General features: G+C 41.7%; 7 protein-coding genes and 1 pseudogene across 15 annotated transcripts in view; 3 read left to right on the top strand and 5 right to left on the bottom strand.

Annotated features, from left to right (window-relative positions):
- LOC113587902 (tripartite motif-containing protein 16-like) overlaps nt 1–15,273 on the top strand; it is a 15,753-nt gene extending 480 nt beyond the window's left edge. The window contains exons 2-8 of the mRNA XM_035525274.1: nt 91–205; nt 1,417–2,011; nt 6,559–6,654; nt 6,862–7,095; nt 7,293–7,443; nt 8,684–8,743; nt 13,875–15,273. Of these exons, the coding sequence (XP_035381167.1) occupies nt 1,421–2,011; nt 6,559–6,654; nt 6,862–7,095; nt 7,293–7,443; nt 8,684–8,743; nt 13,875–14,398 (1,656 nt within the window). The 5' untranslated portion in view covers nt 91–205; nt 1,417–1,420 and the 3' untranslated portion in view covers nt 14,399–15,273. The remainder of the gene's footprint in view (nt 1–90; nt 206–1,416; nt 2,012–6,558; nt 6,655–6,861; nt 7,096–7,292; nt 7,444–8,683; nt 8,744–13,874) is intronic.
- Nucleotides 15,274–34,779: 19,506 nt separating this feature from the next.
- Nucleotides 34,780–49,636, bottom strand: LOC113587898 (tripartite motif-containing protein 16-like). Of its 3 annotated transcripts, XM_027026836.2 has the most exons (8): nt 48,915–49,636; nt 48,131–48,163; nt 46,682–47,276; nt 43,556–43,651; nt 43,111–43,344; nt 42,756–42,915; nt 41,602–41,658; nt 34,780–35,856 (listed from the first exon to the last, which is right to left on the bottom strand). In XM_027026836.2, exons 3-8 carry the CDS (start codon nt 47,270–47,272, stop codon nt 35,330–35,332), a joined length of 1,665 nt encoding a protein of 554 aa, XP_026882637.2. In that variant the 5' UTR covers nt 47,273–47,276; nt 48,131–48,163; nt 48,915–49,636; the 3' UTR covers nt 34,780–35,329. The 3 variants fall into 3 exon arrangements, with proteins under 3 accessions (XP_026882637.2, XP_026882638.2, XP_026882639.2); XM_027026837.2 differs by having other exon boundaries at nt 48,131–49,636; XM_027026838.2 differs by lacking the exons at nt 48,131–48,163; nt 48,915–49,636 and having other exon boundaries at nt 46,682–47,066; nt 47,165–47,240.
- A 132-nt stretch (nt 49,637–49,768) lies between these two features.
- Nucleotides 49,769–68,821, bottom strand: LOC113587897 (tripartite motif-containing protein 16-like). 7 transcript variants are annotated; one of them, XM_027026835.2, is made up of 8 exons: nt 62,311–62,448; nt 57,936–58,213; nt 57,268–57,335; nt 56,181–56,276; nt 55,738–55,971; nt 55,389–55,548; nt 52,513–52,572; nt 49,769–51,982 (listed from the first exon to the last, which is right to left on the bottom strand). In XM_027026835.2, exons 1-8 carry the CDS (start codon nt 62,313–62,315, stop codon nt 51,456–51,458), a joined length of 1,428 nt encoding a protein of 475 aa, XP_026882636.2. In that variant the 5' UTR covers nt 62,316–62,448; the 3' UTR covers nt 49,769–51,455. The 7 variants fall into 7 exon arrangements, with proteins under 7 accessions (XP_026882636.2, XP_035381029.1, XP_035381025.1 ...); XM_035525136.1 differs by lacking the exons at nt 56,181–56,276; nt 57,268–57,335; nt 57,936–58,213; nt 62,311–62,448 and adding exons at nt 67,239–67,334; nt 68,216–68,821 and having other exon boundaries at nt 55,705–55,971; XM_035525132.1 differs by lacking the exons at nt 56,181–56,276; nt 57,268–57,335; nt 57,936–58,213; nt 62,311–62,448 and adding exons at nt 67,239–67,334; nt 68,216–68,806 and having other exon boundaries at nt 55,726–55,971.
- A 9,181-nt stretch (nt 68,822–78,002) lies between these two features.
- Nucleotides 78,003–81,691, top strand: LOC113587906 (annotated as a pseudogene).
- An 859-nt stretch (nt 81,692–82,550) lies between these two features.
- Nucleotides 82,551–88,591, bottom strand: LOC113587914 (coiled-coil domain-containing protein 134). Its single transcript, XM_027026864.2, is given in 8 exon segments — nt 82,551–83,505; nt 83,701–83,772; nt 84,167–84,196; nt 84,198–84,349; nt 84,689–84,773; nt 84,937–85,058; nt 85,138–85,274; nt 87,277–88,591. Coding segments are annotated over 7 exon segments (696 nt in total). The 5' UTR covers nt 85,247–85,274; nt 87,277–88,591; the 3' UTR covers nt 82,551–83,379.
- LOC113587909 (meiosis inhibitor protein 1) lies at nt 85,817–104,833 on the bottom strand. The gene is made up of 30 exons (XM_035525045.1): nt 104,696–104,833; nt 104,336–104,456; nt 103,984–104,034; nt 103,149–103,222; nt 102,871–102,976; nt 102,407–102,610; nt 101,963–102,111; nt 101,705–101,819; nt 100,389–100,505; nt 99,411–99,510; nt 99,100–99,234; nt 98,579–98,662; nt 98,348–98,489; nt 98,009–98,120; nt 97,700–97,760; nt 97,422–97,552; nt 97,121–97,280; nt 96,858–97,005; nt 96,198–96,467; nt 95,916–96,084; nt 95,703–95,807; nt 94,991–95,101; nt 94,655–94,802; nt 94,395–94,417; nt 93,843–94,021; nt 93,517–93,598; nt 93,306–93,412; nt 91,176–91,307; nt 89,620–89,730; nt 85,817–85,849 (listed from the first exon to the last, which is right to left on the bottom strand). The coding sequence occupies exons 1-30, from the start codon at nt 104,831–104,833 to the stop codon at nt 85,817–85,819; spliced, it is 3,618 nt and encodes a 1,205-aa protein (XP_035380938.1).
- A 16,571-nt stretch (nt 104,834–121,404) lies between these two features.
- LOC113587913 (GTPase IMAP family member 4) lies at nt 121,405–123,606 on the top strand. The gene is made up of 2 exons (XM_027026862.2): nt 121,405–121,508; nt 122,057–123,606. Exons 1-2 carry the CDS (start codon nt 121,424–121,426, stop codon nt 123,031–123,033), a joined length of 1,062 nt encoding a protein of 353 aa, XP_026882663.2. The 5' UTR covers nt 121,405–121,423; the 3' UTR covers nt 123,034–123,606.
- Nucleotides 123,607–123,685: 79 nt separating this feature from the next.
- kdelr3 (KDEL endoplasmic reticulum protein retention receptor 3) lies at nt 123,686–127,655 on the bottom strand. The gene is made up of 5 exons (XM_027026866.2): nt 127,250–127,655; nt 126,681–126,781; nt 126,191–126,349; nt 124,859–125,111; nt 123,686–124,633 (listed from the first exon to the last, which is right to left on the bottom strand). The coding sequence occupies exons 1-5, from the start codon at nt 127,338–127,340 to the stop codon at nt 124,590–124,592; spliced, it is 648 nt and encodes a 215-aa protein (XP_026882667.1). The 5' UTR covers nt 127,341–127,655; the 3' UTR covers nt 123,686–124,589.
- Nucleotides 127,656–144,179: the final 16,524 nt, after the last annotated feature.

Genomic DNA, 144,179 nt, shown 5'->3' with positions numbered 1-144,179 from the left:
AACATAACATGAGGATGATATCCTGTTTCAGTGTGCACATAGTGTCTGTTCTGTGCTTTATGATATTTTCTGTTTTTATTATGGGTCTAGATTGCATGATATAGCAATGATAGACTGAAAAGGGAATCAAGAGAGCAGCAGAGGACAGTGCTGACCATGATATCACTGTGGAAGGAAAACGCCTAAACTTGTCTGCTGAGGAGAGGTTAGTGGAACTAACGATTCATGAACAGAATTACTGAACAACTGAAATAATTACTGAATTAATGATTGAATTACTGAAATAGAATCAAATGCAATATGGGGAAATGCTCTTACCCATATTGCATCACCTACTGATTAATCCATAGTGTGTCACTCTGTCTCTTTGTGCTTGACTGTATGTCCCAATATGTCCTTTACCTGCACCATAAAAGTCTTCATTATGTCTGAATGTAAACGCTCTTACATCTTGTAAAATTGACTTAGTTATGTCTGTGTGTGAATGCTATGTTAGATTTTATAAACCAGATTTTATGTCTGTGTGAGAATGCTGTCTTAGATCTTATAAAACAGACTTAGTTATGTCTGTATGAGAACTTGTGTTAGATCTTAGAAAACAGACTGCCAGTGTGCTAGTTTGTATGTTAAAAGTTAATTTATTTACATATCACACTTCGAACAACCAACACTAGACTGAATTACTATGAAATAGACAGATGATATTTATACTTGACTGTAAATAATATTTATTATTTATGCCTCAGAAACTGTTTCAGATACAGCACAATCCCTCAGTTTGTACAAATTACAGTAATATAGTAATAATATAGTAATAATATTACAGTGATATTTGGTCATACTCACTCCATATGTGGGTATTACAGTAGAGTGATATTGAAGCTCAGTGTAAACCCCTCACTCCATATGTGGGTATTACAGTATAGTGATATTCAGTAACTGGGTAAACCGCTCATTCCATATGTAGGTATTACAGTACACAGTACAGTGATATTCAGTCACAGTTTACACCCCTCACTCCAAATGTGGGTATCACAGTAGAGTAATATTCAGTCACAGTGTAAACTTATTCATTTGTATGTAGGTATTACAATAGAGTGATATTCAGTCACAGGGTAAACATATTAATCCATATGTGGGTATTACAGTAGAGTGATATTCAGAAACAGTGTAAACCTCCCACAGCTGGTATAAACACGTTACTGGTTTCTGTTGACTGCATATCAATAAACTCTGCACACACTCCTTTCAGACACAACTGCACATAGTTGTACGATGCTAACTGGGGGAATAAGCTTCCCTTATTAGAAAACTACATTACCCACAAAGCTCCAGTGCAAAACTAAAGAAGGAAAATTGTATAATAAAAAAAAAAAACACTGGCATTATTTAACATTATTATTATTCTCTGTGCAGGAAAATGGAAGCGGCCAGTATTTCAATAGGTCAGGACCAGTTGAGCTGTCCAGTCTGTCTGGATCTACTGAAAGGTCCAGTGACTATTTCCTGTGGACACAGTTTCTGTATGTTGTGTATTAATGCCTGCTGGGATCAGGATGATCAGACAGGAATCTACAGCTGCCCTCATTGCAGAGAGACTTTCACTTCAAGACCTGTTGTACGCAGAGACAACATGCTGGCTGTAGTGGTGGAGAAAATGAAGAATATAGAACTCCAAGCTGCTTCTCCTGCTCACTGTTATGCTGGACCTGGAGATGTGGAGTGTAATTTCTGTACTGGGAGAAAACTCAAAGCGATCAAGTCCTGTCTGATGTGTCTGGCCTCCTTCTGTGAAACTCATCTCAAACCTCACTATGAAGTTCCTGGCTTGAAAAAGCATATGTTGATCAAAGCCTCCTCACACCTACAAAAGAAGATCTGCTGTCAGCATGATGAAGTGACCAAGATCTACTGTCGTACTGATCAAAACTGCATCTGCTATTTGTGCATGATTTATGAGCACAAAGGACATGATACAGTTCCTGCTGTAGCAGAAAGAAATGAGAAACAGGTGAGAACAAGAAATATTTTTCATTTAGTTCATACTGTATGTCAACTGTATGTCTGATCTGGAAAAAAAAAATTATTTGCATCTTTTGCTTTGGCACCTCAAGTTCTTTCAATGCAAACAAGTCAAGAGCAAAAATAATGCTTCTTTTGAACTATTTGTTAAAAATAGGGATTTGCTGCACACAGTTCAAATGATTCCAAAAAACTGATTTGTGAGGACAAAAATTTTGAAAATAAATTTCCATGCTCAAAGAAACTGCTGGTGAAATATTTGATAATTTTACATTTAACACAGGCATGTATATAACAAAAAACAAAACAACCCTAAACTTCTAAATTTTACAAAAATAAATTGTTGATAAAATATCAGATTGAGTCACAGTTAAGTAAACATTTTCTTAGCCATTTGATCCTGTTGACAACCTCAAGCTTATGTTTTGCATTTGGCAGATGCATATCTTTTGCATTATCCAGAGCGACTTAAAAAAGTGCTTTGTCATTTGTCATGCTGATGCCTAGAAGTGCAAAACACATGAGCTCTATAACAGACAACAATAAGTACAATAAACAGGGATCAATGCTGATGACTAGAAGTCCAAAACACATAATAAGTGCAATAAACACTACCCTACAGTAAGTACTAGAGTTTCAGTTACTCAACATAGGTGCAGGATCAGTGGTCATTTAAATATTCCACAAATAAAGGGTCTTCAGTCTACGTTTGAAGACTGCAGGAGACTCTGCTGTCCAGACAGTCAGCGGACGTTCGTTCCACCATCTGGGAGCCAGGACAGAAAATAGTCTTGATGCTTGTCTTCCATAAGGCTTGAAGCATGGTGTTTCAAGCTGAGATGTACTTGAGATTTGAAGTATTCAAGGTATGGATCAGGCTTTGACCATTGTGACACCATGTATGGAGGTCCATTTTTGGCTTTGATAGCATGCATCAAGGTTTTAAATCTGATACAGGCAGCTACTGGAAGCCAATGAAGGGAACGTAGCAGTGGATTGACATGTATGAACTTTGGGAGATTGAAGACTAGTCATGCTGCTGCATTCTGCACAAGTTGTAGAGGTATGATGGCTCTTACAGGAAGATCAGCAAGTAGTGAGTTGCAGTAGTCTTGCACTGAGATTTAAATAGTCTGCACAAGAACTTGGTCAGATTCCTGTGAGAGAAAGGGCCAAATCCTTTGTAGGTTACAAAGAAAAATGTGCAAGACCAGGTCAGAGTGGAAACATGAGTTGAAAATGACAACTGGTTGTCCAAAGTTGTGCCCAAGCTACAAGCAGCTTTAGATGGTGATACCATAACAGGAAGCGGTTGTGTCATGTTATGGGCTGGAAGTTCCTAGGATGTACAGAAGCTAGGTTTTACTGGGGTTGAGCTTCAAGTGGTGGGCTTTCATCCATGATGCAATGTCAGTCAAGCAAGCTGAGATACGTCTGGAAACTTGCATGTCGGAGGGTGGGAAAGAAAGACTTAATTGGGTGTTGTGAGCATAGCAGTGGTAGGAGAAGCCATGAGAAGATATTACATCACCAAGAGAATGAGTATACAAAGAGAAGACAAGATGGCCTAATACTGAGCCCTGTGGGACACTGGTGGAAAGTTTACATGGCATGCGTGTGACGCTGTTTGGCGAAACTGATGCAGTCATGGATATTGTTTTTAGTGAATAATTTGACCAATACTTTTGGACATCATGGAAAGGAAAAGGCTTATTTTAGCTGGAGTTTATGTAGAGTTGTTTAGGTGCAGTTATGAGCTGGAACCTGAAAGATAGTTCAGTGGCTTCTAGCATGGACTACAATGTTTGTATTGCAAATTACTGGATGTTTTCATTCAGTGCTGGAAAAAGTCATAATCCTGCTACAAATTGTGAATATAAATGAGAAAGCTTACTATTTATTTACAGTATTACAGCATTTACAGTATTACAGTATTTTCCCCAGCATAACATTTTAGCCTAATAGCAATGAAGCTATAATGAAGCTAATTTTGTCTTTTAGTAAGTTTTTGGGCACTTTGGAGATGTCTAGGACACCTAGTGGAAAATATTGTGTGGCTCTTGAGTAAATTCATGTATATGCTCAAAATTGTTCACTTTATTTGACAAGACCCTGGTGAATCAGAAAATGTAGAGCATGACTAAAAATGAACCTCCAGCATCCAAATACACAATATAAACCTGCAAATTAAAAGGTGTTTTAAAATTTGTTTTGACATTTTGTTCTGTATTAGATAAGCTCAAATGGAACCCAATTGAATGAGAAATAAACCTGGATAGGAATGAATGTCTTGGACCACTGCAATTTGAACCCTGAATGATCATTGTGCTGTGTACAATTTCAGATAACTAGTGTTAAAGTGAACAAGTACAAATCAATCCACGATAAAGATGCTCTCTAGGTTTCAATGGTTAAATCTCGAGTGTGAATAATTCTACAGATAATAAAACATATAAAAGGGGCACAGAATCGTTTGGAGGTCATACAGTAATACAGTATATCACAACATTAAAGATGTTATTTTAGATACTTCAAAAGTCATTACATTAAAAAACCTCTCTGGCTTAGTTTTACACAAAGCAGCCCTGCTTTAACACTCTCTCACACACACTGCTGTTTGGCAGTTTGATCACATGTCCTCATTGACGTGAAAGAGATGGAAACACCAGAGCACAGCAGTAGGTGGTGTGACCCCAGAACCTTTCCCTCCATCAAAAAAAAGTCAACAGTACAGAAATATTTTGGCTACAGATTAAATTAAGCACAGATGATTGCAGACACCTGGCCAATATACATAATGTGTGGGAAGCAGCAAAGTTAGCCAATGTAAGCAATGTAATGGTGTAACTCCATGATAAATTACTCAAAGCAATTCAGCACACTTACGGTAATATTGCAATCCCATTTGAAAAACATGACGATGGTTTTTAATAATAACGTTATGTGTAAAACAAAGTTCTGGCTAGCTGGAATGAGAGGTAGACAACTTGACCCAAAATCGAAGGGGGCTGACAGGTATTGGTTATTGGTTCAGGCTCCTGTTTGTGTTCTAATGATAGAAATATTATTTACCTATCTAGTAGTTGTATGTGTATTAAAGTATATCATGATGTGCATGGATTTTCTCTCTCCTGCACACATTCTCTCTACCATTAGTATCATTATAGTTAGCTAGATGTATTAAAATCACCCTGCATTTCAGCAAAAGAGCAATATGTAACCTACAATCTCATTCTAATTTCCAGTGAGTTAACTAGTTATAGAGTAAACACTGGTGAATAGTGAATGAAGAATGAGTGAACCTTTATGACCAGTGGTGGATGTGGATGGAAGGCTAGCTGGATGGCAAGATAAATATTTCTTTAAGCAACAGTGGTATGACAAGACACTAGCAGAGCTGCTAACTAATGTTTAGAGGAGGGACTGTCCTGAAGTCACGGATTCTGTTAACTTCCTCTCCAAGACAACAGAAGAGCTTAACATGAACTGCATTTGTGAAGATTCAGAGCTTAATAGTGTCCATTAGCTGATGTGCTGCCAATTTCGGAAGACGTCTCTCCACTGTAGTCCCATTAGGAAACATGAGAAATTTGCACACTTCCTTGGTAATATCCACTAAATCTCTAGACTGCATTCTTTGTGATGTTGGGTATAATTACCTGTCAAATGCAGTATGATGGTGGATGCAATTTATTAGAGTACAGGGGTAGTCCAGAAATGTAATCCAATATACTAGCAAAGGTCGTAATCCAAAATCAGTCAGTGAGGCAAACTAAAACAGACAGGGAACAGGCAAAGAGAGTAATCCAAGGACTTATGCAGAAATCCAAATAACTAGGAGAAACATGCACAATAATCATCGGCTCAGAAATGCAATACAATAAGAAAAGACTTCAGAAAGACAAACTGAATACATGGGGATTATATACAGGGACAAATGAGGACTAACAAGATATAGGTGATTACAATAACAGGCAGATATACTAACAAGGGGGCAGAACCAAAAGAAACCAAAACAAGGAAGCACAAGGAAACAAGACTAGGAAGTAAACAAACAAGTAGCATTGCCATGGGAACCATGATGCCAGGGAGGGGCAAATTTGACAAAGGGTAAATATTATAATATATAATCTCATAATGTATTATTTAAAACTTTGTGCTGTGCAATGGTTTTACTTTCAGGTGTGTCACAGACCTAAACAAACAAATCACCAAACTACTTGTTTCAAAACATTGTCTAACACTGTTTAAAACACTTTCTTAACCCCCCGTCTCCTACTAAACAAGGTAGTCTTGTCATTTGAGTATATAGTTGGTTCTTACACAGATCTAATCATAAATGGTTTGTGTCATTTTGATGCACAAATTCCATTGAAGAGATGATGTTAAATGAAGAGGTTTAATCTGCAAACATTTTGCAGTGTTTTGAAGTCTTTATTTTTATATTTTGTATTTAGTTTTGTGGAAAAGTATATCTAAAAAAAAAGGTTATAACATCTATAATGCATAAACATAATATAATATATTAATCAACAGATTGATCTAAAGAAGGTGCAGAGGAAATTCCAGCAGAGAATCCAGGAGAAAGAGAAGAAGGTCCAGGAGCTGAAGCAGGCTGTAGACACTCTTAAGGTGAGTACTGAGCAGAGATCTGCTGGAGCAGCTATTTCAGAGCTCAGGCAGGCCTCTCCTCCAGTCAGCCAGTGAGGAGAACAGTGTTGACACACTTTGGGATCCTATACAACCACAATGTGCACTATAAGTCATCCAGGGTTACAGTGAGGGAGTGAATGATCAGCTTTAAATGGACCTCCATCTTGTCTGTATGTCTCCTAACAGTACTCTGCACAGGCAGCAGTGGAGGACATTGAGAGAATCTTTACTGAGCTGATCCACTCCATTGAAAAAAAGTGCTGTGAAGTAAAAGAGCTGATAAGAGATCAGGAGAAGATTGAACTGAGTCAAGCTAAAGGACTCCTGGATCAACTGGAGCAGGAGATTGCTGATCTTAAGAGGAGAAACACTGAGCTGGAGCAGCTCTCCCACACAGAGGATCACGTCCATTTTCTCCAGGTAACAAACTCTGTCTCAACTACAGAGGAACCTGCTCCTTATCAAGTTTTTATAATGTGTGTTCCCAAAAGCTCATTAAGACCACCATAAATATAACTGTCTGTCTAATAACAAATGTTTGGTTTAATTTGGTGTGAGATCATTTATTACTCTTGAACACCTTTATCCTTCTTCATTATGTTTTCTTCTCTTTGTAGAGATTCCAGTCTCTCTGCGTCTATTCTGGATCTGAGGAGTCACCCGTGATTTCTGTTAATCAACATCTCTCATTTGATGGAGTGACAAAACCTCTCTCTGATCTGAAAGATCGATTTTGTAGGGAGGAATTTAACAAAATCTCTCCACATGGTAAGGAGTTGACCTCCTGTGAAACATAATAATGGAATTCTCTACTTACTCAGTGACAGGGTAAAGCAAGCTGTAAGATTTCCTAAACTACATAGAAAGGATTTTATGTGCCTTTGGAAATAACTTTCACATAGTTACCCACATACTGTAAGTGTCCAGCCCAGGGTAGGGCCAGCTGCTAGACCCTAGGCCACCTTTGGCCACCAGAGGGTAGATCTGAGGTAGTCAGGGCCAATCAGTGACACCTGTCCTCCTGCCTACTTAAGATCAGCTCACACCCTTCCTGGTGTTCAGACTTTGGTCATGTTTGAAGATTGATAAGGCTTGTGTTTCAGACTGAGACCTCAATAACTGCTTCTGCTCCTAAAACGCTTGAGTTCCTCAGTCCCTTGTCTGAGTTATCCCCCATTCTTGGGATTTCTGTGGCTTCCCTTTCCTATTTACTTAACCAGCTCCCTATTTTTAGTTGGGTAATCTTTTAGTTTTTGGTCAAGATTAGTTTTCCAGCTCCACCTTGGGCACCTCCGTTATTCATAGAGAGAGAGAGAGAGAGAGAGAGAGAGAGAGAGAGAGAGAGAGAGACAGAGTTGAGATTAGATAACTATAGTTGATGATTTACCTCTGCATAATTACTATGGCAACAAAAGATGCATTGTTGTATAAGTTTACTTTATTTGATGAAACTACTAGAGGAACAAATAATTGCTCCTTATGTTCAGTCACTTGTTTCCAGTAGTTTCTGTATTCCTCCATAACTTGTTCCTGCATAGTTACTATGGTAACTAAGAATCCCTTTAGAAAGTGATTCCTATGAGTCTTACCATTACTTGGAAACAGACAAATGTGCTTGAATTAAATCCTGTTTTGAGTGTAGTTTTAACATATTTATTGTACCAAAACCAAGATTTGATGCACAATGTGTGTATGTGTGTGTGTGTGTGTGACTGAGAGAGAGAGAGAGAGAGAGAGAGAGAGAGAGCGAGCGCAATAGAAAATGTAAGAAGGCAAGTATGAGAGATGTATAGTGAGAAAAAGAACATGACAAAAGACAGAGAGACCGACATGTCTGATCTTCCCCAAAGTCCATAATTACCAGAAAGATTAGAGAATGTTTTCTTCATAAACACATAATCCACATATAATCCCACATTTATTATGATCACTTTTTGTCTTTCTGGATGGATCATTTGGGTCTCATTTATTCACTCTGTTGGATCCTTTTGATTCTGTTTCTCCACAGCTGCAGCAGTGCAGATTATTTTATCCTCAGAGCCAAAGACAAGAGAAGATTTCCTGAAATGTAACGCATGTGCGCGTACATACACATTTTCTCACATATGTACACATACTCCTCTCTTTTACTCTCACATGCATAGAAACTCACCCCACACACACTCCCTCCCTCTCTCTCTCACTCACACACCCAACTGTCTCACAACCATCTCTCCATCCTCTATTTCTCTCTCGCTCACACACACACCACTTTTTCTCTCACATAGACTTGGGCACACACATACACCACTCTCACACACATGTGCGAACACACTTCACTCTTTCAATTTTCAATTAAATTCAGTACGGTTTATTGGCGTAACCATATGCAGTAACACTATTGCCAAAGCATTATTACAATAAACAGCAAAAATGAAGCTGCAATTTAAAAAAAAGAAAAGGAATTCTGTTATAATAAAGAACTTGGGGGGGGGGGGGGGGGGGGGAATGCAATTGTTATGAAATAATAATTGGAAGAAATGAAAGGGGAGAAGTGAAAAGAAAGGAAAATAAATGAATTACAATAATAAAGAAGGGGAAAAAATAAATAATTACATAAATACATAAAGCTGTTTATAAACTGGGCTATATATTGTGTGTGTGTGTGCTTGGGTGAGCTCACTGTTCCTTTTATTATAGCAGGCAGAGATATATCACCCAGCTAAAGTGCTGCTTTTTTCTTTTCTGTGATGGGCAGTTTGTCAGTGTTAGACACTTAAAATTGGGGTGGATCATCTCAAATTGTGTGAAGTAATTTGATAAAATGTTTTACATTCAGTGAGGAAGTTCAGCTCTGTCTCTACAGTGTCTTTGTTACATTGCTAGCAAAGTCTCTGCTCTGCGCAGCCATGATTTCTTATATTGACCAGTTTGAATGGCCAGGCTGTGTTCACCAAGTTTGTACTTTGTCAACATGGTTTTGTGTTTAATATCAGTACACTGTGAACAGATAATCTGCTACAGTGTACTGATGTTTGAGGGCCAGACAGCACTGCATTTTGTGTGGGTGATCTATTTTTGTTTTTGAAGTGTTATAAACTATTATAACAGACTTGCAAGGTGGATTCAAATCCAGGTCAGCTAGGTGATGACACAGACAGCCTACTGGGTGAGCTACCACACTCTAATGATGGTGGGCCTGTGTGCAGAACAGTTAGATCTTGGAACAGGTAAAACAGAGGAAAAAATTTAACACCACGCCGAGTGTGGAAAAAGGGAGAACAAAGGACGTCACGGAAAGAATAGCAACCCCGATGCACTGGGGAAAACTAAACTAAAACTTCCCAAACAAAACCTGAAAACAGGGCAGAACTTTAATGGCTAAGGGGAGCCTCTGGAGAGAGACAGACTCAAGAGGGAAAAACTGGAGAAGGGAGGAGACATGTAAAAACACAAACACCCTCACAGATAAGAAATGAGATGTAGCACAAGGGCTCACAGACCTCAATACCTGAAGCTAGGCACTTGGCTCAAAACTTTAGCAAAGACCCAGCACTGAATGACTGGGTCACTGGGCTTTTATAGATCTAGCCCAGCTGTTGGACATCAAGCCTGATTAGTACCGTACTGGTGGCCAGAGGGGGCCTCGGCCTGGTGCCAGCCCTTACAAGACTGGTCCTGATGTGGAACATTGTTAGTGTTTGCTAATGAGCTCAGTGTCAGGACCAGATGTGTGAGGGGACTATTTTCTCTGCACAGCTCTTGGCATTGGTAGGAGTGGGGGTCACTGTTTTTTTTTTTTAAGTGTAGCCAGTATTTAATAATCCTTTTTTTGAATTTTGAGTAATAGTGTAAAATAGCTTTACATGCATTATTTGTTGTTTTCCTGTGCACTTTCAGGATATTTTTACAGAGTTAAGAATACAGAATTTCAGCTGGGTGTTTATTCCATTGTTCATAATTTTGATTTGAGAGTGGCCCCTACACTTCACAACCACACAGCAGAGTTGGTTCTATGATAGACTGGAATATTTTTGGCCAAATTTAAATTGGTATTTGAATGTGAATTTAATGTTTGACTGCATAGAATGCCCTGAGTACTTTCTCTCTCAGTTCATTGACTGACTGTTGGACTGAAGGTTCCAGATGAACTAATTTTCAATCCTCTGTATTTGTAATTTATACAGATGTCTAGTGTTTGTGTCCCTAATGTGAAGTGTGGTCTGTTTCCCTGAGATCTGGCTCTTTTTTGGAAAATTATGGTTTTGGTCTTTTTCAGGTTCACTGTCAGGGTCCAGGTCTGTCAGAACTGATGCAGCAGGTCCAGGTCTGTCAGTACTGCTCCAGCAGGTCCAGGTTCTGTTGTATCTCCTGCTCTGTGGGTGACAGCAGAACCAGTCCATCTGCATAGAGCAGAAATGTGGTTTCTGAGTCATGTAGAGTGAGACCAGGTGCTGCAGAGCGTTATAAATGGTGGCTAATTCATTGATAGAAGTGTTGAATAATGTAGGGCATTTATTTCTTGATTAATGAATTGTGACCTGAGCCTCTGCTTGATCTCTCCCATCTCTGTAGTGTTTGTGGAGGGTAAAGTTTGTACTACAGGCATAGGTCTGCTGTTTGGGCTGCCTGTTAAGGGTGGGTGTTGATGGCAGGTGTACTTTACTGTGGACTGTTTGTGCTTAGATTTTTGCAAAGATGCTCAGGGTTCTTGTGCAGGTGGACATGATCATGAAGGTTGTGGATGCTGAGCTTGGAGTGGTGTGCAAGGAGCACATTAGCCATCAGTGTGCATCTGTGGGAGATTTCTGCATTTATCTTGTGGATTGTAGCTGGAAGTCTCTTCTGTGGATTGTAGCTGGAAGTCTCATCTCTAGTAGAGATGGTGATTTTGGAGGAGGGGAGGGTCTCTGTGTTGGTCTGTGCTAGTGTGTGCTTCTTAGACATTCTGCTACTCTCTCTTGCTTTGCCCTCATTGGTGCCTGTGTGGATATTGAGGTGGCTTGGATTACCTGAGATGGCATGTGTAAGAATCTGGGGGGAACCCCTAGTTTAAGGACACCAAACTTTGGCAAATTTGGATCCTGAGAATAGCTGTTCCTCATTTTAGAATTTATTTAAGAATCAAATAACATCGCTATGTCTGCATCTGTAGGAAAAATTGTATTAGGTTTTTTATCTGGCTCGGCGTGTGAAGGGTGTAGTTCAGACTGAGCTGGGTGGGGCATTTTCTGAGGTGGGCAGGTCTCACATTTAGGCTGGGCTGGGCTGGGCTGGGCTCAGAACTGGTGGGATGTGTCTTAATGGAGGTGTGGTGTGGTTCTGGCTGAGCCTAGTGGGCACTGTGCTGGGTGTGGCAGGGCTCAGATTGGACAGTGCTCTGGATGGACTGGATGGGGCTCAGTGTGGGTGGTCTGTGGTTTAGAGTTGATGGAGTGTTCCTCTGCCGGTTGGCTTTTTGTCTTTAAGCCTCTCTCAGGGTGATCATAGTGCTAGGTCAAAAAGATGTTTGAGTTCTATTATCTCAACTTCCTGGAGAGTAAGGCTTTCTCTTAGCTGGGATACCGTGCTTTCCAGTTGTCAGTGTAGTGCTGATCTGTCCTGTGTTGTGCTGGTCTGTTCTGTGTTGTGCTGGGCTGTGAGGTGTTTTCCTGATAATGTTAAAGTTTTCCTGAACAGTGCAGATGCTGGCCTTACTTCCTTCAAACATGATGGTGCCGTTGTGACAAACATTCACAGTTAGAATGGTGTTATTCTCATCTTCATTTTCAATGACTATCTGTCTTCCATTACATATGCCCCTCTTTTTCTGTCGTTTGTAGTCAGCACAAATAGCTCTGTGCCAGACTTCAGTGTATCCTGTTTATAACAAGAGATTGGTGATGCTGGTTTTTCTTTCCTGTTGTACTAGAATCTGCTGCAAGGATCTCTGGGTTTTCTTTTAATATTTTGTGATTGTATGTGATTGTGATTGTATGTGATGTGATTTTGTGATGCATATATTTCTTCGCCTATGTAGCTTTTAGCTCTGCTGGGTAGCCATGGCTCACTCAGTTACTAGCTACAATAACACAGGAGCAACTTTTTGGACGAATAATGTGCTAAAAGTTATTCAAATTTCTGTAGAGTTGAGGTTCTTACCTCAATATTCCCTGAAAGAAGGCTTGAATGTGATTATCTTTATAGGTTTCAAGTAATTTTTTTTTCCTTGGCTTTATCCTTACCTTTGTCCATAGCTGTAAGGAAATAGATAATGTTTTACATCTGTTAGCTGCTGTGCAGCTTTTAGGTTGGTTTCTTCAGCTTGGTATTTTTAAGATATTTTGTCAAAATGTCTTGTTCTCATTTCTTTTGTGATGTGGACGGCGCAGAAGGAGTGAGAGGTGAGGCTTCAAGGAAGTAGCTTTTATTGTCCCTGACAATAAGAAGAGCAAAAAAGGAAATTAAAATACTCGGTAATTGCTCTGTAGTCTGATAATGCGCAGCGCTGACTTCAGGTACCTGTGGGCTTAAATAAAAGGGGAAAATAAGGAACAGGTGATCAGGTGATTGTAAGCAGAGCAGGTGTGTAGTGCAGTCCTGAGTAGGAGTGGGCGTGTCCCTCCTGCTGGATGACTGGCCTACCATGACATCTTTCATGAAAGTTGGGCTGTTTTTTTTTTATCCCTTTACTAATTTACATTGGTTTATGTTGTTTTACTTTGGTTTATCTCATTTTAAAACTTTTGTACCTGAAAAAATCCTAAGAGCTCCAGTTAAACATGACTCTCTCTATCTCCTTTCACAAACCACTCTCTCATACACACGCACACACACCCGTCTCTCACAAACATGCATGCACACATTCTCTTCCCCACACCACACACCCCATTTTCTCTCACTCAGATTGTTAGACACACACATCACTTTTTCTGCAGCAGTTCAGATTTTACCCTCAGAGCCAAAGACTAAAGATTTACTGTAATAAAATATATAATCATGCAGCCCATTCTCTCTCATACACCGCCCCCCCACCCCCATTCTCTCACACACACAGACATGGACACACACACATACAAAAATATTTGTACTGCTGGTTTTAAAATGAATATGCCATTATAACTATGAAAAAACAATACAAATGTTCATTTTACAATGAATGAGGAGGGGGACAAGCACTGAATATGTTTTTAACATTAATAGAATTTGTAAATAAAAACCTCAAATGCTCTTTGTTTCAGATTTCTGTCAGCTGACTCTGGATCCCAACACAGCTCATAATTTCCTCAGTATCATTGAGAAGAACAGGGTAGTGACATGGAATAAGAATGTGCAGCCATACTCTGATCATCCAGAGAGATTTGACCACTGGCGTCAGGTGTTGAGTAAGGAGAGTGTGTGTGGACGCTGTTACTGGGAGGTGGAGTTGCCTAATAGGGGACATGTGTCTATATCAGTTTCATATAAAGGGATTAGCAGGAAAGGAGATAGTTATGAGTGTAGGTTTGGAATGAATGCTCAGTCCTGGAGACTGCAGAGATCTCCCAGTCTCTGTTTCTGGCACAACAACATTAAGACTAAAATCCTAGACCCCCCATCCTCCAGAATAGGAGTGTATGTGGACCACAGTGCAGGAACTCTGTCCTTCTATAGAGTCTCTGACACAATGTCCCTCCTACACACAGTCCATACTACATTCACTCAGCCCCTCTATGCTGGGTTCTGGCTTGGTCTGGGTTCAACTGTGAAGATATGTGATCCCTAACAGATTAAGATGAAGTTGAGTTGAAAATACTTAATGATTGGAAAGCTCCCTTTATTATCTTGCTCTTTTTACAGACCTGTCTAGGCTTTTTATACAGTGGATCACAATATTTTAATTGATGGATTACAGATATTGGTTTCTGGGACGATGCAAGACAGGAGGCAGGAACAATTTGGAATATCCTTAAACAAAAACATGTCTATTGGATTCGAAAGAAAAAGACAAAAATTCTACACATAAGAATGTATACGTAACATACAAACAAATTTACAAAGGCAGTCACTAGGGTTACAAAAGGAGTCACAGATGGTCAAATACAAAAGCACAACATGGCCACAATAACAGACAAGGGATGAGACTAAAAGTGGGTATTTATACTGACACAACGATAGAGAATGAGATGCAAGTGAAGCAGGGAACATGTGGGAACAGAGAGGTAAACAAAAGGGCATGCTGACAAGGAAAAACAAATACAGCACCATGTGAGCCTCAGCACTCACAGAGTTTAGCTTTGGCAGCTGCAAGTTCTTGTAAATATAGATAACTTTTAAAGTTGTTGTTTTTTTTTTAAGGTCAGCATTGTCTTTTGTTACCAAAAATAACTTTTAAAATATTTATTATGCTGCATATTCAGCTTATTACAAAAAGGTTTTTGTTAGGATTTTTTTCTACTGTGTGAAGGCAACTTTAACCTATTTTTTTTGTTGTTGTTCAATCAAATTATATTTGTGGTAACAAGCAGTAGTTGAATGTTTTTCATGTATCAGATGTATTCTGATTGACTACTTAAAATGATTCCATGGAAACATTTAGCCTAATCAGAACAGTGGAATTTCTGGAAGCAGCATGTTTGCAGATGTTTATACTTTTAAATAGAAAAAAGTAGAAATGAAAATTGCCAGAAATGTTGTACAATTTACTTTTTAAATGTAAAATGAAAAGCTTTTTAAAAAAAAGGTTTTACAAAAAGGTTTTACAAAGGTGTAATGGCCTGAGTGCCGCAGGGTGAAGAGCAGGACACGCAGAGTGCCTCAACAAAGACAGATGTTTATTAGACCAGCACAAATAAAGGAAACAGTGGCACTCACATGGAACAGGCAAGGTGAACACGGGCAATGTCGAACACAGCTTACAAACATATTGTGCAACACGAATGTAAACATGATCAAGATCAAAGACGTGCTATGACATTCAGCAATAACAGCTTCCTCGGAGGGACCCAGCCTGGACAATTAACATATCTCACCCACATGCACTGTGGGGGCACACAACAATGAGTAGATGCGCCTGTAGACAAACAAAAAAGGCGCATAGACGCAGCACCCACTGGAAGGGCAGCCGCTGGACGCTGTTCTTGGCCTTACAAGACACACAGAGGGGCACGTCCACCCTCGGTCCAGACGTGCTGCTATAGACTACAGCACACCTGTTGCCAGCTGCCCAGGGAGAGCCCCTGAGGCAGTCCTCCTCCAGGGCTTTGGGCGGACCTGTCCAGTGCTCATGGCCTGTACTCAGAAGAAGGCTACATCTGAGCTAGCTGACAAGGTCGAGTCCACCTTGCTGACTCCACCAGACCACCTACATAGCGGTCCCGGCTCGGTAGACTTAGGGCCCCCCCCCGAAATTCCAGGGGGGTTGGCTGGAGTGGGCTCTTTCCGCCTCCATATTATTATTCTTTCTGCCCTTATATTTTTCAGCCAGTATTTTTCAAACTTTTTGTATTTTTTCCTTTGGATGTTTCCATCATTAGGGTTTTCTATGTTTATTAGCACTGCTGTTTTCTGCATCTTTTTTACTATCACTTTGGTTGGTTGGTTTGCTACTGCATGTTTATTAATCTGGATTTGGAGGCACCACAGGATCATAGTCTTGGTGTTCTCTACCACATATTCTTGTAACTCAAGAACTTGAAGTATTTGAATGAAACATATAAAAAAACATTAATCTGCTTAATATTATTACCAATTATATTGTGTTATGATTTAATAACATTGTATTAATATGCCATGTAATATCTTGTATTTGTGTTATAATTGAATAAAATCACAGAATTTATGCTAAGTATTTCCAATCTTTTCAGTAATCTTGCTCCTCTTATTGCCCATGTATTGTCTGTTGTTACAATGTGTTCAGTGTTACTGTTCAGTTTACCTTGAGGTTTCATGAGAACTTTGTTCAATTGGTCATATTTTTCAGATTCTCAGTTCATTAGTCCAGCTCAGCCCTAGATTCATCAGCTACACTGTTGCACACAATAACAAATCAGACCTATAGATTAAAGTGAAATAGGTTTTATTTAGCATCATCTGTATTTAAATTAAGCATCACATTAGGATGTTTCAATTTGAAGAAAATAATTGGTCAAAACTTAAATGCAGGTTGCCTAGTCTCCCGTCAGTCATTGAAAAATGTCATATGAGAACGAAAGTGAATGAAAGACCCTCCTGTCTAAAAAAAAAGGAACATGTGCTCGCTTTCAGTCTTGACACTAAGTTCACATTTGAAAAGCTAAAATATTTTCAGTGTTTGTAGCTTTGTATTAGCTATTTTACCTTTCTAGACTAGTTCTGCCTGATTGTCATAACTATAAACTAATTTAATACTTCTAATCTTGCTAGCAAAATTGCTGATGTGCATTTATGTCTTCAAAAAACATGATGCTTTACCTCATAAATCTTAAAAGTGCAGGAGTACAGTGCACCTGCTGCACTCTAATAATGTACGGGACTACGCCTCTATAACCTAAGTCGTTTTTGTGGTTCAAACTGCCATCATAGAAATCGAGAGTACGTGTCTCTACACCTGTCATTGTTTATTTAAAATATTCTGAATGCATTTGCTTGGTTTCCAAGGATATTATATTAAGATTTTTTTTAATCTGAGGAAAACGTGGTAACAAATAAGCCACAAATATATAACAGATATAACAGGTTTTATTAATTCCATGAGGATGAGACATCTGTGACGATGGCAGCACAGAAGAAGCAAGAGGCGAACTTGAACTGACGTGCTCTTTTTTATCCATGATAAATGCATGTAACAAAGTTATCTGTAGGTAAACTCTGAAAGCTGAGTCTTAATATCCCGAAGACTTCCAGTGGTCTCCAGGACCGTTAATGTGCAGCGCTGTTCCTCGGGACCTGTGGAAGTATTAATAGGGAGACATAGTGATGAAAAGCAGGTGCCTCCCATCAGTAAACAGGTGATTTAGATCGGGGTAAACGACTGGTACCCACCCCCAAAGACCCCGCCAGCTGCCTGGAATGCAGTCTGCCTCGTCGGTGTGGGGCGGGCTTCCGCAGATGCAGCCTGTGGAAGGTGACGATGAGGTTGGGGTCTAAAACCCGGTAGGCCGGGACCCAACTATGTTCCTCAGGGCCATACCCCTCCCAGTCCACAAGGTATTGCAATCCTTTGCCTCTTCTCCGGGACTCGAGCAAGACCATCACCTTGTACGCTGGGACCCCATCCATCTCCAGAGGCAAAGGTGGAGGCAGGTCGATCGAGGAACCTTCTTTCCCAGCTAGGGGCCCCTGTGTCACGGGCTTCAGTGCCGAAACATGGAAGGCACAGGAAGCCCAACTACACCCAGCCAGACCAACCCAGTATGTTACCTCGTGGATTTTCTCCTTGACCCTATATGGGACTTCATATTTCGTGGCCAATTTGCCTGTGGCACCCACGCAGCCACCTCTGGTAGATACCCATACCTTTTGTCCCAGGGCGTACTGTGGGGTCTCCCCCCTCCTCCTGTCTGCCTTACTCTTCAATGCAGCTATTGCCTTGCGCAGTTGTCTCCTCCCAAGTCCTCTTGCTCTCCTTGCACCAGGTTTTGACTGCAGGAAGTGGGAGTGTTCCAGGGGTAGAGCAGAGGCACACACTTGAAGGGGTAAGGCCAGTACCTGCGTGACGCAGAGAATTCTGTGTGTATTCTGCCCAGGGTGGGTACGCGCTCCACGTCTCATGATGGTGCTGACAGTACAGACATAGAAACTTACCCATTTCCTGGTTAGCCCTCTCTGCTTGTCCATTCGCTTGAAGATGATAGCCAGAGGTCAGGCTGACCGTGATATTGAGTTTACCCAAAAGTTCTCTCTATACCCGAGATGTGAACTGAGGGCCTCGGTCAGACACGATGCCCTCAGGCAGACCAAACTGTTGGAATACTTGGCAGAACAGCAGGTCAGCCATTTCCAGCGTGGTGGGCAGGGACTTCAGAGGGATGAACAGGACTACCTTAGAAAACTTGTCAACTACTGTCAAAACTACCATATTATCCTCAGAGGCAGGTAGGTCAGTAACAAAGTCCACTGCAAGGTGTGACCAGGGTCTCATAGGAGTAGGCAGGGGGAGCAACTTACTTGTGGGAGGGATGTGTGGGGTCTTGCTGTGGGCGCAGTCCTTATGCATAGCGGGCCACCAGTAACGAGTGGCTATTAGTTGTGCTGTACTTGTGGCACCAGGGTGTCCCATTACCACAGAGGTATGAGCCCAGGTGATCAAGGCACCCCAGTGTTTTGGCGGTACGTAGAGGTGGTCAGGTGGGCACTGCGGATGTGGGTTCGCGGCCATTATGTGTTGGTCCATGTCCCATTCCAGTGACCCCAAGAAGCATGAGGGGGAAAGGACAGGTTCCACACTCATTGGTAAGGCCCCCACTTGGTCTTGTCGGGACAGCATGTCTGCCCTGGTGTTCCTCTCCCCTGGCCTGTAGGTTACGTGGAACTTGAACCTGGTGAAAATAGAGACCACCGGGCATACCTAGCATTCAGCCTCTTTGTGGTATGTAAGTACTCCAGGTTTGTGTGGTCAGTGTATACCGTAAATGGGTGTCATGCTCCCTCAAGCCAGTTTCTCCACTCTTCAAAGGCCAACTTCATGGCCAACAACTTCATGGCCAACAACTCGTGGTCCCCCACACCATAGTTCCATTCTGCTGGGCTTAACTTCTGAAAAAAGTAGACAACGGGTTTGAATCCACCCATGTGTTGCGACAACACAGCGCCCAATCCTGTGTCTAAAGCATCTACCTCCACCATGAAGGGCCTCTCCGGATCGGGTTGTTGTAGTACTGGTGCGGTGATGAAAGCAACCTTGAGTCCCTCGAAAGACCTTTCCACACTGGGGGTCCACCTGACCTGCCTAGCCAGTCCCCAGAGTTGGTCAGTGAGAGGTTTAGCTATGGAACTAAAATTTTTTATGAACCTCCTGTAGAAGTTAGTGAAGCCTAGGAAATGCTGTAGCGCCTTGCGCGTGCGGGGTCTTGGCCAGTCTTTCACTGCATCCATACGCACACTGCCTTCCTGGATGACGTAGCCCAGGAAGTCTACTTCCCTATGGTGGAACTCACGCTTTTCTTCCTTGCAGTATAGGTGGTTCCTTAACAGGGTCTAGAACACAGCCTGAACTTCCTGCAGGTGTTGGTTCTAGGAGGAGGAACAGATCAGGATGTCATCAATGTAAGCGATGACCAATCTTCCCAAGTACTCACTCAGAACCTTGTTGATGTGGGCCTGAAAGACAGACGGAGCCATGGCCAGGCCAGAGGGCAAGACTAGGTATTCGTAGTGGCCGGTGGAGGTGCTGAAAGTGGTTTTCCACTCATCCCCCTCTCTGACATGTATCAAGTTGTAGGTGCTGTGCAAGTCCAGCTTGGAGGAATATTTAGCCCCGCTTAGCTGTTCAAGTGCTGCCAGAACCAGCGGGAGTGAATAAGGGTACTAAACGAATAGTTTGTTCAGTCCTCAGTAATCCACATCCAAAGCCCCCGTCCTTTTTCTTAACAAAAAAGACCCCGGCTGATGCTGGAGAGGTAGAGGGGCGGATGTACCCTTGTTCCAATGCCTCCAAGATGTATCGCTCCATCGCTCGCTCTTCCTCTTGGGAGAAGGGATAGATCCTGCACCTGGGGGGCATCGTGCCCTCCTTGAGGGCAATGGCACAATCCCCCTCCCAGTGAGGGGGGACCAGTGTCACCTTCGTGGGGCTGAATACCTGCACCAAGTCCGCGTACTCCTGGGGTATGGTGACTTGTTGGTCGGCTTCAGGGCTCTCTATGGAGGTGGCCGTGAGGAGCATTACCTTTTTGGAGAGGTGACTTTAGTATCAATCGGGAGCCCACTGAAGAATGCGACTGGCAGGCTATGTCACGTGGGGGTTGTGGGCACGCAACCATGGCAGGCCCGGTGTGATAGGATGAGAGAGGGAGGGTAGAAGGTAAAAGGCAATGTGTTCCATGTGCTCCTTGTTGGTCACGAGGAGCACACGCGGTTGACGTAGGTAATATGCCCCGGACCCACAGGACCTCCATCCAGAGCCTGCATACTCAGCAGGGAAGGTAGGGTGAAGGCTCTTATCCCCAACCTTGTAGCGAAACCAGCCGCCCCTGAGTCTATTAAGGCCAGTGCAGAGAGTTGGTGAGTTTTAAATGATACCTCGACCAGTATTTTACACATGGAGAGTGTCGGGGAACACTTCACCTTGGTATTACCTTTCATTTGCTCCCCGAGTCTGTGCTGTACTCCTGGTGCTTATAGGCGCTTCTGGAGGGTTGGTCTGTCTAGCTGTCAAGGTCCCCTCTCTTGGTGGTGAGCCCCTGCTGGGGTGCTGACGCCGCTCCTGCAGTAGGCAGTCATACGTAATGGCTAAACGTACCACTTCGTTCAACGAGGTAGCCTCCTGCTTACAGTCTAGCTCTGCCTGCAGCTCTGCCCATAGCCCTGTTAGGAATGCGTCAATCAGCGCGGGTTCATTCCATCTCGTTCCTGCAGCCAGGGTCTGGAATTCCATTGTGTATTCTGCTGCTGGCCTGATACCCTGCCTCAGGCGCAACAGGGCTTGTCCACAAGTGCAACAGACAACACACTACACAAGTGCAAACTATACAATATAGTGCAATAATACCATACAATAAATACAAGACAGGACCAATTCACAATGAACAGACAGTGCATTATTTTGACCAGTACGGTATTGGGAATATGTAAAGTGGGTTTGTGCATAGAAATCAGTGACATGCTATACTGAACATTGCAGTCACCGGTAGCAGCCAGAAACAGTTCAGAATACAGTACTGATTTAGTACAGTATTCAGTATTCTAGTAGCAAGTAGAAAGAATGTGCAAGAGTGCAAAAAGAGTACATATTATATGTGTGTAAAATTTGACTTCAGCAATTTATCCGATAAAAAAACAATGTGTGTGTGTGTGTATGTATGTATATGTATGTACATATGTATGTCTGTCTGTGTGTGTGTGTGTGTGTTGTGTGTGTGTGTGTGTGTGTGTGTGTGTGTGTGTGTATAGTAGTGTCCATTTGTTTGGAATCGGAATTAGCCAGAGTTCAGGAGTCTGATGGCTTATGGGAAGAAGCTGTTGCACATTCTAGAGGTGAGGTACTGAATGCTGTGGTACCTTTTTCCAGATGGCAAAAGGGTGAACAGTTTGTGTGAGGGGTGTGTGGGGTCTTCCACAATGCTGGTGACTTTTTTGATGCCGCGTGTTGTGTAGATGTCCGTGAAAAAGGGAAGAGAGACCCCAATGATCTTCTCAACTGTTCTCACTATTCTCTGAGGGGTCTTGTGGTCAAAGATGATGCAATTCCCAAACCAGGTAGTGATGCAGCTGCTCAGGATGCTCTCTATAGTAACTCTATAGAAGGTAATGGGGATGGGTGATGGGAGATGGGCTTTTCTCATGTTTTCCTATAGTTAGTAATGGCCCGAATGCCCTCCCACATATGCCGTGTGTCACCAGTGTCTTTGAAGTGTCCATGGATCCTCTGTGCATGTGCACGCTTTGCCTCCCTAATCGCACGTGACAGTTTGGCCGTCACTTTTCTAAGAGCCGTCACCTGCTCTGAAGGCTGAGTCATGGATCCTCAATAGCATGCACACCTCAGCAGTCATCCATGGCTTCTGGTTGGGGCGTGTGATGATGGTGTGGGAGATAGTAACATCATCAATGCACTTGCTGATGTAGCCAGTCACTGATGCTGTATACTCCTCAAGGTTAACAGTGTCATCATCAGTAGCAGCCTCCTTGAATGTGATCTTTGTCGTCTGCTCAAAACAGTCCTGAAGAGCAGAGATGGCACCTGCTTCAGAAGCGGTTTCAAGCGTCTGCCGATCGGTCTATATGCAGGGATCAAGAATACAGATGTGATCAGAGTATCTAATGTGGGCACGGGGCTCCACCCAGTATGCACTGGAGATGTTTGTGTAAACAAGAGCCAGTGAGTTTGCTCCTCCCATTGCAAAGTTCACCTGTTGATGGAATTTAGGCACTTGACGAGATTTGTGTGGTTGAAATCTCTGGCAACAATAAACAGTCTGTCTGGATGAACGTTCTGCAGTTCACTATTCGCTCCATACAGCTCCTGGAGAGCCTCTAGTGTGTTCGCACTGGGTGAATGTACAGCACGATTATAAACACAGAGGTGAATTCCCGCGGTAAATAAAAAGGTCTGCATCTAACAATAACAAACTCCACAAGCGGTGAGCAGTACTTAACGACAAGGATTTTTACACCAGGTCTCATTGATTGTCTCATTAAACGCATACCCCTTTTGTCAGAGAGTGCATTGTTTCTATCGGCATGGATTGAAACGAATCCCTCCATCTGAATGGCGCCGTCTGGAATACTGTCACTGAGCCATGTTTCCGTAAAGACTAAAACACAGCAGTCTCTGAACTCTCACTGTGTAGTTTGCTGGAGTCAGATGCAGTCCAGTTTATTATCCAAGGAGCAGACGTTTGAGAGGAATAGAGATGGTAGAGCTGGTCTGCTAGGATTAGCTTTTAGCCTAGCACGGACCCCAACTCGCTTCCCCCGCTTCTGCTTCCTTGCACACCACTTGCGGTGTCTCGTCCACCTCCTCCAGCATTCGGACTCGGGCGACTCCGTGGTCTGCAGGCCTGGTTCCCATAGTAACCCAAACTCACAGTGCGTCTGAAGCACGGCGTCGTCCAGGTAAGTTAGCTTCTTAAGTGTAGCAGGCTCTGCTGGTGGTATACATGGAGGTTGATTGTTCCCATGTATTTGTGGTTTAAATTGTTGAAAATTGTTGTAAAGACAACAAAAAGTAACAAAATAGCATCATTTATTGGACCTGGAGTGGCAGCTGTGTGCTATCGTGCCACCACCTACTGAATCAATCATTATTCCTACAGATGGAGGCAACACCATCATTAATATTTATGATCCTCAGAAAACATTGGATGTTTTCATTCTCAGTGTCAATTATCATCAAATATCACTGACTAAATCTAGAAACAGTGTTATTTCACAATATTGGGTTGACCATAACGTGATGATAAAAGACTGGTTTACAGGAGAAGAATACCATCATATAAACATAATGTGAGACAATGTGGTATTGTTTGGTATTTCTCCATATGTAATATCCACTGTGAAGCTTGTGGCCAGAGGGGTGAACTTGATGTCAGAACCTGAAGGTCAGACAGTGGACACAACTGAGCCCTTTCTTGTCACTGTAACCAACATCATGCGGTCTCCTCACAATGACCGGCTGATAGGGAATGCCCAGATAAATATGATAGATGGAGGAGGAGGCTCAGACTATATGAAGGGAGGAGAGGGAGGAGATCTTTGTGGTGAATGAGAAGATACAAATTGAAAACTATTTAATGGATAAAGAAATGGACATGATGATAATAGAGGCAAACCTCAATGTCATTAACACTAAAGTAGAAGGAAACCATTTAATATTAATGCCTTTTAGTGACATCTGGTTGCTTTGATAAACTAGTTCCATTCAGAAAATGACATGCATTTGTTAATTGCCAAAAAAGATCTGATTACCTTTAATCTGTCCGCAGACAGGTTTCTCTGCAGACAGTGCAGAATGTCACTGAAGTGCATGGCTCAAACCTAGATGGATTTTAAAGGTAATGTGCAAGGGAACACCATCATTCCAGAAGAAAGACCAGATTTTCTCGAGGGTTGTGGAGGATAGGACTTGTGCATTGTGACAGCAGATTATGGACTTAAAACAATTGATAACTACTCACCAGAATTGGCTCTTGATACATTTTTCCTAAAAGAAATCTATGAACTCATTCAAATCAAATGCTTTGGCCCAGACCTTAAATTTCTTATAAATGACAGAGAAAGTCTACCTAAAACAGTGGTTTAGTTCAGTGATGTCACAGCACCTATAGGTTTGTACAGCAGATGGACTCACTTTCAACCTGCAATCAGATTCCATCAAATGTGGAGATCACCTAAAGCTCACAAACTATTGATTACAGGACTAAGACATCTGACCAAGTCATGTCAATAAATACCAAGGAGTTTGCTTCTGTGATGGCAATGTGATGGCAATTTACTGGTTTTGACACCATGATAGGAAATGACAAGGACAACCTGCTGGACCTTTTCACTGGTAGAGGGATAATGACAGGTGGAGAAAGTAAAGATACTTACACTATATAGAAGGGGATCATCTAATTGGAGGAGAGGGAAGAGATGTATACATGATGGTGCCTCACCATGGCTGCATCACCATTGACAACTGTGCTGAGGACAATGCCACTGATATACCTGCCTTCTGTTACAGGTGGCTCTCCTGAGTGCAATGAGTGTTCATCAGGGTTGTCAATGAGGTTCCACACTAGAGACAGCACTTTTGTGGGTATATTCCTGAAAGACTGGTTAACACCACTCACAGTTGTGGCCATCTGAGTTTTATCATGCAAGAGGGCATACTTTCTGTTCAGACACTTAAAGCAAAATTGCAAGTTAACTATGTCCAATGGACTGTGGTAGAATTGTTGTGGCAGCTATTACTTCACGTTAGTGCTTTGTACCTACTCCCAAAATGGAGAATGAGGAAGCAGAGAGATGGAGAATCTCCAGGTAGCACTCAGCACCAAAGACCTGATACTGCAGAAGATTACTGCATTTTACTGCATTTTGCTTCTGTCCCATACATTGTCGACCCATACATTTTATTAACCTGGAGAGTCTCAATACAAGCACTAGTTTTGCAGTAGATAGATATATGAAAGTGTAGTGGATAGCTGGCAAAACTAAAATTCAAAAAGGTTTAAAGTCTTGTCCATTGTGGCTTCAAATTGTGTAACAAGCAAGTAACGTCTGGTTAACTGTCACGCCCAGGAGGAGGGACATGCCCACACATTCACACACAAACAAGCACACATACACACGCGCACAAAGTACCTGCCTGAGTACTACCTGAGTACTTATTCTGTCTGCCTGTTCCCCTTTTCTTTGCCCCTCTATTTAAGCTCACAGTTTCGCTCCTCCAGTTCTGCTCCTTGCTAGCTGCACTGAGCTACGAGTTTTACAACTGTTTCAGCTCAAGTTTGAAATGTTCCTGCTGTTTTGTTTTTTTCCCTCTTTTGTCCATTTTTTATATATTTTTTTTATTTGTTTATTATTAATTGTTTACATCATTCTTACTGCAGACACATACTTAACTGCTTTTGATTGTGTTTACTGGTAATCTTATACTGACTATAACCCAAATGGTGAAATATAGGAATAGGGTTGCTAGAAAAAAAAATATACAGGGTCCAGGCTCACTACCCATTATCTAGGCATGTCCTGGGTTTTCATATATATATATATATATATATATATATATATATATATATATATATATATATATATATATATATATATACACCTTTTTTCTCTCTCTCTTATGTATTCCTGATGGCTATAGAGTACTCCCAGTACGCCCCAACCACACACACACACCAAAAAGAGCAGTATAGTTTCAAATTGGGTAACTGTTATTTAAGAGCAAAAGTTTAAATGTATATAAATCAAAAGGACAACATGAATGAGCATTCAGGATAACAAAACAAACAAAATAGCTGCAGCTCGGGTTCTATTATTGTTATGCACAATTGTCTGAGTTTACATACAAGAGTCCTGAATATAGGGTTACTTTCCCATGCAAAAAAAAAAATCTTTCTGTGACATAACTGGTAGGCAGAGGCTTTTGTGTCAGAATGATGCTGTAATGGCGTGTCCAGTTATACTCACTCTGTTACGGTACCATGATGGATTTTCCTGGCGTGTCCAGTAATGCTCTATCCATTATGGCTTCGTGATGGATTTTCACACACCCTCTCTTGGTACCTCCTTCTCACTCGATAGTCCCATACAGACTAATATGAAGAAACAATATATTCAAACACAATATGCAAGTTTTGTGAATTAAATGCAGTGACTGTACTATCCACATTGGTTGCGAGTTCCTATGAGCAGCCACCAGATTTTTCTCCTCTCATGGCGCTAAACTGAGTACATACATGTGGTGCATGTAGTACATACACTGGCAAATTCACCAAATGTGCACAAGCAAACGCAATGAGTTTACATAAACTAGCTGAACTAAAAATAGTTATGAAAGACATTACATTCAAAGATTACAGCACATGCACAATGAAATAACAGTGAAAATCATTAACAAAACATATTTACAAAAGTTTATAACAAAGTTTAACCTAATACAATCTGCCAAATAGCTAGCTAATTTTCCCCCTAGTTAGCATAAATCAAAATGTGGTTGATACATAACTCAGAGCACAAAAGTAAATTAAAAATATAGCATTTCTGAAATAACTGAAATGTCTTATGTAATATGAAGAAACAATATATTCAGACATAAAATGCAGGTTTTGAGAATTAAATACAGTAAATGTAGTATCCACACTAGATGTGAGTTCCTATGAGCAGCCACCTGATTTTCTCCTCTCACAGTGCTAAACTGCACATGCACGTGACCTAGATGGGGTTCTGCAGTAGGGTTTCAGACCTGTCAATTGTAAGAGAAACAGACTATTTGTCTGGGCAATGTGTCTAAATATACCTTTTTTGTATATAAAAAACAAATAAAACCACTTTATGGGTGGGTTACATCCTCCCCTGCTAAACTCTGTCGTCCTTGTCAGGTAATTTAACCATAGTGTCACAAGGTTTAACAAAAGTTGTCTCTGAATTTGCTGTGCTTGAATCTGCTGTTGCATAATGTGTTCAAGCTGACTGATATAATCAGTTTGAGGCTTTTGAATAACACTGAGTAGTGTTGTTTGCAGTACAAACATCATTATTTCTTAGCCTGACAGGAGGGCATCTTTCCCCCCCGAGATTGTCAGGGTAAGATTTGTGGCTCTTCTATTGTTGGAGTGACTTGCCCCTGCCCAACTCTACAGGAGTCTGAATTATTTACTGCTGAAACATCATCTGCATCGGTTTCAGCAATGTGGCTAGATGGCTGTCCTCGCAGGCTGGATTGATAACTTTGAACTAAAAGGAAAGGATTATCATTTTGTTCTTTCACACCCAAAGAACTCCCTCCAACATTGCACTCATCATGCACAAGATAGAAATACCTAGACTAGAGTTGGACTAGAGTTGTCTCCATTGTTCAGCATAGCATAGAATAGAATTCAAGAGCATTGCAGAAGAATTTTCAAAGTTAAGGTCTATAAGAGCATCTGACTCCTCTTTGTCAGTAAGGGATAGAGAGCTCCTGATCTTTAAGTTTGGAATGGTTCTGATCAGAAAAATTAATCCTGGGTTCACTGCTTTGACCCAGTCCACCAAAAAACATTCAGCAATTACTTGCCTTGGCTGTAGAGTGACACTGTGGTCTGATATGTTGTAGACTACTACTTTAATTTTAGTACATGACCTGGCTTTTACTTGGATTAACTCTGTATTTACCTGCGCAAGTCCCCCTAGAAAAAAGAACCTCATAGGTTCCTCTAGAACTACTGGTCTTATTGACACTTTGGCATGGACAATTCCAACGAATGTATGACTCTCCTCTTTATGGATGGTGATTGCTTATTTACCAGATAAATGAACTGGCACTAGCTTTCTGTCTGTCATGTCTGACTTCAGCTTTGCATCACATGTAACATATGCAGCGATCAAGTCAGCATGTATGGGCAGTATGCTGAGATACCTCCCATCTTCTGACAGGCCTGAATGAGTTGTCTGAGAACACTGATTCCTACTAATGAGAGTATTTTAGCTTTGTAAGTTTGATCAGGACAGAGAAGTGCTAGAACAGCAAAGGTTTTTTCCAGTCCCATAAACACTGGCTGGAAATCTTACATCAATCTCAATATGTCCAAGGTAAGGCACTACTTGTCCTGCTGCACCCTCAATATGCAGGTCGTCACCTATGGAAAACAGCTCTCTGTGGTGCAAATGCTGCTGATAAAATTATTCTGAGAGACAAGTAATTTGGGTATCTATGATTAGTATCTATGAGGCAATGACACTGCACTCCATCCAGCCATGCAACACCATCACATGGTTCTCCAACTAAGCCAATAGGAATCTGCTTCTCACGTTTTGACACCCTGTCCCCTGGACTTTGACTGCATGCAAATTGCTTTTGGGCTACACTGGAAGTTCCTTTATTCCTAGCCTCTGTTTGTCCCACAACAGAGGCTACTCCCCATTTAAAGGTACTAAGGGTGAAGTTTCAGTACTTCTTGACTTATATTTCTACTCATGTCTTTTCACTAGCTTCTCCTGTACCAGAGCTACATTCACTGGGTTCTGACAATGCTGTAAAAAATGTTCTCTCCACACCTTTATCAAAATTTCAGCATTTCAACCACTTTGGCTTGGGTAGAGTTTGTCTCTGTTTTATCTTGTCTTTTAATACATCTTGTGTTGTAGAGTTAGACCCTTTGTACATGACCTTCTCTTTACTGTCCTCTGCCTTAGCTGTAGCTTTTGCTTCAGCCACTTCTGTTTCGAGCTGCTTAATTCTCCTTCTCAGATTTTTATTTTCAGCTTTACTACATTTACATTTATGGCATTTAGCGTACAAAAGTGCTTTGTCATTTACTCATAGAATATATCCAAGTATAGTAGGTTAGAATTAAACATACCAATGAACTAGAATACTGTAGAATACATGGATGAATGCTGATACCTAGAAGTGCAAAATAAATAAGGTCTATCTTAAATAATGATAAGTGCTATAAACAATAAGTGCTAGAGTTTGTTAAACAACATAAACAGTGCCCTACAATAAATACTAAATTAGTCAGTCAATAAGAGAACAGTGTCAGTTGTCCTTTAAATATTCTGCAAATAGATGGGTCTTCAGTCTGCGTTTGACCAGTCCAGCGGACATGTAGTCGGATTGCTGGAAGTCAGAAGTTGGAGAATTTTATCTGTGGAAAGAGGAGAATTAAGGAGAGAAGAAAAATAGTGAAGAGCTTGCATGGATCAGATGATGATGATGATGATGATGATGATGATGATGATGATGATGATTCGAATTTCTCTCTGTAGTAGGATGACTTTGCAGATGTTACTTCCAGTGAGAACTTGGAAAGGAGAGACTTGTATGAGCTAAGATCTGAATCTATGCGAGATTTCCTCCACCTCCTCTCTGCAGTCCTTAGTTCTCTCCTGTGGCAGTGAAGTGCTTCTGTTAGCCAGGGGGTAGGTGGGGAGGATTTAGCGCGTCTAGAGGAGAGAGGGCACAAAAGATTCATTGATGAGGAGAGTGTAGAAATGAAAGTATTTGTAACTGTATCCAAAGAGAGAGAGAGAGGATAGAGAGTGAGGGTGAGGAAGGGTGGACAAAATAGTAGAAGTAAGGGAAGAGGGAGGTATAGAGTGCAGATTGCGATGGAAGGAGGAGGAACATGTTGGAGAGGACTGTATGGAATGAGAAGGAAGGGAGAGAGAGAAGGATACAAAGTGATGGTCCGAGAGGTGGAGGGGGGTGACTACGATGTCTGATGTTGTGGTGGTACAGGTGAATATCAGGTCCAGAACATTGCCCAGAGGAGAGTGGTTGAGGGTGAGGGTAAATGCTGTCAACAATGGAAGGATGCAGGAGGAATGCAGCTTGTTTGATGGAAGGTAGAAGTCACCAAGGAGAATAAGTGGATTTCCTTCAATGGGGAAATGATTCCGAAGGATGACAAGCTCATCAATGAAGTGATCTAGGGAACCTGGAGGGCGGTAGATGAAAGTGATATGAAGTTTGGTGGGAAAAGATATTGTAATGGCATGAAATTCAAAAGAGGAGATAGAAAGTGTGGAGAAAGAAAGTGGAGTGAAACACCACTCTCAGGACATTAGTAAACCTGTGCCACCACCCCTGCCAAGACGCCTTGGAAAATGCATAAATGAAAAGGCAGAGGACAGGGCAGCCGGAGTCGCCGAGTTCTCAGGGGTGATCCATGTTTCTGTCAGAGCCAGGAAGTGTAGGGATGCTAATGCTGAGATGAAGTCAGCCTTCTGGACAGCAGATTGGCAGTTCCAGAGCCCTCCTACCACCACGATATGTGATGGTGTGAAGCGTTGTGGGTCAGTGAAGTTGCTGAGATTGCGATGTTTATGATTGTGTTGAGGAGATCTGTGGGATATGTGGACAGGAATTGTGAAGCACATTTCAGATGCTTGATTTGTGGATGTATGAGATAAAGGATTGAGATAATATGAGAAGATACTTAGCTGAATTTGTGAAGTCCTGTAGGTGAGATGTAGATGAACTGATTGAGAACACCACCAAACCTCCTCCAGATGTTGATTACCACTACAGACATGTGTTTGTAGCGGAGTCGTCTTAATTTAACTCAGTTCAATAAGTGCTGAGCCCGCCCCTCAATTCACACCTAAGGTCAGGGCGAAACTACACCTGTAGTGAGTAATTACTGCTACCAAGCAACTAACAACTAGGTTTAGACAACAAGCCTTGAATTTCACAGAATCTAAGACAAAAGTAAGTGAACACAGAGCCTACTTTAACCAACCAGATGATAATCCAACAAGACAGACCAAAGCACACTGAATCTGATGTTCAAGTCATCCTAATTTAACTCGGTTCAATAAGTGCTGAGCCTGCCCCTCATTTCAGAGATCAGTCAGGCCTCTCCTCCAGTCAGCCACTGAGGAGACCAGTGTTGACACACTGTGGGATCCTACACAACCACAATGTGCAATATAAATCATCCAGGGTCACACTGAGAGAGTGAATGATAGTTCATCTTTAGATGGACCTCCATCTTGTCTGTGTCTCCTAACAGTGCTCTGCACAGGCAGCAGTGCAGGACAGTGAGAGGAAATTTACTGAGCTGATCCGCTCCATTGAGAAAAAGCTCTGTGAGGTGAGAGAACTGATCAGAGTTCAGGAGAAGGCTGAACTGAGTCGAGCTGAAGGACTCCTGGATCAACTGGAGCAGGAGATTGCTGATCTTAAGAGGAGAGACACTGAGATGGAGCAGCTCTCCCACACAGAGGATCACATCCATTTCCTCCAGGTAACAAACTCTGTCTCAGCTACAGAGGAACCTACTCCTCCTCAAGTTACTATAATGACTCTTCACAAAAGCTCATGAGGACCACAATAAATGTAACTGTCTGTCTAATAACAAATGTGTGTTTGGTCTAATTTGGTGTGAGATCATTACTATTGTATACCTTTATCCTTCTCCATTGTTTTCTTCTCTTTGGATTACAAGTCAAATACCTTAACGACTGAGCTACCACTGCCCCACGTTACTGCATGGGTGATTATATTTCAGCTGGCAACAAGTTATTTAACCCTAACTGATGCAGTGAGTAGCTTCTCATCGGTTAATCAACCATATTGAAAGACACATCCTGTGGTCATGGAAAAGATGTTAATCTGTTTCAGAAAGGTCAAATTATTTGCATACATCAAGCAGAGAAAACATCTAAGGAGATTGCTGAAACTACTAAAATCAGGTTAAGAACTGTCCAACGCATTATTAAAAAGTGGAAGGACAGTGGGGAAACATCATGTTCGAGGAAGGAATGTGTTTGGAAAAAAAATCTTGAATGATTTTGATCGGCGATAACTTAAATGTGTGGTGAAATCAAATTGTAGAAAAATAACAGTAGAACTCAGGGATATGTTTAATAGTGAAAGTAAGAGCATTTCCACATGCACAATGCGAAGGGAACTCAAGGGATTGGGACTAAACAGCTATGTAGCCTTAAGAAAACCACTTGTCAGTGAGGCTAACCAGCAAAAACGGCTTCAATTTGCTAGGGAGCATAAAGATTGAACTCTGGAGCAATGGAAGAAGGTCATGTGGTCTGATGACTCCAGATTTACCCTGTTCCAGAGTGATGGGTGCATCAGGGTGAGAAGAGAGGTGGCTGAAGTGATGCACCCATCATGCCTAGTGCCTACCATACAAGCTTGTGGGGGCAGTGCAATGATCTGGGATTGCTGCAGTTGGTCAGGTCTAGGTTCAGCAACGTTATGTGCTCAAAGAATGAGCTCAGCTGACTACCTGAATATACTGAATGACCAGGTTATTCCATCAAAGGATTTTTTCTTCCTGATGGAACTGGCATATTCCAAGATGACAATGCCAGGATTCATCAGGCTCAAATTGTCAAAGAGTGGTTCAGGGAGCATGAGACATTGTTTTCACACATGGATTGGCCACCACAGAGTCCAGACCTGAACCCCACTGAGAATCTTTGCGCAGTGGTCCAAATCTCCCATCATCAATACAAGATCTTGGGGAACAATTAATGCAACTCTGAACAGAAATAGATGTTGTGATATTGCAGAAGCTGGTGGAAACGATGCCATTGCGAATCAAAGCTAAAGGCAGTCCAATAAAATATTAGAGTGTGTGACCTTTTTTTGGCCAGGCAGTGTATTATTGTAGTATTTCCCTTCAGTGTAGTTCTCTAGTCTTTCTAATGACTGACCTGCCACACTAATGTTCTACTACAGTGATGTTCTACTACAGGGATGTTCTATTACAGTGATGTTTTGCTACAGTGATTTTATACAACAGTGATGTTCTACTACAGAGATGTTCTATTACAGTGATGTTCTACCATAGCGATGTTGCTCTGTATATGCACACCCGCATTTCTGCCTTTCTAAATGAGAATGTACATTTAATAATAAAGATATATAATTTATATATAACATTCACATATATATATATATATATATATATATATATATATATATACAATGTAAATTACATTTAAAAAGTGTAAATAGAAACACAATGAAGCAATTATAGTATACTATAGTAAAATACTAAACACAACATAGCTGTTAATTGTAAAGTAAGCATATGTTAAAAGAAGAATATTTCTTTGTAGAATCTACTGATGGCTGTAGTTTAAACACAAAAACCCTATTAAAGGTTAAAGTTACAATTAAAATTACATCATGACAATATTAAGTTTACAAATTCATGTTATATATTACAGATAAGAATATGTACAAACACAGTAAAATTGTGTTCATATGAAAGTATAAATCAGGTGATATGTCTGGTTAGAATTGACTGGACCTATATTTAACAACATATCAGTAGGATAATAGTAACACCATAGTAATAGGTCACCATATACATATACACCATATACAGACACACCCAAACACATTCAACCACATATAAACACATCCATCCATACTTAAACACATCTAAGCATATCCAGTCAGGACACTTTGTGAAGGTACATATAAATGCATTAATATCAATATATGAAAACCTGTAGAATGAGATGAGGAATCCACAATAACTACCAAGTGCTGGGAGGGAAATGATTGTGAGGGAGGTTATTCTGCACAGGGAAAGTCTCCATCCTACCTAATGAACAGCAGCTTCAGATTAAACTATCACATTCTGTACCAAGTTGGTTTAGTCATGGTGTCCCCCTTGAGGTGATATTAAATATTGCACTCATTTTTCCATCTTTTACACTATTCGCTGATTTAGTCAGGTAATGCTGTGAGGTCATCTGTTTTCTTTCCATGACGTCTGCCCTCAGCTTTAGCTTTATTCCTGTCTTGGGAAATTATAGCTTGTAACATTTATTTGTGTTGTTAAAACATTATATTGTGTAGATGTGTTTTGTTTATAGATTTTTGAGTTTCATGTGTAAGAATCCTCAGCTAAAGTGTTTGCTGCACAGTGGGTTAGTTACTGGTTAACATATCTGTGGGAGAAATTTGTGTTTTGCTGAAAATGTTGTAAACATTCTGCTCAGAGAATGATCACATGAACACATCTATAAATGTAGCAAAAATACATACATGTGTGATGGAGCATCAGAGCAGGGTGGAGTCACTGCTGCTGTATGAAGAACCATGAAGGTGAAACTCCAGGTAGCCTAAATCACCCTGGAGGTTTGGGGGTGTTCTCTAACAGAAAACACAGTCTCACTTAAGACTGTGTAGCATCACCACTGAATTATGGATCAGCTCTTCAACTGATGTTCATGTTTCCATTATTTATTAACTGCATATGAACACCATAAGAACTAAAAACAGATTAAATACAGTGTTCATTAACTCAAAGGTAACCAGCATCTGAGAAACTATAGAGTCTGTGTCTGGTTTCTAGGTTGTAGCGGCTAAAGAGTCTTTGGAGAGGTGATGTGTAGATGAAGCAGAATCAGATGGAGTTTATTTCAGGAAAATACAAACATACTTTTCTCATTCTACATGTGATATTTTTCTAACAATAAATCCACAATTGAAAATTCAAGACATGTAGATCTTTATACACATAATGAAAATTTAACACAGTGTCTACAATGTTAAATCAGCTACTATAATATAAAATTAGCAAAGCAAAAGTTAAAACTCATGTACAGTTTTCTTCTAGGAGTATTGAGTTAATGGAGATGGAAAAATTATTTACCACAGTAAACCACAAAATATACCACAAACACATTAGTTAGGATCACAACCTCATAGCCAATCAGAAATAAGTAAAGAAATACCTTTACACTAAACAGCAAAAAAGGAGGTCTGTGATTGGTTCAGAAAAACAGCCCTTACTTGCTTTGTACTTGGTGGGGGAGGCGGAGCATAGCGGTGACTCTGGCACTGTGAATTAATGTCTCATCTTTCTACTACTAATTACAATATACCACAAACAAATTAGTAAGGATCACACAACCTCACAGATGAATCCAGACCAACCCAGAACCCACCATAGAGGGGCTGAGTGAATGTGGTGTGGACTGTGTGCATGAGGGTCATTGTGTCAGAGACTCTGTAGAAGGACAGAGTTCCTGCACTGTGATCCACATACACTCCTATTCTGGAGGATGGTGGTCCTGGGATCTCAGTCTCAATGTTATTGTGGCAGAAAGAGAGAGTGGAAGAACACCACAGACTCCAGGACTGAGAGTTGTATCCAAACAGACACTCATAACTCCGTCCTTTCCTTCTGATATCTTTATATGAGACTGATATGAACACCCCTCCCCCACTGATCTGCTCAACCTCCCAGTAACAGCGTCCACACACTCTCTCCTTACACATCACCTGAGGCCACCGGTTAAATCTCTCTGGATGATCAGAGTATCGCTGGTATTCTCCACTCCATATCACCACTCTGTTCATCTCAGACAGACTGAGGCGACACTGTGCTGTGTTTGGATCCAGAGTCAGCTGACAGAAATCTGAAATAAAGAGCATGTGAGGTTTTTATTTACAAGTTCTATTAATATCGATAAAAAATACACTTGTCTGTGTTTGTACATGACAATATAAAGATGACATTGTTACAATGATAACAATGGCACATTTACATTAAAATCAGCAGTACAAATATGTGTGTGTACATCTGAAAGAGATAAAGTAGTGTGAGTGTGTGTGTGAGAGAGAGAAAGAGGTGTGTGTGAGATGCATGCGTATTGGTGTGTGAGAGAGGTGTGTGTAAGTACAAGGGTTTTAAAATGAGATAAACCAAAGTAAAACATAAACCAAAGTAAATTAGTAAAGAGATTTGATTTATAAAAAACTTTCAAGAAAGAAACAAGAGAACAGTTAATTTTGATGAAAGTTCTCCACAACACAAGAAACCTTCTAAATACACAGCAGCTAACAGGAGTCAAACAGTAGCATCTTATATCCAAGGACACAGCCAAGGAGGACAGGTAAAAAATACCTGAAACAAAAGGATAATCCACATTCAAGCCTTCTGTCAGGGAATATTGAAGTAAGAACCTCAACTCCACAGAAGCTTGAATATATTTTAGCACTTTATTTGTTCAGAAAACTAGCTCCAAGCTATTGTAGCTAGTAACTGAGTGATCCATGACAAGTATAGGCATGGGAAAACTCCCGCTTACAATAAACAACCCAGCAGAGCTAAAAACCGCACAGTCCAGGAAGACTTATACACATAATACTAAAAGAGAACCCAGAGACCCTCACAGTAGACTGTAGCACAGCAGGAAACAAAACCACCGTCACCATTCTCCTGTTATATACAGAATACAGTGAAGCCTGGCACAGAGCTGTCTGTGCTCACTATAAACCACACGAAAAGAGGGGCAAATGTAATGGAAGACAAATGGAAGACATGAGGATTACATCATCCTAACTGAATATTTATCACAATAGCACCATCATGTTTCAAGACAGTGAGGCCAGCCTCTGCTCTGTTCAGGAGAATTTTAACTTTATCAGGGCAGTAGCAAAGATTTAAAAAGGAACTGAGGAAGAGGAGACTAATAGCCCAGGGGTCGGAGGAGGGGCAGGAAAACACCTCATAGCACAACACAGACAACTGGAAAGCACGGTATCCCAGTTAAGAGAAAGTCTCTCCAGGAAGTTGAGATAATAGAACTCAAGCATTATCTTCTGTCCAACCCACCAGCCAATGAATCCTCGCAGCATCTCAAAGATCAGCTGGACCAATTACAAAACTCAATGCTGGAACTGAGAGGAGATGTCCAGGAGTTCCAGAAGGACAGAGGCTCTCAGGAGGGAGCTCAGTGCAGTCAGAGGGGAACTACAGCTCAGGGACAGTACCATGACCACCCTGAGGGAGGTGCTACAGAGACTAAAAGCCAACTGTCAGACATCTGATTCTGCAGAGCAACACATCTGCCACATCTGGTCCATCCAGAGCGTTGCCCTGCCCAATCTGAGCCCTGCAACACCTAGCACAGTGCCCACAGGCTTAGCCAGAACCACACCACACCTCTACTAAGCCACGTCTGACCGGTTCTGAGCCCAGCCCAGCCTAACCCTAAGACCTGCCCAGTCCAGCAAAAGCCCTCCACAGGCCAGCCTGAGCAACACCCTGCACACTCAGAGTCAGATAAAAAAAACTAATACAAATATTCCTACAGTTACACAGACAGACAGTCATTTTGATGAATTCTAATGGAAACTCAAACGAGGAACAGCTTTTCACAGCATCCAAAGTTGCCAAAGCGATGCCCTCAAGCATCTTACACATGCCTTCTCAGGTAATCCAAGCCACATCATTATCCACACTGGCACCAATGAAGGCAAAGCAAGAGAGTGTAAGAAGACCGCCACAGAGACCTTCCCCTCCTCCAGAATCACCATCTCTACCATCCTGCCCAGAAGAGACTTCCATCCATCTACAAGCCACAAGATAAATGCAGAGATATCCACTGATGGCTAATGTGCACCTGGCACACCACTCCAACCTCAGCATCTGCAGCCTTCATGACCACGTCCACCTGCACCAGGACACTGAGCATCTTTGCCAAAAATCTGAAGGATGTGGCTCTCAGATGCAGGTCACCAAGGAGCACCAGACCTCTGTATGTCCCATCACCCTGGGAGATCAGCACACACCCAACTACCTGTCTCTACCGACCCCCACCTCTACTCTATCTCCAGCAAAGCAAGAGCAGCACGCCGGATCACCGCCCCGCAGATACGCCAGACCCAGCCCAGCTCCCCAGCAAACAGACCACAGTAAAGTACACCTGCCAAGAACACCCACCCCTAACAGGTAGCCGAAACAGCAGACCTATGCCTCTGTAGTACAAACTCCATCCTCCACAAACACTACAGAGAGGGCGAGATCAAACAGATGCTCAACCTCATATACAACAGACTGCTGAGCTAAGGTCATAATTCATTAATCAAGAAATAAATGAATAGATAAATGAATTCATAAATACATAGACAAATAAATAAATAATATCACTGTATACAGGTTAGTCATTAGACCATCTTAATATGTATGTTTATATACAGGAATGTTCATACAATACCATAATCTTTCAATTTTACAGGTGTATCTCATGTTGAATCCATTTATATTTTTCCTTTCATACTGAATTTAAATAATGAAACCCTTATCTGTCTCTCTGTGGAACATTCAAGGCATAAAATCATCCCTGCTTGGGTACAAAATTATAAAACAGTGAATTCACAAATAACACAGAAGAAAACAGCATCATAATTCTCCAGGAAACCTGGTGTAAATCTGATTAGGTGACTCGCTGTCCTGTAAACTCCGAGGAAATCATTACAGGACATGACATTAAACGAGGGAGAGATTCAGGGGGAATCATTATCTAGTAGAAATTAGAACTGTAAATTCATAGTTCCTTTGAAATAAGAAATCATAATTGTCTTAAAATCAACAAAGAAATGAGCATTCCAAAAGATATATTCCTTTGTAGAATTTACATTCCTCTCAGTGAATGCCCTTATTATAATGAAGACATTTGTCCCACTGTCCATGATCAGATCAGTGGCTTCCAGGCCCAATTGTGCTGATCTGAACACACGTACTGGATCTCTACCTGACTCCAACACAGAACAAGGTAACACACATATTTGGACACCATTACCAAAGAAATATAACTAATCTCCCATGATACAATTCTGATACACAGGTAAACAGGAATGGAAGAGACCTCCTGCAGCTCTGTCAAAGTCTGGATCTGTACAATGACAACGGTAGGTTACGAGGGGACTCTGGGGAGATACACCTTTAACTCACCTCTTGGCAATAGCACAGTGGATTATATAACAGATTTCTGTTCTCTGTCTGATCACAGCCAAATCACTGTGTTCATTACAAGAACAGAGACTAACATTACTGCACCCACAAAGCCCAGTAAGCTGTTTAACATCAGGAGACCATACAGATGGGCCCAAAGCAGCACTGAAGAGTTCCAGAAAGCAATCAGCTCTCAAGAAATTCAAACACTTTTAGACACCTTTCTGGACATACACTTACAATAATGAAGGCATCAATCTTGCAGTTAAGAATATGAAGCATATTTTTAGTACAACAGCCCAAAAATGTAACCTAAGGAACAAACCAAAAACAAAAGATAAGTGGTTTGACACAGAAAATCAGAAAATTAGGAAAGAATTGTGAAACACTGAGACTCTACAAACGTACACTCAGAATCAGGAAAGCATAACACACAAGCACAACTGACACTAACCGAGGAGTCCATAAATACAAACTGCTTTTAGGATCTAAATCAGAAGAATTGGCCATTCAAAACAGTGGCACATGGATAACACATTTTAAATCACTCTACAATCAATTACAATACAAGACCTGAACAAAAAGCATATAACTGAAAAATTAAATATATTAGAAGTAGCAATAAAAGACTGAGCAGGAAGTTAAAAATAAAATTTCTACTCTTAAACCAAAAAAAGCAAGTGGGCCTGATGGCATTTGAAATTAAATGATTAAACACACAAGTAAAAAATTCCAGTTGGCCATCCTCCAACACTTCAACATGATTCTGAGTGTAGGTTACTTCCCTCACATCTGGAGTCAAGGTTTTAAAACACCTATTTTCAAAAATGGAGATAAATTCAACCTTAATAACAACCAAGTCAATTGTGAGAACACTAATCTGGGGAAGGTACTCTGGAATATTATAAATTCAAGATTTATAGACTTCCTTATGAAGTACAGTGTCTTGAGTAAAAGTCAGACTAGATTTATATTAAATCACTGCACATCAGATCATATTTACACCCTACACACCCTCATTGACATACAAATATTTTGTTTTTGTTTGTATGTTTCAGACTTCAAAAAAAGATCGACAATCTGGCATAAAGGTCTATTCTACAAATGACTGGAAAGCGGTGTAGGAGCTAAAGCATATGACATTATCAAATCCATGTACACACACAATAGGTATAAAAACTAGCAGCAAAAAGACCATGTTCTTTTTTCAGGAGCGTAGTGTAAGACAAGGCTGCTGCTTAAGCCCAACATTATACAACATTTACATCAATGAATTAGCCGCCATTTTAGAACGCTCTGCAGAACCTGGTCTCATTCTACACGACTCAGAAACCACATTTCTGCTCTATACAGATGACCTAGTTCTGCTGTCACCTACAGAGCAGGAGATCCAACAGAACCTGGACCTGCTGGAGCAGTACTGACAGACCTGGGCCCGGACAGTGAACCTGAAAAATACCAAAACCATTATTTTCCAGAAAAGTGCCAGGTCTCTGGGAAACACAACACACTTCACATTAGGGACACAAACATTAGAAACCTGAACAAATTACTATTACTTAGGACTGAAGATTAGTTCAACTGGAAACTTCAATCCAGCAGTCAGTGAACTGAGAGAGAAAGCACGCAGGGCATCTATGCAATCAAACCTCAAATTCACATTCAAATACCAATTCAAATTTGGCTCAAAATATTCCAGTCTGTCATAGAACCAATTCTGCTGTGTGATTGTGAAGTGTGAAATTATGCACTCTGAATTCTGCCAAAGTATCCTCAAAGTGCACAGGAAAACAAAATGCATGTAGAGCTGAATTAGGCCAAGTTCCACTATTACTCAAAATTCAAAGAAGGATTATTAAATACCGGCTACACTTAAAAAAACAGCAACCCTACCACTACAAAGCCCTGCAATACCAAGAGTTCAGCAGAGAAGAGAGTCCCCTCACATAGCCGTTCCTGACACTGAGTTCATTAAGAAACACTAACACATCAGGACCATTCCGAAATACAATCAACCAGACCAAACCAAATAACAATTCAGAAACTAATCTACATGACCTATTGAAACACAAACACAAAGTAAAATGTATTGTTATCTGGCTCTAAAACTTCAGTACACTGTAGCAGATTATCTATTCATTCATTATCACTATTCTTGTCTAATGCTACTAGGAGTACACACTCTTTATTCATTCATTATCATTATTTTCCTCACCATTATTATTCTGTTTCTTATTGTTATAATCTCTTAGATACCTGTTAATATTAATACTTCAGTCTAATAAAAAGTTTACAAATGTACATTTATGTTCCACAGTGGTGTGTTTTTATGTGAGAGAGAGAGAAAAATAGAGACAAAGTGGGGTGTGTGTGTGTGTGTGTGTGTGTGTGTGTGAGAGAGAGAGACAGTGTATGCGCAAGTTACATTTTAGGAAATCTTCTCTGGTCTTTGGCTCTGGGGGTAAAATCTGAACTGCTGCAGCTGTGGAGAAACACATTTAAAATGATCCAAAAGAATGAATGAGATCCAAATGATACATCCAGAAAGACAGAAAATGATCAGAATAAATGTGGGATTATATGTGGATTATGTGTTTATGTAGAAGACATTCTCTAATCTTTGTTAATTATGGAATTTGGGGGAAGATCAGTAAATATCAGGAAGATTATTTCTACTTCTTTCTCTTATCTGTGCTTTCTTTCCCTCCATCCCCCTCTCTCTCTCTCTCTCTCTCACACCTCCCTTATTACACTGTCTATTGTTGAGTCTCACACCCCTCCCTTCTTATACTGTCTATTGTTGTGTGTGTCTCTCTCTCATCCCTTCTTACACTGTCTATTGTTGAGTCTCTCTCTCACACACACACTGCATGTTTGTAAACTATGGTAAATATAAAAGGACAAAACATAAACGAATACATCAACACTACAGAAGCTACTTGAAACTAACATTGCATATTACTAGAAATTGAACATGAGAAGCTTCCTCTAGTCCTTTATAATATATAAGTAATGGGGGACTAACTCCAAGGTAGAATAGGAAAATTAAAAGGGACCAAAACCATCTTTACCAACTAGAGTTATGGTAAACAGGAATAGAGAGGCAAAGGAACCAGGAGTTAAGAGAAAGCCTTTGAGGTCTCTACCTAAAACACCAGTGTTGTCCTTTACCAGAACATCAACAAAGTATAAGCACCAGGAAGCCTGTGAGCTGCTCTTAAGTAGGCAGGAGGACAGGTGTGGCTGATTGGCCCTGATTACCTCTGATCCACCCTGTTTCCCTCTGCTGACCAAAGGTATAGCAGATGGCCCTGGCCTTGGCTGGACTCTTACAGTATGTGAGAGACTTACTTTTAATAGTAGAAACACATTAAATATTTGAAGGTTTCAAATTATCGATACATGAAAGTCCAAACACAGAAGTATATTTACCATTAAAGGACATCAGTAATGGCCCAATTCCAAAGGAGATTAAATCTCTTCCATGTAGTTTATGTAATTTTATAGCTTTCTTTACCTTGTCACTGATTAAGTAGAGATTTAAGTTATTATGTTTCACAACAGGACGGCTCCCTTTACCTTGTGGAGAGATTTTGCTGAATTCCTCCATGCAGAATTCCTCTAGTCGCTCTTTCAGATCAGAGAGCGATTTGTTCACTACATCAAATGAGAGATGTTGATGGATATGGATGCTGGGAGAGTCCTCAGATTCAGAAGAGACACAGAGACACGGGAAACTCTACAAAGAGAAGAAAACAATGGAGAAGGATAAAGGTATACAACAGTAATGATCTCACACCAAATTAGACCAAACACACATTTGTTATTAGACAGACAGTTACATTTATTGTGGTCCTCATGAGCTTTTGTGAAGCGTCATTATAGAAACTTGAGGAGGAGTAGGTTCCTCTATAGCTGAGACAGAGTTTGTTACCTGGAGGAAATGGATGTGATCTTCTGTGTGGGAGAGCTGCTCCATCTCAGTGTCTCTCCTCTTAAGAACAGCAATCTCCTGCTCCAGTTGATCCAGGAGTTCTTCAGCTCGACTCAGTTCAGTCTTCTCCTGATCTCTGATCAGCTCTCTCACCTCACAGCACTTTTTCTCAATGGAGCAGATCAGCTCAGTAAAGATCCTCTCACTGTCCTCCACTGCTGACTGTGCAGAGAGCTGTTAGGAGACACACAGACAAGATGGAGGTCCATTTAAAGATGAACTATCATTCACTCCCTCACTTTAACCCTGAATGACTTATAGTGCACATTGTGATTGTGCAGGATCCCAAAGTGCGTCAACACTGGTCTCCTCACTGGCTGTCTGGAGGAGAGGCCTGACTGAGCTCTGAAATAGCTGCTCCAGCAGCTCTCTGCTCAGTACTCACCTTAAGAGTGTCTACAGCCTGATTCAGCTCCTGGACCGTCTTCTCTTTCTCCTGGATTCTCTGCTGGAATTTCCTCTGCTCCTCCTTTAGATCACTCTGTGGACAAATATGTTACATTCATCTTTTTATATGTTGTAAGTTGTAGAACTGTTTGAATATTGTTGTTTTCCACAAATGTTTTGGACATCATTTCTAAAACTACAAAAAGTACAAAATATAACAACAATAATGACAAACTTCTAAACTCTAAATGTTTGCAGATTGAAGCTATGCATTCTACACTCTCATCTCGTCTCAAAATGGGATTTTTGCACCAATATGTCACACATACAGCATTAAATGATTATATCCTGCTACACACTGACTGAAATAACAACACTACTACAAGTAGTTAGTGAGATAAGAGAGTGTTTTAGTGTTTAAAAAGCAGGCGGCTTGGTGTTTTGTTCTCTGGCACAAATTTTTAAATATACAGTAATATTATATTTAGCCACAGTGTCATTTCTATTTCGCTCACTCATATACATACATTACACTTGCTGTCACAATCGGCCACCGTACTAGGGTCCATGTTTCCATGGTTTCACTGTCTTGTGTCTGTTTTGCTTTATTTTTTTGTTGATTCCATTCCTTAGTTTCATTTTTTCCACTTGTGTCTTGTTTAGTGTTCATTAGATCATGGATTTAAGCCCTGTGTTAGTTTAGTCTTGTTGCTGTTCACTGTAAGCCTGTATGTATGTCTAGCCACTGTTTGTAAGTCTTGTTTGTGAATGCAAGCCTCTGTGTTATTCCAAGCCTTGTGTTTTCTGGTTTGTTATCACCAGTGGTTATTTGTCATTATCGCTGCTTTTGTCTTTGCTATAGCCTGCATCCCCTGTTTGTCGTTGTGTGTTTTTGCTTAGTTTATCATGTTTTCTTGGACTCTCTATGTTGGTAATTTGAACCTGGACTGTTACAATGACGCTAACTCTGGATTGGCCACAAATAAATCTCCCTCTTCTCCGCACATGCGTCCCCCATCTTACCGCACACCGTTACACTTACATTCCTTACTACACCTTTATTACAGCCTGTCGTACACAAAGCGCATAAGTCATAACAAACTGTAGCACAAAACTGTACTCCATGTAATAGCGTATGTGACCAGGATTATCACAATGTGTCTTCATCATGAACTCTGCCTCAAGCATGTGACCAGGATTAAAACAGAGAATGCGTCTACACAAACATGTCAGCACAGTCTCAATGATGCGTTACTCTGTGTGTGGTGATATTCACATAATTTAATCATTAATGTCTATACCTCTACAGTAAGTACAGTAACAACATTCCTACTGATATGTAGTACTACAGTCTACAGTAAGTACTGTATGTAGTACTGTAAGACAGTTTAAAGAGTGGAAATTTACTCTTGTTCTACTGAGCTTTAAGGCTGTCATGTTGTTGTGACAGTATCATTTCTCTTAAAAAGAAAGAAACACAGCCTTGTTTTTAAGGTACTCAGCTGGTCAGGTGTTTCAGCCCTCTTTGGAGAACTTCCCACACTTCCCAAACTCGCATGAAGAGTTGGGCTGTCTCATTTGTTTAATGTTTGCATGTAGTTCCAGACTAACTCAGTTATGATGAGATCCAGCTTCTGTGGGGCCATATCATCTGGTGTAGGGCACCTTGCTGGAGATTTTGGTTGCATGTTCTGGGTCAATAGTGTGCTGAAGACTGAATTTGGGAACAATCAGACCTCCCTGGTGGAACTGCATGATGGTGTCACGATTAGACCCTCCCAGCTTCCATGTTCCATGTTTTCCCTGTCTTTATTTCAGTTCCGTGCTGTAGTTTCGTTTTCTCCGCCCCTCGTTTGATTTTCCACACCTGTCCCTTCCTAGTCTTGTTAAGTTCATGTATTTAAACCCTGTCATGTTCCCTATGTCATGGCTGTTCATTGTTGTGTTCATTTTGTCTGTTTGAATGCGTGCATTTTTGTGGAAAATATTGAATGTTTTGTATTGGATGCATGTACTGGGGCAGTGGTAGCTCAGTGGTTAAGTTACCTGACTTGTAATTGGAATTTGTTTGTTTAGAATGTATCCCCGTAATCTCCGTATTGGCTCTATGACTCTGGACTACTCCAACGACTATAACTCTGGATTTGCCCCTAATAAATCTCGCTCTTCTCCGCACATGCGTCTGCCTCCTTACCGCTCATCATTACAGATGGATGATAATCTGCCTGTATTTTTCAGCAGTGAGGAGGTCATTCATTTGAACCAAATCACCAACTTTCCATGGCTGACCACTGTGTTTCTCATCCCCGGTTCTGCCTCTTTGTGCTTCTGCAAAAGCTTTGACATCTGGGACACCTGACTGCTGTGATATGTCTGTTGGGAATTACCTCACTTCTGCAGGACAATCACCCTGATCCTGGACTCACACTTGGCCCACTCCTCCACATCCTGGTCACCCTCGCTCCTAGTCCTCTGAGAACCCTCTGGGGCAGAGGAGGGGGTGCTGTCACATTCTGGCCCACAGCCAATCACCCACACAGCCCGAATCGCCTTCCTCCAGTCAATTAAGACACCTCCAGCCTGACAATCACCAGTCTCTCCACCAATCACGACACACAACAACTTCCACGTTCACAATCATCTGCACCTTTATGATCAGACCCACCTGCATATTCCACCTTCCTTATTTAAGCCCAAAGGACCATCTATCCAGTACTTCACACTGACCTGCTCCTGTATGAGAACACGTCTCCTAAGCCTACAAACTCAAGATTATTCAGTCTTGCGTTCACCTTTGTTCTCGCTTTTTCTTGTTACTTATTTCTGTTACATTTTTGCCTTCGGTTTGCTCCCATGTTTGCCTTTGACTTTATTTCATTAAAATTCTTTTTTGTGTGTGTGTCTCAGTCATGCCTCACGCATTCATTTGCGGCAAAAGAAGTGTTAGGAAATCTAAAATATGTTGCTTCCAACTGAAGTTATTGCAAAAGACATAACCATAAATTCTGTAAAACCTCTCTTTGCCTAAAACCTTTGCACACTAATGTATATTTTACTAATATAACCTTTTACATAACAGACATACATTTAGTATGAACTCAACGTAAAAAAAATTTGTTCTCACCTGTTTCTCAATTTTTTCTGCTACAGCAGAAACTGTATCATGTCCTCTGTGTTCATGCATCACACACATATAACAGATGCAGCTTTGATCAGTACGACAGTAGATCTCCATCAGTTTGTCATGCTGAGAGCAGATCTTCTCCTGTAGGTGTGTGGAGGCTTCGACCAGCTTGTGCATTTTCAAGCCAGGAATGCCATAGTGAGGTTTCAGATGAGTTTCACAGAAGGAGGCCTGACACATCAGACAGGATTTGATAGCTTTGAGTTTTCTCCCAGTGCAGAAATCACACTCCACATCTCCAGGTCCAGCATAACAGTGAGCAGGAAAAGCAGCTTGGAGTTCTTTCTTCTTCAGTTTCTCCACCACTTCAGCCAGCATGTTGTTTCTGTGTAGAACAGGTCTTGGAGTGAAAGTCTCTCTGCACTGAGGGCAGCTGTAAATTCTCCTCTGATTATTCTGATCCCAGCAGTCATTAATACACACCACACAGAAACTGTGTCCACAGGGAATAGTCACTGGATCCTTCAAGAGATCCAGACAGACTGGACAGATGAACTGGTCCTGAGCTACTGAAATACGGGCTTCTCTCATTTTCCTGCACAGAGAACAAATTCAGTTAAATAATATAATTTCATTCAAATTCAGACATATTTGATGTTCAAATATCATTGTTCTTTTCATTTTTCCTTCTTTTTTTCTACTGGCACTAAGAATGTAATGTAGTTTTCCAACAAAGGCATCTTATTCCCCTACATAGTATCATAAAACTATATGCAATGGTGTCTGAAAGGAGCCAGGGTGTTTAAAACAGTTATGAGGCTCCTGCTGTAAAACCCACTCTATAGAGTGAGTGGTTTACTCTGTGAGAGAATATCACTCTACTGTAATACCCACATATGGATTGAAGGGTTTTCTCTGTAAGAGAATATCACTCTAATATGAATTGCACTGTGTCTGAACCAGTGTCAGTGGGTGTAAATAGTAAACATTGTTATTTACAGTCAGGTGTAAAAAGCATCTGCTGTTTTTAAAGAAGTGTGTTCTAGAGCCATTTGTTCAAACAACCACACTGGTAGCCTGTTTTTTAAGCTCTAACACAGCATTCACACAGAGACATAACTAAGCCCCTTTTATAAGATCTAACACAGTGTTCACAAACAGACATAACTAAGACTTTTTAGTAAATGGCAGGTAAAGGGCATGTTGGGACATACAGTCAAACACACTGTGACACAGTGACTCTACTGTTAGCAATTAATTGCTTACACTAGTGAAGTACAATTACAGTAAAGCACAAAGTACTTCACTTTAACGCTACTGATGAAAATATAATTGGAATACACTGCTTAATATCAATACATTTATAATTACAAGACCTTTTAAAAAGCCTCAATATTCAGTAGGTTTTTAAAATACAAGTGATACATTTGAAGAGCTTATGAGTCCTACCTGTTTCATTCAGTAGTTTTTCCCACTCTGAAGCTGTGAGGGGAAAAAGATCAAAAGCGAGAAAAGAGTGTCTCGCGCACCTTAGCTAGCAATCTGGCTAACACAAACCAAACCATCAGAAACCAACAGTCATTAACGCGTTTTATTTAGGCGATATTTCTATTTCTGAAACTGTGAGGTATTACTACAAACTAGAAACAATGATCGTAAGACATTAATTTCTCACAAACCGTCCGACTTGACAACTCCATTAACTAACGTTCAATTTAAAACACTTTGACCGTTTTTTTACGGGCGCACGTGCCCAGTACACTCAAGCACGTGTTAATTCCGACGCGCGACAGGATGAGCCATGAAAGACCCTGTTCAAGGCTACAGCCAGCTGCATTAGGATGGAAGTGGCTCATAGAGGTCAGTTCAGATCCCACGAAGATGCCAGCAATAATTAATCTGACATAAAAGTATTTTATTTACTATGTCTACTGGCCTGTTGTTTTAACGTGGCAACTCTAGTTCACCATTACGCGGTAAAAAGGATACGACAAACTCTGAACACGGCAACTGCTTCTGGTGTCTACTCCACTGCACTTGTCAATTTAAATTAAGCTGATTTCATATAGTATCACCCCATCGCAACTAATTTGTGGCTTACTCCACTTTTTAGTTAACACTGAATTAATCTTAAAACGTGGTGTTAAAAGCATGAATACGTAATATAATAACGTGATATTTTATACATGTTTTTAATCTTAAGGGATATAAAATGGTGAAGATTGAACCATACCTACGCAAAGGCAAACAGCGTGTCTAAGTTCCTAAGTTACTTTCGTTTAGAGAGGGACTTTGCTTTCGGTTTTTCTCCCACGTGTCAGTGGCTTCGTCCGAAATCGCAGACTTCCGTGCTACACAACACACAGAGTGTCCCAACATGTAGCACTCATTAAACAGGACGCGGTAGCTGGGAAGGCAACTAGAAAAAAATCAACATTAAAAATATGGTTATGTACAACCCCAATTAATGTTTTGATGTTTTGGAGAACAACAAAAACATTTTGTCTGATTTTAAAATTGTTTTTAACGTAACTTGTGACTTTTCTATGGCAAGCAGCGTATATAACCTGAGGTAATCATGTTAACTCACTTAGCCAGCCAAGATAATGGAAGTACCGATAGTCCAGACATTAATCTAATTGAGAAGCCACTTATTTTTGGTGTTTTTACACTTTTACAATACGCTAGGATCGCATTTTTCGCCACAATGTCAACATTTCTTTCAACATTAAAACAACTACATAATGTGTGCACTGCCAAAGCAAACCACTTGCAAGCTCGTTTGTAGCCAAGTTTACTTAGTCAACCCTTTAAATCACAGCAAACAAATTGTCTGAAGTTCACGCAGGTGTTTCAGATCTGTTCTGCACAACAGTTTATACAGACTGAATGAGCTAACAAGCCCCATTGAGCAGTGCGCCGATGGCTAATAAAATAACATTTTACCCTAACCTGATTTTTCTTTATCGGGTATCGTATGACAATTAGCTTGGCTCGCTAACTAGCGAGTTAACATGACTACCTCAGCTTGCATTTGCTGTTAACCTTAATAAATCGCAAGTTACGTTAATAATTTTAAAATCAGATGTTTTGTTATAAATGTTTGTTGTAATAAATTATTTATATTATTTGTGATAATATATATGACATTATTTAGTGTAATGAGAAGTGGTTAATGTGATCTATTCCAATGTGTAGGCTATGCCTTACCAAGCATGCTGTAAACTCTGATCGGTATTTATGAAATATTTAAGGAAAATGTTGCATATGGAGCTTGTATGTAAAGGACGTTATAAAATACATTTTTGACAGAGAATATGGACTCCTGGTTATGCCAGGAATCCAAGAGCTACAATGCACTCCACATTCTTGAAGACAAGGTTAACTGGAGAGGTGTCAAACTTTTCCCTGGATTACAACCTCACCCAAATATTTACTTCTCTGTATTGTATATTCATATTAAAATATGTATTTAGGTTATTTAGAAGTCCTATACAGGCTGTGCTTATATTACCATGATCTAAAGATGGTAACAGACGTTGCTGAAGCCTGTCCTGGTTCAAGAATTAGACGTCATAGTGAGGTGACTGTTCTTAACCGTGAGCAGTTGGACTCTTCTGACTGCGCAGTAGAAGAAGTTGAACTTCCAGAAAGTTTCCATGTCATTTTTGAGGAAGACATCACTGTTCAACGAGTGTGTATTACATATGAGCTGTATGCCATACAACCAGCCATGTGTTTTAATTTATTTTATTTTAGGTGTGTTCCTAAAAAGACAGTAATATAAACTGGGTTTGGCACTCCCAGTCTTATTTCCAAAGTGGGACGTGAGCCAGAGACACTTTGGCAGTCGACATTCTAATATCTAGCAACAACTACTATAAAGTAACTTTCGTTTAAGTTAATGAACATACGGCCTGTCAATCATTACACATTCTTCAAAGTACAAGACTACAAGACTGTTTTTTGTTTTAAAATCCTTTGCTGATTTCCTCCTATTTTTAGTCATTGCCAGCTCCCACCTGTCAGGTAAGAGAGACTGTCAGACAATGGCTGCCAACCAGGGAGAGTGAGGGCTATCACGTACTTGGTAACAGGCCTATACAGCCAATCACCACCTTCCTAACAGGCACGTATAGACAGTCTCCACTTACTTTCAAACTGTGGCTCATGCAACATTACAGACAAAGTAAGTAGGTTTTTGGTCTAGGTGAGCAGGATTTCCCAGTGAAGGATGAGCAGGTCAGCATTGGCAGCAGAAACTACAATCTGCTGGTAAAGAAACATTAAAGCTAACAGCCCCTCAAAGACTGGGAGCTGGACCAGAAGCCCAACCCATAACAAACAGTCTGAGGGACTGACTTGTATAAGCACACAGCTCTAGTCATCCAATGTCCAAATATTATTGTAGTATTTCCCAACAGTATAGTTCTCTAGTCTTTACTGTGGCAGACCAGTCCCTAGAATGTTCTCCTACAGTGATGTTGCTCTGTGAATGTACATCTGCATATCTGCCATTCTAGAAGTGAAAGTTGTGTAAAATATTACAAATTATTTCTGTTTTTTAAGAAAATCTATTTTCACTATTTATGTGCATGTTGTTCAGCAGAGTACCTGATTCTAGATAGAGTCTAAACCCAGACTAGAGGGGCTGACCTAGACTAATGAACAATATCAATTGTCTGAGGATCAGAGAAGGGTCACAATTAAGCAAATGAGCACTGAGCATTAATTTTTAAATCTCTCCATTATTAACCACAAAATACCATAAACATTATTTTACATCACATAACCTGACAGTTGAATTTACACCAACTTTGAACCCAGCATAGATGGGCTGAGTGAATGTGGCGTGGACTGTGTGTAGGACGGTCATTGTGTCAGAGACCCTGTAGAATGACAGAGTTCCTGCACTGTGATCCACATGCACTCCTATTTTAGAGGGTGGTTTTCCTGGGATCTTAGTCTCAATGTTGTTGTGCCAGAAAGTGAGAGTGGAAGCACACCGCAGACTCCAGGACTGAGAGTTGTGTCCAAACTTAGAATAAATGTCCTCTTGTTTCCTGTTGATGCCTTTATATGAGACTGATATACTCACATATCCCTTACTGCTCCATTCAACCTCCCAGTAACCTCGTCCACACACACTCTCCTTACTCAACACCTGAACACAGCGATCAAATCTCTCTGAATGATCAGAGTATCGCTGGACTCTCTCATTACGTGTCACCACTCTGTTCTGCTCAGACAGACTGAGGCGATGATGTGCTGTGTTGGGATCCAGAGTCAGCTGACAAAAATCTGAAACAAAGAGCATTCGAGATTTTATTTATAAAGTCTATTCATGTCAATAAAAATATACCTCATCTGCATCTGTCTCCCTTCTCATGTTTTAATAATGAAAATATAAAGATTTTACCATGGTAACAACTGCATAATAACATTAAAACCAGTAGTACAAATGTGTATCAGTGAGTGGTGCTTATACGTGCATGAGAGAGAGAGAAATTGTGTGTGTGTGTGTGTGTGTGTGTGTGTGTGTGTGTGTGTGTGTGTGTGTGTGTGTGTGTGTGTGTGTGTGTGTGAGAGAGTGAGAGAGAGTGGGAGAAAGAGTGTATGTTTATTTTTACATGTGTGCGAGAAAGAGGGAAAGTGGTGTGTGAGTATATGACGGCGAGTATAAGAGAATGGTGTGTGTGAATGAACATGTATGCATGTGTGAAAATGGTGAAGTTATTTAAAAGAGTCTAGTGGATTTTAGGTGTATGTCCTCATGTAAACAAATAGAATAAAACAAAAACAGTGCGTGTGTGTGTGTGTGTGTGTTTTACCTTTAACGAAATCTTCTCTGGTCTTTGGCTCTGAAGGTAAAATCATCTGAACTGCTACAGCTGTGGAGAAACAGAATCAATATGGTCCAAAAGAATGAATGAATGAGACCCAAATGATCCATCCAGAAAGACAGAAAATGATCAGAATAAAAGTGGGATTATACAGTGGTGTGAAAAAGTGTTTGCCCCCTTCCTGATATCAGATCAAACAAATTTAAATATTAGACAAAGATAACACAAGCAAACACAAAATGCAGTTTTTAAATGAAGGTTTTTATTATTAAGGGGGAAAAAAATTCCAAACCAACATGGCCCTGTGTGAAAAAGTATTCTCCCCCCCCCTCCCCCCAAAAAAACATCCTCAAAAGCTAGACATCATGCTGCAATCCAAAGAAATTCAGGAACAAATGAGAAAGTAATTGAGATCCATCAGTCTGGAAAAGGTTATAAAGCCATTTGTAAAGCTTTGGAACTCCAGCAAACCAAAGGGAGAGCCATTATCCACAAATGGTGAAAACATGGAACAGTGGTGAACCTTCCCAGGAGTGGCCGGCCGACCAAAATTACACCAAGAGCACAGCAACGACTCATCCAAGAGGTCACAAAAGACCCCACAACAACATGCAAAGAACTGCAGGCCTCACGTGCCTCAGTTAAAGTCAGTGTTCATGACTCCACCATAAGAAAGAGACTGGGCAAAAATGGCCTGCACAGGAGAGTTCCAAGACAAAAACCACTGCTGAGCAAAAAGAACATAAAGGCCTGTCTCAGTTTTGCCAGAAAACATCTTGATGATCCCCAAGACTTTTGGGAAAATACTCTGTGGACTGACGAGACAAAAGTTGAACTTTTTGGAAAGTGTATGTTCCATTACATCTGGTATAAAAGTAACAGCATTTCAGAAAAGGAACTACATACCAACAGTAAAATATGGTGGAGGTAGTGTGATGGTCTGGGGCTGTTTTGCTGCTTCAGGACCTGGAAGACTTGCTGTGGTAAATGGAATCATGAATTCTGCGGTTTACCAAAAAATCCTGAAGGAGAATGTCCGGCCATCTGTTCGTGACCTCAAACTGAAGCACACTTGGGTTCTGCAGCAGGACAATGATCCAAAACACACCAGCAAGTCCACCTTTGAATGGCTTAAGAAAAACAAAATGAAGACTTTGGAATTGCCTAGCAAAAGTCCTGACCTGAATCTGATTGAGATGCTGTGGTATGACCTTAAAAAGGTGGTTCATGCTTGAAAACCTTCCAATGTGGCCGAATTACAACAATTCTGCAAAGATTAGTGGGCCAAAATTCCTCCACAGTGCTGTAAAGGACCCGGTGCCAGTTATCGGAAACACTTGATTGCAGTTGTTGCTGTCAAGGGTGGCCCAACCAGTTATTATGGTCAGGGGGCAATCACTTTTTCACACAGGGCCATGTAGGTTTGGATTTTTTTTTTCCCTTAATAATAATTTTCATTTAAAAACTGTATTTTGTATTTACTTGTTATTTGTCTAATATTTAAATTTGTTTGATCTGAAACATTTAAGTGTGACCAACATGCAAAAAAAAAAAAAAGATATCAGGAAGGGGGCAAACTCTTTCACACCACTGTATGTGGATTGTGTGTTCATGAAGAAAACATTCTCTAATCTTTCTGTTAATTATGGATTTGGCAATCAGTAAATATCAGGAAGATTCTCTCTCTCTGTATCTCTATCTGGCTTGTGTTCTTTCTTTATCTCCATCCCTCTCTCACATCTCCATACAATTACTTTTGTTGTCTCTCTCTCAAACACACAGCATGCATTTGTAAACAAAATGTGTGTCACTGGCATTTGATGCAACAAATGTTGAAAATATTTACAAGACTACAACAGGATTTCATTCACACAATACCAAGAAAATACAACAATATTGTATTTTCTTGTGTGTAGGTAAGTAATAGATAATATGGTTCCTTAGTAACCATAGTAACTGTGCAAGGGCAAATCATGAATGAACATGGTGACACCATGAACAAATATAATAACTACTGGAAACTAATATTGTGTAATGGGGCAGTGGTTAATTCCCCTTGCCAATCAGACACCCTATACCGATATTAGTGACTTTATGGAACATTGAGCGTGATTGGCAGTTGTGTGCGCTCCCCAACATGGGGTGGTGCTTAAGTTAGAATCACCCCATTTGATGATCTTACCATGGCAATGTTAAGATGCATGTAATGGTAGGTAGTAATGCTGTATACAGATAATTATAATTCATTAAGAGCCTATTATCCAGTTATTTGTGTTAATATTTTGTTTACTTATCAAGAGGTTTTCGTTTCATGTTTTCATTTTGATCCTTAAAACAGGTCCTGGTCTGTGCTGTAAACTATCTAGCTAAATGATGATGCTGTAGTCTGCCCGGATATAACAGCATATAGCTAATGTCTGCCTCTACCTGATATATTGATCTCATCTTTAGCCTGAATACACAACAAAGACTGAGCACCAAGGAGCCACTTTCTCCCCCGACATCGCTCATCTCTTCATGTCCCTGTCCTTAATTAACTATTTCATCTTTCTCTAATCTTTTCAACTCTGCTATTCTGTGTGTGTTTGTGTGCACATGCGCATATTTGCATGACTGTTTTGAATATTAGGAACATTGAACACTAGAAATATTTGAAGATATTCAATGGTTTCAAACCATCTACAATGAAAGTCCAAAGACAGAACTGCATGAATGATATTTACCAGCAAAGGGCAGCAGTAATGGTCCAACTTCAAAGAGATTAAATCCCTTCTATAAATTTAGGTAATCTTATAGCTTTCTTCACCCTGTCACTAAGTAGAGATTTCCAACATTATGTTTCAGAGCAGGACAGCTCCTCTTACCATGTGGAGGGATTTTGTTGAATTCCTCCATGCAGAATTCCTCTAGTCGCTCTTTCAGATCAGAGAGAGATTTCTTCACTCCATCAAATAAGAGATGTTGATGGACAGGGATGCTTGTAGAGTCCTCAGATCCAGAAGAGACAAGGAGAGACTGGAATTTCTACAAAAAGAAGAAAACATTAGAGAAAGATAAAGGTGTACAAGAGTAATGAATGATCTCACACCAAATTACAACACAAACACATTTGTTGTTAGACTGACAGTTATATTTATTGTGGTCTCAATGAGCTTTTGGGTAGAGTCATTATATAGGAGCAGGTTCCTCTGTAGCCAAGACAGAGTTTGTTACCTGGAGGAAATGGGTGTGATCCTCTGTGTGGTAGAGCTGCTCCAGCTCAGGGTTTCTCCTCTTAAGATCAGCAATCTCCTGCTCCAGTTGATCCAGGAGTCCTTTAGCTCGACTCAGTTCAATCTTCTCCTGATCTCTGATCAGCTCTTTTACTTCACAGCACTTTTTCTTAATGGAGCGGATCAGCTCATTAAAGATCTTCTCACTGTCCTCCACTGCTGCCTGTGCAGAGCGCTGTTAGGAGACACAGACAAAATGGAGGTCCATCTAAAGCTGAACTATCATTCACTCTCTCAGTGTGACCCTGGATGATTTATAGTGCACAATGTGGTTGTGTAGGATCCCAAAGTGTGTCAACACTGGTCTCCTCACTGGCTGTCTGGAGGAGAGGCCAGACTGAACTCTGAAATAGCTGCTCCAGCAGCTCTGTACTCAGTACTCACCTTAAGAGTGTCCACAGCCTGCTTCAGCTCCTGGACTTTCTTCTCCTTCTCCTGGATTGTCTGCTGCCATTTCCTCTGCACCTCCTTTAGAGCACTCTGTGGATGAGTACATTTTATGTTTAGAACTGTTTGAATATTGTTTTCCAGAAACACTTGCACATGTAAGTTCATCAGTGATTAGAGGCAAGGACACAAAACACTGAGAAGTGTGACATTGACAAATGGGCAAATCCAGAATCATTGCCACAGGATCGTACGGGGTCGAAAAAACATAGGAATCAGTCATAGAACCCAAAACCAGAATACATATCAAAATAAGAGTTTACAGAAGCTAAACACAAAAACATGGAGAAAAATTAAAGATAGAAAACACAGAATCAAACACAGTGTACACTAGTACATGAAACATCTAACAATGGCCAAAAACAAAACACCTACTTTGGACAAGTCATTCCACCCTCCAGCTCTGCACCTCAAAAATCCTATTCCCATCACTCTTAGTTCCAACAAGAGGAGAACACGTCCCATGTCTCAGCTACCTCGATCGTCACCCCCAGACTTCTAATCAGTATAACCTGTTGTCTTTTCAGCTTTGTGTCTTTAATCCAGTTCTTTCAAGACAGTCTTTGTGAAGTACTGCCATAGTTAATTGCTTAAGGGTACTGAGCAGTTTTTCCATGTTCATTCCCTTTTGTGTTTTTGACCATTTTGTCTCACCTGTGGTTTTTGGAATCACCCTTTTGTACTGCTGTTGGAATTCTTGTTTTTCCCTCATCTGTAAAAGGCCCCTTGAAGTCTGGGCAGATGTCACTGACTGGCCTGATTAGTCCAGTAACATTACTGAGTCTGATCAGCTGCAACACTTTCTTACTACCAACAATTTTTTGTGGAAAAAAAATAGACACATAACGAATAGATTCTAAAAAACTTGGGTAATAACATATACTACTCTTTACCTTTAGTACCCTTTCTTGTACGTCATTTAGAATTATTACCATAAATTCCCCTCTTGAATAGCACAGCATTATTAATTTTGGATCGATGTTTTAATAAAAATTGTGTACATTTTGACTGAGACTTTTCTCACCTGTTTCTGGATTCTTTTTTCTGCAGCAGCAACTGTATCGTAGCCTATGTTTTCTTTAACAGATGTAGCTGTTAGACAAAACAGATGCAGCTTTGTTCAGTACAACAATAGATCTCAATCAGTTTGTCATGCTAAGAGCAGTTGTGAGCAAGAGTCAACCACCTTACGCTTTTTTTTTTAAGGATGGAAGTTCATAGTGAGGTTTGAGATGAGCTTCAAAGAAGGAGGTCAGACACAGTATACCGTGCCCTTCAATACAGTTTTACCCATCATATACTAAACTGTTTTAAAAATGACAAGCTAATTTTAATGTTTAAAGTTTGAAGTTCTGTACTGCACTATAGTATCCAGAAAAAAGTGAGTAGCTTGGGTACCATTTGTTAAAACAAATTTTAGGTAATACAAAGTAGGGATGTGATGGTGGAGTTGTCTGTGTAGGGTTAGGGCCACTGACCAAGTTGTGTTACACTTTCTCTTTTATTTAATATTTCTTTAAGTGAAGCTTTACACAGCATCCACACCCTGGTCTCAACCATAATCTGACAGTATTTATTGTGTCTACTGCCTCGAGAAAGTAACTAACAGTTAAAATTTAAATACAATTTTTTGTATATTTGTTGTCCTCTGTCTTTTCCAGGATTACATTTGAATAGTGAATATGATTTCACCTGGACTACTTCCTCTGGTACTGGTCCTCAGTTTTTCAGCCAGTTGGTTGTTGCCCATCTTCTTCAAGATGACCTCCGTCATATTCACAGCTCCAAATGTGCCATATTTCTGCACCATCTTGTCCACAGTGTCATGTCTGTCTGCATTCTCCAGCTGAGACTTTGGGATGCGTTTGTCATCTTCCACACTGTTAGTTAGATACCACTGGAACTTCTTCAGTTCCGTTGTGACCAACTCCTCTAGGAAGTCCAGCAGCTGTTCTGGAATGTTGGACATCCTACAGGACAACAGACTCCAGATTACTGAAGGTTCGCTAACGTTCAAAGTTTTATCAATAAAGTTTACTGAGCAGGGATGATGAGCAGAAATTAACGTGTGTGTTGGGTGAAGTGTGTTGTGTGGGTGATGGTGAGAAGAGTGAACGTGAGCATGTTGTGTGGGTGATGTGAGAGGAGTGAACGTGAGCGTGTTGGGTGAAATGTGAGTGTTGGTGATGGTGAAAGGAGTGAATGTGAGTGTGTTGGGTGAAGTGTGCTGGGTGGGTCATGAGGACTGAAAAGTGTTGGTGTCCATTGGGTTTTACCCTGTTTGTCATCTATCAGCACCACTGTCTGTAGTTGTTATGAAGGCACTCAGAGTCTGAGCTCAAACAGACATGGTGGCTTATTTTATAGGTCATAGACAGTCATAAACTGGGGTGTGGTGAGAAGTTCAGCCCAGCTGATCTTGATATAAATCAATCTGTCAAACAAGATGCAGCTTCCCAATCAGAAAAGACAGTGTTTAATGGGTTCAGTTTTTCCCATTAATATCATTAGCATTCTGCAACTGCAAGTATGAAACATTAGCTCTGATATAACTACTGATATGGCATCTGGATTTTAGACTCTTCCAGTTTAGACAACAGATCAACATAGGCTGGCCTTTACTGGTAGGTAATAAACCTTCACCCGGTGCCCATTTGGTTATGCCAACTCATGAGAGTGTATCCTATACTTAACTCCCACTTGGAAATGATTAATCATGTGCTTGGCCAGCTCACTGAAGCCAAGATCTCCCTTTTCAAACTGTTGGACCCACAAGTGTGGCAGGTACAGGGTATCAACTATATCAAAGTGGTGATCAATGTTTCTGAATTCTGCAGCTTCTTGAGGGTCTGCCAGTTCAGTGAAAACCGACTTCACTCAAGTCGGTTCTCAATGAATGACTTCATTCAAGGACTCCCTGTGCACGGGCCACAGAGGAGTTAAAACAACATACCAGGTGGAATTCAGATGGTATTCTGACCTCACAAGAGGTTGCTTGGTATGCTGCTAATTTTCAGTCCTCAAATCCAACCCTACTACATGAAAGACCTTATTCTGGTAAGACCTCCAACGTGACTAGGTTGGACCACATTAAATAAATGAGTAGTAATTAATTTCTTCACTTCTGTGGCTTCTGGTCACATGACACGTACTCTGGTCCTGTCAGCGCCTCCCTGTACCATGTTGCCGCTCAAACCCCACCCATAACTGGTCAAACCACTCTTAGCAGGGTGACTAACCAAACTTCCCAATCCGAGGATATACAACTAACAGTAATCGTGTGCTTCTTTTGTTACAATGACCAGGCTGACTACACTCCTGACTGAAAAGATATGGTGAATGTCAGGGAAACAAGAGGAGACACATTAAAGTACAAAGTCCACCTGCCTTTGTGTACCATTACAGCAGCCCAGGCCTTTAGCTGGCCATAAATTTGTGCATTTGCACCCATAGCAAAGACATATATTATGTAATATTAAGAAATATTAATATTGTTCCCATCCTTGGCTGTACTCTTGCTGTTTATGCTGTGTAAATGTAGGTCTGGAGCCTATTGTCACTGAAACAGGGGCTGTTATGAAATTAATGAAAAATGTCTCAAAAAACAAACAAACATTCATTCATATGAATTACCTAAATGAGAGAATAAGGCATGTCATAACAGGAAACATGTACCCGTTAGTGAAAGTCTCCTGTTATGACATGTACCATATTCTCTCATTTGTTAGCCTATAAACCACTCTGGATTTAGTCATATGATTTACAACCTTGATTTTATGAGATAAAAGATTTCAAGGTTAAATTTGTCAGTGTAGCAAACTGACCTGGCAGTGTAGCCCTGTGCACCACTGTAGAGCATCAGGAAAACACAGATAAACAACAGACACCAGCTGTTGTCATGGACATTTTAAACTTATATTAAGACTTAAATAGTAGTATTAACAGTGTGTCAGACAACACTGATTACATAGTAAAAAAAAATTACTCTGTCAAACAGGATGAGTTCAACATCACACAAACTTATGTTCAATCCAAAATATTTACAATCCAACACTGTGTACAAACATACAAGCACATAGTCAGTAAATAGTTTTTTTCTGAATCTGGTCATTTGATTGGCTCCTACAAGAGGCCTGTTTTAGCATCATCATCATCATCACACACAGAAGAACAATGGTACAGAATACCACTGCCGACTGCCACGCCATCAATGCCAGTGACGCATATGGGCTAGGAAACTGCCAGGCAGCCCAAACCTAGACAGGAGCAACTGAGGGCTAAGGGCCTTGCTCAGGGGCAACCTCCCAATCACAAGCCAAGTAACCCCAACCACTGAGCTACCACTGCCCAGCCTGTTTTATCAATCTGTACCATTCTCATAGGTCAGTGAAGCATTACAAGAGACTATGCAGCTTTACTGAGGACCTCCCATCTCTGTCTTCTCTCAGTCTGAAACCTTGGTTTATAATGAAGCCCATAATTACCATCAATGCGAAGATAATATCCATCCAGAAATCCAAGAAGCAGTCTTACCTTTACTGAGTTCAGTCTATAAGTCTTCAGTGAAACTCTAAGTGTTTACACCTAGAGCAGAAAATATAACTTTAGGACAACACACTCAATCTCCATTTCTATATTGTAGATTCTTAGTAGTACTACACAGATCACATATATACCTATACACACAATCATCTCTATAGTAGTCCACCTGTACACACATTCTATGCTTCTTCAACAATAATCTGGCTGCACCTTTCTTCTCGTTAGACAATCCAGATGGAGCATTTTTCAGTATAAGTACACAAGTGTACTGTGACATTTTGAGGCAGGAATTAAACAAGTGAATTTAAGAAATGGTTTATTTGCATACTGCATACATCAAGCAGAGAAAAAAAAGGCTTAGCAAGGTCACTGAACTTTGGTACCTGTGGAGTTTAAGTAGGCAGACAAATAAGCAACAGGTTTGAGTGATAATTCAGTAAATGGGTGATTGGTAGGTGTGGGTGTTATGTAAGGTTTGCTGGACTGGATAGAGGAAAGGGTTGATATCAATGCACATTTGGATTTGATAGGTATGTTTTTGTGTTTCCTAAACTGATATTGTTGACTGTATATAATGCCCATCAATTTAATTTCAAATGGCGACTTGGGCACAAGGAATGACTTGGGTTGTGACACACATTCTTATCCACACAACATATGAGCTCAGATAGATTTTAAAAATAATCTCAGCCTTGTGTTTTAGCATAGATAGATAGGTAGATAAGAAGTATTTTGTCTGTCATGCAAAGAGATCTGGCTTCATGTATTACAGGCCAAGGGATTGAGCAGCATAACAGTGTATAATTGATCTGTAACCTGTAGAATTAAGCAAATCAGACAGGAAGCATGAGTGTATTTCCTTAGAGAATGTCCTTCTTTATCTTTATTAACATCTCATTGATTTTATATATAAAGTATTTCTCTTCTGTTCTTTCCATACAAAACAACTTCAACTTCAATGTATCTCAGCATACACATTAGTGTAATTTACCCTGTTACAATCATTTACAAAGTTGCAGTCACTGCTTCATTATTTCCCACCATATCCTAAGAAAACAATAGTTTCACCTGTATTTCCTGTGTATAAATGTACATATACTACATCGGTATACTAGTATTCTCATATGCATCACTGTGTGACTTTAGCTACACAGGCATTAGCCTGGTATTGCATAATCTCCATTTTAATTTCGTTTCACATAAGAACGCTCTTCTGTTTAACTCTTACAACAGACTTGGAAACTGTAGGTTAGCTAACCAAACTAGCCATCTATCACTAGGTATTAACATGGAGAAAGATTAACATTTCCATGACAGACGAAAGTCCACCCCCAGTCAGCGCACTGTAAAATCCATCCCAACGATTTACATTACAACAAAACCATTCATAGGAAAATTACACTATAAAATGAAATATTGTGTTAACATCCATTAATCCGAATACTCGACGCTAGCTCGGCACCTACGGCAAATGCTAGCGTTGTAAATGGTGTTTTTAAATGAATAAACTCGACATTTCACTTACTTCATGCTATTGGTGAGTATCCTTTACATTTTCTAGAAAGTTCTCAGATGGACTGAGGGTTTACAGAGAACTAACCTGTATTAGAATTAGAAAAGCAGGAAGACATAAATTAGCTTCCCCAGAACAGACCATTCCTTAGTAAGGTCTCTTATGTTTTGCGCAGCTACTGCGCCCTATCTGCTGTCACAGCACCCTCTAGTGGCGCAGTTGGCTTCCTTGTTTGTCATGAACAGATGTTCGTGAAAGAGTAACAATTCCTCTTTGGTGTAATTTTTAAAAGGAAAATAAAGAGAATAATTTGAACCAAATGTGACCATACATTTTGGTATGTCACACATTGCTAAGAGGTGGTGTGCACTGTAGAAGATAGGAGTACTGAACATCACACAGCTACAGCGGAGCTCATTATTTTGTTGGAAGCATGAGACTAAACAGCGAAGCGCTCCTGCTTCACACAGATGTCATGAACGGGCTAGACAGAAGATAAAGATGATGGGAGAAAATGCTAAAGTTTCTCACTGAATGGGATGCACCATCAGACATCTCTTAATCCCACATTACAGTTTTGTACCATACAGGTGACTGGACCTTTTCTGGTTTTCAAACAAAACTAATTTCTGGTTTTAAAATCAAAATGTTAGTTATTAGAATTTGTGTAAAAAAAATAAATAAATAAATAAAAATTAAAAAAAGCAGAAGGGCTGCAGGTTTTTGGAGTTTATTTACCTGGTATTTACTTTACTTTAGAGGTAGGCTCCTGTTATAATTACACATGTATCTATAGGCAGACACTCCCTTGGTACTGCTCTCGCCTGCAGACTGGGTAATGCCCAGATTGCAGTTTTCCAGACAGAAATCTGGGTCATGAGTTGGTGTTATTTTTGCCTTAAAGAAAACCTTTTTGATGCAAGAGTTATATATTATCTTTAAAAAGATGTGAAATATTACAGCAAGGGAGGCCCATCAGAAGGGCCAGCTTTGGAAAGAGTAAACCCTTCCTCTCAACACTCCACCCAATAACAAAGTTATAGTCACCTTCAGAGCCATATGTCAACTGCAGTGAGGCAAGGTTACAGTGCTCATGAACCGCAGAGTTCAGACTACAGCACTGAGGTAATAAAATAATATTGTAAGCAGAAAAGTAGGGATGGTCCAGAATAAACTGGTTTCATGCAGGAAAAGCCTCTGTAGGCTTCAGCATAAATCCTGAGGAGGCCTCTTTGACAGGCCTCTAGGGGCCTCAGTCGAAGGGAGAGCCTTGGTCCAAGGATGGGACAGCTGGCCAAGCACCGGAAGAAATAATATGGACATCATCAGAAGAACCAATATGTGCAACCGGTGATATAGAATAGGATCACCTTTTAAAAAAATAGAAGTAGTTCAGGATGAACCTGATGGTACCAAGAACTGGTTGGTGTAAGTGCTGAATATCAATTTGCATACATTTAATGATATTTGGTTTGGAGAACAATAGTGGAACCTGGACAAGTTTTTATGAAAAAATAAAAATGGTTATGAAGAAAATGTATAAAAGATGTGCCCATCTGAGACTGTTAGATGTTCTCCGGACAATGCCTCACTTGTAACACTGAGCTCAGAATAAAGACAGGACCAGCTCTTCTGTTCAGTTAGTTCCAGAGTCTGCATCTTTATTTATATTTAGTGTGTATTGAGTAAACAGTCTTGAACTTAGGAAGATCTAGGAGCGACATTAATTGGTGGTCTGTACCACAGGGATCAGTTGGCAACAGACACGCCGTCGGCAGGACAAAGCACCAGCTGACGGATGACCCAAAGCTACATTGTTCTGTGACCAGGTTCTGAATCCACACACGCACACTATCAAAGGTAAGCAGAATACCTGTTAAAGAAAATTCTGCATAGGTGATATTCAGACCTCGTCCACAACGCTGTGTAATCAGGTTTTGGGGGTCTTAAGGTTGAAGAACGGGAATTGAAGGAGTGAGAATCATTTGGTAAAAATATAAAATAAACAAAAAAAAAGTGTAATAGTTAGAAAATCAACGAGTAAAAGTGAAAATGTTTTCACAAAAACTTACTATAAAGTTTAATGAAAATGATGAAGTAAAGAAAAATGCACAGTGAATAAAGAGAATAGAGAAAGATAGAGAAATCGAGGTAGAGTGAATAAAGAGATAGAGACTAAAGAGAGATATAGAAGTAGAGAGAATAAAGAGAGATAGAGAGAATAAAGAGAATAGAGATAGAGAGAATAAAGAGGGATAGAGAGAGAATAAAGAGAGATAGAGAGAATAAAGAGAATAGAGATAGAGAGAATAAAGAGAGATAGACAGAATAAGAGAGATAGAGATAGAGAGAATAAAGAGAGATAGAGAGAATAAAGAGAGATAAAGAGAGGTGAAGAGAGATAGAGAGAATAAAGAGATGGAGAGATAGAATAAAGAGCGATAGAGAGAGAATAAAGAGCGATAGAGAGAATAAAGAGAGATAGACAGAATAAGAGAGATAGAGATAGAGACAATAAAGAGAGATAGAGATAGAGAGAATAAAGAGAGATAAAGAGAGATAGAGAGAATAAAGAGAGATAAAGAGAGATAGCGAGAATAAAGAGAGAGATAGAGAGAATAGAGAGATAGAGTGAGAGAGAATAAAGAGAGATAGAAAGAGATAGAGAGAATAGAGATAGAGATAGAGAGAATAAAGAGAGATAGAGGCATAAATTGAATGGCATAAATAGTGGCATAAATTGAATGAAGATGAGGCTGTATTTCCTCATCTTAGCTTAAGGGAAAGAATAAGGAGGATTTGGAAAAGGGCTCCGTTGGTTGCAGTTGTTGTTTAGCCAAGTACGTGTAAGAGCACCAGTTGGATTGGAGCAGTTACCGTGGGGACCGTCTGAACCACTGCCAGTTCTGGATGATGGGAGGCAGTGTAGAGGGTTAGAGAGTTTTGTAATGATAGACAAGAGAGCGGTTTATTGGGAAGAGGGCTGACTACTTCCATATTGGTAAGAGATAAATGTTAAATGTTTTGTCCGTAAAAACTGTTTGTCTTGATGTGGTCATCATGAATTAATGATGACCCATCACTCTGCTGGGTGAACTATCATACTTTAATGAAGGTGGGCCCATGTGCAAAACACTTAGATCTCAGAACAGGTAAAACAAGAGAAGTAAAAAAACAGTGGTGGTGAAGCGAACCCTGGCCACTTTCATGCAAACCAAACGAGCTCCCGCTAGACTACAGCATCCATAAAACGACCTGCCCGTATATCGCACTTCAAAGGAATGGAAGAAGACAAAACGGGAGGAAAAATTAAACACCACACCAAGTGTGGAAAAAAGGAAAGCAAGGGACACCACAGGAAGACCGGCAGCTCCGATGCACTGAGGAAAACCAAACTCTGAACTTCCCAAACTAAGACAAGGAGGAACTTTAGTGGTTAACGGAAGCCTCGGGAGAGAGATAGACTCAAGAGGGGAAAACTAGAGAAGGGAGGGGATGTTTAAAAATGGACACCTTCGCAGAGCAGAAGAGAGGTGTAGCACAACGGCTTACAGACTGCAATACCCAGAGTTACCAGCTAAGCACTTAGCTCGGACCTGAGTGACGGGGTCACTGGTCTTTTATAGACCTAGCCCAGCTGTTGGGTGTTAAGCCTGATTAGTAGCGTGCCTGACTCGAGGCCTCCCTCTGGTGGCTGGAGGGGGCCTCAGCCTGGTGTCAACCCTTACAAAATCATTTCACCTTTTAAAGTGAAATTATCCACATTAATTTCAGAGTAATTTTGTTTGATTTTTTCAATGCATTATTTGTTATTTACTTCTTCAGTTAATACTTGCAGTTATGTCAAATGAAATTGTTGGTGTCTTTCTCACAGATGTAAATTTTCAAGTTTCAAGTTTGGTTTATTCGTCACATACATAGTCATACACAGTATAACTCGCAGTGAAATGGGTGAACTCGCAGTGAAACTCCTTTAAATTTTGTTTGTACTTTTTGAAACATTTCAAAACTACAAACACTTTTCATGAGTTTGTTCTGCTCGTATTTCATGAATGAGGCCAAATTTTTATATTCTTACAACTCCTTTAAAAGACCACCAAGATATATCAACTGAGATTATGTTCCACTAATTTCACTAAAAAGCAAGGTTCATATTGGAAACTAAGATGTTAAAGAATAAGCAACAGCTAATATGAAGGTGTCAAAGACATAAATACAGTGAAAGCTGAGTTTCTATCTTGTGATCATTTTTTACAAACTCAAGGAATGCAGCTTTAAAAAATGTTGTTTATCTAGCCTGCTGTCATCGGAATCTGTCATAAATGTCATAATGCTACATGTGACGTCGATGGTGGACAACGACTCAATAAGTTGAGTTGTAGGTGAAGCAAAAAGACAAAAAGGCATGTTTTCTGTGACTGCAATAATTCAATGTACAGTGGGGCCCCTGTGCACAAATAGCTCAAAGATTCCAAAATATTTTTTTAAAATGGACAATATGTGTCAACTTTAAAAGGGCACATTGGAAAGGACCATTAGCATATAACCTTATCTGTAGTGCACATGTCACACCTGAAGATTACCACAGCTATGGGATGTGGAAAGTCATGATCACATGACAACTGTATCTTAAAACTGCTGTTTTTCTAACAATATGAACATGTAGAGAAACTAAAGAGAGGTGTTCAAGAGCCTCTGTGTATATGGAAGTAAACAGGGTAAGTGCAATTACTTCATTACTTTGCCCATTGTGTGGGAGGGCTGCTCCAGCTCAGTGTCTCTCCTCTTAAGATCAGCAATCTCCTGCTCCAGTTGATCCAGGAGTTATTTAGCTCGACTCAGTTCAGTTCAGCTCAGTTCTCCTGATCTCTGATCAGTTCTTTCACTTCACAGCACTTTTTCTCAATGGAGCTCAGTAAAGATCTCTGTTCAGTACTCACCTTAAGAGTGTCCACAGCCTGCTTCAGCTCCTGGACCTTCTTCTCTTTCTCCTGGATTCTCTGCTGGAATTTCCTCTGCTCCTTCTTTAGATCACTCTGTGGATGAATGCAATATATTCATCTACGTGTGAATTATTGCCAGGATTGTGAACAATAGTGATACCTTGTAGCAAAGGCTGAGTGCAGAAATCACATGTAGTCTCGAACGGAGGTTCTACAGGCAGCAAACATGTGCCCTGACCAAAAGACCAAAGATCAAGATCTCTGGCACAGCAGCTCTCTGGCCCATTTTACCTTTCTGAGTGATGGCCTCAATAACACCACTCTCACCTTCAGGGAGTGCTGATCTCGGTCACACTGCTTTCACCTGCACTTCATCTGTACCTCATTCATGCAACACCCTTGCAATTAATGTGTCCCTCATGCATCCAACATTCATCTAGAATCACACCCATGTCCCTCAGCAGGGGTGCCCCACAAAGCAGGGGAGGGTCCTTAATCAATGACCTCACAGTACCATTCCATTTCTGACACCATTTGTAGGGTTCAACACTGGGTGTGGTTGCTACCCTCAGGTACAAACCTAAATAGTGCAAATTCACTCCTGCTTTGTGTCACTGTCATGTGAGCAATTTATTAATCTGTAAAAGGCTATTAGATGGGTGTCAGCTGGGCAGATGTTCACTGACTGGTCTGACTAGTCAGCAAACATTACTTAGCAAGAACAATGTAATTCTTCCTTATCTTCAACACTTTTAAGCAATATTAATATAAACATATAATGGATAGAATTAATAGATTCTAAAAGAACATTGGGGTAAAATACTATTCACTATAAATAACCCTTTTTATAAGTAATTTGACAATTATCCACACAGATTCAACAGTTGAACAGCACACATTTTGGAATTATGATTTTCTAGAATTTAAACAAAAATTGTGTCAAAAATTGAATATTGATTCAGTTTTTTCCTCACCTGTTTCTGGGTTCTTTCTGTTGCAACTGAAACTGTATCATGGCCTCTGTGTTCCTCCATTGTACACATAAAGTAGATGTAGCTTTGGTCAGTGCGACAGTAGAGTTTGATCTTTTCATCATGCTGAGAGCAGATATGCTGTTGTAGTTGTGAGGAGGCATTGACTATTTTGTGCTTTTTCAAGCCAGGAACTTCATAATGAGGTTTGAGGCAAGTTTCACAGAAGGAGGCCTGACACATCAAACAGAACTTGATGGCTTTCAGTTTTCTCCCAGTGCAGAAATCACACTCCACATCTCCAGGTCCAGTGTAACAGTGAGCAGGAGAAGCAGCTTGGAGTTCTGGCTTCTTCAGTTTCTCCACCACTTCAGCCAGCATGTTGTTTCTGTGTAGAACAGGTCTTGGAGTGAAAGTCTCTCTGCACTGAGGACAGCTGTAGATTACCCTCTGATCATCCTGATTCCAGCAGTCATTAATACACACCATACAGAAACAGTGTCCACAGGGAATAGCCACTGGATCCTTTAGTAGATCCCGACAGACTGGACAGCTGAACTGGTCCTGATCTATTAAAATACTGGCTTCTGCCATTTTCTTGCAGCCTTATAATGACAGAGTAGTACTCTGTTTAATCTCAGAGTAAATCAGTCTAATCTACTCTGAACTTCCTGGTTCTGTGATTCTTAGAGTGTCATAGGCGGAGCAAAACAAATACCAAGAAGAATACCAGTTGTTAAAGGAAAAAAACTGCATGACAAAGTACAGGGAGAGAATGTTTGGTGCATAGGTGGTTGAGAATCTCTGTGCTTTAAAAACATGGATTAAATGCACTTTGTTGATGTGTTTGTGTCATCACAACATCACATATGATGTATCCAGGAGGCAGTGATTAGAAGGTCACAGTTCAAGGCTAGGCACGAAACAAGATGGACAAGCGGTTGCATACACTGGAGGGATTTTTAATAGAAACTACAGGAACTCAAGCAAAAACCACAAGAGCATAAAACAAAGGCAAATGATAAGCAAAATTCGAACCTGATAAATGATGACAACACAAGCTAAAGAAGTAACAGATTATAAACCATAACCATAAAACATTACAAACCATATAAACCATTTTAACTTTAAATATAGTACTTAAACATTATAGATGTTTTGCCTACCTGTCCATCCACAAATGTACAGTCATCACATGCTTATGTACAGGGAGGCCCTAAAGCTGTTCATGCTGTTGACTACTCTGTTATTAAAGGCAGTAGAAGAGGCCCAGAAATTTATTTAGAACTTTGTGCACCAAGAATCAGTGTTTGGCCCCATTCATTTTATCATTTACATGCTGCCCACTGGACAGAATGTAAATAATACATCTCTGCATTTTGGCCCATGTTCTTCCTTCACCCTCAGTTGACTATTGTGATTCCTTTTAAAGGTCTTCCTATTAAAAATATAAATAGACTTCAATACATTAGAAATTCTGCTGCTAGACTACTGACGCACACACATTGACATTCTATTGAGTGTCCTCTCTCAATCTCTTCGGGCCTGTTCATGTGTTACATTTTTCAAATCTCTATAAAAAAACTTACATTTTCATTTAATACTGGTCTACTTTCGCCTTCAGTTTTTTTCTTCCTCTCCCCTGAGTTTTACTTTTGTGTAGCTACAGTGAGTATGAGAAAAAAACAAATATATAAATGACACTACTACAAACCTTTCATCTGTCCTTGACTTCTCTTGCATCTCTGAGCTGTTTTTTTTATATTTGCCTGTTTATGCGTACTGTATGTTCACTAGCCTGACAGAAGACTTCACCACCTTATTGAGTTGGCAGATTTGGGCTCCTTAAATAACAGTGTTGCTACACAGGGGCAGCACCATCAGTGGCTCAAGTCCTAGGGGAGTATGGTCAAGGAACTAACTACGCAGACCCAACAGTTTGGCAAACTTGTTCTATCCGTTGCTCATTTGAATCACCACCTGTCATCACTTATGCCAGATTAGGAGCAAGACTTCACTACCTCTGTTGAAATAGTTCTCTCCCATCTGCAGAGCCTGATATGTTGGAAATCCCTCTGGCTGTTGTTGGTTTCTGCTCTTATCCTCCCATTATTTTCCCAACCGTTTCCATGTTCAGACACCTGCTGTATAGTGCTGGCGATCTCCCTGCTTAGGTGAGTGTTAGAATGGGCTAATGCTGTTTGGGATCAAGAGGGAGACACAAGAACGAACTACATTTTATCACGTATGTTAAGCCATTTTTGATCACCCGTGTAAGGGAAGAGCTAGCGGTGACTTGTCGTTTTCCCTGAAGCGTGGCTCCTGAGTAAGTGCTTGGATTCTATCCATTTTCTGCCAGCCTGTATCTTACTGCAAGGTCTTAAATCCTGAATTAGTCATTGAACCGACAGGCTGTGATGACTCCAGAATGCTAGAGGAATTTATTGCCCTGTCCATCTACCTGACAATCTCCTCTAAAAGAAACCTAGATGCCCACGGTGTACATCCTGATCTCTCTCACAGTCCTCCAGTTCACCCCTGTGTCTGTCTGATCCTGAAGACATGTAGCTCAGTAGTCTGCATCTCTCCAAGGAGGAGAAACGAATGCAGAGAAGCAGACCATCTGCTTAATGTATGCATGATCTGTCCAAGCAGTTGGTCCTTCCAGTCCAGGCTGTTCTCAAGGGCTGATCCAGTGGTGGCTGGTCAATAAAGGGCGCTAGGGCACCACCCCACCTAGTACAAATTATTTTCATTTTTTATATAAAACATTTTTTAAATAATCAATAACTACTTAATTTAAGTATGAGTGTGGTAAAATGCACAATAATGTGTAATATATAAAATACATTTGGGGAAATTAGCTTCCTGATTCATTCATTCTCTCTTCTGGGGCAATGCAAATACTCTCCATCGCTGCAGCAGTGCAACCAATTGCTGACTGTTGCTGAAACAAGATACAAACATAATGACATAAATTTAGTGTTCTTGAATCTGTTACCTAAAGGACGCTTCATTTATCGCCCCAAACAAAGTCAGTGGTGGAGTAAAAACATCTGAAGGTATTAATAACAAAGTCATTCAGTGGTGGAGTAGAGACATTGGCGTATTAATAATGATGAATGCGGTTAGTCAATACATGTTTCAGGCCTTCCCGAATTCAATTAGATCTCAAAAATCATTCAATTAAATCTCAAAAAATGCCATTGATAAATGAATAAAGAGGGAAGGGGACTTACATTCTATGAGGCCCAAGGGATAAGAACAGGCTCACGGGAGGACAGGGCCCTCTACCAAAGTCAATGGCACAGTCATAAGGGCAACGAGGAAACATTGCAGCAGCTTGCCCCTTACTAAACACCTCCATTAATTTGGAGCATTGTTTGGAAATAGTAGCAGTGTTCTGGAACTCTGGGCTCTCAACAAAGGTGGTAGCAATAGAAACACATGAACTACTGTGCACAGGATGTGGCTATGCAATGGCATGTGACCACAGGGTCCCATATGGATGCTAGAAGACACTTTGGGCAAAAGCCTCGGCTACATCACAGCTACAAAGTTCAACATCGGACTCCGTGTTCAGTTCACCCTAAACTAATCTTATTTCTACTGCCCATAATACATAGCAAACCAGTGGCATGTTTGGGCATCCAGGCAAAAAGAGTGACGAACACCAATGATTAAGCACTAGGAGATGTTCTATGGGGTAGGGAAAGGTGTTCTAATGAATCACCACTGTTTACTGCAGTAGCTTCATTAAACCACAGATTTACACTGAATGACAGAGTAGATGCAGAGATTATTAATCTCACAGTAAACATTCTTGCAATTTACTCATGTTTTTATGACGATTTCATGAATGAGGACCATTGAACAATGAAGAGTGTGGTGGTGAAGGGCAGACCCTTATGACTGAGTCATCTGGGTTTGTTCCTCTGTTTGTAACTCTCTGATTACAGCAGGAAACACACTACAGAACTAACAACTCTTCACCAGTTTTAATGAACTCAATATGGTTAATTCACCAGTTTTAATGAACTCGATATGGTTAATTCACCAGTTTTAATGAACTCGATATGGTTAATTCACCAGTTTTAATGAACTCACTATGGTTAATTCACCAATCTTAAATTGTTTATTTTTTAATTCAGGTCTTTGACGCCTCTCCTGGCACAGGTGGGAACAATGCAAAACGCATACACTAAACAGTGAAGAGCGATGGAGAGTCAGACCTTTGTGGCTGAATAATCTGGGTTTGATCCTCTGTCTGAGACTGAACGGGATATGTGCCTGCATTAAAAGAGATCTTTCAATACTGGTAAGTCTTAAGTGGGACACTTTTGGGTTAAAGGAGATCAGTGCTGTTGATTTCAGTTATTTGGTACGATCTCATGACAAAGTTTGGAGACAGTTTAATGTTTTTCCTGCAGTAAATGTAACATTCTTATTAATGAAAAAATTATATCTGATCAGGTAGCAAAATAACAACATATAGAAACAATAAAGAAAATGAACAAATGGCTATAATGGGTAACAAAAACTAATCAGATGCCCAAATGTAGTCAATAAACCACTGAGAAAACGTTTGAGGTGATGCAAACTTAAAGTTGTAAATCCTTGCTACTTCATACAGTGAAATATTTAAAAGCAATATTCTGGATCTTAACAATGGCATTTGAAATGCGAACATGCTAGTTAAAACAGTGAGCTCACCTTAAGTAATGGCAGGTGATGCTGGTTACCATTGACTACTTAGAAGCAGCTCTGTGCTTCTCTCTGGTGGCCACAGTCAGTCTAACAGATGTCCCAGCCCAACCTAACTCATAATCCCATTGTTAGGACATAGTATGTCTTTATTGAGCTGTATTTATCGACCTCGCTTTGTAGTCTTGAGTGACTAAGAGAGAGGGGCTCCCCTACATATGCTCATACTGATAGTTCCTGCTTCAACATCCTCTTTACATTTACGTTTACATTTATGGCATTTAGCTGATGCTTTTATCTAGAGCGACTTACAAATATAACTGACTACAACTTGAGCAATTGAGGGTTTAGGGCCTTGCTCGGGGCCCAACAGTGGCAGTGGTGGGGCTTGAATCAGCAACCTTCCAATTACAAGTCAAGTACCTTTTTAATTTTATAGATCATATAGATTTTAACTTTTTTGTTCCTGGTTTTTCTCTGGATTGATTAAAAATGAGACACATCTACCCCTTCACCTTCTGTTCAATGTAATAAAAGTGTAATAAACTAATACCTTTACAACCTTGAGCAGAGTCTACATTGACCCTACTTGATTTTTTTACCACTTCATAGAAACACGACAAATATAAATGCCAACCTCACACTCAACAAACAAATGAACAAATATAAACTTCACAGTCAACAAATAGGCCTAAAGAAATATAAATTTAAACTTCACATCCAACAAATAAATTACTAAATAAAAATGTCAGATGGATTTTTAATCAAAAGCCATCACTCAGCAGTGAAGTTCTCCTACATCCAATATTACTTTGAAACCAATGTCATATCAGAAAGAACTTATTATTACTCAGAGTAACTTTCATCTTTCATCAAAAAAATTTTTTTATTTAAATTCAGCTCACCATTTTTCAAGTTACACAGCAGCATATTCCTGCTTTCTCAGTATGAATTTTCCACCCTGATTTTCCACACCTGTCCCTCGTTTGTAGTCTTGTTAAGTTCATGTATTTAAACCCTGTCTTGAGCCCTGTGTTTTTTGCTGTTCATTGTTTATTGACTCCGTGCGTGCATGTATATTTGAATCGTGTTTGTTAAGTTTGTACTTCGTGCCTTTGTGTTTCCTAGCCTTCGTGTTTCTTAGCCCTGAGTTTTCCTAGCCTCTTTTGTTATAGCCTGCTTCTTGTTTGTCTTTGTGTGTTTTTGTTTGTTAATCATGTATCCCCGTACTCTCCGCATTGGTAATTTGACCCTGGACCATTATACCGACTCTGATTCTGGATTTGCCCTTAATAAATCTTGCTCTTCTCTGTACATGCATCTGCTTACTTACTGCTCACCGTTACACATGTTTTAGGTTTAATTACAAATCCAGTTTAGACCGAATGTTTTACCTTAGCAGAAAATATAGTCAGAAAATCGTTGACTTGGCAAAAAAATATTAGTATGTACAAATTAAGTTCAAAACATAACTGTATGAATAGAACATCACAGAGTGAATAGGACATCACAGGGGGAATAGGACATCACAGGGGGAATAGGACATTATAAGTGTCAGGGTTAAAAATAATTCTAGCCATTTGATTCAGTGAATGGGTGTGTAACGTGTGGCGGCCTGAGTGCCGCAGGGCGTGGAGCAGGACGCACAGACTTCCTCGACATGTGTTTGAATAAATGTTCATCCAACATAAAGGACAAATGTGGCACTCACGTGAAAACATAAACAAACAATGAACATGAGCACACTAAACACTAATGACTTTTAACATTTAACATGATATTTAAACAATCAAGACTCGATACATATAGGTGCAAACACGCTACAATAACAATGACCAATGCACCGCACACCTTGACACGGGTTTAAATACACAGACAAGACAAGGTGCAGGTGTGTGCAGGCATGGCCACAAACATATCCTCCCAAGTCACGTGGCGGGCCAAACCATGTGCCTCGTGGGAGGTGAGCGTTCCGTGACAGTGTGCTAATGTGAAAATGTACAAACTGAAGTTAGATATTCTGCAGTGAACAAATGTCAGAGTTTCAAAAATTGTTTTTATGAATCACTGCGTAAGATCTTCAAAATAATATGAGAGTCATTGCTCACAGTTTAATGATGGGTTTTTTATTTGTTTGTTTGTGAACCTGAATACAGAACCTGTATCTTTCTTCTCTAAATTTTAGGATAACAAGAAAGGATGAACTAATTTCAGAATAGTACAGGAATAACGGTGGTGTCAAAAATATTGTAGAATGTGTTATTTAAATAAATTTCCATTACATCACTGTTTCCATTCATTGTGTTTTAACATACATCGTGTGAGAGGACCTGTGGTGCTGAGTGTCTATCCTCCTTGACCGGGTGGCCTGACCAGGGTTGATTAAGTCCTTGCATGTACCCGAGCAGCCTGCCCCAGATCAACTCTCTTAATCCAGAGCTATCTTGAGGCTTTCTCTGCTGCATCTATTGTTTCTATGATGGCTCTTCTTTTGTGCTGTCCTGTTGTGACCAGAAGGCTGAATGCTTTAGAAAGTGAGTAGCCTATAGATTATCCTGCACCTGACTTCTTTGGACAGGCATCTAGCAGGCCACACCCCTCTGGACAGGCATCTAACAGGCCACGCCCCTCTCAACAGGGATCTAGCAAGCCACGCCCCTCTGCAGCACCGTTCCACCTGGTCTGCACTTTTCTTCCTCTCACTGGTCTCCCACATTCTTTCCTAAATTATGATGATTGAGTTTAAACCCCTTTACGCACTGGCAGTTTTAAGATCATTTTTGAATGATTTGTACTTGTTCACTTTAACACTAATATCTGAAATTGTACACATAGCACAATGATCATTCAGGATTCAAATTGAAGCAGACACTTGGGACTAGACATCCCTTCACATCCAGGCTTATTTGTCCATCATTTAGGTTCCATTTGAGTTCATCTAATACAGAAGAAAATGTCAAAAAACCATAAAACGCCTTTGATTCATTTTCACTCATACTCTACATTTCCTGATTCACCAGGGTCTTGTATAATAAAGTGAACAGTTTTGAGCATATACATGAAATGACTAAGTAGCTACACAATGTTTTCCAGTAGGTGTCCTAGACTTCTCCAAAGTGTCCAAAAACCTCTCCAAATGCACACAAAGTTACCAATCACTATACATCAAGTTTGCATGTTTCTTTTTGCTAAAACATCACAGTAAGTTACTTCAGAAAGTTCCACAACAATATTAGCTTTATAGCATCATTGTTGGCATCATTGGGGGAAAATACTGTAGCTAATACTGTAAATGCTGTAATACTGTAAAGAAATAGTATACTTTCTCATTTATACTTACAGTTTGTAGCAGGATTACGAATTTTTCCAGCAGTGAATGGAAACATCGAAGCTAGTCCATGCTGCCAACCAAGCTAGTCCATGCTAGCAGCCAAGCTAGTCCACACTAGCAGCACCCAAACAACCCCACATAAACTTCAGCTAAAATAAGCCTCTTCCTTTCCATGAAGTCCAAAAGTATTGGTGATCAAATCATTCTTATGGTTGTACCAGGTTCGACAAACAGCGTCAAACCGATGCGCTACGCTATCTGTGAACAACTCTGAAGCACTGACAGAACACAGTGCACAGACCTTTAAACATTAAAGGGATGACTAAATAAGGCAAGTGAGGACGCTACGTTTTCGTCTAAGCCTTCTCTATTTGATGAAACTGCTGCCAATCAAGCTGCTTGCCCTAGAAACACTTGGGAACACCTGGAAGTAAATAATAGTCACCCGCCCCCTCCACTTCCCCCACACTTCCCCCACAGGTATTGCCCACACCTTGTTAAATATTAATGAATTATAACTTTGTGAAGTTGTCAGCCCATGTGTCTCAATCATTTATCATTTGGCTTTTCACTTGTGATGTTTAGTTTTTGAGATATAAAACGTTTACATGGGCATGTAATCAGATATAAACTATTTACATGGGCATGTAATCAGATATAAACTAATTACATGGGCATGTAATCAGATATAAATAGTTGACATGGGCATGTAATCAGATATATACTATTTACATGGGCATGTAATCAGATATAAATAGTTTACATGGGCATGTAATCAGATATAAACTATTTACATGGGCATGTAATCAGATATAAATAGTTTACATGGGCATGTAATCAGATATAAACTATTTACATGGGCATGTAATCAGATATAAATAGTTTACATGGGCATGTAATCAGATATAAACTATTTACATGGGCATGTAATCAGATATAAATAGTTGACATGGGCATGTAATCAGATATATACTATTTACATGGGCATGTAATCAGATATAAATAGTTTACATGGGCATGTAATCAGATATAAACTATTTACATGGGCATGTAATCAGATATAAATAGTTTACATGGGCATGTAGTCAGATATATACTATTTACATGGGTGTGTAATCAGCGTGAAGTTTGCACCCCATCACACCAGTGATATAATCAATCTAATAAATCTTTAATAACTCAAAACTCAAAAGATTACAGGAGAACAAGTGAAAATGTTTACAGCACAAACGTATAGGAACCTATTTATTTAATATCAGACATATTTGGATTGTCATACAAGTCATTTTAAGGTATTTTACCAAATAAAGTGAATCAAAGTTGCATTAGCACTAACTAATGAGTCGGTGCAGTGTCACCTTAAAACAGAGCCGGACTAAACAGACAAAACAAAATCAGGTCATGATAACCATTGTGAGAGAGGGAGACAATGCCAGAGCCCCTTTCCTAATGTGTGGCTCCCACTGTGTGACAGAAAACCCAAAAAGGACCTGCATCAGGACAGTGCCACCTGGAGGGAGCATAGGAGGATGACAACACCCCAGCAGAAGCCAGACTGAAATAGAAGCGCACCAGTACTTTGAGTGATAATGTGCATTTGTTTCTAACTTTATCTGTTCAACCTGCTGCAGGAGTTGTTCAGAATTATGACAGTAACAGTTTGGGCTTAGAAATGTGTACTTTTTGTAGGTTTGTGAAGTCCGGCTGGTTCTGTCTGAGGGCTTCGTTCTGAACATCATCCATCCAGACAGTATCATGGCAGAAAAGGAAATCCAGAGAACAGCAAAGGGCACTGAGGACAGTGATGATAGTGATGACAGTATTAATGGAAATCACCCTGCCTTCTCTGCTGTGGAGAGGTTAGTGGAGCTAATAATTTAGTCACTGTTCAGAACCATAATGTAGCGTGGGGAGTGAGGCAGGATGCAGAGACGAGTCATGACGAAAAGTTTATTAAATACAACAAACAAAATGAAACTAAAACACGAGGACTAAAACTATGTGAACAACACAAAACAATACAAGCAATAAACAGATTTATGCACAATAACGACGACTCTAACAAGGGCCAGGTGAAACACGTAACTGACTAACAAGGGAGGCGCGTGGCTATGTAGACACACACACACACACACCACAGGACATCACACGGGCATGGGGAGGAGTCTAGGAGTAGGGGGTCGTGCTGTGTTTCATAAAAGTCTTACATGTAATTGTTGTACGTGTATATTTACTGTACAACAATTTTTAAACAAAAATTAGGCTTACTTGGCTCTGACAGTAATCAGTTGTAGAAATATTTATGAAATAGTCACCATTTCATGAGTGGTGGTTACAGGGAAATATAAAGGGTTGGTCCCCAGGGATGTAGTTTTCTCCTGTAATTATGTGACAATACAGTTGTTTAGAAGATACATATAAAATATGAAATATAAGGTCCCTTATTCATTGTTAGGATGCAACACAAATTTAAACACCAAAGATTTTATTTCATGTAAACTTGAGGGGTAACATACCCTTGTAACACCCCCTTGCCATTAATTACTTCTGATGAGAGACAAAACCTAATACCTTATTATGCCTTATATGCCAAAAAACAAAAAACTGACAGGAAAAATATGCATAACCCTTCATCCACATGGGTCTTCCTTCCACAGAAAGATGGAAATGGAGAATGAAAACCAAATTTTGGGCAAAAGAAATGTGTATGGTTGCCCAGATCAACTTACTCATTGGCTCATCTTACCCCAATCTCCCCTACAATTAATAGTGCTAGAAAAATATTCCGACACAGTGTAAACCCCTTACTCCATATATGGGTATAACAGTAAAGTGAATCTCAGTCAGTGTAAATGTAACGGTAAGCGGTAAGAAGGCGGACTCGTGCAGAGAAGAGTGAGATATATTATAAGCAAATCCAAAATCAGAGTTGTTAAGGCAGTCCAGGGTTAAAGAGCCGATACATTGGTCAAGACGGGTAGATTCTCGACGCTTACCTGGGATCTCGTCGGCGTCAAAATACACGGGAACCTGCTTTTTCCGGGAACGATGACATGCCTGTGTACCCGCAACGGCAGGGGATTTGCTGTCTCTGGTTTGGTGACGCTGAGACGTAACAAACTCGGACTGTGTGGAAACAGCCGGAGTTTCATCCCAGGGGAACAACCACCTCCCAGAATCTCACTCTCTCGTTGCGTCCTTGTTGGGCTGTTCAATGTGGTTGTTTATTGACTCCGTGCATGCATGTATATTTGAATCATTGTGTATGTTACGTTTCTACTCCGTGCCTTTGTGTTTCCTAGCCTTCGTGTGTTTTTGTTTTGTTACCATGTATCCACGTACACTCCGTGTTGGCTCTATGACCCTGGACTACGACTACGACTCTGATTTTGGATTTGCCCATAATAAATCTTGCTCTTCTCTGCATATGCCTCCTTACCATTCACCGTTACAGTAAACCCCTCATTCCATATGTGGGTATTACAGTAGAGTGCTATTCAGTCACAATGTAAACCCCTCACTCTATATGTGGGTATTACAGTACAATGATATTCAGACACAGTGTAAACTCCTCACTCCATATGTGGGTATTATTAAAGTATTGAACTTTCACTCCAAATCCTGTTCTTCACAGAAACTACAGTGGTGAAGTGGTGGACAAACCAAAGACAGACCTCCAAGATACTTCTTCTGCTCACTGTTATACAGAACTAGGCAGAAAAATCTAATAATAATATTTACAATATATTTATGAATTTAAAAAACCTTTACTGACGCAAGGGTTTAAATTTGCTCTTCAAGTAATTCATATATTTAAAATATATTTACACTAAATGCTGCTGGCTCCTCCCCCAGTGCTGCTGATTCTGCCATCAGGATTGCTCCGCTTGGTAGAAGAGGGTCTAGAAAAGGTTCTTCAGGAAACACAATGCTTGAACAGAAACTGTTCAAGAGTAAAAAAAACGCTACAAAGAGAAAGTAACTAAGACATGTGAAGAAGGAACCTGCAAGGTTGGAGGGAGCGAAGTGTGTGTGATTGACACTCCAGATCTGCTGGACCCAGACCTCACTGGTGATCAACTTCAGCATGAGAAAGACAAGCTTGTGCATCTCTCTCAGTCTGGTCTCCATGCTGTTCTGCTCGTGGTTCCTATTGGAGAAAAGCTGCAGAATGAGGAGGAGATGCTGGAGTTCACTAAAGGATTATTTGGTCCAAACATCCAGAATTTCATCATGGTGCTCTTCACACATGGAGATGAGCTGGCTTTATGGCTTTATTAACACCAGCAAAGACAAAGTCCAAGTCATCGATTTACTGAGAAAAATTTATCTTATGGTAAAAAGACATGGAAGACAGTTCTGCATGGCTCAACAAAGAAAAGCCAGTATACAGACTGACACCAACTGTGAGTTTGCAAGAAATAATTACAGTATTAAGGATATGATGGAAATGAATCATAGTGATCTTACTGGTCTGTTTCTTTTCCAGTTTCACAGGCAGCTGCTGGATGGATGCAGCTTGGTGATGGAGTTCGTCAGCTCAGACTGGTGCTCATGGGAAAGACTAGAGTTGGGAAAAGTGCATCTGGAAACACCATCCTGGGAAGAAACGTGTTCCAGTCTGCCGCTAACTCAGCCTCTCAGACCAGAAAGTGCTGCTGTCACAAAGCCCTGAGGGCAGGCAGAGAGATCTCAGTCATCGACACACCAGGAATCTTTGATACCGAGCTGAGCAGAATGGAAGTGGTCACAGAGATAATGGGCTGTCTCCAGGTCCTCATGCCTTCCTCGTAGTGATCAGCCTAGCAGGCTGCTTCACCCGTGAGGAGAAGAGCACAGTAGACGAGGTCAAGAAGACGTTTCAGAACGCAGACAAATACACAATGATCCTTTTCACATACAAAGACAACCTGAAGCAGAACATTCAGCACTTCCTCGAGAATGGAGACCCTGAGCTCCGGGAGTTAGTGGCGAAATGTAGAAACCACTACCACTGCTTAAACAACACAGCCGCGAGCTACAGACAGTTCAAAGAACTGCTGGGGAAAATCGAGGAAATGGTGGCTGAGAATGAGGGGCGGTACTACACAGATGTGATCTACCAGGAGCTGGAGAGCACCATTCAGGACATTCAGGAACAGAAGCTGAAATAAAAAGTGGAACAGTGCAAAAAAGAGAATCCTAAAGTCTTCCTGACCGACTGGCAAAAAATATACTGGAAACTAATAGGGGAATCCAGATATGAAGCACAAAAGTTTGTGTGGAAGGACAGACACATTTTGAAGCTGGCAAAGGTATTTGGAGTGATGAAGATCTCAGATGAGGAGAAGGAGTGCACAATAAACACCACGGTGGAGAAAGGAATCCGAATGGCTCAGGCGCTACAGACAGCTATCAGAGCCTCAGTCAAACTAGCCAAGCAAAGAATGTGCGCTATCCAGTGACACATTGGCGTCATCCTTAACCTGAACATAGGCTCATGTCATTTAATAGCTGCTTGGCTGATGCATATGAAATGTACCCCTTGTATCTTAATATTTGCTCTGCTGGTATAGTGTTTAAAAATACTGCTCTAAAATGATCATACTTACAATGATGTATATACGTGTAATATATAGTGTATGTTCTTAATCACAGTGCAAGTATGTGTGGTAACTAGTCTATGTTCATAATGTGCAATGATAGTACATAAGTGTAATATCTAGTCTTCTCACTGCCATATCTAGGTAAACATTCTAAATTTTTTTAAACATTATTTATCCCAATTTTCAGACAAATTTGGTTGTTAATTCCCACTATGAGCTAGCTACGCCCCCCGAGATAATTTAGCTTCCTTTGACTCAGGGTCGAATCAGGGAACACATTATGGTAGGATGAGTCAGGCAACACATGAAAATGGGGTGAATCGTAGACCCCCATGATGATGGGGTGAATTCAAGGAAACTTGTGTTTGAATTTCATTACCTTTAATTCATTGGTGGTTGTATCATTTTCATTCATCTCACTAAATAATGGATCACAATGGAATCCATTGTCTTTGGACTTTTTGTATCATCTGTTTTGGTATTTATTACAGGCAACACACCATAAGAAGTGTGGGAATGCTGTTTTTCTTTTTAAATACGAAATGGTCTAATAAAATCAATACAATACCCTTCATCTCATTGGTGGTTGAATCATGTTCCCTTTATCTCATTGGTGGTTGCAACGCTGTGATCTCCTGAGGGAGAACGTGGCATCATAGTGCCATCTAATGGCCATAAAGAGAATTGCAGCAAAAACTTTTGTTCCCACCGTTTCAGATTCAGATACAAGAGGAGGTTTTTTAATGATTCACACGGGACACTAGACAAAAACTTAATACTGCCCAACACACACGCATACACACATTCTAATAGAATCTTTAACATAAATGAGCCTACATAATTGTCATTTAAAACTTTAATCAAAGTTTTTATACATTTTTAAAAAATATAACCTTCCTAAGAACTGACAGGTACCAAATTCAGTCAAAGATTTGTACATCTTCAAATATTCTAAACAAGCTCTAGCTATTGAATTCAGTTAAGAAACATTTCCCATCAAATCCTCTTCTATAGCAAACCTGCCTGTGTGAGGTCTGATGGTAGCACATCCCAGCAGGTTCATGTTTCCCGCAGCCATCTCCCAGTCACTGGTGATGCAGGCTTACAGAACTACAGCATCAACGATGTAAACGACTGGCTGTAAAAACACAGCTCTCACTGTTATACTAGTTTATTCTGTATTTCTTATTTATATGACTTTATAATAAGTTATTTAAGTTCAATAACTTCTTTTACATTATGTATTTTCAGGATTAACATCAAAGTGAAACAGTATAAAATCAGTGTGGTGTTGCACTGTCATAGCTGAAGATGTCCTAGAACACCCATCACAGGCCACACCCATGACTACGCCCATGGCCACACCCCTTAACCAGCAGGCTTCTCTTTGACATGAAGTCCATCATTTCTTCTTTTTTGCTCACCTGTTGTACCCTGCCTGACCTCTGACCTCCACTGATTCCGAGATCTGTGTGATCTACCGCCACCCCCCCCCGCCTCCCTGAATGTCTCTCTGGCTACAGGTCAGCGTTTGGCCACAGGCGGCGCTATAGCTCAGTGCGGGAGCGAGAGATGCGGGGGCCTTTCCTCATCTCTTTCCTCTTCTCCTCCTTCCTCCTTCGCTTCTGCTCTTCACGAAGAAGTTTCTGGAAGGCCTCTGCAGTGTGGAGCACCTGAGAGAGAGAGAGAGAGGAAGGTCATTGTAAAGATCTCTATTTGTACACTGTTTCTATCATAACCTATTTACACAACTTTTAAAATGACAAAGATTAAGAATAACGGTGTATGAGAATGCACGTGTGTGCGAGTACATGTCTGTGTGAGAGTACGTGTGTGTACAAGAGCGCATTTGTGTGTAGTGATCTCACATCGTCTCTCTCCGTACGGTAGGGGTTAGTGAAGTCTGGAGACTTCTCTGTAATTCCCAACTCCTGTGACATCTGGAGGGGGGGTTGAACCAATTGGGAGAAGACAGTGAGGGTAGAGATGGGGAGCACGAGAGAGAGAGAGAGAGAGAGAGAGAGAGAGAGTGAGAGACTACCTACACTGAGAGCAAGAGATTACCTACACTGATCATGTCTTTCTATCAAATTGTGAGCAGCAAAACTGTTCAGTAAAGTCAGAGCAACACTCGTAGGAAGTCTGAGTGTTATAGTTTGTGGTGGCTTTAATTAAAGGTGGTATCTGTGGGTATTTTAATTAAAGGTGGTATGTCTGGGTACTTTAATTAAAGGGGGGTATCTGTGGGCAATTTATGGCTAAGCAGCTGTGTTTAGCTGATGACTGTTTGCAGATGCTATTTCTGTCCCCACTACCCAGAGGTGCCCCACCCACCAGTGTGAGGACGTGCTGATGGGCCCCCCCCGCTGAACACCCCGGTCTGGTTGCAGAATCGCAGACCCCAGCGCAGCAGACCCCCCCACTCTGTGTTACGGTCGTAATAATGATGCACGATCCGCGGAAACCGCAATGCTACGTCACCGAAGAACGCTGTGTTCTCCACCACATGGGAGTACGCTGGGGGGAGACAGAGACTTTGAGAGCAGAGCAGTCAATGCAGCTCAAACCACACACAGCAGCAGCACATTATATATATTTACAGAAGCAAGACAAACACCTCACACAAGATTTCATAAACTCATTAAAAACCTACATTCTATTTTCTCAAGACAAACTGATAATGAAGATATATTGTGTGGGGATTTTAGGAAATTAGTTAGTAGTTTATAAAAACAGTCAAACTACATCTTAAACCATCCCAAAGTACATACAATTTGTCTGTGTGAGATCACGTGTGTATTACAGTACGTGTGTGTGCGCATAGAGCACAGTGAACGAGGTCACACACACACTAACCCTCTTTTATTTTGTCGTCCAAAGGGAATGGATCATCAGGCTGCATGTTAGCAGCTATGAGAACAGCTCGGGAGTCCTCCAATACCTACACAAAGTTTATTGTTGATAACAGCCATTTCAATAACAGTTGAAATTGCAGTATAAGACAGAACAATACTGCACATAAAGGGGACCAGAGGGACAGGAGAGAAGAGGAGAGTGAGTAGGAGTGAGAGGGGACAAAGTGAGGGGAGGAGAGTGAGAGGAACCTTAAAGAGGCCTTTGAGCATGATGTCGATGATCTTGTACTGCTGGTTGACGTCATTAAGCTCCACCAGGTTCTTCAGTGCATTCAGTTGATCCTTCCTCTTAGTCTCAAAGAGACGCTTATCTGATACACATTTAGGAAGAAGACCCTACACACACACGCGCGCACACACATGCACACGCACACATGCAGGGTAGGATACAGATCTCCAAATTGGAGTCATGTCTGGGCTGGTGTGTGTGTGTGTCGGACTCTGGTGAGCACACAGAAGCAGTGGCTGCCAACAGAAGCACAGCGCAAACACTCAGCATGGCCAGCAGGGGCTCCACTCCAACTCACCTGAAATACACACAGAAAAAACACATTGGTTAATGGAACAGAGGCAGGGAGCAGTGTGAAGTAAAGCCGGTCTGAGGTGTCTGGTAACGGACTAAAGACACCAGCATAAACCCTAATCCCTAAAACATAGAAAGCCAGTGGTGACGCAAGAGGTCGTCATCAACAATATCCTCACAGAATCAGAGCACAAACACTCACCCACAAACAGTCACTAAAAAGAACCAGGGTGCCAGACCTGGTGATATTGACCAACATCTAGGGTTCTGGGTGTAGAGTGGATATACCATTCAAACATAAGACATACAGCATTCCGTAACAGTTGTTGTGTATTACATTATCTGAATGTATTTTAAGCGCTCTGGTTTCAGTGCTGTAGATTTTATGCTGAAGTTTAAGCGCTATATGTTTATTACTGTATTTTAAACACTATGTTTAATGGTGTATTTTAAACACTGTAGTTTTAGTGCTGTAGTTTAATCACTGTAATTTTAGCTGTGCTAAAGCTCCTGTTCCTGTGTGATCAAGGTGTGCTGGACTGAGTGTCATCGCAGGACCACAGTGAGGGCGGAGTTTAACTGTACACAGTGGAACATAGAGTAGCTCACACTTTACCAGTTTTACAACCATTTGCCAAGCATGGTGCTGATTTCCATGGCAACTATGAATAAACAGAGAAGAAGCAGCTGAATGGTTGTCATCTCCCTCCCTCCTTCTATCCCTCCCTCCATCTCTCACTCTCTCCTGCACCTTCAGCCATTTATTTTTTTCATTCTCTAAGCAGTGCCTTGTCATCTCTCCTTCTGTGATTTTTTTGCCTCATCTCAAATCTAAAAATAAAAGCCAGTGAGATTAATATTTGATGTGTGCTGATTTCTGAGTTCTGAAGAGGAACATCCTACTGAACTATGAGCAGCATCACTAATACAGACCTAGAGGGAGGGAGGGGGAGAGAGAGAGAGAGAGAGCTGCAAGGAGCAGACAGATTTTCTACTTAATATTTCATCCTTCTGCTATAGTGACAGAGGAGATGATCAAGCAAAGAGACAGAACGAGAGAGAGAGAGAGTGAGAAAGCGAGAGAGAAGCGGACCAGATCAGTAGTTCACTTTAGATTTTAGCAAACCACTCCTTACTCAATAAAATGCTTTTGAACCAGAGTACATTAACAGTATGAATCAGGATAGATTAGAGGCAACAAGATACTTAAAGACTGGTATTATAGGCATCCTAAAGTAGGTTAGATTAGGACCGTGTGAATAATATAATCCCAGACACACCGCATCTAATCTAGCCTTAGAGACGCAATACAGAGCTCCAGGAACAAAACTGAGATGTTTGAGTTTGATGCGTGGCTCTGCATAAACAAAGCTTCCTGTTCCAACCCACCTTCTTTTTCTGGTCTAAAATAAACCTCTCCATTGACACTGTGGCAAGCAAAAATGTTCCCAAACCAGTTCTTCAAAAGCACCTAGACGTGAACACTATCACTTCACGGGTATGCTGGGCTACACAATATTATCGCTTGTTGAGATTTACGCCATTTTGCTGATGCTGTTATCCAAAAAACCTTAATTGGTACAGAGCAGCTCATCTGGTCTAGATTTAGACTTGGTCTAGAATCATTTACAGCATTTAGCTGACACTTTTATCCAAAGTGACAATTAGAGTAATAAGGGTCTTGCTTATGGGCTGAACAGTGGCAACTAGGTAGTGGTGGGGCTTGAACTCGCATCCTTCTGATTACAAGTCAAGTACTTTTACCACTGATCTTATTTATTCAACCTCCAACCAATCAACTTGTTTTACTGTGGGCTTTTAGCATCCTGTCCTCCAGAGTGCATGGTGGTTGATTGTTCAGCAGTCACACCATTGTACACAAATGCAGCACCTTCCTGTCCCACTGTGGGAGCACAAGGTATACCAGAGGACCAATCAGGAGCTGTCAACCATCTCCAGGAACACAGGGCCAATCACAACTCGCATGGAGGAGATAATGGACTTACCGTAACTTGCTGGTTTTGCACCTGGATAAGAGACAGCAGAGCAGGGTGCCTGTCTGAACTGGAGTGAGCATGCCCACACACACACACCACTCCCAGTCCTGGGGGAACTCAACTGAGCTGAAGCACATGACTCAACACTAAAGGGTTTGGTATAAAACCAGCTGAGTGTGTTGGGAGTCTGGTAGTGCCAGCGGTGGGACAGACATCCACAGGCACAGCCCATGGTACAGAACCTTGAGTGCTCAACATCACCTGCAGCCCAGATTGTTTTTTGTAGCACTTTAACTTCATCTGAGCAGGGAGTTAGGGGGAATGGAGTTTAGCTCCAGGTCAATAAGGAGTTAGAGAGGATGGAGTAATTGCAGACTCGGCTTGTGACAGCTGGCTCAGGGAACTGTGGGAAAGTATTTACTCAGAATTTTAAAAGGCCATGTTATCCTAAAATAGAGCGAGATGTCCGGTGCAACGGCTGTAAATCTACACTCCTGCTTACACTGGGATCGCATGCTGTGCTGAAGTCCCTGTGAGCTGGAGAAACCTTCAGTTACAGACTAAAGACCTGCTCATAGCCTAGACCAAATGTTCATCCATTCCCTTTAACTCCAATAAAGCATTTCACAAAAATACAGCAAAACATTCTAAACTACTCTAAAGCTCAAAATATCTTCCTTTTATTTAGGTCTGAGAGTGGAGTGTTCCTTTAAAACCTTCCTTTGCTTGTATCAGGTGTATACGTTAAAGAACGCAGTTACACAACGTAGAGCTGAGTCTCCTGCACCTAGACTGACCAGCAAGTAAATTAACCAGATACATATTAACTCAGTGGGTTACGATGCCTGCCATGAACACTCCAGACTCTTCGCAAAGCCTGCCGAATTAGGAGAGAGCGAGCAAAGCACATTATAGAGCACGGAATGGGGTTTAAAGTTGTACGTTTAACGAACACCTTCCCTCTTCTTATATCGCTGGCCTACACGTACACGAGGACGGCACAGCCCTACTGGACCAGGCGCCTGCGTTTAGGCTGTCCACTGCGTGGCGACTGATCAACTTATGTATTTGTATTAGTCTGCTCTGTAAATATGTACGTTGTAAATCGCGCAAGTCATCCAGCTATATATAAACCGAGCTCCATTTAACACCACCGAGGGTATTATACTAGCCAGACTGAAAGAAGGGATGTTCTTGCAGTCTTGTGAAGATGTGGGTTTCAGCTAGGAGCTTGCTGATGCAGCAACGTTTAGCTGAGCACAAGTCCACCTTTCCAGCTTTTAGAAATATAAAATCACGTCTGGCGTTACTTCGATTAGTAGCTGGCGAACGGTTCGGCTACAGACCTGGTGCATCCCTACTTAGCCGCCGTGATTCACGGCCGACCAGAAAACCGCATCCGATCCGCTTAGGCACAACCGTTTCTGCCCATCCTAGCAACATCTGGAAAATGGTCGCGGGACAGATAGAAGAGTGACTCGGTCACCCCGAGCCCACGACTGTAATACTTAAGTGATGTCAACCGAGCAAACACCGCACGGGAGGATGAATGACACGAGCTCGTGATTCACTTACCTTTTAAGCAGCCGCGGTAATTACACCGCACAAATATCCCTTATTCTTCTAATTTACACCAGTTAATGTATGACTAAATGTTCAAGTGACGAAGTCGAATTTGCAACTGTAATTTACATACTACCCGCGTGCACCAGTCCGCCGCTGCCACGCGTCTGTCGGTTGAACGTTTGACAGCTAATGATCTAGTGTTTCCACACGGAGTGGTTTTACTAGTACACAGCGCTCTGCCCACGTCTCGCTCCGCCACAGTAGCGGACACGTGCTTCAGTTCAAGCACAAGGCTTTAATTTCAACACTTCTCAAATGTTAAAGTTTGTAACGTTTAACAAAACACCAAAATGAGTTTGGTCATTCCAGAAATTAGCAAGCTTTTCTTACCGCGTAAAGTGCATGTAATAAAAGAACAATGTAATGTTAATATATCGCGAAAATCATAAACACATCCGCTTATAAATTAATAACTAAACATCTGACCAATGTTAAATCATCCGAACGCAATTTCATTAACAATCAACAATTTTACAACTTTTTCCAGTTAGGACACTGCATGTATCTGGGCTCACGATCCTTCCAGGCAAGACATGGCGGTTCAGGAGAGAGCAGGTCCACTGATGTTCTAGTTACACACTGAAGTCTTGTGTGTTCACTCTGAATTCAGCAGCACAGATGAACAGAGCTCCCACTCTACTGCCACCAGGTCAAGGTACAATACACATGTGTAGTCATGAACACACAATCAATCAATCTCTCTCATACAAACACATGAGTGCATACAGGATACACTACAGTGCTGGTCCTGGTCTCAGAGGGAGTAAGCTGACAGAGTGTATCCAACAAAGTGTTTATGCTCTGCTTTAACTTTTCAGAAAGAGAGAAAGCACTGCACTAGAGAGAGAGAGAGAGAGAAAATATAAGAAAGCAGCCCCTAGTTCATGGAATATGTTGCACCAGTGCTCTTAAGATTCAGGCTGATACAGCCATGGAAAAACTCTGCCCCGTTACACAGCAGAGGATACAAACAAACTATTAAAAGAAAACCCAGAGACCCTCACAGCAGACTAGTAAATCAGGAAATAAAACCACCGTCACCAATCTCATACAATATCAGAAAATTAGAAGACATTTTAAATAGGAAAAAATTGAAGACATTATCTAATAACCCAAAATGATGCAGATTTACACACAACTGCACATTCTATTCAAAGAAAAGAAACGCAACACTTTATACAGTCGCCGTCCACGTTAATAGGTACACATGTTCAATGGCTCATTAAGTTATCTATTCAGCCAATTACATGGCTGAAAGTTTCAAGTTTGGTTTATTCATCACATACATAGTCATACACAGTATAACTCGCAGTGAAATGGTTGAGAGTGCTCTGTCCAAACTGAGGAAAAGAAAACAGGGGTGCATAGAGAAATATAGATATTCTATATATGTAAAATATATATATGCAAAGAGAAATATATATATTCTATGTATGTACAAAATATATTAACAATGTATGTACAATATATGTATATTATGATTATATACACAATGTACAATGTATATGGTTGTGTATATATGTACACAATCTACAGAATGTACAGATCCATTTTGTAGAATAACATTTACATTGAAACTCAATGTATGTAAGTGTGATATGCTCAAGACCACTTGCTGAAGTTCAAACTGAGCATCAGAATGGGGAAGAAAGGTGATTTAAGAATGTGACATTTAATGCCAATTTAATATTTAAATGCCACAGCCTGGGTTGTGGTGGAACAGAAGATGTGCATCATGCATGTGATGTTATGTCAATATGGACCCAAGTCTCTGAGGACTTTTCTCAACACCTTGCTGAATTTGTGCCACGAATTAAGGCCATTCTGAAGGCAAAAAAGAGTGTATATCTGCCTGCACAACACGGGGGACAGTAAGTAGCCCGCCCACACACACACACACACACACAATTGTATTGCCCTATTTGTAAACACCTTTATGTATTTATCTTTTTTCATTTATCTTCTCATTCATGAGCATTATTTCAGTAATATTGAGGAAGACAATGCAGGACATAACCATGGGGCTGAGTAAGGTTTATCGGTGTAAATCCAGAACTGTGATCCTGTAACAGTCCAAGGCCCAGTAGCTGAGACACAGAGGCAAAACTAGACAACACAAAGAAACTAAACGTAGCAACAACATGAACAGACTCAAGACTTCCACAGAAAAAACACTGGAGCAAAAAGGGAATGCAATTAACAATAACCGACATACTAAAACAGTGTGTGTCTGTGTTACCTCAGTGAACAATAGTTTTTGTGTGTGGGTGTGTGTGTGTTACCTCGGTGACTAGTAGTTTCAGGATGTGTCTGGTGTTCTCTCCTAGCTCTTTTACTCCTCGCCTCTCAGCAGCTTCACACACGCACGCAACATCCGACTCCCACTGTATGTACCCTCTGGACCAGCGAACCAGCTACACACACACACATTCATGCATATACATGTAGTCATATACAGACACATTTACATTTTTGCCATTTGGCAGATTCTCTTATCCATAGCGACTTACAAAAGTGTTGTCATTTTACTCATAAAATGTATCTTAGTACAGTACGTTAGTCTAACATAGTAATGAACTAGAATATTGTTGAAATACAGGGATCAGTGCTGATGTCTAGAAGTGCAAAATACATATAAGCTCATACAATAATAAGTGCAATGATACAATGATACTCAGCATAAGAGCAGGGTCAGTGGTCATCTAAATATTCCACAAATAGATGTATCTTCAGTCTTTGTTTGAAGACTGCAAGGGACACATTGTAATGGCACTCAAACCCAAGACAGATAGGTGATGACCCCGACACTCTGCTGGGTGAGCTACAACACTTTAATGATGGCGGGTCTGTGTGCAAAACAGTTAGATCTTAGAACAGGTAAAACAAGAGAAGTAAAAAAAACAACAGTAGGGAATTGAACCCCGGCCGCTTTGTTGCGAGGCGAATGAGCTCCCGCTAGACTATGGTGGTCAAAGGAATGAAAGGCAACAAAACCGGAGGAAAAACTAAACACCACGCCGAGCATGGAAAAAGGGAAAACAATAGATGCCACGGGAAGAATGGCAGCACCGATGCACTGGGGAAAACCAAACTATCAAACTTCCCAAACAAAACCAGAAACAGGGACGAACTTTAGTGGCTCAGGGGAGCCTCAGGAGAGACAGACTTGAGAGGGAAAACTGGAGAAGATGTGCAAAAGCACAGGCACCCTTTGCAGAGCAGAATAGAGGTGTAGCACAAGGACACACAGACCTCAATACTCAGTTATCAGCTAGGAGCTTGGCTCAAAACTTTAGCAAAGACCCAGCACTGAGTGACTGGGTCACTGGGCTTATATAGACCTAGCCCAGCTGTTGGGCAACAAGCCTGATTGGTAGTGTACCTGACTCGAGGCCTCCCCCTGGTGGCCGGAGGAGGCCTCGGCCTGGTACCAACTCTTACACACATATTGCATTAACGTGTTTTTGGTGACTGGATCACATTCAGTTTCATTTGGCCATATGAAAAGCCAAATGTAAACACCCCAGGATGCAATGTGACTGAACTGTGATCATTTTGCTCAAACCACATTTGGAGGTGGTCAGACATGGAGCTGTCCTGACAGAGGATAGGCAGGATGAAGTTGTCCTGACAGGTGCTCAGTGGTTTACTTCACTTGTAATCGGAAGGTTGCCGGTTCAAGCTCCCCCACCTCCAAATTGCCACAATTGGGCCCCTAAGCAAGGGCCTTAACCCTTAGTTGCTCAAGTTATACTCAGTCATAATTGTTGCTTTAGATAAAAGCGTCAGCTAAATGCTGTAAATGTAAAGACATGAAACACATGTTAATGTAAGGTGTTAACAGGCACACAGACAATATGCATGTAGACATGAATGTGTGTGTGTGAGAGAGAATCTGAATCTTTCATTCACCAAGTATAAGGGATACATTTTGTCATGGTGTCACACCAGACATGAAAGTGCGAGTACAGGTGCAGGTACAATACAGCAGAGAAGGAAAAACAAAAGTAGAAATAGATATGTATGTAGTGTGTGCGCGCATGTGTTCTCACCAGTGTCAGTAAGCTGAGAGTGGCTGGGTGAGTGTGTATTCTCACCAGTGTCAGTAAACTGAGAGTGGCTGGGTGAGTGTGTCTTCTCACCAGTGTCAGTAAGCTGAGAGTGGCTGGGTGAGTGTGTCTTCTCACCAGTGTCAGTAAGCTGAAAGTGGCTGAGTGAGTGTGTGTTCTCACCAGTGTCAGTAAACTGAGAGTGGCTGGGTGAGTGTGTGTTCTCACCAGTGTCAGTAAGCTGAGAGTGGCTGGGTGAGTGTGTGTTCTCACCAGTGTCAGTAAGCTGAGAGTGGCTGGGTGAGTGTGTATTCTCACCAGTGTCAGTAAACTGAGAGTGGCTGGGTGTGTGTGTGTTCTCACCAGTGTCAGTAAGCTGAGAGTGGCAGGGTGCAGTAAGAGACTTTCCCCTGAGTTGAGCAGAGAGTACAGCAGGAAAAGATTCCATGGCTGACACACCACATGCTGGACTATATGAGCACACACAGACAACAGAAAAAATTAAACATAGAGTTTAAGATACTTTATACACACACACACACACACACACACACACACACACACACACACATACCTAGAGTTGGCCTCCTCCTGTGTAAAAAGTCAATCAGTGATCTCAGACAGTTCACAGACACACCGAGCAGCATCTCCTGCTTCTGCGCATGCACACACGCACACACACGCGCGCACACACACACGCGCGCACGCACACACACACGCACACGCACACACACACATTCACACACACACACACACACACACACACACACACACACACACACACACAAGTATTGAAATAGCCTTCAACAGTAATGCGAAGAAAAAAACTAAACACTGGAGAGAGCAAAAACAGATATACTGATTGTGTGTGTGTGTGTGTGTGTGTGTGTGTGTGTGTACCTGCAGTAGTAAATTCTGCAGGGCTGAAAGCAGACAGACAGTTCCACTGTAGCCCAGTGGATACAGAGATCCATCTACAGGCAGCAAGGGGCGCTGCAGCCCTCCACACTCTGACACACACACCACTGGAGAGGAAAAGTCCACATCCAACATGACCTGCACCAACCGCACACGACACACTAGTTGGAGGGGAGAAGGGGAGAGAGGGGAGGGACAGGGGGAGAGGGAGAGAGAGAGAGAGAGAGAAAGAGAGAAAGAGAGAGTATACAAACAGCCTTTGTCACAACACTTACTGATGTAATGTGTCCAGCATTGAGGCTGAATTAAATATACTGCCTTCTATGATCTCTTATTTGGTCAAGTATTAATACAGTATAATTAAAAACCTTGATCAATATGGCCATCCAACAATGCAGTGCAACAGAGAGGTCTGAAAATTTTATTTTGCTGGTGGCTACTGTCTTTGGACATAAACAAATATAAATGAAATGTTGTTTAAGGTTTTAGATGTTGCAGGTCATTATAAAGAATGTGTGTGTAGGTATGTCTTACTGAGTACTAGGCTGTCAGTGTTTCTTTTGCAGAATGCAAGGGTTTTAACAATACTGTCTAGGTCTAAACGCACACTTTTTTGGACCTGTAACACACACACACACAAAAAGCATATGAAAGCAGTCAACATTGAATGGTTCTGAGAGATGGTGTGTCTGCATGTATGTGACCTCCAAATTCTTTACATAAATTTAAATAAACAGTGGGGTGTGTGTGTACGTGTGTGCACGTGCCTCACCTCTGTGGAGTGTGTGTGTTGCAGGGTAATGACAGAGCTGAAGAGAAGGAGGGAGCAGGAGAGGAGAGGTGGTGGAGGAGAGAGAGGAGTGAGTGATGAAGACTGAGAGACATTCAGTAGAGACTCAAGAACCTCCATCACACCTGTATTACATAACAGCATGGACAGAGCTGATACATACACACACACACACACACACACAAATAAATTAATATATGTATAAGACAACTCTACATAATTTTAGATGCACTTAAATTTTGAACGAGTATGTGTGTGTGCGTGCGTGTTTGTGTGTGTGTGTGCATGTTGCCTTGATCAGTAGTGTGTGTATGTGTGTGTGTATGTGTGTGTGTTTTACCTCGATCAGCAGTGTGTAGAGGAGACATGGCTAGGCAGAAGTAGAGGTAGTTCAACGCTGGCAGCAGAAATTCTGAATTACTGCACCTCATCTTTCCAACAAGATTGCTCACTGTACACACACGTACACACATGCACATACACCCACACACTGCACCATTAGACAAACATGGCCTTTAAAGTGAATCTTCACCCCAGAATGTTAATGGAGCAAAACTGCTCAGTTAAAGGGAACTTTAACTCCAGAGATGTACTGTGCACCACACTGAGCAAATGGATGATTTCTTTAATATTTTCAGTTTCAGTTTTTTGAAGACATCATATTCAAGTTTAAAATCACCTCCTGAAACAGCATGTACCCATGTACTCATCTGAATATGGTCAGATTTTATTTGTAGGTCTTTAAGTTTCAAGTTTCAAGTTTGGTTTATTTGTCACATACATAGTCATACACAGTACAACACGCAGTGAAATGGTGGAGAGTGCTCTGTCCAAACTGAGGAAGAGAACCAGGGGTGCATAGAGAAAAAATATATATATACAGATAAATATATATTCTATGTATGTACAAAAATATATTAACAATGTATGTACAATATATGTATATTATGATTATATACACAATGTACAATGTATATGGTTGAGTATATCATAGTTAAGTGTATGTGAGGCTCAAAAAGTTCACACAAGTGTTTGTGTGCATGTGACCTCACCGTGATAAAGCAGTTTGAAGTCTGTGTTGTCCATGTCTCCCTGATCTGAGGAGCTGTAGTGAACTACACACAACATCTGGAGCACCAGAGACAAGCAACCAGGAACTTGGGGGGACAGAGAGAGAAAAAGTAAGAGAAGGAGACAGAGAGAACGAGTTAGAGGAAAAAAAGGAAAGGTGTGTGTGTGTGTGTCTGTATGTGTGATCCCTCTGCCTGTGCTGTTGTCAGTGCTGTCACAGGTGTCTCTCTGCAGGAGCTGCAGCAGGGCTGGTTTGAGCAGGGCCGAGAGAGAGGGGCTACAATCTTGCTCCGCCTCCAGGTACCGCTGCAACACGCCCACTGCACGCTCTGCTACTGTGCCCTCAGAATCGCAGACTACACTCTAAAGCAGGTAAGAAAGTGTGTGAGAGAGAGAGAGAGAGAGAGAGAGAAACTGATCTCACCAGCAGGATTTGTGCAGTGGTACAGTGAGAGAGACAGCAGAACTGATCTCACCAGCAGCATTTGTGCTATAGGAGGGTTTCTCTCCAACAGCTCCAGCAGGACTGAGTTCTGTTCTGGATCTGAGTGGCTGCATCCCTCCTTTCTAATCAGACTAGGTTCTGATCCACCTGCCAGCCACCCAGCCAGAGCCCTTGCTCCGAAACGCTCGGCCAGTTCAGGGTAGCGAAAGATGAAGCGCAGGAGTGAAGGATGAGGTGAGGAGAGAAGAGAGAAGGAGAAAGGAGAGGAAGACAAGGCCTTAATGATGCTGTTCAGAGGAGTCTAAGAGAGAGGAGGAAGATCTGGTTTAAATGACAGCTCATAATGACAAAACTCCAGTTCACATATTTGGTTGAAAAATATTACCCTGTACCACCATGCACTGTACTACAGTATATTTCACTACATTACACTCCTATTACACTTTGGAATATGGCAATATCATTATAAAATGAAATTTGTTAACCAGTCGAGATCAGGCCTGCTCTTCTTTTGCAGTGTGTTACCCAGTCTAGATCAGGACTGCAGTTGTTAGTGTGTGTGTGTTGCCCAGTCTAGATCAGGACTGTAGTTGTTACAGTGTCTGTTACCAAGTCTAGATCAGGACTGTAGTTGTTACAGTGTCTGTTACCAAATCTAGATCAGGACTGTAGTTGTTACAGTGTGTGTTACCCAGTCTAGATCAGGACTGCTGTCCTGTGTGGCTGTCAGTAGATATAGTGCTGACTGCAGTACTGATGGAGGGAGGGAATCACACTGCTCCTGCATCACAAACATAAAGTGCACTACAGAAGAGAATACGGTAGCATCAGGCAGCAACCTGCAAAACACACACACAGTTTTATGTTCTTTTTTTCAAGAAAGGCATAAAACCAAAACCAAATGTACACATACTGACAAGCAAAGCAAAACAACAGACACACACACACACATACCTGTCTCCATGCACCAGTGAGAGATACAGCAGGTGCAGTAAGCAGTATTGTGTGTTTTGGCTGACTGTTCGAGCCTCACTCAGCATCAAGGGCCACTCACACACTCGACAGCACAGAGACGGCAAACATTCCCGTAATACATACTCCACCTCCTCCACACCTTGGAGCAGGAAGAGAGAGACAAGATCTGTGACAAAACTAATGGAAGAAAACAAACACACACACAAACAAACAAACTGGACTCACTCACACAAATCGCCACCAGCCTGGACAAATGCACACTAACACAAATTTGCACAACCTTGGTGGTGGGTGCTGGTGACAGGGTCTGGCTGTGAAAGCAGACATGTGCAGAGTTTCAGAAGAAAACCACAGCAAGCTGCATTTAGAGATTCGTGTCTGTAATGACACAGAGACCCATCTAAGCAAAAGCTTTTCTTCCCTAAAAGGAAAACTGTCACATTTAAATTTAAATCATTTCCTTTTAAGTCTGACACGCACACAGCACACAAAACATGTGCACTGTATAATGATGAATGCTGTTTGTATTTGTGCAAGACTGTGTGCTGTGTTCTGTACCGATTTCCTGAACACAGTACAGCTTGGTTTTCTACAGCCAGTCGAATGAAACCAGATGAAGCTGAGAGAGAGAGAGCAAGCGAGCGAGAGAGTGTGAGAGAGAGAGAGGATGGGGGGGGAGTAAGAGGAATGAGCAAACACATTAAGTGGGATATGAAGAGGACTGATAAGTATTCCAAAAAACAAGTTTATTTAAACAAACTCTCTAACTGTTCCTGAACTGTGATCTTTTCAGTTTTCTTGTTCTCACCAGTGTGTGTGTGTGTGTGTGTGTGTGTGTGTGTGTGTGTGTGTGTGTAGGGGTCTCACCAAGCTTGTTAGCAAAGTCGGGCATTAGTGCAGGACAGAGAGAGAACTGCAGAGACAGGATTGAAAACAACAGCTGCAGCACCTGAGGACAGGGGCCTCGCTCACACACCCGCTACACACACATCACATACACACACCTCAGACACACACACACACCACATACACACACCTCAGACACACACACACACACAAAAAAAAGTACTGTGAAGTTAAGAGTAAGAAGAGAAGCGCAGTGACATTACTGTGTACATGTCAGTATTCAAGGTGTGTATCATGGTCTGTGTGTATGTGTGCCTGTGTGTTTGTATCTCATGGTGGATATGTGTGTGTTTAACCCACAGTAACAGTAGGAATGTAGACTGTATCACAGCACTGCAGCAGATGCACACAGAAAGACTGCATCATGTCCTCATTCTGTTTGTCAGGTGCTTTAAACACATTCTCCCTCACATTGACCTCAGTCACACACTCCTCCGCCAGCCTGGACACACACACACAGTCAGTGCTAAATTAATCTAAGATAAGAGCTAGCTGCCTTAAAAAATAGTGAAATCTCCTGAATTGAGTTACCTGCAGGCATCCAGAAAACAGACCAGGGCTTGGATTAAAAGCACTCCTGCTTTAGAAGACTGGCCACCAGAACCGTAAAAACACCTCTAACATGCATACACATGCACAGACAGGGTAATGATCAGGCACCCATCATGAAATATGTAGCAAAGACCAACATGTAAAGCAAAATATATGGCCACACTTACTATGTCCCCCAAACACACACACATACATACTCTGTGTTGTGAGGTAGTGTGTAAGGGCAGCTCTTTGCATCTAGCTGTCACAGTCTCCACAATCCTCTTCAGCTCTCCATAATGCACTGGACTGGACTGATGATGCGTCCTACACACACACACACACACACACACACACACACACACACACACACACACACACACACACACACACACTTATTTATTTGGGTTTTGCTCCCTTATACTATGAGACATAAAATCAAGCTGGATCAGTGGTTTAATGATAATCTGTGCTTGTGTGTTTATTTGTGTGTGTGTGTGTTCAGTCATTTATGTGGTCACCTGAGCAGTGCAGCAGCTGCTCGTGTAGCCTGAGTGGCTACCTGGAAGCAGGATGAGGCCACACCCCCCACCACTACCTCAGCCACGCCCACAAACCCTGGGCTAGTGGGGAACAGACGCACACCTTTTGGCTGCCTGAAAGACACAAAATAATCTTAACGAAATCATAGTTAAATCAGAGATACACAGTGGGATGAAAACCTACCAGTAAAATGTGAATACTGTGTGTGTGATTAAGAGTGTGTGTGGGTGTGTTTCCTCGCAAGTATAACTGTAACCAGCCATAGACACTGTTTGTGTGTGTGTGTTACCTCTCCAGTATAGTTGTAAGTAGCCGTAGACCCTGTTTCTGCACCTCCAGATTAGACAGCTTCAGTGCAGCCTTAAGACTACGAACAAGAGACTCAATGCCTAACACACACACACACACACACACACACACACACACACACACACACACACACACACACACACACACACAGAGTGCTTGTGTCCTCACTAAGGTACCTACGGAGCGTGTGTGTGTGTGTGTCTGTATATATATATATATATATATAAAAAAAGACGTAACAAATATTATATATAATATACATATATAAAAACTTAGTACTTATCAACTGTGTTGTTACTTATCAACTGTTATTGTTATTTATCAAATGAGTTGTTACTTATCAACTATGTTGTTACTTATCAAATGTGTTGTTACTTATCAACTGTTATTGTTAGTTATCTACTGTTACTTATCAACTGTGTAATTTATCTTATTACTTATCAATTGTGTTGTTACTTATCAACTGTTTAATTATCAACTGCTTTTACTTATCAACTGTTATTGTTGCTTATCATCCATCGTAGTTACTCATCAATGGTGTTACTTATCAACTGTGTAATTACTTATAAACGGTGTTGTTGTTACATAACTGTATATGCTAAGTATTTTAAATATTGCACTACTATTGATTCATTGAACTTTTTGTACTCTTTACTGTTCTGTATTGTACTTGTGCTCATGTTCTAACTCTTTCTAGGTATCAGCATTGGCTCCTGTATCTAACAGTGTCCTCATTCAATGGTTTCTTGAACGCTAACCTACTGCACTGACTAGTATACATTCTATGAGTAGATGACAAAGTACTTTTGTAAATCGCTCTGGATAAGGGCATCTGCTAAATGCTGACAATATAAATGTAAGGGTAGTTATCAACTTCATTTACATTTCGTAAGCACTGCAGGCATGTTCATGTGTTTCAGTACTGAGGTTAGGGCCACAGAGGAAAGCAGTGTCTCACCGTAGACAGAGTGGCAGTGAGAGAAGAAGAGAGGCTCCTGACAAAGCAGGTGCAGGCAGTCATACACACACCACAGCACCACCTCACTGCTGCTGCTAACACACTCAAACAGGAACTCTATCCCACATAGACAGAGGGTGGCACAGAGAGGAATGAGAAACAGGTAGGTATGCTGACACAACAATGATAAGAATATACAGCTTTTGGAGGGCAAAATGGACCCGTTTCATTTCCAGTAGTTTTAGACAGATTTATCCCCAGCACTGTCACATTCTTAACACTTTAATACTAAAACTCTTTACATGAACTTTACATCGTCAAATTTACATAAACAGCTGAGAAGGCAGGGAATGCAGGGAAGAAGGCAGGGAATGTTTAAGCCATAAAACAGAAGCTGACCTGTAAGAGATGAGTGAACATTCATGTCCTATAACTGTATTTTGTTTTTGTCCTGTATTACTATTGTTTATTTAATGACATTTTGCACTATATTGGACTGTTTGCACTTGTGTAGCATGTTGTCTGTTGCACTGTTGTTTTTATGTTGCAACCATGGTTCTGGAGGAACATTGTCTTGTTTTTGTTGTGTACTTGTATATAGCTGAAATTACAATAAAACCTCTTAAACTTGAAGAATTCTACTTATGATGTAACAATAGCATTTAGCACATTCTGACAACAGCTGTGCAATCCAGAATCCGGGAATACTAGATCATTCCACAAAACTCTCTTGTATAGGTTATATTGGAGAGGTCAGTCCAGGACTTGGGAAAACTGGTACAGTGGTTTGTTGTAAAACTGATTCAGGGCAAAGATGTATAGTATCAGTTCTTCAACTAAATTTGATCTAATGAGATTATGATACTTTGCAACTTACTGCTGGTTTTGTAGTGTCAGTATGTCATGGAGAGCTAATGTATGTCCTAGTATTCCTGTCCCTGATACCAGTGTAGTTACTCTCACAGTCTAAATGCTGCTGTCAACTTCAGAAGATATATATATAAACATTTCACAGTTAAAAAAAAATAAAACGAACATTCCTGCACCGATGAGAGGTTTAAATGTTGCCCTTAGACAGATGGACAAGACACAGTGGAAACCAGCAAGAAGAGTTCACTACCACCTGAAAAACATTCCCACATACTCATTCTACAACCCATTAACAACGTTGAAAAGAAATCTACCACTAGTGTCTGCCTTCACAGATACTGTCTGGCTACTTTTCTTCCATGTTTGGTAAAGTCATTTCATTTGATCAGCTGTAGGGGGCGACACACACGAGGGTGCGAGCCTGAGTGTAGTGCAGTGGTTCTGACCAGGTATGTCCGCCTGTATGAAGGGGGCACAATACTGGCTGGGCGAGTGGACCAGCACAGAACTCACGCACTGAACACTGGCCACCTGCAATGACTCATCACCACTCAGCAGCAGCTGAGAGAGGGAGACGGAGGTGAAAGATGGATGAGAAAGATGGGGGGAAGAGTAAGAGATCATTCAAAAAGACTGAAGTCTGAACACCTTACCAGCAGACAAAGACAGACAAGATAAATTTGCGTGCGTGCGCACATGTGTACCTTCTTTAGGGTGAGTGGAAGAGAGCAGTGCTGCAGTTTGAGTTGGGTACAGTGTGACTCTTCCTCTTCATGCTCCTCTTTCTCACTGTGTGTCTGATTCATCAATAAACACACATTTTCCGCATTCCGTAAAACCAATAACAGCAACCCTAAACACACATACACACACACACAAATGTATTAATGCGCAGATGGTTTCAATAACCATGTAACACTGCCATGCTACTGAATATATCAGACTGAACACTTCTTTCTTACATGCTTATATATCCTCTTTTGTTCTAATATTTTCTTACATTCGAATATTTTTACTATATTTTTGTGCTTATACTCCTGACATACAAAATTTTTTATTTCTCTAGTATTTTTTCTCTTTCCCTCTCTCCCCCCACCTATCCCTCTATATACCCCTCCACTCAACACTCCCTCTCCCCCCTCTCTCACCGAGGCTGTTAATGGTGAGCTGGAGTGAGCTGGCATGTGTGAGTGTTTGCAGCAGTAACACACACACTCTGTCTCTGAGCGTGTGAGACACAGACTGGACTGCAGCCTCAGACGCCCACACCCCACGCAGCACATAACACACTGCAGCCTTAAGCTCCTCATCAGGGTTCAGCAATCGTAAACACACAGCCTCTAGCACACACACTGGGGAGAGCGAGTGAGAGCGAGAGAGAGAGACGCAAGACAGAGAGATGCACGGGGACAGAAAGGAGACAGAGAGACAGAGAGAGAGAGAAAAGAGTGAGAGCGAAAGTGACAGAAAGAAAGACAAAGGGGTCAGAGGCAGAGAGGGAAATAAATGTATCAATATTAAAAAAACAGTCTAGAATATCCAGTGTGTGCTACACTTATTCATAATCATATCAATTTGTTTGTGTGTGTGTGTGTGTGTGTGTGTGTCTTACAGTGGACTGTGGTCAGCATTAGGGCTACATCAGGAATTGCATCCACCAGTTTCCCCAGAAACGTGACACACAGGAGAAAACCCCTCACACCAGCTCCCTCACACAACTCAGAGAGAAAGAGAGACAGAGAGAAACATGGAGAGAGAGAATAGAAAGATGGAGAGAGAAGAAAGAGAATAGAAAGCGTGAGGCAGACATAACAGCTACAGAGCAGGGCATGTCTCTGTGTGTGTGTGTTTGTGTGTGTGTGTGTGTGTGTGTGTGCGCGTGTGTCTCACCTGTGTTTGAAGTTCATGTAGAACATGTTGCACAAGCTTTTCCTTCTTCACTTCCAGCAACAGTTGAACCAGCACTAACACAGGTGCACACAAACACATACAAATACACACACACACGTGCAGGTTTATTTTATCTCATGCTGAAAGTTACAGAGTGCAGTGCTCCCTGCCATGACCATCAATAACATTAGAGAAATAATATATAACAGTAGAGACTTGACCTACAGGAGTGGTCTATAATGATAGAGACATGGTCTATAATGGTAAAACTACGGTCTATAATGTTACTTCATAGACAAAAATAGGCGTCTATGATGGTACAGATGTGGTTTATATAAGAGGGCTTCTGTAGCATTTGAAAGGTGGTCTATAATGGTACAGTTGGTCTGTCAGGATAGTGATAAGGGCTACAGTGGAAGAGCTGTAGTCTGTAATGCTACTGAGATTATGGCTGTGTTCGAAATATTCTACTACATAGTACTTACATACTGACTGTGCCCCAAATCAGTACTCTTTTTTGAGTTCTTTTCCAGTACTCAAAAGATACCCAGATGATATGCTACTCCAGCCAAATATTCTAGTACATGACCAGAGCTATCTTCATGTGTACTCTAACCTGTCATGTTAAATGGTGGCAAAGAATCTCTCAAAAGTGGGTGGAACCTTCATACGTTGATGTGACCTCATAGTATTGTTTGCGTTTTTCACATACTGGACACTATACTGCAGACTACAACAGGGACCAGTATCCCATATATACTGAGTACATTACACTGTATACAGTAATGTAGTATGCCATTTCAAACAGATGTCATTTTTCTTTGTGTCCTCTCACCTTGCATGACTTTTTCTAGTGTGGCTGGTTCTCCAACAGACTGTAGCATCTCTGTAGTGGATGAAACATAAGAGAATATGGGAGGAAACCTAACCCACCCAATACCCTGCTGATTCAGGGAACTGTTAAGAGTTGCTAGTTTATTAGCAGTACAATATATAGTCCCCTACAGTTTATTACAAGAGAACACTCCTACCACCTTTCTAAGTAGGAGGTGGGGAGTGTGTCTTACTCAGTAAGGACGTGAAATACAGAGGGGATGTGTCTTACTCAGAAAGAAGGACATGAAATACAAAGGCGGCCTGTCTTACTCAGTAAAGAGGATGTGAAATGCAGAGGGGGTGTGTCTTACTCAGTAAGGAGGAGGTGAAATGCAGACACACCCTTTCGTCCTGCTCCAGGATCTCCCTCATGACCCCAGCACTCTTCAGAAGCTCCCCAACACCCGTCAGTGCCACAGACCTCCGCACAGTCTACAGCAGCAACATACACAACACCCTCAAAACAGAGTCTAGAACAGCTGAGCCACAAAACTGAGTCCAGACAGTCTAGAACAGCAATGTTAGACCACAAATCAAACTGCTGTTAGCTTACTAGACAGTTCCTACTTCCATACAACCAGCACGAGCTACTGACTAAACAGCAAAACAATTTAAGTGGACAGTTCACAGAAGGCCTAAAACTAGTTTTAAAACAAAAAGGTAAATATTACCGAGACATCCTCTCTGTCCATCATTTCTATAACGCAGGCGATACACACCATTGCACCGTCACAAGCTCCCGCGCGTACAGACCACCTCGGATCGTGTCTGAGGTGAATTTTCTCATAGGTAACGTCCACCGTCGTCATTTTTATTTTGAAGCAATTTACTCACCATGGAGTAATTTACCTAAAGATTTACCTCACAATGTATACATTAGGGATAATGCAAAGAGCTAGCTAGGTTACAAAAGCTGCTGGTTTCCCTTTTAATTCAGGTACCTAGCTAGGCAGCTAGCTAGCTAACGTTAACTTAGTTAACGTAGTTCGTTGGTTAGCTCGATGTTCGACCGTATCATTGCAACTAAAAAAAAAGAATAAAGAAACATTTCAATTCCTGTGGTGCAGTAGGCTACTTTTATATCCGTACATTCGTGAGTTCATAGATAACGCCAGCCAGGCCAAAACACGCTCCATTTCCTGCTGGTTAACTTTAGCTGTGACCGTTTGGCTTAGCCGCACGCGATCTAGATCCCGACAGTCCAGCGACGCGCACGAGGTGAAGACGTATGGCGTCGTCAGGATCCGCGAGCGTTGTGGCAATTACATAATTGAATTACCTTATTAAATCTAAATCCTGTCATACATGCCTCGTCATTGCGTGGAATAATGTTTTGACACACATACACACAATGTCTTGACACATTGTCTTTTATTTATTGATTTAGCGTTAAAGAAAGGGGATCTGTCCACAGCTACCTTTAAACAACGTTTCGCAAATAATTATGTTAGAGTATCCACCAATTTCTTGAAAGCAAAAGGGAATTGCAGGTTCAGACAATTTAGAATGCACATGATAAACGTTTTCCGCAATATGTTTAAAATTAAATGTTGCAAAATGAAGACGCTTCCACAAGAAATAGCCACCATAAACCATCCACTAAACTGATACATTTGTGACATACTGACTGGACTGCCTTAGTGTAACATTTTGTGTATAAACAGAAAATAAAACAAAAATCCAAATGTTTTGTCTACATAACAGTTTTCTAAAGGTAGTCCAACTAAACATATACTAGGCCATATTATGGATAAACAAATATGTAGGCCAGAGGCGTGAACAAGCAAGATCCAGGGAATAAAATTATCCTGAGCCCGAACCAACTGAAACCTGAAACTAGATCACAACTGCAGTGATACTGACTGGGAGCTTTGTTGCTTGAGGCTGTATCGCTGTTAAATGCCGTTTTCATGTATTTACACCGACTACTACAAAATACAATAAAATAATGTATACTGAGCATGGTTTGTCTCATTGGATTATCATCTGGTTGGTTAAGGTAGGCTCTGAGTTCACTTACCTTTGTCTTAGATTCTGTGAAATTCAAGGCTTGTTGTCTAAACCTAGTTGTTAGTTGCTTGGTAGCAGTAATTACTACAGGTGTAGTTTTGCCCTGACCTTAGGTGTGAATTGAGGGGCGGGCTCAGCACTTATTGAATTGAGTTAAATTAGGACAACTCTGCTACTGACACATGTCTGTAGCAGTAATCAACATCTGGAGGAGGTTTGGTGGTGTTCTCAATCAGTTCATCTACATCTGACCTACAGGACTTCACAAACTCAGTTAAGTATCTTCTCATATTATCTCAATCCTTTATCTCATACATTCACAAATCAAGCATCTGAAATGTGCTTCACAATTCCTGTCCACATATCCCACAGGTCTCCTCGACACAATCATAGACGTCACAATCTCAGCAACCTCACTGACTCACAACGCTTCACACCATCACATATCGTGGTGGCAGGAGGGCTCTGGAATTGCCAATCTGCTGTCCAGAAGGCTGACTTCATCTCAGCATTAGCATCCCTCCACTTCCTCCACTTCCTGGCTCTGACAGAAAAAATGGATCACTCCTGAGAACTCTGCAACTCTGGCTGCCCTGTCCTCTGCCTTTTCATTTACGCATTCTCTGAGGCGTCTTGGCAGGGGTGGTGGTACAGGTTTACTAATGTCTCGAGAGTGTCGTTTCACTCCACTTTCCTTCTCTACACTTTCCATCTCCTCTTTTGAATTTCATGCCATTACAGTGTCTTTCCCCACCAAACTTCTTATCATTGTCATCTACCACACTCCAGGTTCCCTAGATCATTTCATTGATGAGTTCGTCATCCTTCTGAGTCATTTCCCCATTGAAGGAAATCCACTCATTCTCCTTGGTGACTTCAACCTTCCATCAGACAAGCTGCATTCCTCTTGCATCCTTCCGCTGACAGTATTTGCCCTCACCCTCAACCACTCTCCTCTGACTCACAAAGCGGGCAATGTTCTGGACCTGATCTTCACCAGTACCACCACAACATCAGACATTGCAGTTGCCTCCCTACACCTCTCGGACCATCACTTTGTATCCTTCTCTCTCTCCCTTCCTTCTCTTTCCATACAGTCCTCTCCAACATGTTCCTCCTTCCTCCGTCGCAATCTGCACTCCATAACTACCTCTTCCCTTACTTCTACTATTTTGTCCACCCTTTCTCACCCTGACTCTCTGTCCTCTCTTTCTTTGGATACAGTTACAAATACTTTCATTTCTACATTCTCCTCATTAATGAATCTTCTGTGCCCTCTCTCCTCTAGACCCGCTAAGTCCTCCCCACCTGTCCCCTGGCTAACAGAAACACTTTGCTGCCACAGGAAAGAACTAAGGACTGCAGAGAGGTGGTGGAGGAAATCTCGCGTAGATTCAGACCTTAGCTCATACAAGTCTCTCCTTTCCAAGTTCTCACTGGAAGTAACATCTGCAAAGTCATCCTACTACAGAGAGAAATTCGAATCATCATCATCTGATCCACGCAAGCGCTTCACTATTTTTTCTTCTCTCCTTAATCCTCCCCCTCCCCCTCCTTCCTCATCTCTTACTCTGGAAGATTTTATCACCTTCTTTGAGGAGAAGGTTGCAGCAATCCACCAGTCCTTTTCCTCTGTTCCCACTCCTCCAACCAATGTGCATTCCCCAACATCCAACTCTCTGACTTCTTTTTCTCCTCTCTCCTCAGATGAAATTCTTCAACTCCTGGCTTCCAGCAATCTGACTACATGTCCACTGGATCCAATATCTTCTGCTCTGTTCCAGACAATCACAAGAGATCTGCTTCCTTTCATCTCTGTCATCATCAACAACTCCTTATCTTCTGGATACGTGTCTACTGCATTCAAAACCGCCAGGGTGGTACCAATCCTCAAGAAGGCCACACTTGACAGCTCCAGCATTACCAACTACAGACCGGTATCACTTCTTTCTTTCCTCTCAAAAGCCCTTGAACAAGCAGTTTATAATCAATTGTCTCTTTTTCTCACCCAGAACCAGCTGCATGATCCCAATCAGTCTGGCTACAAACCGGCACATTCTACAGAAACGGCCCTCATAGCGGTGACTGAGAAACTTCATGCCGCTAAAGCTGCCAAACAGTCATCTGTTTTGATTCTTCTAGACCTTTCAGCAGCCTTTGACACAGTGAACCACAACATTCTTCTATCTGTTCTTTCCATGCTTGCTGTGACTGGCTCTGCTTGGAGATGGTTTCAGTCCTATCTGGATGGATGGTACTATCAAGTGACATGGAGAGGATCCACATCCAAACCGTGTAGACTCTCCACTGGTGTTCCACATGGCTCAGTATTGGGCCTCCTTCTCTTCTCTTTGTATACTCGTTCTTTTGATGATGTAATATCTTCTCATGGTTTCTCCTACCACTGCTATGCCAATGACACTCAATTATTTCTTTCTTTTCCACCCTCTGACACACAGGTCTCCAGACATATCTCGGCATACTTGACTGACATTGCGTCATGGATGACAGCCCCCCACTTTAAGCTCAACCCCAGTAAAACTGAGCTTCTGTTCATCCCAGATACTCCCAACCCTTACCATGACCTCACTGTTTCCTTTGAGAACTCCCTGGTATCACCATCCGGAGCTGCCCGTAGCCTGGGCGTAACTTTGGACAACCAGTTGTCGTTCTCAACTCATGTTTCTAATCTAACCCGGTCTTGGAGATTCCTCATTTGTAACATACGAAGGATTCGACCCTTTCTTTGGCAGGAAGCTACCCAGGTGCTTGTGCAGTCTCTTGTGATCTCAAAGCTAGACTACTGCAACTCGCTACTTGCTGGTCTTCCTCTAAGAGCCATCAAACCTCTACAACTTGTCCAGAATGCAGCAGCACGACTGGTCTTCAATCTTCCGAAGTTCACACGTTACTCCACTGCTGCGCTCCCTTCATTGGCTCCCTGTAGCTGCACCCATCAGATTTAAAACCTTGATGCCTGCCTACAAATCCAAAAATGGACCAGCCCCTTCATACATGACGTCAATGGTCAAAGCCCGATCTGTACCTCAAGTACAGCTCGGCTTGAAATACCTTGCTTGAGGTCTCATGGACGACAAGCATCAAGACTATATTCTGTCCTGGCTCCAAGATGGTGGAACGAACTCCCGCTTGCTGTCCGGACAGCAGAGTCCCTCACAGTCTTCAAACGCAGACTGAAGTCCCATTTATTTTCAGAATATTTAAAGGACAACTGACACTGTTCCCTTATTGACTGACTAATTTAGAACTTATTGTAGGGCACTATTTATGTTTTTTAACAAACTCTAGCACTTATTGTTTATAGCACTTATCATTGTTTAAGATAGACCTTATGTATTTTACACTTTTAGGTATCAGCATTCATCCCTGTATTCTACAGTATTCTAGTTCATTGGTATGTTTAATTCTAACCTACTATACTGTACTTGGATATATTCTATGATCTCGGACAACGATGAGAGGGCCTACCTGGAGGAGATTAAACACCTGGAAAACTGGTGCCAGGAAAATAATCTCCTGCTAAACGTCAGCAAGACAAAGGAGCTGATTGTGGACTTCAGCAAGAAGCAGGAGCAGCACTACCAACCTGTGAGGATCAATGGAACCAATGGAGAGATTAGATAGTTTCAGGTACCTTGGAGTTGACATCTTGCAGGACCTGTCCTGGTCCCACCACACCAACTCCCTGGCAAAGAAGGCTCGTCAGCTGCCTAAGAGACTTCAGACTGCCCTCCAAGGTACTGCGGAACTTCTACACCTGCACTATTGAGAGCATTCTCAGGGGGAACATCACAGTCTGGTTTGGGAACAGCACCAAGCAGGACAGACAAGCACTCCGAAGGGTGGTGCGTTCAGCAGAGCGCATCACTCATACGGGGCTTCCTGACCTGCAGACCATCTATTACAAGCGGTTCCAGACCAAGGCCAGGAGGATTGTGAAGGAGCCCACCCATCCCAACAATAGGCTCTTCTCTCTGTTGAGGTCCGGGAAGCGCTTTCACTCGCTGAAGACCAAAAAAGAGAGACTGAAGAGGAGCCTCTTCCCACAGGCAATTCGGGCCCTGAATCAGGGAAACTGATAAACTGTAGGGACCACCACCACCATGTGACTGTAAATCTGTAAATTTGTAAGCTGGAATTGTACATTGTGTACATATCCATTTGTACATTGTGAATATACATATTATATATATATTGTACATGCATTGTTATATTATTATTATTTTTTTTTTTTGTGTATATATATATTTCTCTCTTTATACCGTGTATGTACATGACAAATAAACCAAACTTGAATTTGAATAAATGACAAAGTCGCTGTGGATAAGAGCGTCTGCTAAATGCCATAAATGTAAATGTAAATGAGCACAGCTGATGTTCTGGTAACCTCAGAACCACAGTCAGCAGCAGCAGCTCTCTCTCTCTCTCTCTCTGAATATTAACAGTGTGCTATTACAACAACATTGGCCTATTATTTCTAGGGTTAGAGTTATACTACCGTTTGGGTGCATCTTATTGCCAGTTGTACCTTTATTGCCAGCTGCCACAATAGCAGTTGATCAATAGCATGAAAATAAATAAAATGCGCCCCGCGCGGTTGCTTGGGGGCGTGGTTGGTGCACGAGCTGCCACACGTAAATATAACTTGGAGACGTCGGTCTGCAAGACATTAAGGTAGATCTCGGATTTTATATTCTTGACAAAGGAAATTCTTGGAAGGGATTGAATTTAAACATATCTCTCGATTAAACTTGTTTGCAATGCTACAAACATGCATACTGGTATCATTAGAAATAAGTCATTTTATTCTCTTTACTCTCTCAAACACACACTCATGCACACACACTAGAGTTTAACTTATTTGGATGTTGGCTATGAAAACGAAGTTGGTTTCACTAATGGCAAGAGAAAGAATAACAAAGTCCAGAGTTTCTCAGGCCCTGTCAGAATGTTAATAATGCTCAATCAGTTGCTTCTGTGTGCACTGAATTCATGTCTGAGAAACTGGCAAGATGAACACAGATTTTCCATATGTCTTTTATTCTCTCCTATTAATTAACTGCCAGTTCTCACAATTCTGATGAGTTTTCGTCAGTTGCTGTCCTATTATAAACACTTTCCACCCGGACATTAACCACATACTCACATAGTTTTTAATGAGATAAAGCTGCTGTAATGCTTTTTTGTATATGAAATCACAGTTTCCCTCAAAGCTCAGGTGGGTGTCCAGAACCGTACTGAGATATTTAAAATTACTCACTGTCTCTATCGGCAAACCCTTAATTTCTACTGGTAGAGATTCATTTAATTTCACTTAATTTCCCCTGCACATGAAGTAATCTCCTTTGTCTTCCCTACAGTGATGTGCAATTCCGGTTACACACCACTCTTGAAAGGCAGTGACATAATTTAAATATTGTTAAAATGTGCATCATTTTATGTTTATAAACATATAAACACAGCACAGACTAATTTAGCTTGATAACCACTGATGGGCTTTTATCTTACTTTAGAATAATAACACAAACTCATTTGGTGACCTTGGAGTAAATGTGTAAATAATTATTAATTTCTCTGTGTGTCTTTCTCTCTCTGTCTGTGTTTTTAATACCACATTTCTAATCAACATCCTCTTCCTGTTTCTGTATACCTTGTTACATATTTCTCTACTTACCCCTCCACTTCCCTCTCTTTTCCGTATCTTTCCACCATAATGTCTGCATCTATCAGGAAACTCCCTCAGAGGAGGCAATCTTTAGGCCTTAGAGTGATGGTCAGCGACTCACCCACCGAAGGGGAAGAGTCTGAATTCAGCAAACATTCTAGCAAAACAGTAGCTAATGTAAGAATCAACTATCTTCCCACTCACAATAACATTCTCCCCACCTACAAAAACATGCCCTCCACTCACAATAACATTCTACCCACCCACAGTGTCATTCTCACCACCCACAGTATCATTCTCCCCACCCACAGTAACATTCTCCCCACCCACAGTAACATTCTCCCCACCCACAGTATCATTCTCCCCACCCACAGTAACATTCTCCCCACCCACAGTATCATTCTCCCCACCCACAGTAACATTCTCCCCACCCACAGTATCATTCTCCCCACCCACAGTAACATTCTCCCCACCCACAGTATCATTCTCCCCACCCACAGTAACATTCTCCCCACCCACAGTAACATTCTCCCCACCCACAGTATCATTCTCCCCACCCTCAGTAACATTCTCCCCACCCACAGTATCATTCTCCCCACCCACAGTAACATTCTCCCCACCCACAGTAACATTCTCCCCACCCACAGTATCATTCTCCCCACCCACAGTAACATTCTCCCCACCCACAGTATCATTCTCCCCACCCACAGTAACATTCTCCCCACCCACAGTATCATTCTCCCCACCCACAGTAACATTCTCCCCACCCACAGTAACATTCTCCCCACTCACAGTATCATTCTCCCCACCCACAGTATCATTCTCCCCACCCACAGTATCATTCTCCCCACCCACAGTATCATTCTCCCCACCCACAGTATCATTCTCCCCACCCACAGTAACATTCTCCCCACCCACAGTAACATTCTCCCCACCCACAGTATCATTCTCCCCACCCACAGTATCATTCTCCCCACCCACAGTGACATTCTCCCCACCCTCAGTAACATTCTCCCCACTCACAGTATCATTCTCCCCACCCACAGTAACATTCTCCCCACCCACAGTAACATTCTCCCCACCCACAGTATCACTCTCCCCACCCCCAGTAACATTCTCCCCACTCACAGTATCATTCTCCCCACCCACAGTAACATTCTCCCCACCCTCAGTAACATTCTCCCCACCCACAGTATCATTCTCCCCACCCACAGTAACATTCTCCCCACCCACAGTATCATTCTCCCCACCCTCAGTAACATTCTGCCAACCCACAATAACACAGTCACAGTCACTATACCTGCAGAGCAACAGCACAATCTGAGCATAATAGTATAATCTGACAACTGTATGAGTCTCTCTCCACCTCATCATGTCTTTTTCTGCCTCTAACCTCTCCCTCCATCTCTCTCTCTCTCTCGCTCTCTCTCTCGCTCTCTCTCTCTCTCTCTCTCTCTCTCTCTCTCTCTCTCTCTCTCTCTCTCTCTCTCTCTCTCTATCTCTCTCTAAAGTATGCATCTCTCTGGCAGGCTGTGGAACGTGGGGACACTCCGGCAGTGCGGCCCCTGCTGTGCGTGAGTGACAGAGGAGACAGGGATAGTGAGGATATGCGAGAAAGAACAGTGTGAATGAACAGGGGCTCGTCCCTCTGGACATAGCCATCCTTACTCACAATTCCGTACTCATCCAGTTGCTTGTGAAGGCAGGAGCAAGGCAAAACCCAAATGGTGAGTGACAGCTATCCGGCGTACTGTACTAGTACACTATTATACTACTACCATACTCACTACATTAACATGCTAATATATTGCCGACTGAGATACTTTCTTAACATAATGTTGTTATAATATCATACCATAATGCCACGCTGCCTAGCATACTACTATACTCTCTCGTACCACCAAACAAGAGTTAGGTCCTACGGACATATTTGCATTTGTTGCTGGTTTTACACTCTAATCCTGCCTTTAGTGATCAAACCATCTGAGTGGTCAGTGAAGTTGGATATACTTGTCTCATTGGCTAAACAGAAGGTGGAGGAGAGTAGGGCAGACCTGTCAGTCAGAGCGAGGGTGGGGCTACAAGCCCAGGCCCACACCCAGAGACGGCTCGATGTCTGGACTCTCCGACAGGGCTTGTACACACGCATGAGAAAGAAAGTCCACATGATGGCTACAAACACACACACACTCACACACACAAACACACACACACTCACACACACACACACACTCACACACACAAGCACACAAGACTCACACACAAACACACACACACTCACACACACACAGTGTACATGTTTAGTACTGCGACTCCTGTGAAATAGAAGTCTTGAGTCTTTCCACTCTAGAGCCCCCCAGTGTTGCTGCCCTCCTGATCATGCGTGAGAGTGCTTTGAGTGTGTCCATCAGAAAACCAGTGGGATGTGAATCCAGCCTCATCACCACTTACAAGGGTGTGTGTGGATAAGTGTGTGTAGGTTGAAGGTTGTACTGAACTTTGTGTCTGTGTGTATTTTTTCCCCATGTTGACAAATACCTCTTCCTCTATTTCTCTCTCTCTCTCTCTCTCTCTCTCTCTCTCTCTCTCTCTCTCTCTCTCTCTCTCTCTCTGTGTGTGTGTTTGTGTCTGTCTGTCTGTAGTAGAGTGGAGTTCCTCTGCTGGTTTTATCCCACTGACTGGCTGTGGATACGTTACTGACACCAAAAGCCCTTTGTTCCACATCACAGGACCGAAGACTATAAGTCACAACATGCATGGTGTGAGGGTGAAGTGGTGTTTGTGGTGGCCTTTGTAGGGGGTGGAGTATTATGTGAAATGGTGTTTGTGTTGGTGTTTGTAGGGGGTACAGTATTATGTGAGAGTAAGCGCCTACAACATGAAAGGCTGGGGACCACCACAGTGCAGCAGGCCACCTAATGCTGCCCCTTCCAGTAAGTATTAGAAACTACACCCTGCTAATTGTGGTAATGCTATAATGATGGTTAATCCCACACTAAAGTTGACCTTTTAACATTTAGTTTTTTCATGCTGAAATGATATCCATGTTTGACTGCTTCACAGCTTGGTTACTGAATTTAATTTAAAAAAAGATGACATCAAGTGGCCAACTTGAAGTAATACCTCTTCAGATGCCTTTCTCCTTAAAGTCTGCATGGCCAGGATAATTGGTTATGTCAGACTGCATCACTTCTGCCCCGAGCAGTGTGGATTCAGCTAAAATTGATTGATTGCTTTTATTAGACCATTTAATATTTTTAGATAAAGCAGCATGCACCATACTTTGAAGCATTAGTAAGTTAGACCTTTTGCTCTGTTGCCTCCTGCAGGTTGGAGGGAGTGCAGCAGTGTGAGAGTCAGAGGAAGCACTCAGGAGGCTGCAATGAGTTTACTGGAGCAGATCAGAGAATCCACTTACAGAGGACCCTGCACAGGTAATCTAACACACACACACACACACACACACACACACACACATATACACACACACACACACACACACACACACACACACACACACACACACATATATACACACACACACATACACACACACACACACACACACACACACACACACACACACATATATACACACACACACACACACACACACACACACACACACACATATACACACACACACACACACACACACACGTGCTTGTGCATGTGTGAGCACGTACACACACAGTCCTACACTGGACAAGAATAATGCTCAAGTAACAAAATACATATTATGGCTAATCTATTGTATTTGTTTGTAGTTGTGTGTCTTTGTGTATGTGTGTGTGTGTGTGTGTGTGTGTGTGTGTGTGTGTGTGTGTGTGTGTAAAGAGAGAGTCTGAGTTCTGTTAAATGTTTATCTGTTTCCCATGGACTCAAACAGCTCTTCCATTCCACCACCAAGTTTGTACGTATTTTGCAGAGGTAAGACCACAACTTCACTTTTCAAACACATATACACACAAACATCTTCGACACTTGACTGTGTGTGAGGAAACTTTGACTCAGCCTCTGTGTAGGGTGGAGGTGTGTTGTTGCTGCACTGGACTCCACTAGACCACGCTGAGCAGAGATGGTGCAGAAACCAGTTACTGCCAGAGCCAACTGCCCTCGACTTACTGAGAGAGCGACTCAGGGTAGACATATTCACACACACACATGCACAAACATAAACACAGCACCTCTGGGCACATGTACACACAACTAATATATTAATTTGATTACCTATATGTAATAAGAGTTTTTCTAGCCCTTGAATTTTCCCTGAAACTGCATGAAGGCAAACAAAACTCTCTTTTTCTCGCCACCTGTAGGAGGAGCTGTGTTATCACAGGCAGTGTTCAGAGGGCTCGGCCTGGTTTGTATGTGGGGATCCTCAAGCTGTGTCGCTCTGTGGAGCAGCTCAGGGTCCTAGTGCCCCTACGACTTCCCAACCTGTTGTGCCACACACGCGTCCGCACAAACCCACATGTCTCCCGGTAATGCAGCGCTCCACCTGCTGCGTTTTTACCCTGTAAAATTACGTAAAAAAAACGGAGAAAACGTCATGTCTACGCTGTAGAGAAAATGTCACGTGTACTCTGTAGGGAAAATATCTACTCTATAGAGATAATGCCATGTCTACACACATGCCATGTGTAGAGCCTGTCCTTTAACATTCACTCAGGCTTTGGCCCAGCAAGTGGTATTTTTCTATTTTTCTGCCTGCAGGGAGGAGTGGAGCAGGTTACAGAGACAAGCAGCGAGTGGAGCTGATGGGAGTGGCCAAACAGTGACTGGCAGCTCAGTAGCTGGGAATGAAGAGTTGATTGACAGCTCTGGAGTTGAGGAATTTGTGAGAGCTCTGAGGTCTGCAGTTACACAACTGCTGACCAAATTCGACATTCCTCTGCACAGGGTACACCCACTCACACATTCACACACACACTCACACATTCACACACATTCACACATACGCACACACATACAGACACACACGTGCTCAATTACACACACATACATCCACATACATTCAATTACACACACTTACACAAATACACATTCAATTATACACACACACACACACACACACACACACTCTCTCTCTCTCTCTCTCTCTCTCTCTCTCTCTCTCTCTCTCTCTCTGTTCAGGCATATCAGTATGGCGTGTACACTCAGGAGCTAGTCCAATTGGGGGATGAAATTTCTTTGCTCCTGCTGCTTCCTCAGTGCCAGTTATTGGTCACTAGAGGGCAGCCAAGCCCCTCTGCTCAGCATGCCTCTGCACAAACTGGGTAAGTGCGAATCTAATCCTGCTAGCCACACCTACACCACTCCCACACCTACACCACATCACGTCTACATCTACACCTACACCACACCACACCCAGACCTACAACACTCCCACACCTACACCTGCACCACTCCCACACCTACACCACACCCACACCTAAAACTCTCCCACACCTACACCTGCACCACTCCCACACCAACACCACACCACACCCACACCTACAACACTCCCACACCTACACCTGCACCACTCCCACACCTACACCACACCGACACCACTCCCACACCTACACCACACCACACCTACACCACACCACTCCCACACCTACACCACACCACACCTACACCACACCACACCCACACCTACAACACTCCCACACCTACACCTGCACCACACCCACACCTACAACACTCCCACACCTACACCTGCACCACTCCCACATCAACACCACACCACACCCACACCTACAACACTCCCACACCTACACCTGCACCACTCCCACACCTACATCACACCACACCACACCACACCCACACCTACAACACTCCCACACCTACACCTGCACCACTCCCACACCAACACCACATCCACACCGACACCACTCCTACACCTACACCACACCACACCTACACCACACCCACACCTACAACACTCCCACACCTACACCTGCACCACACCCACACCTACAACACTCCCACACCTACACTTGCACCACTCCCACACCTACACCTACACCTACACCACACCACACCACACCCACACCTACAGCACTCCCATACCTACACCTGCACCACTCCCACACATAAACCACACCCACACCGACAGCACACCTACACCACACCACTCCCACACCTACACCACACCCACACCTACAGCACACCTACACCTACACTACACCTACAACTACACCTCACCCACACCACACCACTCCCACACCTACACCACACCCACACCTACACCACTCCCACACCTACACCTGCACCACTCTCACACCTACACCACACCCACACCACACCACACCACACCTACACAACACCCACACCCACACCTGCAACACTCCCACACCTACACCTACACCACTCCCACACCTACAATACGCCCACATCTACACCACTCCCACAAAAACACCACTCCCACACCTAAACCACACCCACACCTACACCTACACAAATACCTTACACCCACACCACTGCCACATTTCACCACTACCACGTTTATCACAAATCCTGTTGGATGTTTACCAAAGTAGCAGCAGTATGCAGGAGCTTAAGTGTTGTTCAAACTCTCAGGCTTGCATGTGCACATAAGCAGGTATGGACACACAGTGCCATAGTGTTTGTAGCTCCGCGCTCCCTGTAGTGGCTCTCTGGGTGTGTTCAGGATGCTTTCTGGGTGTGCTGCTGTCCCTTTACTGCCATGCCTGGGTGCGTCTGGAGCTTGACCTCTATCTGTCCCAGCATGCACTGCAGGAGGCACTGGACTGCAGAGAGGTGCTGGAAGCCAGAGAGATTAGCACACTTCACACACCTCTCTCAGGTGTGTTTACCTGATAACATTCAGTATACACACACACACACACACACCTCTCCCAGGTGTGTTTACCTGATAACATTCAGTATACACACACACACACACACACATAGCTCTCTCAGGTGTGTTTACCTGATCACACAAAGTACAAAACATAGCTGGCTTCTCATCTTCCTTCCTTCCTTGGATGTGTGTGTAATTGTATTATGTGTGTGTGTGTGTGTTTGTGTGTGTGAGTGTAGAGTCTGGACTCTAGGTGGCATGATTACAGATGGATACTGGATGTGAAGCAGTGTGTTTGCTTGCGTCAGCGTTGGGGGGGTGGTTCCTCTCTGTCTAGTCATGAACTCACTACCTGTCAAAACACTCAATGAAGAAGAAAAACAGGAAGAACGCAAACTCTCACACTCTCAGCCCAGGTAGGCCAGCTAACAATAAACACACACACACACTTTTATCATAGGTGGGCCTAAACACACACACACATACACACACAAACAGGATAGGCAGAGCTTCACTTCTCACACACATTAAACATCATTTAATTCTAAAGCTGTGTTGTCTAGCTGGGTCCCAGTCCACTCTATCCCAGCCTCCAGCACACCTACACACACACCACACACACCAGACACACCTACACACACACACACACACACACACACACACACACACACACACACACACACACACACATACATAACACACACATAACTCTGGCTGATCCAGAGTTAATTCTGGAGAATCCATCTCACACTATTCTCCATGTGTATAGTGAAGGTGGGGCTGATCTGAGTGAAGGGCTGGCACTGAGCTGTGCTCCTACCTCTAGCCAAGTGGAGGAGGCACAGGCTGCAGTACCACAACTGACCACCAATCTGTGCAGTATACCTCCCAGGAACATGGTGGAGTGGGTGAGCTCCTCGATCAATGAGTTGATGATGAGTATTTGTTTCACTGATTTTTTAAAATGTAAGTGACACTGCTCTTCTGCATGAGCCGGAACTACTACTTTGTTGACTGTGTTTTGCTTTAGCTGTGTTGGATAAATATGTACAAATATAAGTAGACACAGCATGCAGTAATAATGGAAATCTGGAGCAGAGTGCTAGTCACACACACAAACACACACACACACACACACAGACATGCGAAAATGCTGGAAGTGGCTGCGCAGTCATAGGTGTACAGTGAATAGAACAGGGGGCTTAGGACACAACCCTGAGGAGCTCCAGTGCTGAGGGTGAGGGTGGATGAGGCGCAGTTGCCCACCCGTACTGATTGTGGTCTGTCTGTTAGGAAGTTGGAGATCCAGTCACACAGGGATGTATGCAGTACTAGATCCTGCAACTTAGTAGTGATTAGGGAGGGGATGAGGGTATTAAATGCTGAACTGTAGTTGACAAACAGCATTTTAACATAATTACCCTTCCCTTTGTCCAGGTGGGTCAGTGTGGTGTGGCGCAGATGTGCAATTGCATCATCAGTGGAGTGGTTCTGGTGGTATGCAAACTGCAGTGGGTCCATGGAGGCTGGCAGTGAAGAGGTGATGAAGTCTCTGACTAGCTTTTCAAAGCACTTCATCACGACTGATGTGAGGGCAGCAGGGCAGTAGGGTCGAGGGTTGAGGTTTCTTTGGGATGGGGACGATGGTGGATCGCTTGATATGCCCAACAGTTAAACACAAAAACAGACCAACAGTTAAACACAAATACAGACAGATATACCCAACAGTTAAACACAAAAACAGACAGATATACCGAACAGTTACACACAAATACAGATAGATATACCCAACAAGAAGAAAACAGCCAGGGAAACCCAGTATCAGACACAGGAACCCCATATCAGACACAGGAACTCCATATCAGACACGGAAACCGAGTATCAGACAGGAAGCACATACACACATATGACAGACAAAGAGCAAAGGGCTTGCACTGACCCAGTGTTTTAACAGATTTATTATTCTTTGAACATGTAATTGTTTTAGGTATTGTTTGTTCATTTGTAAATACAATAAGTAGCAGTTTTTGATTAAAATATTTACACTTATGGTTATGTAATTTTGCTAAGGCTGTAATTAAGTTATTGACATAATATTTATCTGCTTTGTTAAAGGAGATGTTTGTAAAGCCAAACTATACATGTTGAAATAATGGGAGAAATCCCAATCAAGTTTCTGTATAATTAGGTTACAGACATCTTTCCACAAACAACAGCAGTAAGAGCAGATCCAAAAAAAAAAAAAATGCTTTCAGGCAATAAATCACTAAATGAGCAGTTAATATCTATATAATGTTTTAGAAGCATAATATTTGTGTATATTTTTAAAAAGTAATTCTTTCATTTTGTTATTAAGTAAATTTTGTTATTAGGTAAATTACAATTTAAACCATATTATTGCAATACAACATAAAATATGAAACAGAAACTACATCCTTCTGCAATAATTCCTGGCTATTCTATGGTTATTGACCTGTACTTCAGTAAGAAGCCATTATCTGATCAATAGAGTCAAGAGGTAACATAGGCAGAGTGTTTGCCATGTTCTTGAGGAGTACTGCAAGCCCTGATTAGATTGCATCAAAAAGAAATCAAACTTTTATTGATATCGGATAAGATTACTCTTTAAAATTCCGAATAAGTCATTAATGTATCATTTTGATTAAATAACTGACTAATGATATACAATGAGCAAACCTGTTCTCGGGATGAGGATTCTTTATTATAAACGTTTAAATAAATTGCATATATAATACTTTATCTTTATTGTTTCATATATGTAATGGACATGGGAAGAAAATATGTGTTTATACACCAAAATTCCTATAAAGTCAAAGGTCATTTCGGGTTGTTGCTAGACGACGTCACGAGCCATGAACATAAATTGAGCGTATGCACGAGCTCCTGTACTGCGCTCTCGTTTCGCGTGCGGTTCCTGTATCGCAGGTTGCGCGAGGAGCTATGGCGTCTTCCATAGGTGAGTGAAATGCACTTGTCATCGTGCAGGTTAGTTTTGACAGAACGTGGCGCAGGATTGAGAGATGTTACGCCTCGGTTCAGCGCCGATGCTCTGCGCAGCTTCCGTCTTGTCCGAAGCAATACCCTCTCCGGATGCTACAGATGATTTGAAATGCGAATGTAATTGGGCAGGAAAGACGAGCATCTATCTCTAAAGCTAAAGTAAAGGCTACTGCAACGCAAAGGACACAGCTGCGTCTCCAATAAGTCTCGTTCTGCTCATATTTATCTTCAGTGCTTTATCAATAATACAGAGTCTTTTGCGTGTTTCTTTACTGCCCGTGATCGCCAGAGGATGGTTCCTCGCTTTGATCTTTGCTCATTAGGTGGAAGGGGTCTCGTTATTGTGCCATCTTCACTGTGCTCACTGTAAAAATTCAAATGAAATAAGCAATTCATACAGAAAATAAACACAAATGACGGAATGTTCAAACCATGAAAGAATGATGAATATATGTGAGACACTGTGGCAGCTTTTCAGTGTGTGTTTTACATTCTTCTCTGTAGAGAGTGTGCGTCCAGCTCTGCGGATTGTCTTGCTCGGCCGGACAGGCTCAGGGAAAAGCTCAACAGGGAACACCATCCTGGGAATTCCGGCCTTCCAGACAGACGTCTCACCTGTTTCCATCACCCAACAGTGTGAACGAGCCTATGGCATCGTGGAGGGGCATGGCCTGCAGGTAATTGACACCCCAGGCTTCTTCGACACCTGTCTGTCCCCTGAGGAGGTGTGTGCGGAGGTGGGACGCTGCGTGATTCTCTCTGCCCCCGGGCCTCATGCGTTCCTGTTAGTCCTCCAGCCGGGGAGGCTGACAACAGAGCAGCACACCGCCCTCGACTGGCTCAGCTCCCTCTTCGGGTCCCATGCCCTCAAATATACCCTCCTCCTCCTCACCTGGGCCGACCAGCTGCACGGCAAATCCGCCGAGACCTACTTGCGCGAGAGCAAGGAACTCTGGGAGTTTGCATGCAGGTGTGAGGGTGGGTTTCATGCAGTGGACAACACGAGGAGCGGCGAGGAGTGCACCGTCCAGGTGCAGATGCTGCTGGAGAAGATCAGCGTCATGGTGGACCGCAATGGTGGGGGCTGCTACACCTGTGAGATGCTTCAGCATGCTGAAACAGCCATCTGCCAGGTGCAGCAGAGGATTCTGGGAGAGAAGAAGCAAGGGCTGGAGAAGGGAGAGGGGGAGGGGCCACGGGTGGGGCTTGATGAGGAGAAGACGAGAGAAGAGGAGGAGGCAAGGAAGAAGGCAGAGTGGGAGTTCTGGTGTGAGCTGCTGGCCACCATGGGCAAGGGAGCCCTAGAGAGCTCTGGGGTGCTGGACAAAGGCAAAGGCAAAGGGAAGAAAATTAAAGCCGTGCAGAGGGCGGCGGCCTTAGCTTCCACTCCGCTGTCAATCACATCTGCTGCTAAAGTAGTGGGTGGGGCTGTGAGGGAAGGGAGCAAAGTGCTTTACAAACACAAATTACTTCTAAAGTGAGGGGACACACGCAGAAATAAAGCATAAGCAATGTGAACACCCATCTCTTTTTCAGCTTTTCCATCAAACATATCCACACAGATACATTAATGTTTTTGCTGTGATTCTCAAGATTTTTCCTTTATAAGGCAGAAACGTGGGTATGTGGTGACGCTGGGGCTCCGCCCTTTGGCCGCATGCATCACAGGTTTGTTGGTTCCAGACTGGCACAATTATGCTGCCAGAACACCAGTTTTGCCAGCTGAGCTTTTTTTTTAGGTGGAAATTTTGGAGATTTTTTCATCAAGCACCATGCCAGCAGAAAAGAGCTAAGAGTGAACTAGTCTGTGTAACGTACTGACCAGTGGAATATAGTGAGCTGTTCTGGGTTATGGACTGTAATGGTCACTGCTGTTGCGCCAGTGAGCAGCAAAGGATCAGGCACTGGATGAATGAATTATAGCTTCTTTTAACAATTTTGAACTTTTTTCCCCACATAATTCAGTTCAATTCACCTCCATTGAAACATCTGCTAATGCCCCTTCATCATACTTAAGGGTGAATCTGATGTGAATAAAATGTCTCTACAAATCACCATATTGATGTGGACATCAGATTCCCTAAGAACATCATTCACACTCTTTAAAATACACTCATTCATCAGAGTCCACCATAGCAAACAACACTTTTATCCTTTATTGACAAAACGTTAATTTTACAAAACACACTGAACACAGAAGGCAGATCAGATTACACTAATCCACTTTCCTTGTTTTCAGTTAAAACACAGACTGCTTAAAAATGCAAATCCTACTATGATGTAACAGTACTGCACTGAATGGAGGAACTGTGTAGTAGTTGGGCTGTGATTTTAACTTAACCTTAAATTGATTTAATGGAAAATTATGTAAAATCTTTATTCAGCATGTCGACACACACACACACACACACACACACACACACACACCTGAATAAAACCATATAATGTGGCAACAGTCCAATCAGATCCAGCATACTGTAGGCACACCCAGAGCAGGAGGGACACACAGTGCTTACAAAGACAGGGCAGAGTCAGAGAGATGAGAAGCTGAAATGTAGAATTTGTCCCTCCATTGCACCCATGCCATACCTAGAAAGCACCTTTTGCAGTTTTTTGACAATTGAAAAACTGGCAAAAGTCTTATGAAGACACATGTGACGTGTGCGTGCACGCCCACACACACACACCTTGAAAAGTAAGGAAGACAGTAAAGTAAGGTGCTTCCAATCTGAGGAGTATTTGAGGCCTTTTTAAAAACCTGTAACTCTGAAAAGCTGTACATTAAGGCACATTTCCACACACACTGTATAATTGTTGTTATTATGGTGGATGAGGCCAAAGTGGACTGGAATTTGTCATTTTTATTTAAAAAAAAAAAATAAAAAAAAATAAAAAAAAAAGAAAAGTCGCAGAAGTCTTGGCCAGGATTTGTAGTTATGTGACTGATGTGTATAGTGAGTTCAATTGAACAAGGAACAGGGAATGTTGGGACAGGATAGTGGGCGGGGCTGGATAATGGCTGGGCGTGGACTGTTCCTTACACTGGCATTGGCAGAGACATCTTCCCACTTCCTCTTAGCACTGGAGAGGAGACACAGCGAGGGAGAGAACAAATGGAGGAAGAGAAGGAAAGATGGAGAGATGGAGAATGAAGAAAGGGAAAGAGGGAGAGAGAGAAAGGAAGAGTTATAATGGCATTGTTTGTTATAAACAATGGTTTGCACAGAACCAATAAAAATGTTTCCTGGATGGCAGCTTAGTTTAGTTCACACCTATGGACACTAGGGGGCAAAGTGACAGCCTCACCTCTGGTGAAGTACAGGTAGAAGAAATCACAGTAGAAGATTGTCTGCACAACACCAGAGACAACAGCAATCTGGTCGAAGAAATTCTCATTGTAGTACCGCCATATCCAGTTCCCCAGGTAGAGGACGCGGTAGAGTCCCAGAAAGAACAGGTAGTGTGTAGTGATGGACTCCGCCTCCCCTGTCTTAGTTATCATAAACAGCTGCGGCAAGATGGCAACTGACTCCAGATAGATGGAGAATGTCCAGAGAATCTAACACAAAGAACACATGCACACACAACCACACAAACTTAGAAAGTACAGTGTCTTTTGTTGAGTAGACCAGAACACAACATAGATTTTTCACATATTTGAGAAAAAGCTATCTGCATTCAATATATGCATATATAGACAACCAGACTTAACACACTAGTATATCAGACTAATCGAGCCTGTGATGGCTACAGCACTCACATGGCAGGAATTGCCCTGCGTTACCATGTTCCATTATTCCACCCCAAACACTGTAGGGAAACACACCAGAAATCAGGGCCAGGACTAGGCTTAGGAGGACACTTCACTGGAGGGAAACTCTCCACTAGTGCTACAAGTCCCTGGAGACTCCCATTTACATTTATGGAATTTAGCTGACACTTTTATTCAAAGCAACTTAAAATTATGACTGAGTACAACTTGAGGGTTACAGTTCTTTCTCAGGAGCCCAACAGTGGCAAATTGGCAGTGGTGGGGTTTGAACGAGCAACCTTCTGATTACAAGTCAAGTACCTTAAGCACTGGAGCTACTGAGCTACACTGCCCATGCTTTACCACACCTGATCCAGAGCTTCAGGTCAGGGTGAAGTTCCAGCATTTCCACCAAGAACCACTGGAATTCCACTGAATTCCCAAGGAGTTTGATCATGTTCTTAACACAAAACTCTTTCAGTATAACTTATTATTTTCATATTATAATGGATATAACGTTACTATTCACGTCCAGCAGCTTATCCAATAAGCACCCTTCGGTTCTGTACAAATGAGGAGGTGGAAGTAAAACACCTGGCTGGTGTCTTACTGGTATTCGTGCAGTGACGAACAGCAAAGTCAATATACATCTCCAGTCGCCCTGCATCACAACTGTCTTGTTTGTATTTGAATACAGCTAAACTAGCATGTGCACAGCTGGAGCACTTTGCACCAGCTCTTTAAGGTCGGGTAAAATATCAGTGAAGCGTGCTGAACTCCTGACTGCACATCCAAATCCTGCTTGCACTTTTCTCCTTCAAGAGTGCCTCCCTGGTGAACTCTGAGGAGTAGGTGACGTTAACCACCAGGGGGCAGTGTGCTCTTACCTCCAGTGGGGTGAAGGCATAGTTCTCCAGGAAGGAGAGACCAGCAACAGGCACCAGGAGAAACTCCACCCGGAAGGAGTCATTCTCTGCGTCATAGGAGTGCCTGAAACGCATATAGATCAAGTGTACAGTAGCATAGGCCAAGACCAGGAACACTACCTGAGGGGGGGGGGAGATGGGGTGATGGAGAAGAGAGGGGTAAAGAAGGTGGAGAAAGTGCAAGAGCGTGATGATAGAAGCAAATAGAAAGGGGAGAAAGAGGGGAGAGAAAATGAAGGTGAGAATTAATAGGGTAATAAAGCAAATATATTTATTTAAAAACTACAGTGACTGTTGTGAAAATGAAGAATATGTATATGTGAGTGTGTGTGGTACCTTCCATTAATGACCATGTTGTAGCAGTGACCAACACTGTCATAACTAAGTTTCTGTGATTGTGTGCTACATGCAGTAGCATTGTACAGCCAGTCATGGTATCTGTTTACTTTACCTTCATAACTGTGTTGTAGATGGAGATGAAGTTGGTAAACAGATCCAAATATCTGGTGGTGAACACAACTGCAAACAGAATCTGCGATTTCCCTGATATACCTGCACACACAGACAAGTGCATTGATCTGTAGTATTATTAATATAGCCAGGCCGGACAATGCGCTGTGCGCGCGCCTGGTGTCAATCCTCTCCATCTGTCCCTGTGCCACGTAACGAGTTGAATCACTTAGGGGATGATACGGGGCATTTCATGTGTGCTTCCTGTTATCTACATGTTTGCATTTAGGTCTGTGAAAATGTTCAACCCTATGCACTTTGAACATATTCTAACGCGAAAACACCGCAAACCAACCCCTCAAAACCACCAGTAAAACGTCGCACTCGTGCTGACTCGTCATGCATTTAACACGTATTTGGTTGCAGAGCGAACACCTCACTACATCCAGAGAAAACAAGACAGTCCGCAAAGGAGTTTGGTTTTTTTAGGTCGTGGACCTGAGCTGTGAAGTAGGCCCGTGACATAACATTAGCCACGAGCAATAGCCACGCACAGCCTCACGAACATACCTGCGCAGGATTTGGACCGCCAGATCTTCAAGAAAAGGACAATGATGGCCACGAGATGCGACACGTCACCGGCCAGACGAAAGATGTTCATTCTGCCTTCTGATAATAAAACGAATAAATTATCTGCACAAACGTCGCGTTGTGTTGTGTTCTGCGCAGGAATACGGTGCAGATCGCTGCAAATCTCGAAGTCTGCTTTCTAGAGGATGAAGACGTGTAACTTTTCTGCAGGCGGCCGTTTCCTCGGGGCGCGGTGCAGTTAGCTCCTGCGAGTTTAAATTTAGTTTGCCTCAGTCTGTAGTGCGGTTAAAATCTCCTTTAAATGTGTGCAAATGCGGAATCGTCCTAACACCAAGCTCGTTCTATTAGGGCAAAGTTGGTGGATGACGTGGCTGGCAGTTCCCGCGAGGAGGATCCGATTGCGCGAGCGGTGTCATTTAGTGAACCGACACAAAAATGAAAACCTGGTTGATTTAAAGGGGAAGGCACACTTTATCGACATACGGTGGAGCTGGTCTGAGAACAGTTGGTCTCTCTAGCAATGTAACTCGGGCTCTGCAGTATTAGATGTTTTTAACTTGTGAGCATCGAACTGAAATCGCTATTAGTATATGAATGATAATAGAGGTGAGGCTTCACTGATACGCTGTGTTGGGTGTATTAACGAATTAACGTGGACATAATATTAATCTACACTTTAGAATGTGGTTTCCTCTGTTTGGTACATTTGTACATCATTTAGACCTTTTCAGCAAGACCTAATATACAGGGCTCCATGTGCATGACACCTGTTAAATCTATAAATAGTGTATGGCCATGGACAAACAAATAAAATATATAAAAATCTTTAATGTCAGTTGATAGTGGAATAATTTATCCATGATTAATTTAGACTGCTGTTTACATCTGGCCACACATCTTGACTTATGTTCTGTATTAGACCTGCAACTGGCCCGTGGCAAAAGGGGACGAATGGATTTTGTGATCTACCAATTCAGCTACTATACCTTAACACTGCAGGGCGCCAGTAAGCGGTTCTTTATCCTATTGCCTTCACTGATGTCTGCATAGTCGCTGTCCTTCGTTACCACAAGGCAATCATCTGCAAGTGTGTACATTTTACATTTACAGCATTTAGCTTTTATCCAAAAGCAACTTACAATTATGAGTGAGTACAACTTGAGCGTTACAGGTCTTGTTCAAGGGCCCAACAGTGGCAGGGTTAGAACCAGGAACCTTCCGATTAGAAGTCAAGTACTTTAACCAGTGAGTTACCACTGCCCTACATTAAGTTCAATGTTCTGCCTTTGCATTAAACCAATATTTACCCCAGTGTTTAAATAAAATGCTCCATGAGTGGAAATTCAACCACAGAACCAGCTCAACAAGTCCAGGAAAAAGTTAACAGATTCACCTTTTACAAATATAAAATAAACAGCAAGCCTTCTCCACAAGTCACTACACCACCACGCATGCATGCATGCATGCATGCGTGCGCACACACACACACACACACACACACACACACACACTCTGTCAGCTTGTGAGGCTTCACTGTTGCATATACAATAACTGTTCCACACGCAGCTCACCATGCCACCAGCCTCCGAGCGGTCATCCATGTGTTAAATTTACCTTTAAACTCTGGATGGTGTCAGGAAAAAATGTACCTGTGTGCAAAGCTGATACAGCCAAAAACCATTTCATTATAACATCCTCACCATGAGTTTTCATAGATGTGGTAGCAAGGCACAGGTGTAAAAATGGAATCCAAATCTTTAGTTACCTATATGCAGAGGGTGGACTAATGTCCTTTCAGCAGTTATGGTAAACATTCCTTCTCTCTGCTACTCATTTCTTTAAATACTTGTACAGCGTTACATTAGAACACATCAAACAAGGGGCAGATTTGGCATTTCTGGGGCTCCAAGCAAAAAGTTATATCTGGGGGCTCTAAACAAAGACTTTTTATTTTGCTGTTAAAAAAAAAAAAAAAAAAAAAGATTTACCCACCTTGTACAATATTTACATACACCATATTGCCACTATATTTGCTTGTCTGCCTTCGCATCCCTATGTGTGACATCCCAATCTTAATCTATAGGGTTTAATATGATGTTGGCCCACCCTTTGCAGCTATAACAGCTTCAACTATTCTGGGAAGGCTTTCCACAAGATTTAGGAGTGTGTTTTTGGGAATTTTTGACCATTCTTCCAGAAGTACACTTGTGAGATGTTGGACGAGAAGGCCTGGCTCACAGTCTCCACTCTAATTCATCTCAAATGTGTTCTATCAGGTTGAGGTCAGGACTCTGTGCAAGCCAGTCAAGTTCTTCCACACCAAACTCGCTCATCAATGTCATGTTGGAACAAGAAGGTGTCATCCCCAAACTGTTCCCACAAAGCTGGGAGCATGAACTTGTTCAAAATCTCTTGGTATGCTGGAGCATTAATTGTTCCTTTCATTGGAACTAAGGGACTGAGCCCAACTCCCAAGAAACAACCCCAAACCACAATCCTCTGTCCACCAAACTTTACACAATGCAGTCAGACAAGTACCGTTCTTCCAGTAACTGCCAAACTCAGACTCATCCATCAGGTTTGCCAGACGGAGAAGCATGATTCGTCACCCCAGAGAATATGTCTCCACTGCTCTAGTGTCCAGTGGCAGCATGCTTTACACCACTGCATCCGATGCTTTTCATTGTACTTGGTGATGTAAGGCTTGTTTGCAGCTGCTCGGCCATGGAAACCCATTCCATGAAGCTCACTACACACTGTTCCTAAGATAATCTGAAGACCACATGAAGTTTGGAGGTCTATAGCAATTGATTCTGCAAAAAGTTGGCAACCTCAGCATCCACTGATGCTGCTCTTTCATTTTACGTGGCCTACCACTTCGTGGGTGAGTTGCTGTCATTCTAATCACTTCCACTGTTATACTATCTCTGACAGTTGACTGTGGAATATTTAGTAAAGAGGAAGTTTCACAACTGGACTTGTTGCACAGGTGGGATCCTATCATAATACCACGCTGGAATTGACTGAGCACTTGAGAGCGACCCATTCTTTCACAAATGTTTGTAGAAACCGTCTGCATGTCTAGGTGCTTGGTTTTATACACCTTTATACGGCCATAAGTGATTGGAACACCTGAATTCAATTATTTGGATGGGTGAGTGAATACCTTTGGCAATATAGTGTATCTTCTTACTGCAGTCAGTACTGAACCATCCTGGTTTTTCCTTAATTTTCTTTCTTTTTTGGGCGCCGCTGTGATACGAGTGTTTTATGGTTGCGTTCAAGAGTCCTGATTAGCTAGCTAGCGTGTTTCGGTATTTGATTGGGGTCGAACAATGAAAGAATGAATTCGTTGAGTCGTTTTTTTTTTTTTTTTCGGCCAACCGTTTGTGGCCAACAGGAGGCCCTGATCGCTGGAGACCCACGCATTTGCCTAATTTGTGTAGTGCTCAAAAGTCCCACTGTGTGTGTGTGTGTGTGTGTGTGTGTGTGTGTGTGTGTGTGTGTGTGTGTGTGTGTGTGTGTGTGTGTGTGTGTATATATATATATATATATATATATATATATATATATATTAAATCGGGTTGCTGCCCCCCCTGCCGGAAGCTTCCGTTATGCGGCGAAGGCTTTGCACACGTCGTTTGTTTATGTTTTGTCTCCCTTCTATGTTTTGATGTCTCGCCACGCCTTTATGTTTGGTTTCATTTTCCTTCGTTTCATTCATCGCGTTAGTCTGTTTGCTTTCTCCTTTTCTCCTGCTCGTGCTTCGGCCGTGACACAAACATGATCTGTGGAAATTCACAAACTTAATCTTATAACCATGACCATAAATTAACCGAGTTTATTATCATTCTTCTTATCATACCTCACCCCTGAACGGTTGTACAAGATGAATACCAGCTGTTTAATATAGTGTCCGAGATGTAAGATGCGAGCTTGGTTACGTCTGCTCTGGTCTTGCCCTGTTCTTTAGAGATATGGGGAAATGGTTTTAGACCATCAGAGAGGTCTCCCATGTAGATACACCCACATTGTTAGGCGATGACTTTATATTACAAAAGTAAATAGGGTTAACCCTAACATTTATCTAGATGGTTCTCCTTGTTGCTAAAACGTCTTATTAGTTTCCGGAAATCATCCGATACCCTTAATCTTTCTGTACGGATAAAAGACATTTCATCAAATCCTACCTTTGGAAAATACTATTTAGTGTTAGTGCTTCTGAATGTACTGAGTTTATCAGGGAACTGGTTCATCTATACACCAAACCTACCCTATTTTCTCCCTCATTGTATAAGCATTACAGCCAAACTAAATGAGGAAAACAGTTCAAAATGTTACAGCGGTACATTAGAAACACCCCTGAAAACATATGAAATGTTACAGAAGTACGTTAGCAACACGTTCGAAATGTGTTAATCCAAGATTTGCAGACATCAGTACTGGTTAGCGCCGTAGCTCCACCAGCAGTTCCTCTTACACCCTGTAGAGGGAGCCAAAGCTTCTTCTTTCTCTCTGTCCTCGACTACACTCACTCTCTGTCTTGCAGAATCTCAGAGGATTACCGTGCTGAACACAATTATGATGCTACAGAGAAGCCAGTGTGAACGCACATACTCACCTGCAAAATAGCAATACACACCTATGCATACATACGCACCTGCAAAATATACTTCCAAGCAATTCACATTTACACACTTGCACCCACCACTAGCCAATCATACAGTGACAATGTGAGATCAACCAATCAGACAGTAACGACATGAGCTCAGCCAATGAGACAATGATAGTGTGAAATCAGCCAATCAGACAGTGACATCTTAAAAGCAGCCAATCAGACAATGACAGCAAGAGATCAGCTATGCCAAAACCAAAACAGAATCACAGGCTGTAAGAAGATGGACATAATTACAGCTAAAAATGCACATAATTATTATTATTACAGATGCTCAAAAGGCACCTGTGAAAATGATCCGACAGCAAACGTCTTTAAATCACCACCATCTACACAAAAAAAAGCAGGAGTGAATGTGGCTGTACAAAATTAAACATTTTATTTTGCTAGCTATGATATCATGGCAAAATCTGCTGAGGGTGGAGACAGAGCAACACTTCCTAACAGAGTGCCCTAAATGTGGTTCATAGAACTGTATTCTTTAAGGATGGGAAACTGAGAAACTAACTGAGACTCAGCTCTTGCTCCCTTACCTTCTATCTGTCACTTATGTTTAATGATTTAATTAATTAAAATAATTAATTTTGTTTAACAACCTCATGCTTCCATCCATTAATTTACCTTAGAATAAAATAATGCCCAGGCCAATAGCATGGAACAGAGCTGAACTGTTGCCGACACAGTAGTAATACTCTACTGTAATACTGCAATACTCTACTCTAATAATATAATACTGTAACATTTTACTGTAATACTGTAGTGCTTTTTACTGTAATACTGAAATACTCTACTGTAATACTGTAGTACATTACTGTAACACTGTAATACTCTACTTTAATAGCCTACTGTAGTTCTGTAGTACTTTACTGTAATACAGTAATATTCTACTGTAATATCATAATACTCTACTGTGAATTGTAGTAGGCCAGTGGTAGCTTGGTACTTGACCTGTAATTGGAAGATTGTGGGTTCAAGCCCCACCACTGCCAAGTTGCCACTGTTGGGCCCCTGAGCAAAGCCCTTAACCCTCAATTGCTCAAGTTGTACTCAGCCATAATTGTAAGTTGCTTTGTATAAAAAGTGTCAGATAAATGTACTTTGCTGTAAAATTCTACTGTAATACTCTACTTTAAAAGATTACAAGCAAGGATGCAGAATTAAGCAATATGTTAACCAGCACTTTTAACACAGCCTCCGTATAACCACACTCTGCATATAACGTACTCCAAAAGACTTTTTCCCAAGGCTATTTCGATTTACATATTGTTTATGCTGATTTGCTGTTGTTATGGTCTTTGGTTGTTTTGCATTGATCATACAGGAGAGTTTTGCTCTTGTATTCTGTTTTCACATCTGTTACCTCTTGGACTTACCCTGGCTTTGAAAATATGGACCCAGCTCAGGAATGGGTGGATACAACCTGCTGGGGTGGGTGGGTGAGTTAGAGCAGGGAAGATGGTGCTACGTGAATTCCACATGGGCAAGGTTGAAAATCAGTGGACTGGGCCATACCCCTTAATACCCTGTCCACAGCCCTTATGGCCAGTTATCCATGTGCGTTACCTGTGTACTAAATCTCATCTGTAGGCTGCAAAACAGAGCTGTAAGAGTTTTATAGTGAATGTATTTTCGTGGGAGAATGAAACATCTCATCTGTATTTGTGCTAGGCCTTTACTCTAGCTGCATTTGTGTGTGTGTGGGGGGGGGGGGGGGGGTACTGGGTCACATGCTGTCTGACACTGGGAGATTAACCTTCCTCACACAGTCTTCACTCCTCCTCTTCGGTCTAACTCACACATTCTTATCTCACACTCTCTGTCTGTCTGTCTCACACACACACACACACACACACACACACACATGCACACTCTATATCACAATCTCTGTCTCTCTCTCGCACACACTCTCTTTTCCACATCTTCTTTCTCTCCCCTTTTTACTCTTTCTCTCCCTCTATTTCTAATTAAAAAACTAAAGCAAATCCATTGGTTGTACTTTTACCTCCCTCCCCTGACACACACACACACACACACACACACACACACACACACACACACACACAGTGTTCCTGTCTCTCCACAGTAGCACCTAGCCCAGATAAGGGTGAGGAGCAGGCTGTGATCTTCAGAGGTCATTTCTGTTCCAAATGTTTCATCATTTCGTCATAGAAACAATCCGGTCAGCACTTGAAATAGCCCAGTAGACCAGTGATGCTTTCAGCATAACTCATACTAATGCCCTCTCTGCCTGTCTCTCTCTCTTTCTTTGTCTTTCCTTATTCTACCTACCCCCTTTTTATCTCGCACATATTCTCCTTTCCTACCTATCTCTGTATCTCACCCTCTCTCTCCACCCGCCTCTCTCCACCCGCTTCTCTCTCCACCCGCTTCTCTCTTCACCCCCCTCTCTCCACCCCCCTCTCTCTCCACCCCCTCTCTCTCCACCCACCTCTCTCTCCACCCCCTCTCTCTCCACCCACCTCTCTCTCCGCCCCCTCTCTCCGCCCCCTCTCTCTCCACCCACTTCTCTCTCCACCCCCTCTCTCCACAAACCTCTCTCTCTACCCCCCTCTCTCTCCACCCCCTCTCTCTCCACCCACCTCTCTCCACCCACTTCTCTCTCCACCCCCTCTCTCTCCACAAACCTCTCTCCACCCCCCTCTCTCTCCACCCCCTCTCTCTCCACCCACCTCTCTCTCCACCCCCTCTCTCTCCACCCACTTCTCTCTCCACCCCCTCTCTCTCCACAAACCTCTCTCTCTACCCCCCTCTCTCTCCACCCCCTCTCTCTCCACCCACCTCTCTCTCCACCCCCTCTCTCTCCACCCACTTCTCTCTCCACCCCCTCTCTCCACAAACCTCTCTCCACCCCCCTCTCTCTCCACCCCCCCTCTCTCCACCCACCTCTCTCTCCACCCACTTCTCTCTCCGCCCCCTCTCTCCACCTCCCCCTTCCTTGTCTTTCTCTCCACCCACCCACCCACAGTCCTGCAGTAGCTAAGTCTGATATATCAGGAGTCTGACTTCAATCTACCCACAGACTACTGAGTATAAGAGACTCCACCATGTAATTTACCCTGCAGAACAACACACTCACTCTCTCACACACACACTATACAGACACACACAAATGCACTCACACACCACACACACACTCACTCACACATATAACACACAACACACATTTCTATAGTAACTCTTTAGCTGCTTCTCTGAAATCCCTCAGACAATAGCGTGAAGAGTAGACAGTAATTACCTGTTGATCATCAGTCCATAAATTATAGTTCTAATATGAAGGGTTTGGCTTGATTATTAGCATGTTCATCCACTTGACAATGGAGCCTGGAATCTTCAAGCACAACTACAGGGTCTGACGTAACATAAACGAATGTTGTGGTGAAAGAAGATATCCCAGACACACGAAATTGCACTCTTTGCTATTTATGCTTTACAGAGGACAATGTTACATAAAAGTCCTGGCTATAGTTAGTGTCCCTCGGGAAGGAATGAAGATACAAAGAGTGTGTGAGAGGGTGAGACAGAGGACAGACCTTCGGTTGGAGAATAACACACACAGTCAGACATGAGACAATAATCACATACATTAGGTTCCAAAAACCTGAATTCAATAGCCAGAACTGACAAGTTTTGCACTATGATAGTTGTTCAGAACAAAGTCTCACAAACAAAGTCTTGTTTATTCCTTTACATTATAAACAAGAACAGATTAGTTAGCAAATGTCCTTCAAAATTAAACAACAGTGACACTAATGCATTAGGAAAATGCATGTGCTACCATTTAAAGGAAAGAAGTTTTAAAAAATACAAAAATGATGATTAAAATCACATATATTTCAGTTTTCAAGGATTTCTGAAACATCAAAAAACCTAATCTGCTTTAAATACTGTAGTATTGAAAAAAATCTATTAATCAAGTACAATTTTGTGTTAGTCCTTGATAAATGCTACAAAATGTTTTTGGCGATTGATTTTAGGGAAGAGAGAAAGAGGTAGAGTATGAGTGTGTCTTAGATTGTCACCTGATTTTGGTTAAAACATTTTTAAAAAGCAAACAAATAATAAAAAGTCTATATAAAACTACATGAAGTACGTAAAACTACATCTACCAGCCACCACGCAAAAGACTAGTTTCCGGGACATAATCTCAAACCTTAAACTTAAATTCAAAGTTTTCTTCAGTGAATTAAATGTAAATATATGTGCTATATGTAAAAGTGCTATATTTGTTCTATATGTAAAAGTGCTATATTTGTTCTATATGTAAAAGTGCTATATTTGTTCTATATGTAAAAGTGCTATATTTGTTCTATATGTAAAAGTGCTATATTTGTGCTATATGTAAAAGTGCTATATTTGTGCTATATGTAAAAGTGCTATATTTGTGCTATATGTAAAAGTGCTATATTTGTGCTATATGTAAAAGTGCTATATTTGTGCTATATGTAAAAGTGCTATATTTGTTCTATATGTAAAAGTGCTATATTTGTTCTATATGTAAAAGTGCTATATTTGTGCTATATGTAAAAGTGCTATATTTGTGCTATATGTAAAAGTGCTATATTTGTGCTATATGTAAAAGTGCTATATTTGTTCTATATGTAAAAGCACAAAGTGTTAAGCCCAGGCTCTTTCCCAGTCACTCCCTTCCTTTCCCTTGTTTCACTCTCACGCCTGGGAGACTGACACAACATTTCAGATGAACGGGGACTCAGATCTGTGACGGAGAGGAAAGGAACTGTGTGTGTTTGTGTGTGAATAGAGTTCAGAGACAGAGAATAATAGGATAGCAAACAGATTATTAAGAAATCAAAAGAAAAGATTATACTGCTGCAATATACATTGCAGTATGCTTCATAATTTGCTACCCCGTGCGTTGATCATTATTAAATCTTAAAGATGGATATGTCGTTTTGTGCTAAGAGAACACGGGCAACAGTGTTATACCTGTACTTACGCCGAGGAGAGTTGTGCAGCATCGCGATTTCCGGGCTTATCTCGGTTTCGGTGTAAGGTGGATCAGAAATCGATGCCTACGAATGAGGTATTTAGAAAACTTTTTTTCTATCATTATTGAATATCAACCACCCGTTCAAAGAGTAAAACAGTAATATTTCTACATGCTTAAATACAATCTGCACTCAGATTGGATAACAGGAAAAGCTAAGTCACTGCTCATCTCGTTCTACATCCAATCAATGAGCACAAGTCGAGTTAAGATTGCAAATGTCCATTTCCACTTGCTCGCTGAGCCAATTTACATCAGAATGTGTGCAAAATCTGGAATTATCCTCTTCAGTTATGTGAAGCGCCGTGAATTTCTGTGCAGAACTTTTCTAAAGAAGAACGTGTTCAGACGAAAGTGAATTCCGCCGCATTTCATCAACAGAGACCACGTCTGATTTTTGCAGTCATCTGGACAGAAAGCACAAGGAGAGGTAAGCACTGCTTTTCAGTAGAAAATGGGCGATGACGTTAACTAGGTGACGTTAGCTAATTGGGAATTAAAAAATAAAGATTTGAAGGGAGTCACTGTACACTTTGCTGCTAACCATATTTTAAGCAGAAGCTATTGTGGATACTTATGAGGACCTAACTGCCCTTTTCCATGATGGCTAATGGTGTAGTTTTGTTTGATGGAAGATTGAAATGTATTACTATATTTTCATTTAGCAGTAAAAATGTATGCATACTGTTAGTTTATGTTTATGTGACTTCATGTGATGACTTCTGAATAAGATTTAATGAAGGAGGGATACATAATTACCTCACCATCATTTGCTACCAAAAGTTACAGTGTCTTAGACTAACAAAGACTATAATGTAATAATGATTAATAATAATTCTAGATTATTTAAATGATACATTTTCCAAAATAAATAATTAAATTATTATATTATTTATTAGTATATCATGTACAATGAATGATAATGAATGTACAATGAATTACAAACAAATTTAATTTTTCCATTTTCTTTTTTTATGAAAAAAATCTTAATCTGGTCTCAGTTTTGACTCAGACTTGACTACTAAAAGTCTTGGTCTTGACTCAGTGTGTCCTGGTCTCAGTCCTGAATCAGACTCAGTGTGTCCCGTCGAGAGGAAACCACTTGACCAGACGACACATCTCCTCCATTTATAGTTATCAGGTGAGCTTGGTCAATTTATACTTGTTTGTTTTGAAACTATTTAAAATAGTACATTAATAATTTTAACTAGTTTTGATTAAACTTCCCCATAAAAACGACATCGTTCTAAAAATTGGTAATCGCATATCTCAATTTACAGTAATATGTACCACATGGCCCCCAGTTACATTAAGTTCTGAAAGTAGCATTTAGCTTGACTATTCCCACAATCACTGACAGTAGTGACATGAGGTGGGTAACATGCAGGCACACACACTTCTCATGCCTTATGCTCAAGTAGTGAAAACAAAGCACACCACCTCATTTACCACAAATATCAGACATGTTTACCAGGAATATCAGACTTGTTTACCATGTTAGAGCTGGTCCTAACTGCCAGATAACCAAATAGGCAGTGTAGGCACCAGATTATGGACACTGGCCTATGGTCACCAGACTGTGAGATTCCGACTGCCTAGTGGCCTCCACATGGTTTAGTCAGGCACTTGGCCATAAGCAAAATTCATCTCAGGGCCCCTCCTACCTGACCCTTGAGCCAAGTAAGGCCCCTCCTACATGACCCATGAGCCAAGTAAGGCCCCTCCTAGTTCTGGTTCATTCTCTCTGTGAAGACAGCCACTTTGAGACAAAGGTGTGGCCCTTGTCTAATTTGCATAGTGACTGTATAGGGCTACCCAGCTTTGACAAATATTATAAATATGATTAAATGAATGATAATTTAGAACAAGAGAATAAATTACAAAAAAAAGTGATTGAAAGCAGCACTGGCCACTAAATTGAACGATGCAGGAACTATCAACCTCTAACAAAGGAAAGAGTGTGGGAATGACATTGGGGTGGGTGTGGGGGGTGTCTTTCACAAGAGGAGAAAAGAACAGCGCGAATTAGAAAGGTGGAATTGTAATGAAATGCCAAATTCATTCTTCAATCACTCTGTTTGCTGTTATGTTAAATCCTTACATATGCTGGACACACCTGCTGAGTGAAACAAACTGGAATGGGGGGGAGGGGCATAGAGAGAGGGGAGGAGAGGGGAGGACGGAGTAAGGGTGGGAGAAGATGTTTGTCAGTTTTTATTAAGTTTATACTGTGTTCAGTCCCCTCCTGTAGAAATGTACTTTAGAGATAAAATAGCAATGTTGGGTAATGATGCTGAGACAGTATTGGTTAGTGACGCTGTTATAGTGTTGTGTAGCAATGCTGTTACAGGGTTGAGTAGTGATACTGTAGCAGTGCTCAGTAGTAAGGCTGCAGCAGTGGAAAAATCACAATTAAAACTAAAGAAAACAAGTAAGAAAATAAAACCCTTACAAAGGTTGAAATATGCAATATGAGTATGGTAAAACAAGGTAAAACACTCTTTTCTGATGCTCATTCACAACAACAGTGAAAAGTACTATTTACTTCCCTTTACCTGCTGGAAGGTCATCAATATCCATATCATCCTGGACTCCCAGAGGGCTTAGCGAGTGGTAGCAGGAGCCGGAGGTCAACATGGGAGCTTACGGTTCAGGAAAGGAATCCACCAAGACTGAGAGTCTTGGGAGAATGCAAATCACCTGGGGTAGCATGCGCATTTTTGTAAAGCGGCGTGATTATGAGACAGAAGCAGTCGTTGAGAAAAGCATGATTTATTGGGGCAAATCCAAAATCAGAGCTATAATCATGGTCCAGGGTCATAGAGCCAACACAAACAGTTCTGAGAAACATAGTAGACAATGACACACATGAAAAAAGAAGCAGACTACAGTGAATAACATGCCTTACATAAGCAGGAGTTTGCACAAATAACTATAACAAGTCAACACAACAGAGACTAGGATAACACAGATAAACTCACCAACCAAGGATTAGTACATTCAATGACCAGAAACTAAAGACAGAACACACAGGGCAAATATACATGGAGTAATGAGGGACAACGAGGAACAAGTGATACAAATGAAAGGCAGCAAAACTCAAACGAGGGTCAGAACAACAAGCAAGCAAAGCAAAACAAAGACACTAGACTGAGTAACCATGGTGACAGGATGCTAGAAGGGGCCAACTATTCCAGTACCCCACCTCCCAAAATGAGCAGCACAGAAGCACAGAAAGAAAAAAAAAAACAATCAGAAACAGAACAGACCAAGAACAGGAATAGGACGAGACAACGACAAGAACAGAACAGGCAAGACAAGGAGCAGAAACAGAAGCAGACCCAGGGGCAAAAACAGGAGCTGGAAGGACACAGGCAGACAAAGGAACCGAGGACAGAGGAACAGACGCAGGAGCAGAAGACACTGAAAAGGGAGACACAACAGGAGCAGACAAGGAAACAGATGCAGGAACAGACACAGGAATAGGGGCAAAAAAAGCAACAGACACAGAAACGGGCAAAAACAGGAGCAGACAAAGCAACAGACACAGGAGCGGGGCAACAACAGACAACAGCAGGAGAACCAGGTGCAGTTGGGGATGCCAGAGCAGGAACAGAACATCGAACACTCAGAAGCTGCCAAGGCTCAGAGGGGCTATGGGAAGCTCGCAGTTGCGCTTGAGAGCACACTGAGTACCATACCAAGGATTATCTGTGCATTCCATTCGTCTATTCGCATCTTGCACTACAGATCGCTCTTCCCTGAAGTGTTGATCATGATGGTTATACACATAGCACTTACCTGTGGTCTCTTCACAAATACCAGCTGAAAGGGAAACTTCCTGCAATGTTTTTTTGTGAACGACAAGACACCTTTGTACCCGCAGCGCCAGGGGATTTGTGGCTCTGGCTTGGTCACGCTGAAACATGGCAAGCTCGGACTATCTACAAACAGAGAGATTTTCATCCCAGTAGAACAACCACATACAAGAGTCTCGCTCCTTCACTAGGTCCTTGGTAGGCTGGTCATTCTGTAACGTGGAGCAATCATGAGACGGATGCAAATGCTGAGAGGAGTGAAATTTATTAAGAGCAAATCCAAAATCATGGATCCATCATCAGTCGTAATCATGGTCCAGGGTAATAGAGCCAATACAAACAATTCTGGGAATCATATTAGACAAAAACACACGATAACAGAAAAGGGAAGCAGGCTACAACAAATAACATGACATACATTGAGCAGGTTTTTTTTTTGCAAAATAACTATTAGAATTATATATATAATTATAAATATATAACTATTGTAAATATATATATGAGGGACAACAAGCAAGAGATGATACAAATGAAAGGCAGCGAAACGTAAATGAGGGGCAGAACAAGAAGGAAGCAAAGCAAAACAAAGACAAGACTGTGTAACTATGATGATGGGATGCTAGGAGGGGCCAATCATGACAATTTGTTATGACGGTCTATAGTATATGTGTGTTCACAGTCATTACCCCACACAGTTAGCATGCTACAACAATAATTTAAAAAATCACAAAGTAAACCAAAAATTAAATAAACATCTCAGCAGTAAAGCACATTGTAGACTCAGCTCAATTACATGCTATCCTATGACATCTCCCCCGTTTTTAGGTATCTGTCCCAGTCACCATGTTGTCACCTCTAGAACTCCTCTTATCTGTTCCTTATGGGCCTCCTTATGAATGTCTTACTGGAACCCAACCTTCTTCCATATCTACCTCATGTCTAATACAGAGGCTGGGTAACTATGGTCAGGTCTCTGATCTACCACTGCTTCTCCCCTCCCAGCAGTAGTTTGATGTGTCTTATCAGCAATAATGACAGGTAGAAACAGGGTCCTACTTATATGGTGGCACTCACAATTTTGCAGCTGTTCTGGCACCCCCCTCAGCTCCAAAATCTGGGATTTCTACAGCTGAAAAGAGCACGGGTGCAAATTATTGCAATGGATCATTTACTGGTCCACCCTTTCCTTCAAGGTGCATTGTAGACTGGGCAGTCCCCATGCAGTTATATCAAAACAACTGCAACAACAAAGGGCATGTGTAGCCAATGGAGTGCCAGTGTGTGTTGGTCTCTTCAGTGTAGGTTTCATAATAACATCTCACACAGGTAGTAACAACATATTCTGGCTTCTTTTTACAGGCATGCCTCCTCTGGCCCTGTGTGATGACTTGTTGGAAAGCTTTCAACAGAGTCTTATACTGGATGCTGATTCATTCATCCAGGTCATACCTTCTTGTCTGGTAGCTCCACAGGCAATCTGGCATTTCAGCCATGCAACATGACATGTGGACCTAAGCCTGTACTAAAATGAGCCATCTTGTAAAGGCAAATAATAGGGTGGGCAAGTGGTCTTGTTACTTTGATGCATCCTCCTCCTTCAGAGAACCTAATAGAGACAGCAGGGTCTGATTAAACTACTCACTGCCCTATTACCCCTGGGAAGATTCGAGGTGGTATGAGCCTTGGCACATCCATACATCTTACAGAGGTGTTCCAACAGTGACTATTTGAATGCTGGACCCCTGTCTGATAACAATGTGGGCACCCCCATGTCTTGATCAACCCTTACTCAAACTAGTAGTTGCTGCCTTATCTTTAATAAGCATAACCCATCCATACCTAGAAGATACCAGGACATATGAGTAGGTGACTTCAGGCCTAAACTCAAATTGTCAATAGACACAATTTCTGGGTAAGACATAAGAACTGGGTTCAAGGGGGCCCTTGCCTCTGGTCAAGCCTTAATCTTGATGCAGGTTGGACAATTTGCTGTCCTCCCCTTCACCCTTTCTCCCAACTTTGGACAAAAGTAACTTCTGTGTGATCTGCCCCCATATGGCTGGCCAGATAGAAGCGCTTCCACAGGTACCAAGTTAATGTGTCAGGAACTACAATCAATTATCTCTGACCTGAGGAAACCCCCTCTGCTCCTGCTGTAATACCCCTTCTTTTACATGCAGGCATCTCCAATCCTGAAGAAATGTAACACTGGATCAGCCTTTTTGTTATGTTACCAACCCCAATCTTACTGTCCCTCCAGAAGCCTCAACTTGCACATCCTGCAAGTTGAGGATGGTCTGCCTCCATCCTGATGTTCTGGGGCAACCTGGAGAGAATATATGCATTCTTGTTAGCTAAATCAGGTTGGTATTTGATAGTAAATTGGTAGATAACTAACTGAGCCATTGTTGTTCAGTAGCTACAAGACAGGTGGAATCTAGATGGACCAAGCCATTATTGTCAGTGAAGACTGTGAATGTAGTGCCTCACAAGTAATCCTTGTATTTATTCATCACAACCCATATGAGGACCACCAACTCCAACTTGAACAAGCTCAAGTTCTAGTCGTTCCTTTCAGCTGGATGCAGGTGTTGACTAGGATTTACAATGACCATTTCTCTCCCCTCTTGGACCAGTGCTAACACAGCTCTGAGGCCTGCAAAACTAGCATCTATATAAAGATGAAATGGCTTAGAAATGTCAGCAAAAGCTAATATGGGAGCACTCAGTAATGCGTTTTTCAGCTTTTCAGAAGCATCAGCACATTCATGGGTCCAGTCTACCAATTGATCTTTCTTACCTAGTAATACCTGACCTTATACACAGTATTTGGCTAACATTTTGAATCCTTATAGGTACCTTGTCACCTTTGGGGTGAGCCAGTGTTCTGGTTACCTGCCATTCTGTCTGTTCCCCAGACCCCTCTATTAATACATAACCCTATGTTGGTTTTCTTCATTCTCTACTCCTACATGGTCTTTTCTTGTGTCATCTGATGGCTCACTGCAAAGACCCACTCCCATTCTCTCTTAGTCATGGGGGACACAGATACTTAAACTGCTTTAGTTCCTGTGTGTCCTCCCTAAATGAGTGCTTCTCAACATTCAGGAATGATATTCATTCTCAGAACTGCTTTTTCTACCCATAAACATTTATCCTTAATTATAACTACCCCATTACCTGGCACACTTACCCCAGACACAGAAAAGACTAAGATGGCATATCCTATACAGAGAATATTGAGTCCATTTGCAGCCTTATGAATCAACCAATTCAGTTCCTCAGTCCCCCTCTGGAAATATGTCAATTGTGTACAAAATATTCACTAAAAACCTGCGAGCCGGTATCTAAAATACACAGGACTATTACCCACTCTAACTGTACTTCTGC

This window comes from Electrophorus electricus, chromosome 4 (genome assembly GCF_013358815.1).
Source record: "Electrophorus electricus isolate fEleEle1 chromosome 4, fEleEle1.pri, whole genome shotgun sequence".
NCBI lineage: Eukaryota > Metazoa > Chordata > Actinopteri > Gymnotiformes > Gymnotidae > Electrophorus > Electrophorus electricus.
This window is presented reverse-complemented; position numbering and strand designations above follow the sequence as displayed.

Excerpts from the sequence above, each read along its gene's own strand:
- LOC113587897 (XM_035525136.1), bottom strand. The coding sequence starts at position 68,806 with ATGGCAGAAGCCAGTATTTTAATAGATCAGGACCAGTTCAGCTGTCCA. Across the intron at positions 67,335-68,215 it reads CAGAAAGAACCCAGAAACAG|AGTGATCTAAAGAAGGAGCA; the intron begins GTGAGGAAAAAA and ends ATTCATCCACAG. Across the intron at positions 55,972-67,238 it reads AGGCTGTGGACACTCTTAAG|CGCTCTGCACAGGCAGCAGT; the intron begins GTGAGTACTGAA and ends GTCTCCTAACAG.
- LOC113587913 (XM_027026862.2), top strand. The coding sequence starts at position 121,424 with ATGCACGAGCTCCTGTACTGCGCTCTCGTTTCGCGTGCGGTTCCTGTA. Across the intron at positions 121,509-122,056 it reads AGCTATGGCGTCTTCCATAG|AGAGTGTGCGTCCAGCTCTG; the intron begins GTGAGTGAAATG and ends TCTTCTCTGTAG.
- LOC113587898 (XM_027026837.2), bottom strand. The coding sequence starts at position 47,272 with ATGAGAGAAGCCCGTATTTCAGTAGCTCAGGACCAGTTCATCTGTCCA. Across the intron at positions 43,345-43,555 it reads AGGCTGTAGACACTCTTAAG|CTCTCTGCACAGTCAGCAGT; the intron begins GTGAGTACTGAG and ends GTCTCCTAACAG. Across the intron at positions 41,659-42,755 it reads CAGCAAAATCTCTCCACAAG|CTGCAGCAGTTCAGATTTTA; the intron begins GTAAAGGGAGCC and ends GTTTCTCCACAG.
- kdelr3 (XM_027026866.2), bottom strand. The coding sequence starts at position 127,340 with ATGAACATCTTTCGTCTGGCCGGTGACGTGTCGCATCTCGTGGCCATC. Across the intron at positions 126,782-127,249 it reads GCGGTCCAAATCCTGCGCAG|GTATATCAGGGAAATCGCAG; the intron begins GTATGTTCGTGA and ends CTGTGTGTGCAG. Across the intron at positions 124,634-124,858 it reads CTACCTGTACTTCACCAGAG|TGCTAAGAGGAAGTGGGAAG; the intron begins GTGAGGCTGTCA and ends TCTCCTCTCCAG.
- LOC113587909 (XM_035525045.1), bottom strand. The coding sequence starts at position 104,833 with ATGACGACGGTGGACGTTACCTATGAGAAAATTCACCTCAGACACGAT. Across the intron at positions 103,223-103,983 it reads ACTAGAAAAAGTCATGCAAG|TGCTGGTTCAACTGTTGCTG; the intron begins GTGAGAGGACAC and ends CACCTGTGTTAG. Across the intron at positions 95,102-95,702 it reads CTTCAAACTGCTTTATCACG|TGAGCAATCTTGTTGGAAAG; the intron begins GTGAGGTCACAT and ends GTGTGTGTACAG.